This window comes from Oncorhynchus kisutch, linkage group LG13 (genome assembly GCF_002021735.2).
Source record: "Oncorhynchus kisutch isolate 150728-3 linkage group LG13, Okis_V2, whole genome shotgun sequence".
Taxonomy (NCBI): Eukaryota; Metazoa; Chordata; class Actinopteri; order Salmoniformes; family Salmonidae; genus Oncorhynchus; species Oncorhynchus kisutch.
Genome location: NC_034186.2, coordinates 77,643,857 through 77,785,831, shown reverse-complemented (window position 1 = coordinate 77,785,831; position 141,975 = coordinate 77,643,857). Strand labels below are relative to the sequence as shown.

Below are 141,975 nucleotides of genomic sequence, written 5' to 3'. Positions count from 1 at the left end.
TTACACTCATGGATTTTTACTTTAAGTAAGTAATATGTTCACGGTTTGAAAATGGAATATGACAGATTTAAAGTTTGAATAGTCAGCTGTGCTGGCTAGCTTGCTAACATACTGTTAACTCACCTGACATACATCTGATTCTGGCAGTTATAACGTTATATTGTTACTTTAAGAGCACAATATAACGTTATAACTGCCAGCTAGCTAGAGGATGATGCCGTACCTCGGTCAAAATGTGTTTTAATGTGTCATAATTACAGACATTTCTTCTCTCTGGAACAAGCAAAGTTTTCTGTTATCATTTGTTCCCGGATGTTGTCGTTTAACTTCTTTAGCTAGCTAACAGCTCGAGACAGACTGAGACCCTGTTATTCAAACCTTGGGCACGAAGGAGTCAACAAAGCTCCCTACTAGTCAGAAATGGTATGTTGTGATGTGTTTGGCATTGGGTCACAAGGAGGTGTGTGCGTGCGCGCGTGTGTGCGCGCGTGTGTGTGTGAGAGAAAAACAGGTCACGTGGTTGTGTGTGGCACACTGATGTTTGATGTATACCTCCTCCCTCCTGTCTTCCAGGTAGCTGAGTAAGAGGAGCACGTGTGTATGGTTGCAGGTGTGAGAACCCACCCGGGGTCAGATGTCAGGGAGGATGTCAGAGGAAGGGGGCAAGCTGACGCTGAGGCGTCTTGAAGGGCCAATCAACAAGTTCACTAAAGTAGCCCTGCCGACAGACCTAGAAAGACTACAGAGACACCACAGCAATATACTGAAGGTAACACACAGATATACTCAGACACGCAAACATATACACACATGCACACACACACATATATACACACGCAAACTCACATCACCGACCATTGGAAGTTACAGAAGAACCACACACAGAGAAGCGGCAACTGAGCTTGTTATTGTCTTACAGTTCCAGCATAGTGGACAATGGGATCGCCTTCATCAGGAGCACATCAATGCCAGCCGCACTGTGCAGGTAAAACATACACACGCAAACTGGCCTTGTGCTGAGTATATACATGATGTTGTGACTGTGTGCTGTGTGCCTGCAGGAGATCAGGAGTGTGTACGGAAAATTGAGTGTGTGTTATAAAAGGGTCTGTGTGTGTGTGTGTGTGTGTATTTTCACAATGACACCACCATGTCTCTGGAAGTGAAGGATTCACCCCCACCTCCTTCCCTCTCACACACACACACACTCAAAACACACCATTCCCCTCAAACCCCTTGGGAGGGCAGAGTGCTTTCCTGTGTGGCGTGTGTGTTTTTGTCCTCTGGGCTGGGTGTGTGTAAGGAAGGTGAAGATGGGTGATGATACACAAGGACATGCAGCACAGATAGAGCCTAAGAGAAGTAGAGAGAGAGCAAGAAAGGCAGAGGGAAGCAGAGAAAGACAGCATCACCCCCCCCACTCTCTAGGCAGGAAGTGAAGTCTCTAGCAGGAAGTGGGCTCCTCTGCTTTCTGTATTTCTGTCTGCATGCCTCTATTTTCATCCATCACTCATCTATTCATCCCTTTCTCCTAACTGTGAATATTATTATAGACCCCCTCTCTGCTGCTCATCACTTTGAGGGATAGGTTAGGTAGTTTGGACAGCACACTACAGATCACTTCCACACTCCATTCCCCCAGGGGGCAGCAGCAACCATGTCCAGGTGGTTGATAAGCACATTCGGTGCTGTCAATTAGGGTTCTGAGAGCCTACTGGTTTGATTTGAACATATTTATGTTTAGTCACCATCTGAACAAATAATAATCCACTTGGACCGGCCGACCAAGAGGTGAAGACGGAGCTGACCCTGGACCTACGGTAAGGTAGCTGTCTCCTGGGTACATACATTCACACCTAGACGCATACGCTGATTCCTCAGGTTACAGACTAGTTAACTAGGCCCAAGACTTAGTGAGTGCAACAATATTAGCAGGCTAGTGAATCGGTTTCGTAACGCCCTGTGTGTGTGTGTGTTGGTGTGGCAGGGCCTATTTAACAATGTGTGCCTGGTTTCACTTTCTCCCTGGTGTTTACTGTGTGTTTGTCTGCAGAGATGGAGTCCTGCTGCTTCACATGCCTGTCTGTCCCCCACTGACTGACTGGCTGACACACAGTCACACACACACACCGCTGGCTGAGTGACTGACTGGCTGACACACAGTCACACACACACCGCTGGCTGAGTGACTGACTGGCTGACACACAGTCACACACACACCGCTGGCTGAGTGACTGACTGGCTGACACACAGTCACACACACACCGCTGGCTGAGTGACTGACTGGCTGACACACAGTCACACACACACCGCTGGCTGAGTGACTGACTGGCTGACACACAGTCACACACACACCGCTGGCTGAGTGACTGACTGGCTGACACACAGTCACACACACACCGCTGGCTGAGTGACTGACTGGCTGACACACAGTCACACACACACCGCTGGCTGAGTGACTGACTGGCTGACACACAGTCACACACACACCGCTGGCTGAGTGACTGACTGGCTGACACACAGTCACACACACACCGCTGGCTGAGTGACTGACTGGCTGACACACAGTCACACACACACCGCTGGCTGAGTGACTGACTGGCTGACACACAGTCACACACACACCGCTAGCTGAGTGACTGACTGGCTGACACACAGTCACACACACACCGCTGGCTGAGTGACTGACTGGCTGACACACAGTCACACACACACCGCTGGCTGAGTGACTGACTGGCTGACACACAGTCACACACACACCGCTGGCTGAGTGACTGACTGGCTGACACACAGTCACACACACACCGCTGGCTGAGTGACTGACTGGCTGACACACAGTCACACACACACACACCGCTGGCTGAGTGACTGACTGGCTGACACACAGTCACACACACACACACCGCTGGCTGAGTGACTGACTGGCTGACACACAGTCACACACACACACCGCTGGCTGAGTGACTGACTGGCTGACACACAGTCACACACACACCGCTGGCTGAGTGACTGACTGGCTGACACACAGTCACACACACACATCGCTGGCTGAGTGACTGACTGGCTGACACACAGTCACACACACACACCGCTGGCTGAGTGACTGACTGGCTGACACACAGTCACACACACACACCGCTGGCTGAGTGACTGACTGGCTGACACACAGTCACACACACACACCGCTGGCTGAGTGACTGACTGGCTGACACACAGTCACACACACACACCGCTGGCTGAGTGACTGACTGGCTGACACACAGTCACACACACACACCGCTGGCTGAGTGACTGACTGGCTGACACACAGTCACACACACACACCGCTGGCTGAGTGACTGACTGGCTGACACACAGTCACACATACACCGCTGGCTGAGTGACTGACTGGCTGACACACAGTCACACACACACCGCTGGCTGAGTGACTGACTATCATACAACGGTCTCAGGGGTCCCCCCCCTCCCCTCCATATCCCCTTCCCCCAAGAGACAACAACAGCCTGAAAACACATGGACCAGTTACACACTCCTACACACCTTTCAATCAGTAGACCTTAGTTCTTATATTTTAATTGTAATTTTTTATTTCACCTTTATTTAACCAGGTAGGCTAGTTGAGAACAAGTTCTCATTTGCAGCTGCGACCTGGCCAAGATAAAGCATAGCAGTGTGAACAGACAACACAGAGTTACACATGGAGTAAACAATAAACAAGCCAATAACACAATAAACAAGTCAATGACACAGTAGAAAAAAGAAAGTCTATATACAGAAATGCATGAGGAGGTAGGCAATAAATAGGCCATAGGAGCAAATAATTACAATTTAGCAAATTAACACTGGAGTGATAAATGAGCAGATGATGATGTGCAAGTAGAGATACTGGTGTGCAAAATAGCAGAAAAGTAAACAAAATATAAACAGTATGGGGATGAGGTAGGTAGATTGGGTGGGCTATTTACAGATGGACTATGTACAGCTGCAGCGATCGGTTAGCTGCTCAGATAGCTGATGTTTAAAGTTGGCGAGGGAAATAAAAGTCTCCAACTTCAGTGATTTTTGCAATTCTCTCCAGTCACTGGCAGCAGAGAACTGGAAGGAAAGGAGGCCAAAGAGGTGTTGGCTTTAGGGATGATCAGTGAGATATACCTGCTGGAACGTGTGCTATGGGTGGGTGTTGTTATTATGACCAGTGAACTGAGATAAGGCGGTGCTTTCCCTAGCATAGACTTATAGATGTCCTGGAGCCAGTGGGTCTGGCGACGAATATGTAGCGAGGGCCAGCCGACTAGAGCATACAGGTCGCAATGGTGGGTGGTATAAGGTGATTTGGTAACAAAATGGATTGCACTGTGATAGACTGCATCCAGTTTGCTGAGTAGAGTATTGGAAGCTATTTTGTAGATGACATCGCCGAAGTGAGTGAAGGAAGCTTTGTTTGCGAAATAAGAAGTCGATTCTAGATTTGATTTTGGATTGGAGATGTTTAATATGGGTCTGGAAGGAGAGTTTACAGTCTAGCCAGACACCTAGGTATTTATAGTTGTCCACATATTCTAGGTCAGAACCATCCAGAGTAGTGATGCTAGTCGGGCGTGCGGGTGCAGGCAGCAAACGGTTGGAAAGCATGCATTTGGTTTTACTAGCGTTTAAGAGCAGTTGGAGGCCACGGAAGGAGTGTTGTATGGCATTGAAGCTCGTTTGGAGGTTAGTTAACACAGTGTCCAAGGAAGGGCCAGAAGTATACAGAATGGTGTCGTCTGCGTAGAGGTGGATCAGGGAATCGCCCGCAGCAAGAGAGACATCATTGATATATACAGAGAAAAGAGTTGAACCCTGTGGTACCCCCATAGAGACTTGAACCCTGTGGTACCCCCCATAGAGACTGCCAGAGGTCCGGACAACAGGCCCTCCTATTTGACACACTGAACTCTGTCTGAAAAGTAGTTGGTGAACCAGGTGAAGTAGTCATTAGAAAAACCAAAGCTATTGAGTCTGCCGATAAGAATACGGTGATTGACAGAGTCGAAAGCCTTGGCCAAGTCGATGAAGACGGCTGCACAGTACTGTCTTTTATCGATGGCGGTTATCATATCGTTTAGTAACAATATCCTCTTAAATAAATCCTCTTCGATATTAAGTCCCCTGTTTACGGGACCTGCGTGGTTCTGACTGAAATTTTTGCTTATAAATCGATCGAGTTGGCTTGCATTGAGCAGTAGCCCTGATTTTTACAGACACAGTAGCATGTCTCTTCTGCCTGTATGAAGCAGCATATGCCTGGAATCCTTACACCGTAATGTAGCGAGGGGGAGTGGTTTCATCACTGTACCACATTCAGATCGATTTATAGCCAGTATTCTAAAATAATGAATAGATTTGAAACAAAACACACCTTCTGTTTGTGATAGACGGACACTATATGAGATGAAAGGCCTAACGAGTTCAGGAAATATTCACAGTGATGGGGACAGACGTTTTGACCAAGAGACCTTTAGAAAATATGCCCATTTTCTCTAACAATAAATATACAAATATGTATTATACACAAATCTTATAGTTAGTCGCTTTATATATTATACTATATTTAGAACAAATAAGTTATTTCAAGCCTTCTTTATACAGTTTCGTTATAGGATATCCATCATATAACATATTTGTATCATGTTTGAATCATGTTTGTGCTGGGTACTTGATCTTGTTTCTTGAAAAGTGACTACACCTCACCAGTCTAACTGTTTTACCAGAAAGGGGACATTTGAACCGTAGAGATTGCAGCATTACTAGTTATTGTTTATGGCCCTCTCATGGTAAATAATTACTTTAGGGGATTACGTAGATTATATTTAAGAGGTTTTAACCAACCTTCTCCAGCAGCGCAGAGAGCTCATTCACCTGTTAATGTTCTTATTGTTGATGTTCTTTGTGTGTGTGTGTGTGTGTGTGTGTGTGTTATCTGTGAAGCATATGCTTCAGGTCTTTAGCGTTCTGACAGGTGTGTCTCCCCGTGGCCATAGCAGCTCAATGCTAATCCAGTCTGCAGCTGTGCATGTATGTTTATTCATCATGTCTAATTAGCGTGGGAGCATCTATTGGTCATGACCTCCTGACCCCTGCCCTGGGGCTGATGGGTACAACCAGGGGAGGCGATCTGACACTACTTCCCCCTTCTCACTCCTCCTCCCAGCAGAGACACTGGAACCTGTCTGTCTGTATGAGGGTGTACTTCTCTCTCTCTCGTGCCTCTTTTTTAAATCTATCTGTTGGGAAGTTGAACCTCTCTCTCACTCTCTCTCTGTAGCAGTTGAGGGCTAATGTTAGAGAGATGGAGAAGCTGTGTGGACGTATCCGCCCGGAGGACGGCCCCGCCCTGGAGAGGCTGGTTCAGCCAATCAGAGACCGAGCATCTGCTGCCACGCAAGACTTCCTACTCCTGCATTCTAACCCCGCCCCTCTGCCACAGGCACCACGCCCCCCAGACCACTCATCCTCAGGTAGCACCGCCCCCTCCCCCTCTATTCAACTACATCAGTTTATTCCATTCTATGTCAGCCATGTTACCTCTTCCTTTATTGACCAATAAACCAACTAATAAATCATCTAAATGCTCATTATGAATTTGAGAATTTCAGAAGCAGTAACATGTCCAGATCTAAAGTTGGTCACTCTGGTTCTCACTGACCTTATCCATTAGGTGGTTCCCATGGTGATGATGTGGGCAGGGAGCCCCCTCCTGTCAATCAAACGCAGCTCCTCCTCCCAGTGATCCCCCTCAACGAGAGTGCTGCTGAGTCCTGGGACACCCTGGAGGAGGTGGGAATATTTTGGCCCCTTGTACTGTATTCACAAATTGTCTTAATAATAGATTAAGAGATCATAATATTTATTCATGTCTTTAATATGTCATATAGTAGGTTTTTGTTTGTGTTATTGTTGCTGTGTTAATATGAGTTTGTTTTGTCAGGACCTGAAGGAGCTTAGCGGTTTGGTGACAGAGTTCTCTCTGCTGGTCCATGTGAGTATGCTATGTACAGTGCATTCGGAAAGTATTTCCACATTTTGTTACGTTAGAGCCGAATTCTAAAATTGATTAAATTGTTTTCCTCATCAAACTACACACAATACCCCATAATGACAAAGCAAAAACTGTTTTGTAGAAATTTTTGCTAATAAAAACTGAAATATCACATTTCCTTAAGTATTCAGACCTTTTACTCAGTAATTTGTTGAAGCACCTTTGGCAGCGATTACAACATCAAGTCTTCTAGGGTATGACACTACAAGCTTGGCACACCTTTATTTGGGGAGTTTCTTCCCTTCTTCTCTAAAGATCCTCTCAAGCCCTGTCAGGTTAGATGGGGAGCGTTGCTGCACAGTTATTTTCAGGTCTCTCCAGAGATGTTCGATCGGGTACAAGTCCGGGCTCTGGCAGGGCCACTCAAGGACATTCAGAGACTTGTCCCAAAGCCACTCAAATCAAATCAAATTTATTTATATAGCCCTTCGTACATCAGCTGATATCTCAAAGTGCTGTACAGAAACCCAGCCTAAAACCCCAAACAGCAAGCAATGCAGGTGTAGAAGCACGGTGGCTAGGAAAAACTCCCTAGAAAGGCCAAAACCTAGGAAGAAACCTAGAGAGGAACCAGGCTATGTGGGGTGGCCAGTCCTCTTCTGGCTGTGCCGGGTGGAGATTATATCAGAACATGGCCAAGATGTTCAAATGTTCATAAATGACCAGCATGGTCGAATAATAATAATAAGGCAGAACAGTTGAAACTGGAGCAGCAGCACGGTCAGGTGGACTGGGGACAGCAAGGAGTCATCATGTCAGGTAGTCCTGGGGCATGGTCCTAGGGCTCAGGTCCTCCGAGAGAGAGAAAGAAAGAGAGAATTAGAGAGAGCATATGTGGGGTGGCCAGTCCTCTTCTGGCTGTGCCGGGTGTAGTTTATAACAGAACATGGCCAAGATGACACTCCTGTGTTGTCTTGGCTGTGTGGTTTTCATCAAGGATCTCTCTGTACTTTGCTCCGTTTATCGTTCCCTCAATCCTGACTAGTCTCCCAGTCCCTGCAGCTAAAAAACATCCCCACAGCATGGTGCTGTTGCCACCATGCTTCACCTTAGGGATGGTGCCAGGCGTTCAGCTTGGCATTCAGGCCAAAGAGTTCAATCTTGTTTCAGCAGACCAGAGAATCTTGTTTCTCATGGTCTGAGAGTCCTTTAGGTGCCTTTTCAAATCAAATCCAATGTTGTTGGTCACATACACATGTTATTAACATACACATGTTATTGCGAGTGTAGTGAAATGCTTGTGGCAAACTCCAGGCGGGCTGTCATGTGCCTTTTCCTGCGGAGTGGCTTCGTTTGGCCTGATTTGTGGAGTGCTGCAGAGATGGTTGTCCTTCTGGAAGGTTCTCCCATTTCCACAGAGGAACTCTGGAGCTCTGTCAGAGTGACCATCAGGTTCTTGGTTACCTTCCTGACCAAGGCCCTTATCCCCCGATTGCTCAGTTTGGCTGGTTGGCCAGCTCTAGGAAGAGTCTTGGTGGTTCCAAACTTCTTCCATTTAAGAATGATGGAGGCCACTGGGATCTTCAATGCCGCAGACATGTTTCGGTACCCATCCCCAGATCTGTGCCTCGACACAATCCTGTCTCGGGACTTCTTCAACCTCATGGCTTGGTTTTTGATCTGACTTGCACTGTCAACTCTGGGACCTTAAATAGACAGGTGTGTGCCTTTCCAAATCATGTCCAATCAATTGAATTTGCCACAGGTGGACTCCAATCAAGTTGTAGAAACATCTCAAGGATGATCAATGGAAACAGGATGCACCTGAGCTCTATTTCAAGTCTCATAGCAAAGGGTCTGAATACTTATGAAATTAGCAACAAAAAAAATTGTCTTATTATGGGGTATTGTGTGTAGATCAGGACAATTTTTATAATTTAATCGGTTTAAGAATAAGGTTGTAACATAACAAAATGTTGATAAAGAGAAGGGGTCTGAATACTTCCCGAATGCACTGTATGTTCTGTGTGTGTGTGTGATTGAGAGGTGACAAGGTCAGCAGACAATGCCTTCCTGGTGTCTAATGAGACAGGATGAATGACAGGGACAGGGCTACGTAACACAGATAGCCTGCTGCGGCTACGCTAACCATGCTGTTAGCACACAGGGCAGTGAGGGCACTGACAGACAGTGTAGTGAGCGACAGCTAGCCTAGCGTCTGTCTGTCTGGTTGGATTCATGCTGGGGCTCCTTAGAGAGCAGGTCACAGCACAGCACAGGTTACTGGAGTGGGGCTGCAGGCAGGTGTACTGCTGGGGGAGGAGGGATGGTAGAAAATGGGCCATAGGGGAGAGGTGGGAGACGAGAGAGGATAGGAGAGAAGGGGGCTGTGTGTCCATGGGGAGAAGAGAGGAGAGTGCCGTGGGAGAGAACCCAGGCAACAGGGCGTATGGTGGGCCAGGAGGAAAACAGACGACTCCGATTATCACTCTATCCCCTGGGAACGAAAGAGCAATAGGAGGGTGAGTGGGAGGAAGGGAGAGCTTAAACATGGTGAGAGAGGAGGGCAGAAAGAGGTGTAGAGAGAGAGATTTAGTGAGGGAGAGCAAGAGACGAGACCGAGAGGAGATTGTTTTGAAGGAGAGAGCATAAAGATGTTTTAGTGCTGTGGTCTCTCTGGGGTGACTGGTGTCGTTCAGGGACCAATACTCAGCCTCTCAACCACAGGGTAAACACTGCTGTGTGTCGGTGTTTGTACCTGCCTGGGGATTTGGGAGGGAGGGAGGGAGACAGAGACAGGCAAGTTGAGATGTTCCGACGCAGCCTGCTAGTGTCTGACTGAAGCACTCATCTCCCACGGTTACACTGGCTGGAGCCTAGAAGCTCCACATCCACCAACAACCATACATACATCTGGGATTTAAAGGGAGGGAGGGTGAAGAAATGGGAACCGAAGTGAACATGAGAGTGGGGGAGAGATGTGAGGACTGAGGAGAGGAGTAAAGATGTCAGCATGCTTCGGTTCAGAATGAGTGTGCTCGCATAATCCCTTAAAAGACCTTTGTTTGAAATACCAAGCAGATCTTAGTCGCACAATTTTACATCCAAGATGTTTGGTGCAGTCTCCTTGAATGACATCAAACATTTAATTGAAGAATTCCTACTGTTGACCAATCACAGGTGAAGGGGCGTAGACTTCAGCTACCGACTCTGGCATGCCTGGAGAAAATGTTTTGTTAGCACGGCCAGAAAAAGCCCTCACCGAAGACCAAAACTAACAAAAGCGTTACAATATGCCGTCATAATATATGCACGGCTGGGAAGTATGCAGGCACCTTAAGGGAGAGGAGAATGATGGAGGGAGGGAGGGGACTGTAACGGAGAGGAGGGAGGGGACTGTAACGGAGAGGAGGGAGGGGACTGTAACGGAGAGGAGGGAGGGGACTGTAACGGAGAGGAGGGAGGGGACTGTAACGGAGAGGAGGGAGGGGACTGTAACGGAGAGGAGGGAGGGGACTGTAACGGAGAGGAGGGAGGGGACTGTAACAGAGAGGAGGGAGGGGACTGTAACGGAGAGGAGGGAGGGGACTGTAACAGAGAGGAGGGAGGGGACTGTAACGGAGAGGAGGGAGGGGACTGTAACGGAGAGGAGGGAGGGGACTGTAACGGAGAGGAGGGAGGGGACTGTAACGGAGAGGAGGGAGGGAACTGTAACGGAGAGGAGGGAGGGGACTGTAACGGAGAGGAGGGAGGGGACTGTAACGGAGAGGAGGGAGGGGACTGTAACGGAGAGGAGGGAGGGGACTGTAACGGAGAGGAGGGAGGGGACTGTAACGGAGAGGAGGGAGGGGACTGTAACGGAGAGGAGGGAGGGGACTGTAACGGAGCGGAGGGAGGGGACTGGAGCGGAGGGAGGGGACTGTAACGGAGCGGAGGGAGGGGACTGTAACGGAGGGGACTGTAACGGAGAGGACTGTAACGGAGAGGAGGGAGGGGACTAACGGAGGGAGGGGACTGTAACGGAGGGGACTGTAACGGAGAGGAGGGAGGGGACTGTAACGGAGAGGAGAGAGTTAGGGGGCAGTAAGGGAGAGGGAGGGAGTTAGGGGGCAGTAAGGGAGAGGAGGGAGGGGTCTGTGACGGAGAGGGAGGGAGTTAGGGGGCAGTAAGGGAGAGGAGGGAGGGGTCTGTGACGGAGAGGGAGGGAGTTAGGGGGCAGTGAGGGAGGGAGAAAGGGGACTGTAACGGAGAGGAGGGAGTTAGGGGGCAGTAAGGGAGAGGAGGGAGGGGTCTGTGACGGAGAGGGAGGGAGTTAGGGGGCAGTAAGGGAGAGGAGGGAGGGGTCTGTGACGGAGAGGGAGGGAGTTAGGGGGCAGTGAGGGAGGGAGAAAGGGTACTGTAACGGAGAGGAGGGAGTTAGGGGGCAGTAAGGGAGAGGGGGGCAGTAAGGGAGAGGAGGGAGTTGGGGGGCAGTAAGGGAGGGAGAGGGAGGAAGGGGACTGTAACGGAGAGGGGGGAGTTGGGGGGCAGTAAGGGAGGGAGAAAGGGGACTGTAACGGAGAGGAGGGAGTTAGGGGGCAGTAAGGGAGAGGAGGGAGTTAGGGGGCAGTAAGGGAGAGGAGGGAGTTGGGGGGCAGTAAGGGAGGGAGAGGGAGGAAGGGGACTGTAACGGAGAGGAGGGAGTTAGGGGGCAGTAAGGGAGAGGAGGGAGTTAGGGGGCAGTAAGGGAGGGAGAGGGAGGAAGGGGACTGTAACGGAGAGGAGGGAGTTAGGGGGCAGTAAGGGAGAGGAGGGAGTTAGGGGGCAGTAAGGGAGAGGAGGGAGTTGGGGGGCAGTAAGGGAGGGAGAGGGAGGAAGGGGACTGTAACGGAGAGGAGGGAGTTGGGGGGCAGTAAGGGAGGGAGAAAGGGGACTGTAACGGAGAGGAGGGAGTTAGGGGGCAGTAAGGGAGAGGAGGGAGTTGGGGGGCAGTAAGGGAGGGAGGGAGAGGGAGGAAGGGGACTGTAACGGAGAGGAGGGAGTTAGGGGGCAGTAAGGGAGAGGAGGGAGTTGGGGGGCAGTAAGGGAGGGAGGGAGAGGGAGGAAGGGGACTGTAACGGAGAGGAGGGAGTTGGGGGGAAGTAAGGGAGGGAGAAAGGGGACTGTAACGGAGAGGAGGGAGTTAGGGGGCAGTAAGGGAGAGGAGGGAGTTAGGGGGCAGTAAGGGAGAGGAGGGAGTTAGGGGGCAGTAAGGGAGAGGGAGAGAGGGGACTGTAATGGAGAGGAGGGAGTTAGGGGGCAGTAAGGGAAAGGGAGGAAGGGGACTGTAATGGAGATGAGGGAGTTAGGGGGCAGTAAGGGATGGAGAGGGAGAGAGGGCATTAAGGGAAAGGGAGAGAGTTAGGGGGCAGTAACGGAGAGGGAGGGAGGGGACTGTAACGGAGAGGAGGGAGTTGGGGGGCAGTAAGGGAGGGAGGGAGAGGGAGGAAGGGGACTGTAACGGAGAGGAGGGAGTTAGGGGGCAGTAGGGGAGAGGAGGGAGTTGGGGGGCAGTAAGGGAGGGAGGGAGAGGGAGGAAGGGGACTGTAACGGAGAGGAGGGAGTTAGGGGGCAGTAAGGGAGAGGAGGGAGTTGGGGGGCAGTAAGGGAGGGAGGGAGAGGGAGGAAGGGGACTGTAACGGAGAGGAGGGAGTTGGGGGGAAGTAAGGGAGGGAGAAAGGGGACTGTAACGGAGAGGAGGGAGTTAGGGGGCAGTAAGGGAGAGGAGGGAGTTAGGGGGCAGTAAGGGAGAGGAGGGAGTTAGGGGGCAGTAAGGGAGAGGAGGGAGTTAGGGGGCAGTAAGGGAGAGGGAGAGAGGGGACTGTAATGGAGAGGAGGGAGTTAGGGGGCAGTAAGGGAAAGGGAGGAAGGGGACTGTAATGGAGAGGAGGGAGTTAGGGGGCAGTAAGGGATGGAGAGGGAGAGAGGGGCATTAAGGGAAAGGGAGAGAGTTAGGGGGCAGTAACGGAGAGGGAGGGAGGGGACTGTAACGGAGAGGAGGGAGTTGGGGGGCAGTAAGGGAGAGGAGGGAGGGGACTGTAACGGAGAGGAGGGAGTAAGGGGGCAGTAAGGGAGAGGAGGGAGGGGTCTGTGACGGAGAGGAGGGAGTTAGGGGGTAGTAAGGGAGAGGGAGGGAGGGGACTGTAACGGAGAGGAGGGAGTTAGGGGGCAGTAAGGGAGAGGGAGTGAGGGGACTGTAACGGAGAGGAGGGAGTTAGGGGGCAGTAAGGGAGAGGGAGGGAGTTAGGGGGCAGGGATGGAGGGGACTGTAACTGAGAGGGAGGGAGGGTACTGTAACAGAGAGGAGGGAGTTAGGGGGCAGTAAGGGAGAGGGAGTGAGGGGACTGTAACGGAGAGGAGGGAGTTAGGGGGCAGTAAGGGAGAGGAGGGAGTTAGGGGGCAGTAAGGGAGAGGAGGGAGTTGGGGGACAGTAAGGGAGAGGAGGGAGTTAAGCGGCAGTAAGGGAGAGGGAGTGAGGGGACTGTAACGGAGAGGAGGGAGTTAGGGGGCAGTAAGGGAGAGGGAGGGAGTTAGGGGGCAGGGATGGAGGGGACTGTAACTGAGAGGGAGGGAGGGTACTGTAACGGAGAGGAGGGAGTTAGGGGGCAGTAAGGGAGAGGGAGTGAGGGGACTGTAACGGAGAGGAGGGGGTTAGGGGGCAGTAAGGGAGAGGAGGGAGTTAGGGGGCAGTAAGGGAGAGGAGGGAGTTAGGGGACAGTAAGGGAGAGGAGGGAGTTAGGGGACAGTAAGGGAGAGGAGGGAGTTAGGGGACAGTAAGGGAGAGGAGGGAGTTAAGCGGCAGTAAGGGAGAGGAGGGAGTTAGGGGGCAGTAAGGGAGAGGAGGGAGTTGGGGGGCAGTAAGGGAGGGAGAGGGAGGAAGGGGACTCTAACGGAGAGGAGGGAGTTGGGGGGCAGTAAGGGAGAGGGAGTGAGGGGACTGTAACGGAGAGGAGGGAGTTAGGGGGCAGTAAGGGAGAGGGAGGGAGTTAGGGGGCAGGGATGGAGGGGACTGTAACTGAGAGGGAGGGAGGGTACTGTAACGGAGAGGAGAGAGTTAGGGGGCAGTAAGAGAGAGGAGGGAGTTAGGGGGCAGTAAGGGAGAGGAGGGAGTTAGGGGGCAGTAAGGGAGAGGAGGGAGTTAAGCGGCAGTAAGGGAGAGGAGGGAGTTAGGCGGCAGTAAGGGAGATGAGGGAGTTAGGGGGCAGTAAGGGAGAGGAGGGAGTTAGGGGGCAGTAAGGGAGAGGAGGGAGTTGGGGGGCAGTAAGGGAGGGAGAGGGAGGAAGGGGACTGTAACGGAGAGGAGGGAGTTGGGGGGCAGTAAGGGAGGGAGAAAGGGGACTGTAACGGAGAGGAGGGAGTTAGGGGGCAGTAAGGGAGAGGAGGGAGTTAGGGGGCAGTAAGGGAGGGAGAGGGAGGAAGGGGACTGTAACGGAGAGGAGGGAGTTGGGGGGCAGTAAGGGAGGGAGAAAGGGGACTGTAACGGAGAGGAGGGAGTTAGGGGGCAGTAAGGGAGAGGGAGAGAGGGGACTGTAATGGAGAGGAGGGAGTTAGGGGGCAGTAAGGGAGAGGGAGGAAGGGGACTGTAATGGAGAGGAGGGAGTTAGGGGGCAGTAAGGGATGGAGAGGGAGAGAGGGGGCAGTAAGGGAAAGGGAGAGAGTTAGGGGGCAGTAACGGAGAGGGAGGGAGGGGACTGTAACAGAGAGGAGTGAATTAGGGGGCAGTGAGAGAGAGGGAGGGAGTTAGGGGGCAGTGAGGGAGGGAATTAGGGGGCAGTAAGGGAGAGGGAGGGAGTTAGGGGGCAGTGAGGGAGGGAGTTAGGGGGCAGTAAGGGAGAGGGAGGGAGTTAGGGGGCAGTGAGGGAGGGAATTAGGGGGCAGTAAGGGAGAGAATTAGGGGGCAGTAAGGGAGACGAGGGACTTAAAAAGCTCAGGATGGTCATAGTTTTGATTTTAAACCGCTACAGAAAATGTATACCTGTTGTCTGAATATTGTCTATCCATATGTAATAAGTAGCTAATGTAAAAAGGTACCATGTCCATGAAATTTATATAGTATTTACATATAACAACACCAACTACAATAAGGAAGGAGAGAAGGATGGATGGTGTCCAGCACACAGGGAGAGGGACGGCTGTCACTCTGAATATTTCATGAGCTCCTCACAATAACCCCCCCAGACCCCTCCTGCTCCAATATAACCCCCCCAAGACCCCTTCCTACCCCAATATAATCTCCCCAGACCCCCCCCGCCCCAATATAATCTCCCCAGACCCTACCTTTTCTACTTTACACCCGCATCACCCCCCACAGACAGACACACACATCTGTGTTGCTGTGTCGAGAGGGACCAAGTCAACGGTGTGTCTCCAGTGTATAAACCCTGTGTGTGTGTCAGTCCCAGCAGGAGAAGATTGACAGCATAGAGGAGAACGTCAACACAGCAGCAGCCAACGTGGAGGAGGGGACCAGGAGCCTCGGGAAGGTGCGTGTGAGCGTGTACACGTGTGTGTGTGTGTGTGTGTGTGGTGTTTGGGAGATCGATGGCACTTTGCCTCCCAGCCATTCTGCAACGTTTGTCCCTATTGATCCAGCAGAATACAGAGGAAAGCTGCAATTAAAGAAATAGAGAGAATAGATGGAGAGAGGGGTTAAGAGGTACAGTGATGGAGGGAGGGGTTGAGTAGGGGGTGTTGTCAATGGAGAGTGCAAGGTGTGTGTGTGTGGGTGCAGGAGGCGAGGAGAGGTATGAAGGGCTATTTAATAGCTCTTCAGGAGCAGCGTTTGGCCTCCCACTGTTGGCTCAATACACACACACAACCTCAGAATAAAGTCAGACTGACAGCTCAATACCCACAGACATATTACAAGCTCAGTGTGGTATGTTGTGTGAGTTCTATACGGCTGAACAGACGCTCCGCGTACACACCCGTTTGAGTCTAGTTGCAGACAAAATATCACAATATTTAAAAATGTGGTTTATTTAAGCATAAATGTACCATCTCTCACCCCATGTTTTGATTGATAAATGGAACTTCAACTCAGTTCAACTTCCTTAATTGATGAAGTTGAAATGGGATTGAGCCCACATTGAGGTCCAGAATATTCTAGGGTGTGGCTGTGCTTTTAAGGGATCCTGAGTGGCACAGCGTTCTAAGGCACTGCATCGCAGTGCTAAAGGCATCACTACAGACCCGGGTTCGATCCTGGACTGTATCACAACCAGCTGTGATCGGGAGTCCCATAGGGCACAATTGGCCCAGCGTTGTCTGGATTATATGTTTGGGATTTTTTGGGCTCTTCGGGCACAATTGTTTTTCTGCTAGGCAACCCGAAGATCAAAGCCGAAGTCTACGCTCCTTCGTCGGTAATTGGTCAACAGCAGGGATTCTTCAATAAAGTCTTTGTCATTCAATGAGAAATGAATCGTTTTCATTAAGAAATACTGCACCAAACATCTTAGTTAGATGTAAAATTGATCTCCATGTCAAAATTAGTGACAGATTTCTTGAGTTATCTTAGATTAATTCCGACTATTTTGAGGAAGTGTATTCTGGCTACGGCATCTCTAAATGGACAAATAGTACTATTGTTGCTTTTTTCAAAATGTTCAGGTCTTTTAAGGGAGTATGTGTGCACACTCGATGGGCTAGGCGTCAGCCCAACTGAAACATGCTGAGGCCTTTAGAAGCAGTGTGTGTACATAGAAGAGGTGTCAGACACAGCAGTGTGTGTCATCTGTCATCAGGCCAGGTGCCATTACACACACCCCTGATTTACCAACACCCTGTACTCTGAACTTTCAACTTACCTCTGGTTAATTAAAATGACCTTCGCTGCCATGAGGTGAGGGGGTGGGAGGGCGTTTGAACTGGAACCATTTAACTGTTAATCTGTTAATCAACCGTGGGAGGGGGTAGTGTGTGTGTGGCGGAATGTTCAGAGGAGTCACTCATTTACAGCAATCAGTCTAAAGGAGCGTCTTCCTCTCTGAAGATAACAGTATTAATAAACACACACACCTCATTTCTCCAATTTGAATAAACATGGGTAATTAAACTGTAGAGCTTTGATGATGATGGTGTGTGCGCATGTGTTGCTGTTTGTGTGTGTACATTTGTGTGTGTGTGTGATCATGAAAGGCCAGGTAGATCTGAAGACTTCTCGCTGACTGTGTGTCTTAGAACATCAAAGGAGTAACCCCCCTGAGTGTGTGTGTGTGTTATATATGCGTGGATTTGTCCCAAGCAAAGTTTTCTTATTTCCTTGTCTTTTTAATTGAATTTAAGGATCTTTATTGGCATAAAAAGTGAAGAAACCTAGACTGTCAATGCATGTAGTGACTCGTCTATCCCTCTGTCCTCTCTCCAGGCGGTGGGCTACAGGCTGGCAGTGTTACCCGTGGCGGGGGCAGTGTTAGGGGGGGTGTTGGGTGGGCCGCTGGGCCTACTGGTGGGGTTCAAGGCAGCGGGGGTGGCAGCAGCGCTTGGAGGGGGGGCTCTGGGGTTTGCAGGGGGGAACCTGGTCCAGAAGAAACGCAGAGCTAGAGTAGAGTCCCAGATGAACCAGCTCACTGCACCCCCTACGGAACCAGAACCACCGCTGGACAAGTGACCTCTGATTGGTCGTGAAGGGACCTCTGACCTCCAGAAGCTTACACTGGTCCAGGTACTGCCTGACTACATTGCAGACGCATGCTAGAGCTTACATATACAGTGGGGCAAAAAAGTATTTAGTCAGCCACCAATTGTGCAAGTTCTCCCACTTAAAAAGATAGGTACACTTCAACTATGACAGACAAAATGAGAAAAAGAAATCCAGAAAATCACATTGTAGGATTTTTTTATGAATTTATTTGCAAATTATGGTGGAAAATAAGTATTTGGTCACCTACAAACAAGCAAGATTTCTGGCTCTCACAGACCTGTAACTTCTTCTTTAAGGGGCTCCTCTGTCCTCCACTCGTTACCTGTATTAATGGCACCTGTTTGAACTTGTTATCAGTATAAAAGACACCTGTACACAACCTCAAACAGTCACACTCCAAACTCCACTATGGCCAAGACCAAAGAGCTGTCAAAGGACACCAGAAACAAAATTGTAGACCTGCACCAGGCTGGGAAGACTGAATCTGCAATAGGTAAGCAGCTTGGTTTGAAGAAATCAACTGTGGGACCAATTATTAGGAAATGGAAGACATACAAGACCACTGATAATCTCCCTCGATCTGGGGCTCCACGCAAGATCTCACCCCGTGGGGTCAAAATGATCACAAGAACGGTGAGCAAAAATCCCAGAACCACACGGGGGGACCTAGTGAATGACCTGCAGAGAGCTGGGACCGAAGTAACAAAGCCTACCATAAGTAACACACTACGCCGCCAGGGACTCAAATCCTGCAGTGCCAGACGTGTCCCCCTGCTTAAGCCAGTACATGTCCAGGCCCATCTGAAGTTTGCTAGAGAGCATTTGGATGATCCAGAAGAAGATTGGGAGAATGTCATATGGTCAGGTGAAACCCAAATATAACTTTTGGTAAAAACTCAACTCGTCGTGTTTGGAGGACAAAGAATGCTGAGTTGCATCCAAAGAACACCATACCTACTGTGAAGCATGGGGGTGGAAACATCATGCTTTGGGGCTGTTTTTCTGCAAAGGGACCAGGACGACTGATCCGTGTAAAGGAAAGAATGAATGGGGCCATGTATCGTGAGATTGAGTGAAAACCTCCTTCCATTAGCAAGGGCATTGAAGATGAAACATGGCTGGGTCTTTCAGCATGACAATGATCCCAAACACACCACCCGGGAAACAAAGGAGTGGCTTCGTAAGAAGCATTTCAAGGTCCTGGAGTGGCCTAGCCAGTCTCCAGATCTCAACCCCATAGACAATCTTTGGAGGGAGTTGAAAGTCTGTGTTGCCCAGCAACAGCCCCAAAACATCACTGCTCTAGAGGAGATCTGCATGGAGGAATGGGCCAAAATACAAGCAACAGTGTGTGAAGACTTATAGAAAACGTTTGACCTCTGTCATTGCCAACAAAGGGTATATAACAAAGTATTGAGAAACTTTTGTTATTGACCAAATACTTATTTTCCACCATAATTTGCAAATAAATAAATAAAAAAATCCTACAATGTGATTTTCTGGATTTTTTTTCTCATTTTGTCTGTCATAGTTGAAGTGTACCTATGATGAAAATTACAGGCCTCTCATCTTTTTAAGTTGGAGAACTTGCACAATTGCACAACTTTTTGCCCCACTGTATATCAGCTAACCACATCATATGATATAGCAATCTGATGCCCGACTGCACAGTTGAAGTGGCGCACAACCATTGGTTGATGCAATGCAACGCCTGCGCATCTAGTCGGGCAGGAACTCAACCAAGAAATCCCTCAGACTAACTGGCTGTCAGCTCTAACAATCTGTTGTTTGACCAATAGATTTGCTCTCTTTACTGTGGTAATAAGGAACTCCTCCTCCTTCTCGCTGCCAATAGACAGAGGAGAGAGGTCTGTCAAGAGAGGCCTGTGAAGAGAAGCCTGCCACTGGGATCTACCACTTCCCAATCAATAAGACTTTTAAACATTGTAGGAGAGCCTTGAGGACCTGAGTGTGAAAGGGAGGTGAATGCTGTGTTAGTTGAGTGTGATGTATGTATATATGCTTGGTCTGTTGGATTTGTAGTTAAAACTTTAAAGTAACTGTCCAGTGTTTCCAGATTTCTATTAAATTAGACCTACACATTTTTACAATATAAATTAAAATAGTTTTCCTTCCAAAATCTTTTAAATATATTCAAAAACAGCTTTTCTGTGTTGGAATGGTGTGGGCGTATACTGATCTTAAAAATATTCATGCAAGTAGACCGCTGATTGGCCAGCTCATCCTCCTCAGGATGACGTCATCCTCTGAGGAAACAGCAAGTTTTGAGATACAAGTTTGCGTTTTTTTGTTTGTTCTACAATTAATATTTTGCCCACAAATACAAGTATAGGATGAGTCAACATTATTTGGGTATGAGATTACAGAACTTTCACTGCAGTTACTTTCAGTGTATGATTATATATTATGAAAAGATGTGCATTATTAGTAGCAAACACTACAGCCTAGTTTTGTAACATAAGTCCTGCTGTTTGGTGCCTTTTAGTACAGACAGAGAGATGGTAGTTTTATTAAAGTCATGTTATTATACTGTGTTTCTTGGACAGACCATCTTAACTACCCTCAGTCTTGATCAAATACACACTCTGTGCCAAAGCCAGACACTGCCTGGGTCGAGCAGTCACCCATCTCTCTAGTTTATGAACTTATTGATGTTTATCCGAGTCTGCTGCTCTGCTTAGAGTATACAGCTCATTAACAGAGGGAGGTATAAACAGCAGTAAATGTCAAGACTGTGTCCTGGTCTGAACCCTGCTGGAGAGGTCTGCTCCCTCTGACAGACTGGGGAGCAGAGAATAAGAGTGAGTGATTGTGATTGAGAAAGGTTAGGAGGATAAACACAGCTGTCCTGGGTGTACCAGATAGAAAGTTGATGTGTGATAGGCCAAAGTTTCCCCTCTAATAAGTGCCACGAGAGAAACAGGTCACACCTGATGTCATCTACTACAACAGTAGATGACCTCTGAACTCAGACCGGGACCAACTAAATATGGATGCTCTTAATCTATGTGATGATTTACTGGGGGTTTTATATTGCCAAAGAAAACCAATAAAATCTGCTTCTGATGAAGGAAATGTGTGTGTGTCAAGAGTCTTCTCTGTAGAACTGAACAAACAGACTCCACACACAACATCCTGTAAAATGGTTTCATTTACTTGTTTTATTTTCTCCCTCTCCGAGATGACTGATTTAGAAATGATATTTCTCCCCCTTTAACCCTCCCTTCGTGACTGGTCAGATCAGGGTACTGTTGGGTTCTAGGGAGGGACTGTACACACAGTACTATAAATAAACACACAGCATGAGTCTCAATACTCCTCGTCTCCTTTCATTGCTCCATCTGAACTGATTTGAGTGACAGGTGAAATAAGGATACTTTCCAGGTCAGCTTCTTCCACATTGCTGTCACCTGGACTTGTTGCTAAGTGGGCGTGGCCTGGCCTGTGTCAGACCAGTGCAGATGGAGAAGACACTGCAGAGGATTGAGATGCAGCCCAGAGTCTGATTTTTCTCCTTCAGTGTGAGGTTCCCCTCCTGTCCTCTAGAGCAGCAGTGTCTAACTGACACCTCTCAGCCTTTAGGAACTACCGTCTGAGTCAGTATTGCAGATCAGGGGCACGTTCAAGTACAAAAGGGAGAAAATGCTTTTCTGACAGACAATGGAAACAAACATTTAACTATTGGACAGTTTATGGTAGTATCTCCGTTGTTTCTAAACGTGTTCTACCATTTTGTGCCTCCTGAACGTGACTTAGGTGAATAGGCTCTCTGGCCAATCAGTTGCATGAGTTTAGTACCAGGGACAGGAAAGCTGCATCTCAATACTCTACAATGTGTTCCTTTCCTCGTCTCCTTTCATCCTATTTGAAATCATAGGATAGGTTGAAGCAGCATAGTGGATACCTGCCAGAAATATGCTTTCACATCAGTTTAAATAAAGGAAAGGAGGAGAGGGGGGTGAACTATTAAGATGCAGCCGAGACACTGTAGTCCTCCAGGACCAGAACCCCCTCTCACTCAAACGGGACTGAGCTGGACTACACACAGATAAGAACCGTAATGAGACTAAACAACCGGAGCAAGGGATCTCACTCGGCAAAAAAAAGGGTGCTACATGTTTTTGAACCTAAAGTAAATCGGTTTTTAATTTAGATCAGGATGACAAAGACCAACGCTCACTCAGCACTATTATTATTTACAAGCTCCAAAAATAAAAGTTAAAACGCTTTGCTTCTCTTTTTGTCCTAATCCCCCCCCCACACCGTTTTCTTCTTCTGGTTTCATCCTTTTTATCTAAAATAAAAAAATTGTACACGTAAGAGTTATGAAAATATAGGTTATTCCAACACGGCTGTCCTGGATTTAACCTACTCTCTGGTCTTCCTTATCCTCTCTCTCTCCATTAAGGGTGTTGGGGGTGAGTTGGGGTGTTGCTGTCCCATCCCGCTGGCCTGTCCTGACTCTGGACACTGACTCCGGGGCATGCCATGGGGTCGTGGGTCATAGATCAGGGTTGTGGTAAAGTCGTTGAGGTCACAGTTCATCACGGTCCCTGAGGAGTGTGTAGCGCGTCTCACTGGGGGCTAACTTCTGGAAGGAACTCTCTGGTGGGTTACTGGCCACCTCACCGATCTCCTCCTGATGAAATAACACATTTATATACACACACCTCCCTCTACTACTGCAATGATACCGTTTTATACACACATAATGACGGTGTACTAGTATGCTTGTGAGGTGTTCTGACCTGTCCAGGTGTGCTGTCTGTCGGGTCTGGGCCGTGGTGGAACTCTCTGTGTAACTTCCCAGAGTGGAGGTCCAGAACAAACTGCCTCAGCTTCCCAGGGATCCTACACACATTAATATAATCATTAGGTCTACCAATGACATTACTGAAGTGTGGTTGATGACAGAAGGTCATAAACTGATATCACATCAGAGCTGGTCCCATATCAAAGCTGTCTCTGCATGTTAGAGGTGGCTGCAGACACCACACACACACACAGCTAATGAAATAATTTGATCTCGGTGACAGAGGGAGGGAGAACACAAACATCCAGAGGAGGAGGTAGTGAATGTGATGTAATGTAATTAGTTGAAGCGGGTGTCAGACCTCAGGGCTCTGTCTGTCTGATCACAGAGGTGATAGGGGGAGTGGTGGGGGAGGGGTTTAGATGGGGGGGTAAAATAGATTAGATGAAATTACATTCGATTAGTTAACACTAATTGCACGTGCCAAGTCATGTCACATTAGCTCCGGTTTCCAGGGCCGTCAATAGAAGAATTATCTAGAAGGTGTGACATTTCTATTATAATCTGTGGACTGTGTGTGTGTGTGTGTGTGTGTGTGTGTGTGTGTGTGTGTGTGTGTGTGTGTGTGTGTGTGTGTGTGTGTGTGTGTGTGTGTGTGTGTGTGCGTGTGTGTGTGCGCGTGCGTGCGTGCGTGTGCGTGTGTGCGTGTGTGTGTAATGGAATGTATTATATTTGACAAATGCAGATTTTCAACATACAGATCTAAATAATCTAATGACAACAATAATGAGCCATCTCAAATACTGTCACTCAAGTGAACACTAGAAAAGCCTGGCCTCGAGGGACAACCCCTCAAGCCAATGACGAGCCTTTTGGACATCAACATTCTAACAGTCTAATAAATACACTTCATATATGCCATCGCAAAAATAATCACTTGGCTGTGTTTATGAAGGTAACAGAATACAAAAGAAAATGCATTTCAAATAAAACAATAGCATTGTCATTTGTTAATGTAACTGTAGACTATGTAAAAACAAAAAAGACAAACACCACAATTCAGCTGTTTAAAATCCATTAAATAAACACCATCACAAAGAGGATTCATTATTGATTTGTTAACCCATAAGAGTCTTAAGTCCTGTCTAAACTTGAGGGGGGGGGGGGGGGGGGGGGGGGTGTTCTGCACTGAATAATAATATAAAACGCAACACTTGTTGGATCCAAGTGCTGAAATAAAAGATCCCAGAAATGTTCCATACCCACAAAAAGCTTATTTCTCTCAAATGTTTTTCACAAATGTGTTTACATCCCTGTTAGTGAGCATTTCTTATTTGCCAAAATAATCCATCCAACTGATAGGTGTGGGATAACAAGCTGCTGATTAAACAGCATGATCATTACACAGGTGCACCTTGTGCTGGGTACAATAAAAGGCCACTGACTGCAGGAAAGTCCACCAGAGCTGTTGCCAGAGAACTGAATGTTAAAATATCTACCATATGCTGCCTCCAATGTCGTTTCATAGAATTTGGCAGTATGTCCAACCGGCCATACAACCACAGACCACGTGAATGGCGTTGTGTGTGCGAGCAGTTTGATGATGTCAACAGCGTGCTCCAGTTCCCACCAAAATCCAGCAACTTGGCACGGCCATTAAAGAGGAGTGGGACATCATTCCACAGTCCACAATCAACAGCCTGATCAACTCTATGCGAAGGAGATGTGTCGCGTTGCATGAGGCAAATGGCGGTCACACCAGATACGGACTGGTTTTCTGATCCACGGCCCTACCTTTTTTTAAGGTATCTGTATTCCCAGTCATGTGAAATCCATAGATCAGGGCCTAATTAATTAATTTCAATTGACTGATTTCCTTATATGAACTGTAAATCTTTGAAATTGTTGCATGTTGCATTTATATTAATGGGGTTTTAAGAAAGCAAAATTATCCTTGGTATGGCTATTTGAGTTTGAATTGTAAGACCCCTCAAAGTATCAAAATATATACTTTTGGATGAACAATTAATGTCTCATGGTCTGACAAACGTTCCATAAGCCGTATCACAATTGGAGTTGCGAGCTCCACAGCCAGAGCAAATCTATCCTTTGTCTGGACAGGCTAGAAAATGTGACCTGTCGCTCTCCATGTAAATGATGTGTCAGATTTCACATACTGCATGTCATCGGAGACAGCGTTCGAAGTGGGACAACCAGACCATTCACAGAGTTTACATGCATTGATGCTGCACCATTCACAGATCATGCTGAACACAGAAATGTCGGTTGGAACCGGTTCGAGAACCACTCAAGGTGCCATAAATAGTTGGCCAAATGTCTAAGAGGTAAAAAAATTTAAATTCAACCAGAGACAGGTGAAAGAAAGTAGAGAGGTTGTACTTACTCAATGTCTCTGAACTCAGGGTACACATACATGTGTCTGAAGGAGTCTATAGCAATGACAGGACAGTCTGCTGGTGTCTTCTGGATGTGCAGCAGTGGGTGACGGAACTTTTCACAGTCCGCATGCAGAAAGTTTATAGATCCTAGGCAGGAGGGGATAGTTATTAATATAATTGATATTATTTATTAAGAAGAGATTAGCATGACTATAATAGTACGGTTATCTAATAAATATAATGCAACTCTGTCCCTGGCTGGGATGAAAACAACACAAATAAATAAATAGAACAAGAGAGTAACAATGGTCCCAGCACTGAACTCTGTGGCACACCCTGTTATTTCCCCAGGTGATTGGGCCACAAACAGACTTAAGACAAACACACTACCTTTCTCGCTGATGAGCTGGCGTGCCACCTCGTGCTGGAACTTCTCCAAGCTCTCTGTGTCCTCCTTCACGTGAAACAGGATGAGGAATGGGATCCCCTCTTCAGTCAGCTCCTGGAACACACACACAGGGAAGAGGAAGAAGAGTGAAGGCGTCCGCGTGCTTCAGTTCGTCTGGCACCGAGCCGAACCAAACGATGGGCTTGCATACTCCCTTAAAAGACCTTTGCTTGAACATTTTGAAAAAAAGAAATAGTACCGTTTGTCCATTTTGAGACGCCACTATACACCTTCTTCAATAGTCAGAATTAATCTAAGATAACTCAAGAAATCTGTCATTAATGTTGACATTTTTGCAGAGGAGATCTTAGTTGCGCAATTTTGCATCTGACTACGATGTTTGGTGTAGTATGAGGACGGGTCATCTCATTGAATGACAACAAGCACTTCATTGAAGAATACCTACTGTTGGCCAATCTGTGACTGGGGGACATAGACTTTGGCTACCGACTTCAGATTACCTCAAGAAAAAAATGTGTGTGCCCAAAACAGCAGATAAAACCCTTGCCGAGGTCCAAAATGAACAAAAACGTCACAGAATGTAATGTATGCACAAACTGTTCAGAAACTGTTTCGGCTGGGAAGCATCCGGAAGCCTTAACGGGTCAGTGGGAGATTCAGGTGTGTGTGTCTATGCCTTGTTGTCGGCAAATGGCGTAGATGTCGTGGGTGCCATCCCAGGCCAAGTATCAATGGGATAAGCACACCCCTCTATTCATATGATAATGAATGAGCAAAGAGATAAGGACAGGATTACATTAGGGTGGGGCTGCTGTAGGGGAAGAAGCCAGGCCAGACCTGGAAGACGACTCCCAGCGGTGTAGACCGGGGCTAGCCCAAAACCTAAATTATGATTTACTTTAGACTGGATCAAACGGAGAGAAGAAAAAGAGGTAGAGAGAACGCACCTCTCCGTTCTCGAAGGTGATCTCGCGGACCAGAGGGACACATTTGTCCTGCGCCCAAGCGTAGGTGAGGTCAAAGTTGGTTAGTGAGCCCAGGTACACCATGTCAGGAACAGTCTCCCCCATCGGTTTATAGATCACATTATCACCACTGAACCTCTCTGTCTGGGACACGTCACTGGAGGGACAGAGGAAAGGAAAGATTAAAAGCTTACAAATGCCAGACCAAAAACATATAAACTATATTATAAAATGTTTCGTAGACCCTAAGTGCAGTGGTTGGTCTGAAGAGGCTTGACTCACCCGAAGGCAGCGAGAAACACACAGTCGTCTCGGAGGATGTTGGCCACCTTCTCAAACGTGTGGTAGTTCTCAGAATCCTTCTGGTCAAAGTAGCCAATAATGTTACGCCTGTCCCTCTGCAGAGAGAGAGATATTTCCTGGTTCAGTACCAATTATTTTTGAGTACAGAGTCATATACAGATTTTTAGGGGGCTTTCTGTTGATAGCTCCTTTGTGTCCCGTCAGCTGTGTTCTTTGTGTCAGTTGCCCTGTATAGTTGTTCTTCTATTTGGTTTACATTTTTTTACTTTGAGATTAATCTGTATAATGAAAAGCGCTGTACAAATGTAATGAATTTTTATTATTCAATATTTAGATTAGGAATGGTCCTAGAACAGATCCCTGAGGCACACCTTTTACATGTTCAAATATTTGGACAACACACTGATTTGTGTGTGCCTGATACTCACATCCGCAGTGTTGACCTCCTCCAGACTGTGTATCTCTTTAATGGGATCGACCTTCTGCTGGCGGATGAAGTCAGCGATGGCTGTGACCGACCTCTGACCTCTGTATTCCCTCTTCATCATCATTCCATTACGGAACAACTTCAACGTAGGGTACTTACTGATCCTGTACCGCTGAGCTATGTCAGCTAGAGAGACAGAGAGCGGGAGAGAGGGGTGAATAAAGACAGAGTTTAATATAGAATGAGGTAGAGGGGGAGAAAGGCGGACAAAGGAAAAGGGGAATGAAGGAAAAAAGAGGCAGGTAGAGAAAATCATAAAGGATGGATAGAAACTGGGATGGATGAAAAAAGGTGAGTAAAAGACAGATAGAGGGTGTTTAAAGCTGTCTAAAGACACAGCCGTCAGTCAGCCCCTGATCCCTCAGATGAAAGCTGCCCCCCAGTGAGAGTAAATATTCTCATAGTGCTGTGTGTTTGGCAGGTGTCAGTCTCACTGCAGGGTGTCTCTAAGCTCCAGTCTTCACAGGCAGCAGCAATTTTGTCATTAGTCTTCAAACGGTTTGCAGGTCATCAATAATTCCCTTTAATTTGTTTATCTCAAAGGATGTGCCTATCAAACGTCTGTGTGTGTGTGTGGGGGGAGTAACTGATTACAAAAAAACGAACTGTAATCCATTACCAGCTAAAATATTGTAATCAAATTACAAAAATTGAAATCCTACTTTATTACTTACTTTTAAATTCAGAAAGTATGAGGACACCTTTCTGTTTTCTCAACGACATTCAAATCAGCATTGAAAAAACAGTTTAAGTTTTTTGGACCACAAATCAAAGACCACTATGATGACACACCAAATGCATTTTGATGGTTTGCAGGAAAAGAGCAGGAATAGGCTTTTGTAGCAGACAGTCCTTCTAATGGTGCGACTGCAACAAAGAAATCAAGGCTTTATTAAGAGCAAGACAAAGGAGCTGATCATGGACTACAGGAAACAGAGGGCAGAACACGCCGCCATCCACAGGGCTGTAGTGGAGCGGGTCGAGAGCTTCAGGATCCTACACATCAATAAGGTTTTAACATGGTCTACACACACCAACACAGTCGTGAAGAAGGCACAACAACGGCTCTTCCCCCTCAGGAGGCTGAACATTTTCGGCATGGGCCCTCAGATTATTATATATCCTGTTGCTTAGTCACGTTACCCCTACTTACATGTACATATCTACCTCAATTACCTCGTACCCCTGGACATTGACTCAGTACTGGTACCCCGTGTATATAGCCCAGTTATCCTGACTCAGTACTGGTACCCCGTGTATATAGCCCAGTTATCCTGACTCAGTACTGGTACCCCATGTATATAGCCCAGTTATCATGACTCATTGTAGATTTATTCCTTGTGTTATTATATATAGTTTTCTATTTTTGTCTCTGCATAGTTGGGAAGGGATCACAATTTTATTTGTCACATACACATGGTGAGCAGATGTTAATGCGAGTGTAGCGAAATGCTTGTGCTTCTAGTTCCGACAGTGCAGTAATATCTAACAAGTAATCTAACAATTCCACAACAACTACCTGACACACACAAATGTAAAGGGATGGAACAAGAATGTATAAATATATGGATGAGCGATGACCAGGCAGCAAAGGGAAAGTGCAATAGATGGTATAAAATACAGTATATACATATGAGATGAGTAATGTAAGATATGTAAACATTATTAAAGTGACTAGTGATCCATTTATTAAAGTTGCCAGTGATTTCAAGTCTGTATGTAGGCAGGAGCCTCTCTGTGTTAGTGATGGCTGTTTAACATGGTAGCCTAGTGGTTAGAGCGTTGGACTAGTAACCGGAAGGTTTCAAGTTCAAACCCCCGAGCTGACAAGGTACAAATCTGTCGTTCTGCCCCTGAACAGGCAGTTAACCCACTGTTCCTAGGCTGTCATTGAAAATAAGAATGTGATCTTAATTGACTTGCCTAGTTAAATAAAGGTATACATTTAAAAAAATATATATATATTTTTTTTAAATGTATAGCCTATATATATATATATATATAAAAACAGTCTGATGGCCTTAAGCTAGAAGCTATTTTTCAGTCTCTCGGTCCCAGCTTTGATGCACCTGTACTGACCTCTCCTTCTGGATGGTAGCAGGGTGAACAGGCAGTGGCTCTAAACCTGTTGTTTATGAAAAATGTGATTTTGATCTTACTGCTGTTGGCATCCAAAGATTATACATTTAACTTGAATAAACACTTGGAGGTAAGGATGTCGTACCACCTAGTGTTATTGATATCTACACTGCTGCCCTCTCATTTAGCTATTTGCGCCTCACGGATTGTGGTTGTTGTGGATGGCTGTGGACAAACGAACATGTGTATTTTAACCCAATAATGGTTGAATTGAAGAAGTTAAAGCTGCCTATCAATCAATGTTGCAACCAGTGGACAGCCAGTGAAAAATGTGCCCTTGCAGCTGCATCGTGTGGATCACAGTCTGTGGAATAAACGTTTGATGGCTCCTCCATGGTATTGTGCTCCACATGCTGTCAAAAAGTTTCATTTAACAAGACCACAAGTGGGGCTTTTATTGCTCTAATTCACGCTGATTAAAACAATTATGTCCATAGGCCTATTGGACACATGCTCAAACTCGCAAACTCTGATCAACTTAAAGAGATGCACATGACAGAGATCAGTGTCACCAACACAAGCTTAAACAATAGGCCTATAGCAAATGTGTCACCAACACAAGCTTAAACAATAGGCCTATAGCAAATGCAGCATATGGTATTCATTTTTCCACACGCACTTTTCGTTAGTGCTCAAAGCATGTCATTCCATGAGAGCAGAATTTCCTTTTCAACTTGAAGCAATGAGCCCAATCAGTCCTCAATGACAACAAAATCATAAACAGAATAGGCTAATAAGTCCTTGGTTTTGGGGTCATGCTCAGGTTAAACAACAGAATAGGCTAATAAGTCCTTAGTTTTAGGGTCATGCTCAGGTTAAACAACAGAGTAGGCTAATAAGTCCTTTGTTGTTTAACCTGAGCATGACCCTAAAACTGAGTAGGCTAATAAGTCCTTAGTTTTAGGGTCATGCTCAGGTTAAACAACTTGGCTTATCTATATTGCTATATCCTATTCTTGAAGATCAAGAGAATTACATGAATTGGAAAGACCGGAGATCTGACCGACTTTGGATTGTAATGTAAAGATATAGCCTAATCGTATGATTATCTGTATTGAAGTAGAAAGCAATGGTTTAGAAGAAGCCTACATAACCCATAAAGTAAAATGCAACATCCATTTTTTAATCTCCTTCTAACGCCTCTTAAGGGGAAAGTAACGTCAAATGAACTAAAAGTAATCCGATGACTTTACAGAGTTTGGGCAAACCAAAAGTTACGTTACGGATTAAAACCCTGTGTGTGTACGAGCGTGTCACTCACAGTGCTGATCACAGTCAACGCGCGCAAACACCACCTGAGTGACATCAGGAAACTCCTCCCTCGCGATGTTCGATGCCTCCTCAAAGATAGGCTGGAGCATCTGGCTGAATCTACACCTGGGAGGAGACGGGGGAGAATGTGGGTATAATTTGCTTATCAAATGAGATTTTATATTGTTACCCTTTGGAGGAACTGTCATACTGTAATTGCTTTGGCCACATTGCATTACTCTCCAACCATGATGCCACTAAAGCATGTTGGAATTCTAATTCATCTCACACACACACACACTAGTTAAACACACACAAGGCAAACAACTGATGTGGACACAAAGAAAATGTATGCAAACAGACAATTGAGTAGGAGATGACAAATGTTCACAGGAGAACTAACACACTTACCAGTCTGCATAGAAATTAACCAACGCCACTCCAGCATTGTCTGTGAGGGGGGAAAAAAACACGTTACACCCACTGTTTTACAACAACGTCAAACACACAGGAATTAAAGTACATTTACACATACTCATAGGCAAGGGAGGTTCGTGGGTGAATCATTAGTGTTATTCATACAGTCAAACAGCCACCAAGCGTTGAGGAAAGACACAACACAAGATAGAGCAATACAGGGAGAGATGATAGAGAGAGGGAGGAAATGACACAGAGATGGAGAGAGAAAGAGGGATAGATGAGAACCACAAAGATGTCTCTATACCCTGTCACAGACAATGTCTTACTGAGGATGTCTTCAATGTTTCCTGTGTCTAGACTGGTAATTTCAGCCTGGCCTGGAGTGGAGAGACCAGTCACCTAGAGCCAGAGAAGAAAGGGTTAATGCGATGATATGGCTAGAACCTGTCCCTCACACAGATGTGACATGAGCCCAGTCCAAAAACAACCAGTCAGTGTTTTCAGTGTTAACAGAAGAAGTTCTAAAGCCGCTGTCCTATTGTTTCCATGAATTCTCTTGTTGCTGTTTCCAGACCAGGCAAACAGGTGAGAAACCATCTCTCTCTCTTTGGCTCCCTCCCTTTTTATTATTTATTTATCATTCATCCATATGAGTCCTGTTGAGATCCAGACATCTCAGTTCTCCGATGGGCGTTGACGCCACAGGTGATGTGGAACAGAGGACTCTGTTCTGTGGATCAAAGTCAAAGTTCCCCATGGACTAGAGCGACAACGACAGTGTCATACACTGGACACGGAGACAGAGAAAGAAGTAGAAGTGAGACATCACATTGCATAATATTATATATACAGTCCATGAACTAAGCAGACCAGACTCAGCTGCTATCGCATGTGTCTATGGGATAGCCACCCCTTCCTTAAGCAGACTGGAACTGTGACAATTTGTTCCAATGGTAAACGGCCCGAGTAAGACATCTTCATTAATCCACCATCTTTGACGGAGAGTGGTGTTACTGGAGATGCTCTACTACGCCGAGTCTCACATTCCCTGGAAGATCAAACATATTTCTCTGTATCTCAGCAAGCATTTTCCCGAGTCCTATGACAGCGCAATCCAATTTTCTGCTACCACCATAACAATAACTTCACACAAAAACAGCAACAAGAGCCAGTCACTAGACTGATAGTTGAGCTCAGGACAGAAGACAGGGCTGTGACTAGGATATAGACTGGGGCTAAGTTAAGCATGGCCTGGACATTCCCATGTATTAATACTAAGGGAACCCCTCTAAACCAGTGTCTCAGTAGCATTCTGTCAATGAGGACATTCAGATAACTAAGCTTTATCTAACATCAGTCGTTTGACTCGTTCAAATCAGCAGGGTGTGTGTGGTGGAAGACACACCCTCTAAAAGGTGTCTATTCTAAGACGAGAGACACAGACACGGTCACAGTGCCCTCCGTAGTTAGTGGGACAGTGAAGCATGTTCTTCTTATGGCTGTAAACTCCAACAGTTTGAAATCAAACAATGACTATGGGGTTAAAGTGCAGACCGTGAGCTTTAATTTGAGGGTGTTTTCATCAATATTGGGTGAACTGTTTAGAAATTACAGCACTTTTTGTACATAGTCGCCCCATTTTAGTGGACCAAAAGTATTGGAACAAATTAACTTACAGTGGGGAGAACAAGTATTTGATAACCTGCCAAATCAGCAGTGTTTCCTACTTACAAAGCATGTAGAGGTCTGTAATTTTTATCATAGGTACACTTCAACTGTGAGAGACGAAATCTAAAACAAAAATCCAGAAAATCACATTATGATTTTTAAGTAATTAATTTGCATTTTATTGGATGACATAAGTATTTGATACATCAGAAAAGCAGAACTTAATATTTGGTACAAAAACCTTTGTTTGCCATTACAGAGATCATACGTTTCCTGTAGTTCTTGACCAGGTTTGCACACACCGCAGCAGGGATTTTGGCCCACTCCTCCATACAGACCTGCTCCAGATCCTTCAGGTTTCGAGGCTGTCGCTGGGCAATATGGACTTTCAGCTCCCTCCAAAGATGTTCTATTGGGTTCAGGTCTGGAGACTGACTAGGCCACTCCAGGACCTTGAGGTGCTTCTTACGGAGCCACTCCTTAGTTGCCCTGGCTGTGTGTTTTGGGTCGTTGTCATGCTGGAAGACCCAGCCACGACCCATCTTAAATGCTCTTACTGAGGGGAGGAGGTTGTTGGCCAAGATCTCGTGATACATTGCCCCATCCTCCCCTCAATACGGTGCAGTCGTCCTGTCCCCTTTGCAGAAAAGCATCCCCAAAGAATGATGTTTCCACCTCCATGCTTCACGGTTGGGATGGTGTTCTTGGGGTTGTACTCATCCTTCTTCTTCCTCCAAACACCGCGAGTGAAGTTTAGACAAAAAAGCTCTATTTTTGTCTCATCAGACCACATGACCTTCTTCCATTCCTCCTCTGGATCATCCAGATGGTCATTGGCAAACTTCAGATGGGCCTGGACATGCGCTGGCTTGAGCAGGGGGACCTTGCGTGCGCTGCAGGATTTTAATCCATGACGGCGTAGTGTGTTACTAATGGTTTTCTTTGAGACTGTGGTCTCAGCTCTCTTCAGGTCATTGACCAGGTCCTGCCGTGTAGTTCTGGGCTTACCTTCCGCATGATCATTGATGCCCCACGAGGTGAGATCTTGCATGGAGCCCCAGACCGAGAGTGATTGACCGTCATCTTGAACTTCCATTTTCTAATAATTGCGCCAACAGTTGTTGCCTTCTCACCAAGCTGCTTGCCTATTGTCCTGTAGCCCATCCCAGCCTTGTACAGGTCTACAATTTTATCCCTGATGTCCTTACACAGCTCTCTGGTCTTGGCCATTGTGGAGAGGTTGGAGTCTGTCTGATTGAGTGTGTGGACAGGTGTCTTTTATACAGGTAACGAGTTCAAACAGGTGCAGTTAATACAGGTAATGAGTGGAGAACAGGAGGGCTTCTTAAAGAAAAACTAACAGGTCTGAGAGCCGGAATTCTTACTGGTTGGTAGGTGATCAAATACTTATGTCATGCAATAAAATGCTAATTATTTACTTAAAAATCATACAATGTGATTCTGGATTTTTGTTTTAGATTCCGTCTCTCACAGTTGAAGTGTACCTATGATAAAAAATTACAGATCTCTACATGCTTTGTAAGTAGGAAAACCTGCAAAACCGGCAGTATTTCAAATACTTGTTCTCCCCACTGTGTATGTGTATTAAAGTAGTACAAAGTTAAGTATTTGGTCCCATATTCCTAGCACGCAATGACTACATCAAGCTTGTGTCTCTACAAATTTGTTGGATGCATTTGCTGTTTGTTTTGGTTGATTTTCAGATTATGTTGTGCCCAATAGAAATGAATGGTAAATAATGTAGTGTGTCATTTTGGAGTTGCTTTTATTGAAAATAAGAATATAATATGTTTCTAAACACTTCTACATTAATGTGGATGCTACCATGATTACGGATAATCCTGAATGAATCGTGAACGGACAGATCACACCACCCCAAAATGCTAACCTCCCCTGTTATTGTAAGGGGTAGGCATGTCTTGTGGGGTTTGATATAAAATGCTAAGACGGCTGAACAATTAATCAAATGGCCACCTGGAATGTTTACATTGACCCCCCCTTTGTTTTTTCACTGCTGCTACTCACTGTTTATTATCTTTGCATAGTCACTTTACAAATTACCTTGACTAACCTGTATCCCCGCACATTGACTCGGTACCCCCTGTATATAGCCTTGTTATTGTTATGTAAATATCTTGTGTAATTTTTATTTTTTACTTTAGTTTATTTATTAAATATTTCTTAACTCTATTTCTTGAACTGCATTGTGTGGTTAAGTGGTTGTAAGTAAGCAATTCGCGGTAAGGTCTACACCGGTTGTATTCGGCACATGTCCCTACATTCAGTAATGGTCAGTCATTTTTGTAAGTAGTTGTGGTCAGTACTTGTGTGGTTTTTATCAATAGTTTGGGTAAGTAGTAGGGAGGTTCATTAGTTGTGGTGTTTCTTTTTTTGGTCATGGTCAGTAGTTAGTCAGCAGTTGTGGTCAATAGTGATCAGTAGTTTTGGTCACTCGTTTTGATAAGTAGATGTGTGGTTCAGTAGTTTTGGTCAGTAGTTTTGTGGTTGTGGTCAGTACTTGTGGATAGTAGTTTTGGTCAGTAGTCTTGGTCAGTTTAGTTGGTGCTGTTAGTAGTTGTGATCAGTAGTGGTCAATAGTTTTGGTCAGTAGTTGTGATCTGTAGTTGTGTGGTCAGTAGTTGCGGTCAGCAGTTGTTTGGTTGTGATCAGTAGTTTTGGTCAGTATCTTTTGTGGTATCAGTTTTGGTCAGAAGTGTTTAGTAGTTTTGTGGTCAGTAGTTGTGTGGTTGTGGTCAGTAAACGTGTGGTTGTAATCAGTAGTTGTGTGGTCCATAGTTTTATGGTGAGTAATGGTGTGGTTGTGGTCAGTAGTTGTGTTGTTGTGGTGATACTTTGTGGGGTTCAGTAGTTTTAGTCGGTGGTTTTGGTCAGTAGTTGTTAGTTGTTTTGGTAAGTAGTTGTTATCAGTAGTCGTATGATTGTGGCCTGTAGTTGTGGTCAGTTGTTTTGTTGTTGTGGTCAGTAGGTGTAGTCAGTAGTAGTGATCAGTAGTTGTGTGGTTAAGTGCTTGTAAGTAAGAATTTCACGGTAAGGTCTACACCGGTTGTATTCGGCGCATTTCACTACGTTATATCAGCATCGAACATGTCACCCTCCCTAGGAGAGGGGGTGACCTCGATAATTTATTGTTAAAACGAGAGGCTGCCTGGATCTTTAATTTAAAGACCCTTGCTCCTCTCGGTTTCAACGTAGACTTTGATCTGAAGCCATTCTTGTGATTTTGCTATTGTAAATGTTTTGTAGGCCTAGGTAGGCAAATTGTGTGATGGAATGCTATCCATTCATGTTTTTGGTATGTTATTTTTTATATATGAGAATTAACCAATGATATCAGGCCACACCGGCCATGATTACAGACACGTGTGTATCCTTTGACACTATATAAACTAGTCACCCCGCAGTGTTTGTGATTATACCCTGATGAAGACAGTTTGTCAGTCAAAACGTTGAATATTAGGTTATTAAATTATTGCACCTGAGCTCCTAGAGTGTGCGGCTCTACTTACATTTTTTAAGTATTCACCGCATGTGACAAATAACATTTTATTTTAGGTCCCCTAAAATGGGGGGAACCATGTACAGAAAGTGCTGTAATTTCTCAACGGTTCACCCAACATGGATGAAAATACCCTCAAATGAAATACCCTCAAATCCAAACTTTTGGAGTGTAAAGCCAAAAGAAGAAGAAATGTTTCACTTTCCCAATAATTACAGAGGGCACTGTATATGTATGTACAGTATGCGTTTAAGGTGACAGTCAGTGTTAACAGGAGAAGCTGTCTTTACTGTGGGTTGTAATATAGCACTTTAGAGAGAAGGCTGAGTGGTGGCGGATGTGGTTGTATTTATAAAATGTACACACTATTTCCAGGGTCAACTAATACCGGACTAATGGTATTACGTATAGTGAGGTCATCTCACAGCAGCCTGGCTGTGACACTCATCTGTATGTCTGCTGAGCGACAACAGCTTCAGTTTAACAAGAGATATTTCAGTAATTAAATGTTGCCACTGTCTCTGGTTTAACTATGTGACGGTGACGAGACAGGCCTATTCCCTAAATAATGTATGAATACAGACATATTTGTAGCTACTTTCTTACCCAACATTACTGTGCAGCCGTATTCATTGATCTGGCCAAGGCTTTCGACTCTGTCAATCACCACATCCTCATCGGCAGACTCGACAGCCTTGGTTTCTCAAATGATTGCCTCGCCTGGTTCACCAACTACTTCTCTGATAGAGTTCAGTGTGTCAAATCGGAGGGTCTGCTGTCCGGACCTCTGGCAGTCTCTATGGGGGTGCCACAGGGTTCAATTCTTGGACCGACTCTCTTCTCTGTATACATCAATGAGGTTGCTCTTGCTGCTGGTGAGTCCCTGATCCACCTCTACGCAGACGACACCATTCTGTATACTTCCGGCCCTTCTTTGGACACTTAACAACCCTCCAGGCAAGCTTCAATGCCATACAACTCTCCTTCCGTGGCCTCCAATTGCTCTTAAATACAAGTAAAACTAAATGCATGCTCTTCAACCGATCGCTACCTGCACCTACCCGCCTGTCCAACATCACTACTCTGGACGGCTCTGACTTAGAATATGTGGACAACTACAAATACTTAGGTGTCTGGTTAGACTGTAAACTCTCCTTCCAGACCCATATCAAACATCTCCAATCCAAAGTTAAATCTAGAATTGGCTTCCTATTTCGTAACAAAGCATCCTTCACTCATGCTGCCAAACATACCCGTGTAAAACTGACCATCCTACCAATCCTCGACTTTGGCGATGTCATTTACAAAATAGCCTCCAATACCCTACTCAACAAATTGGATGCAGTCTATCACAGTGCAATCCGTTTTATCACCAAAGCCCCATATACTACCCACCATTGCGACCTGTACGCTCTCGTTGGCTGGCCCTCGCTTCATACTCGTCGCCAAACCCACTGGCTCCATGTAATCTACAAGACCCTGCTAGGTAAAGTGCCCCCTTATCTCAGCTCGCTGGTCACCATAGCATCTCCCACCTGTAGCACACGCTCCAGCAGGTATATCTCTCTAGTCACCCCCAAAACCAATTCTTTCTTTGGCCGCCTCTCCTTCCAGTTCTCTGCTGCCAATGACTGGAACGAACTACAAAAATATCTCTGAAACTGGAAACACTTATCTCCCTCACTAGCTTTAAGCACCAACTGTCAGAGCAGCTCACAGATTACTGCACCTGTACATAGCCCACCTATAATTTAGCCCAAACAACTACCTCTTTCCAACTGTATTTCATAAATTTATTTATTTTGCTCCTTTGCACCCCATAATTTTTATTTCTACTTTGCACATTCTTCCATTGCAAAACTACCATTCCAGTGTTTTACTTGCTATATTGTATTTACTTTGCCACCATAGCCTTTTTTGCCTTTACCTCCCTTCTCACCTCATTTGCTCACATTGTATATAGACTTGTTTATACTGTATTATTGACTGTATGTTTGTTTTACTCCATGTGTAACTCTGTGTCGTTGTATCTGTCGAACTGCTTTGCTTTATCTTGGCCAGGTCGCAATTGTAAATGAGAACTTGTTCTCAACTTGCCTACCTGGTTAAATAAAGGTTAAATAAAAAAAAATGTTAAAAACTTTCTAGCTATCTTCCGGTTTCTAGATTATAAGCCATTATAAAAGCCATGAATCGTGCTGATTAACAAGTATATGACTTAGTTATGACTTAGTTTAAATCCCTGACTGACTGTAAAGAAAGTTTACACTGTAATAGGCCAATATCCTGAGCAGCAGAACAGAGCTCGATCAGTTCCGGGTTGTCAGCCAATAGGAATGAGCCACAACAGAGGAATTCACCAACCGGCTCCATCATTCCGCAACACGATTACGGCTAAATTCACAAACTTGTCGTACCGTCCCACGACCTGGCTAGCTAGCTACATATGTTAGCAATCAAGACAACTACCACATTAGCTGTTGGCTAGCTAGCTAGGTAAGTTAAACAAACAGCAAATATAGCCAAGTCTGATAGCTAACGTTAGCTCACACAATCAATGATACGTGGATTTAAGATTCACCAAGCATCTAGAATAAGATACTGATTTGGACTTGACAGTCGTTAGCTAGCTAGTTAACATAACAGGGCAGAGTAAGGCGAGTGGTCACAGAAAACGAGGGTCATGACTCATGTCTCTACATTGCTAACTAACAGTTAGCTAACGTTACTGAGCTTAGCTAGCCAGCTAGCTGATCTCAATTAACCTGGTTTGCCGACTAGCTATTTTAGCCAGCTAACGTTAGCTAGGTACAGTAATGTAAAGACTATATTCAGGTTCAATACATCTTTATTTTGTGACAAAAGTAGCTATCACTTTGAAAAACGAATGCCTATAATTCTAATGTTAGCTAACTGTTTGTGAAGCCAGACCGACCGCACTTCAAATACGAGGACGTGTAAGTTAGCTGTCGAATTTCCTTACCAGCAGTATCGTGAAGAAGCCGACCTCGAGAGAGGATACTATTGGTGGTAGTTTCATTGTAGAGTTGGTTGAGGTTATGGTGTTGTTCGGTCTTCCCTATCTCTCGACACAACTCTGCTGCTGAGGCAGGAAACGGATGGGTGACCACGGTAACGTGAGCGATCTTTCCGGGTTTATCGTCGTGGTTTATGGGAGTAGTAGTTTTATAATTTTATTTAGCAATGATTCCCAATTAGGCTTAAAACTACAAGTATGGCGTATTTCTTGGGCGGTTAGTAGAATTGGAAATGGGAGATGTATTTTTCTAAATATTTTGCGACCCAGATGTTTATGGTCTGACGAAACACTTTCGGGGACAAAACTTCTAGCATTAGAGAGTCAGGAAGATACTGATCAGAGGAACAAATAACCATTAAAAAATATACATTCATTGTCCTAATGTTGTCAGTTGCTAAATGCATATTTTTCTCAATTATTCCGTGATTTCAAACAGAGTAAGGTAAGTTGCATCATCGTTAACGTTAGTTATGCAGGCTAGCCTGCTAGCTAACCATCAAACTCAATGCACCGATAGTCATTTCTTATTGACCTGTTAGTGACATGCTGATTTTGCCCTGTGCATGTGACTAATCATCTAATCTAAATCTAATATTTTCGCCTGCATAAAGCCATGGCAGCTACACAGATTCAGGCAGGATATCAACTGTATTGTAGTCTGTTATTGACTCTCCAGCTGTTTCAGTTGTTTTGTGTATTTTTACCAAATCTTTACCGAGGCTACAATATGAAAAAAAAAAAAATTCTAACAACTGCTAAGTTACTGAAATAATACAGTATGTTGTGTTACTTATTACACAGTTATTACTTAACACTTCACAAGTAACTACTGTAGTAGAACAAATATTGCAGTCAGATAGTTTTGGGACAGAACAACGGTAGACTGTGTATCCAGTAGACTGACTCCCGATGTTCTGTCCTAAAACTAACAGTCAGAGTGCAGCGTCCAAAATACCACAGTCGGCTGTAGTTACTGCTCTTTAACTGCAATTTGTAAACTGAAATATTTGTTTTGTAAGGGGTGTAACAACATACAGGTAGCAGACACTGCTTGATACAAAAATGTAATTCTCAGAGTAGCTTAGTATGCGCTGCCTCTGTTGTTTGGATGGGAAGTGGACAGACAAGAGACTTGTGGGATAGAAAGACAGGGACTCTGTGTCTGAGCAGTTGTGATGTAGCAGAGAGTGTCCTATCTATCTATTCAATTCAATTCAAGGGATTTATTGGCATGGTAAACATGTGTTAACATTGCCAAAGCAAGTGAGGTAGATAATATATAAAGTGAATATATAAAGTGAAAAACAATACAAATTAACAGTAAACATTACACATACAGAAGTTTCAAAACAATAAAGACATTACAAATGTCATATTATATATATACAATGTACAAATGGTTAAAGGACACAAGATAAGATATCTATCTATCTATCTATCACCTTGTCTCTCTTTGTCTCTGTCCATTTCTCCCTCTGCTCTTCCTGCTCTGACCAAGTCTATCATAGAGCACAGTAGTTGGCATGGAGCGGGCAGGGTGTCTGTGTATGTTGGCAGCGTTGCTGTGAGCAGGTGGGCAGGTCTCAGTGTGAGAGATCCTCTCTCTCTCTCTCTCTAGGATCCAGGATCAGGGCAGGCAGGGGACCTGGATGTGCAGCCAAGCCCACCAAGGATGCACTGAGCTGGGGAACATCTGCTGAGGCCTCCCCCTAGCACTGCCATGGTAAGAGTCCAAAACACACACACCAGCGCATACATCCTCCTCTCAATGATTCATTCTAATGTGACCATAGTGTTATCCTTCTCACTACTGTCTAAGAGGTCATGTATAACCATGTTTGTCATTGCCTGTGTGTGTGTGTGTGTGTGTGTGTGTGTGTGTGTGTGTGTGTGTGTGTGTGTGTGTGTGTGTGTGTGTGTGACACTGACTGTGTGTGGTGTGTGTGTGTATTTCATAATTGTTAAGTGGATTAAATGTTGAATTGAATCCCAGCATTAATATTTGATGTGGTAAAGCTGTCCATAGGGGGTTCCCCCTTCCCATTGTGTCAGCAGCTCATAGATGGAGACAGGTGTGTGTGTGTGTGTGTGCGCTTACTGTAATAGCTGAACTATTAATAATGTTTTAAAGCAGATATTCTCATGTCTATACTGGGGTTTAATAGCAGGAACCGGGTTACTGAGATTTCCCACCCATACCCACTCCCATTTCCCGGGATAAAAAACTGTGAGAAACCGGTCAATTCTAATATATTATTTCTATGAACAGCATTATGTGAAATGGAACTGTTAAATGATATTCAGTGTCTAAATCTGGCTTATCTACGCCTTCTGTGCTCTCCTATCTGCATGATCAATAATTAACGCTCAGGGTGGGGGCAGCGCTGTGTGGAGCACAGTTCACAATGAATGCATGTATCATCTCATCAGCTGGTAACTTTTTTTCTTGAGAGAGGGAAATTTGCTTCAACATAGCCTATGGTACAGCAATATTAGACCTAATACATCTGAATGATAGATTAATATGAATGTATTGCTAATTTACACATCTCCATCTGGCTTTCAGGGTCACCTTATTGTATAGATAAACATATTTTTTTTGTAGCTGCAGAATTTTAAAACAGTTATCACTCGAATATCTTTGCTTTAAATCAGTGCGGAAGAGAGCACTCTTTGTTAAAGTCTTTTGTGACGTTCTGACCATCGTTCTTTGTGTTTTCCTTGTTTTAGTGTTGGTCAGGACGTGAGCTGGGTGGGCATTCTATGTTGTGTGTCTGGTTTGTCTATTTCTATGTTTGGCCTGATATGGTTCTAAATCAGAGGCAGGTGTTAGTCATTGTCTCTGATTGGGAACCATATTTAGGTAGCCTGTTTTGTGTTGGGTTTTGTGGGTGATTGTTCCTGTCTTTGTGTTTGTGTCACCAGATAGGACTGGTTTGTTTTTTTTTTTCATGTTTCTTGTTTTGTAGATTGTTGTATTTTCATCTTTATTAAAGATGTACAAAAATAACCATGCTGCATTTTGGTCCGCCTCTCTTTCACCAGAAGAAAACCGTTACATCTTTAACTCTTTCAATCAATTCCATTCAAATTGGATCCAAAATAGATTGTCCTCAAGATTGTTGGACAGTTCACCATTCTCTTAGGCAATTACACAGCTGCTCTCCTCTGGCCTCTCCCCTTCTTAACTTTTGTGGAGTCCCAGGAAAAACTAGAATAGCTTGTTGGCCATTTTTTCCAGCATTACCTATACTAAAAGAATAATCAAAGAGGGATGCAAGCTTGCTCTTGTTTGCTGAATGTTAAATAGAAGGAAGAGAATGCACGATGGTGATAGGCTAAAGCAGTTATTTATTCAGACCCATTACCATTCAATCCTAGTGAAGTGAAAGCCGCCTGCCTCCTCTGGTAGTCTACTATATTATTCAAACATGTCATTACAATAATGAAGATAAGGACAACAAAACCTATTTCATTTAACTGTTGAGAGGCAGGAAGGAATGAAGCAACAATAGAGAAAGGAGGAGGTAGCCTAATACGCACAAAATGTGGGGAAATATTATGAAAAGTTAATGCATCAGCCTACTAGTTATAAATATCTAAAATAGGCCCTATTATTACTCAAAATGTAAATAAATTCTCTAGCCTATAAATTTGTAGGCTGCATGTCCTGCACTAGCATTGCGTGTTCTTCATGGTTTGAAAGAGGTGTGTAATTTCAGTCCATTATACAATACAGTACATAAATACAGTCCACACTCAAAAATATTACTGGAGCTTGTTTCCTTTATTTCCCCAAGTGAGCATACATCTATGGGCTTTTATGATTTTCTGTAGAGTGTAATGTGCGGTATAGCCTATCATATGTATTGGATAACGGCATGATCATTTGGGCTTGGGCTCATAAAAGCTCTTTAGTGTAGGACTCATAACATTTCTTTAATGTAAGGCTCATCTTGTTCAGGTAGCATCTAGCTTGAATATTCATGTGGATCCAAGCTAATCCAGATACTGTATATTTAAGATGTCCTGCCCCCTGGGCCCTGCTTCTTTTTACCCTGTGTGCTATAAGGAGCACATCGGACTCATTTTAATTGTTGGGCCATGGGGTGGGGGCTTTTTGATGAGTTGGTCCTGGAGGTGTTGGAAACTAATCTGATTGTTGTCAGACACGGCTGTATATAATTTGACCTCTAGAATAGCACATCATTCTGTCCGATGGTTTTATATGCTTTAGAATGACACTTCTGGTTTTGGCGGGAAATACCGGGTTACCCGGGAGAATGGTGATTTATTCTCGGGATGGAACATTTGTAAAATACTGGGATAATATTAAACCTTAGTCTATACCAACTCTCTGTATGCTCAGAGTCATCCCTGTCACATGCTGTTCTCTTCATTCCATCTCTCCATCTTTCTCAATCTATTTTTTCTCTCATTGATTTTTTGTTTGTTTTTCCAGCTGATTATGTCCCTGTGCTCTGATTCGCCGGCGGGCACGGCTCTCTGCACTCTAATTGGACATTTAATTAGATCACAGTTTTAGCCAATTAGACTCTGAGGGGGGAGGAGGAGAGTAGAGGGGCCAGAGGGGAAAGCTCTCTCTCTCTCTCTCTCTCTCTCTCTCTCTCTCTCTCCTCTCTCTTTCTTTCTCTCGCTTCTCTCTCCAGGGGCTGTCTCATTAGTGATATAATGGGTGATTGTCACAGCAACCCTCCCCCTGTGTTACTCTCTGAGTGGTACCACCCACAGACCCAGTGGCAGGGCTTAGACCTCACTATTATTAAGCCATGGGGGGCCTGATCAAATAATACCAAGTTTAGAGTTTTAATGTCACATACACAAGTACAGTCAAAATGTCTTTCTCGAAAGGAGGTGAACCCCAACAATGCAGTAATCAATAACAATGTAATACAAAACTACCATTTTTCACACACAGTCTGCTAGTTCAGGCTCCACGTCTTGCTCTTGTTAAAAGTAGTGCACTACATGTGGAATAACCAGGGTGTGATATGAGACACAGCCGGGGTGTTATTGCTGTCGATGGCTCTGATTAATCTTCAATACAGCTGACAGACTACCAGTCAGTGAGACATCGACCTGCTCACAGACATGTAGATTAGTCACACAGACACACAGCCCAACCACATAATCACACATAAACACACACAGAGTGTGAGGTTAGTGTCTTGTGGTGCAGAAGGGTATTGACTCAGTGGAATGTTCTGGTATAATATCACTAGCTAATGAGGCAGAGATAAGCCTTTAGAAACACAAACAACAGATCAGATATCACCAGAGGCTCCATAACATGCCAGTCAAAATGACACCTATTTATTTTTTGTACGATTATATATATATTTTTTAACAATAAAAACATCCGCATACAGATGCACACAAACATCAAGGACATCACACCTGCCCAGACACACCTACTCACACCCCCATCTCCAGCGCCCGCATCGCTCGACTCCACATGGCCTGAAACTGCACCAATCACACCTATTTCTGCAAACTAAGTCTGTGTGATAATGATGATGGTGGAGGTGATGATGGTGGTGGTGTTTGATAAGTTCCTCAGAGGAGAGCAGTGTGTTTTTGAATAGTGTGATGTGAGCCAGTGTAACACCCCCCCCTACCCTCCTTTTCCTCCCCCCCTCCAAACCTCTACACCCAAACAAATCTCTACACCCCCCCTCCTTTTCCTCCCCCTCCAAACCTCTACCCCCCCCCCCTTCCAAACCTCTACACCCCCTCCCTCTCTGAGCTCTCAGGCTAGAAGCACAAACAACACCGACCCCCCAATGGATACCAGCACTCAGAACACACACACACATACATGTACATTCACTTTCAGGTGTAAGCCCTTAGAGACAACACAGTCAATATCAATGTCCCTAGACGGTCTCACACATACCACTCACCTATCTCCCTCCCACTTCTCTACCTCCTCACCCCTCAGGAGAGATAGAGTGAAACGACCCCCTCACACACACACACACACTTTTTTATGCACAGTCTCTCTGCCTCAGGATGTTTAATGTTGAGAATCCCCTTGAGAAGGCTCTGGAATCTGTGTGTGTGCGTGCACGCACCCGCGAGCGTGCGCATCTGTGTAACCCCGTGCTGTGGTGTGTTAGCCACAGGCGCAACTCTCTGACCCCAGTAGTTGTCTGATTGACAGCTGTAGTCCCACCTAATTGCATTACCCTCCCTTGTGATTTGCTCCCGGCCCTGGGGGCTCATTTGTCAGGGTGCACCATGGGTACTATGTGTCACTCAGCTCTCTCTCCCTGGTGATTGGCTGTGTTGCGCCCCAAGGCCCGACCCCCAGCCGAGTGAGAGCAGCTTATTGGTCTTTGGGGAACCAGGAAGTGCCCCAGAGACTGTGCGAGGAGACAGGGAGTCCCTATTGGCTGATATTATCACTCCTCCCGCCTCTTTACCTGTCTATCAAAACTACATTGAAGTCCCTCAGGTCTGCCCTGCTATCAGATCACACACACACACACACAAACACACACACAGGTGGGTGGGTCGGTTTTTAATATGGAGCGATTGAAACTGTATTTGAATTCAATATTTTCGCATTTGTATAATGACATTGAATTAAATATTTTTGAATTTATAATGCTCAAATTGAATCATTGAATTAATAAATTGAACTTCATGATTTGAAACTGAATTGAATGAATATTGCATTCAGGTTTAAACCTACATTTCAATTTCAGGAATGGGTGTAGTGGTTTTATTACAGTTTGATCCTCAGAATCTAAAGTGTGTATGTGTGTCGCCAAAAAGGAAAAACATCAAGAAAGGCTTCAGGCTCCACCCCCATTGCTTACCCAGCATGCCTCAGCTCTGTCCTCCATCAAACCAGACGCCTACACACGCATGTACATGCACACACACACACACACACACACACACACACACACACACACACACACACACACACACACACACACACACACACACACACACACACACACACACACATATATACTTTGATTCCGTGTCTCTGTTTGTATGTCTCAGCGGTTGCTATTCACTCTGTCCCAGCAGAGACCTGGTGTGTGTTCCCTGTCTCTCCTGAATATGTGTGTGTTTTCTGTATGTGTGTTTTTGGAGGAGTGTGTGTGTGTGTACTCGGTCTAATGCTCCCGCAGTGTCTCTGAAAGGTTGTGCGGGGGTTTCTGTTGCATTGAAATCCTCCAATATAACAGTGAATAAAGACTGGGCCTAAATAATGACGGTGTGAACCTGGTCGATGCATTCCACCGTGTGTTGTCTGCATGCTAATCTACAGGTTGACTCTTCAGTACCACTGATGAATGGCTGAATTAATAACTTCCTCAATTCTGTACAGAACTCCATGTTTTTCCTGTCATGCTTTGTTGGAACCCAACTTTTTCAGAAGTGTGTGTGTGTGTGTGTGTGTGTGTGTGTGTGTGTGTGTGTGTGTGTGTGTGTGTGTGTGTGTGTGTGTGTGTGTGTGTGGGCAGGGGGGTGGAGGGGGGTAGTTAGCAGCAGTCACAGAAGGATATTTCTCTTGTTAATAGAATGTTTTGTTTGAAGGTGCTGCCAGATGGCATCTGTACGACCACAGCATGTGTTACATATTAGCATTCATTAAGTATCTGTGTTGTGTTCGTATGCATTGTGTCAGTCTACTTTGTGTGTGTGTGTGTGTGTGTGTGTGTGTGTGTTTGATCCTTGGAAATTAGGAAATGATGGGAGTTTGTGGTGGATCCCAGTGAAGCCCCCATAAAAACTTTCTGTCACGGAAAATCACTTCCCACGATATGGCTCACACACACACACACACACACACACACACACACACACACACACACACACACACACACACACACACACACACACACACACACACACACACACACACACACACACACACACACACACACACACACACACACACACAGGCTTCTGCAGTATTGATGAGTTATGAAAAGACATGAGCAGAGAACCCCCCACTCCCTGTCGGGGATCCCCCCCAGCTGCTTCCTGTCTGGTTAAGTGAGGGCAGGAAGAGATTTAACTCCCACTGCAGGGGCTCACACGCACACACACACACACACACACACACACACACACACACACACACGCGCGCGCACACCCTACTATCAGCCTGTATTAACACATGCACAGCAAGTGTGTTTACCTGTATGGCCAGGTGTGTGTCTGGCTCTGACTGGACTATATGTGTTGTAGGCATCTGACCCTTCACCCCCAAACCCCGCCCCTCTGGGCTCCCAGGTCCACGCAGCCGCCGTCAACGGAGACCGGAGCGTCCTCCTCAGAATCATCACAGGTATTATACACACATACAGTGGGGCAAAAAAGTATTTAGTCAGCCACCAATTGTGCAAATTCTCCCACTTAAAAAGATGAGAGAGGCCTGTAATTTTCATCATAGGTACACTTCAACTATGACAGACAAAATGAGAGAGAGAAAATCCAGAAAATCACATTGTAGGATTTTTTATGAATTTATTTGCAAATGATGGTGGAAAATAAGTATTTGGTCACCTACAAACAAGCCAAATTTCTGGCTCTCACAGACCTGTAACTTCTTCTTTAAGAGGCTCCTCTGTCCTCCACTCGTTACCTGTATTAATGGCACCTGTTTGAACTTGTTATCAGTATAAAAGACACCTGTCCACAACCTCAAACAGTCACACTCCAAACTCCACTATGGCCAAGACCAAAGAGCTGTCAAAGGACACCAGAAACAAAAATTGTAGACCTGCACCAGGCTGGGAAGACTGAATCTGCAATAGGTAAGCAGCTTGGTTTGAAGAAATCAACTGTGGGACCAATTATTAGGAAATGGAAGACATACAAGACCACTGATAATCTCCCTCGATCTGGGGCTCCACGCAAGATCTCACCCCGTGGGGTCAAAATGATCACAAGAACGGTGAGCAAAAATCCCAGAACCACACAGGGGGACCTAGTGAATGACCTGCAGAGAGCTGGGACCAAAGTAACAAAGCCCACCATCAGTAACATACTGCGCCGCCAGGGACTCAAATCCTGCAGTGCCAGACGTGTCCCCCTGCTTAAGCCCGTACATGTCCAGGCCCGTCTGAAGTTTGCTAGAGAGCATTTGGATGATCCAGAAGAAGATTGGGAGAATGTCATATGGTAAGATGAAACCAAAATATAACTTTTTGGTAAAAACTCAACTCGTCGTGTTTGGAGGACAAAGAATGCTGAGTTGCATCCAAAGAACACCATACCTACTGTGAAGCATGGGGGTGGAAACATCATGCTTTGGGGCTGTTTTTCTGGAAAGGGACCAGGACGACTGATCCGTGTAAAGGAAAGAATGAATGGGGCCATGTATCGTGAGATTTTGAGTGATAACCTCTTTCCATCAGCAAGGGCATTGAAGATGAAACGTGGCTGGGTCTTTCAGCATGACAATGATCCCAAACACACCGCCCGGGCAACGAAGGAGTGGCTTCGTAAGAAGCATTTCAAGGTCCTGGAGTGGCCTAGCCAGTCTCCAGATCTCAACCCCATAGAAAATCTTTGGAGGGAGTTGAAAGTCCGTGTTGCCCTGTAACAGCCCCAAAACATCACTGCTCTAGAGGAGATCTGCATGGAGGAATGGGCCAAAATACCAGCAACAGTGTGTGAAAAGCTTGTGAAGACTTACAGAAAATGTTTGACCTCTGTCATTGCCAACAAAGGGTATATAACAAAGTATTGAGATAAACTTTTGTTATTGACCAAATACTTATTTTCCACCATAATTTATAGATAAATTCATTAAAAATCCTACAATGTGATTTTCTGGAATTTTTTTTCTCATTTTGTCTGTCATAGTTGAAGTGTACCTATGATGAAAAATACAGGCCTCTCTCATCTTTTTAAGTGGGAGAACTTGCACAATTGGTGGCTGACTAAATACTTTTTTGCCCCACTGTACACACACACTTTCCCCTGACCTTTAACCCCTGACCCACTGTGTGTAGTGGATCCCTCCCTGCGTGACCGTGAGGACCAGTTTGGCCGTACCCCACTGATGTACTGTGTCCTGGCTGACCGTCTGGACTGTGCTGAGACACTGCTGAAGGCGGGAGCCTCTGTTAACAAGACTGACCATAGCCAACGTACTGCCCTGCACCTGGCAGCACAGAAGGTACACTACAACACTGAGTCAACCTGGAGCTACTAAAGGAAACACTAGAACAGTAGTGGAACCATCAGAACACTGAGTTAACCGGTAGAACACTAAAGGAAACACTAGAACAGTAGTGGAACCATCAGAACACTGAGTTAACCTGGAACCACTAAAGGAAACACTAGAACAGTATTGGAACCATCAGAACACTGAGTTAACCTGTAGAACACTAAAGGAAACACTAGAACAGTAGTGGAACCATCAGAACACTGAGTCAACCTGGAACCACTAAAGGAACCACTAGAACAGTAGTGGAACCATCAGAACACTGAGTCAACCTGGAACCACTAAAGGAAACACTAGAACAGTAGTGGAACCATCATAACACTGAGTTAATCTGTAGAACACTAAAGGAAACACTAGAAAAGTAGTGGAACCATCAGAAGATTGAGTTAACTTGTAGAACACTAAAGGAAACACTAGAACAGTAGTGGAACCATCAGAACACTGAGTTAACCTGGAACTACTAAAGGAAACACTAGAACAGTAGTGGAACCATCAGAACATTGAGTTAACGGGTAGAACACTAAAGGAAACACTAGAACAGTAGTGGAACCATCAGAACATTGAGTTAACGGGTAGAACACTAAAGGAAACACTAGAACAGTAGTGGAACCATCAGAACACCAAATTAACTTGTAGAACACTGAAGGAAACACTATAACAGTATTGGAACCATCAGAACACTGAGTTAACCTGTAGAACACTAAAGGAAACACTAGAACAGTAGTGGAACCATCAGAACACTGAGTTAACCTGTAGAACACTAAAGGAAACACTAGAACAGTAGTGGAACCATCAGAACACTGAGTTAACCTGTAGAACACTAATTGATCCTTTAGAATCCTGATTCCAGGGTATTCTAGAGCCTCTCTACACTGACTATACAAAACATTAAGAACACCTGCTCTTTCCATGACATAGACTGACCAGGTGAATCCAGGTGAAAGCTATGATCCCTTATTGATGTCACTTGTTAAATCCACTTCTGTCCGTGTAGATGAAGAGGAGGAGACAGGTTAAAGAAGGATTTTTAAGCATTGAGACAGTTGAGACTTAGATTGGGGCAACTAAATTTTAGGAAGGTGTTCGTAATGTTTGCTATAGTCAGTGTATATCACATACTGGAAGCTTAGGTGAGAAGGTAGTGCCCCCCAGTGGTGACAGACAGACACCCTCAGGGCGGTTGTTAAGAACTAGACAAGGGGATCGGCAACTTTGATGAAGGTGGGAGCCACAAAAAATCTGAGCGAAATGTTGTACTTTGTGAGCTAAACATTATAAACACCCTCGTCTTGACAGTGAAAACTTCAGAGTTAAATTCCTGCAATTCTACACATTTTGCCATGGGGCATAGAGTAAATTCATTTTGCTGTGGCTCGGAAAAAAGATTTTGCAATTCTACAACTCATTTCATGCAATTCGACAAATTATTCCCTGGGGCAGAGAGAAACATTTTCTGTTTTAAAGCTAATTTCCCCCGGTCAGTAATTCCACCATGATATCAGGTTTAGATAGCTGACCACAAGACTAACTTACCATATAAAATGTTTTAGCTGACTTGGCTAATTGAGTGACTATCAGTGACTGATATAACAAGAGAATAACTGCTGATGCACAACCAAGATTCAAAATGTCACCTTGTGTATTCTACTATTCTAACTCTCAACATTAAGTTGAGACCCCGACTGAGTTCCTAAAAAAGATATCTAAATCTAGAAAATGAAATAAAATACTGGGCTGTTTGAGCAGTAATATCTCTATAGAAAGTGTTTATTAACCTTGTGGGGGGTTGCTGTCAGGGCAGGTGAGAAGCGGTGGCTGGAGGGGTGGAGGAGGGTGCTCACACACACTCTTAACACACACACACACTCTAATTCTAATGTGTGTGGGGTGATGGGAGGCCCTCTCTCTCTCTGACACCTGATCAATATCTAGCTGAGACAGGGAGAGACTTCTGGGATTACTGATCTAATTGGACTGAGAATAGGAGGATAGACCATATGTACACACACGCGCACACACACTCACACACACTCATACACACACACACACACACATACAGGCCTATATGGACACACATTTGCACATGCACACACATATATACATACACACACACACACTTTCTCAAAGCTCACCCATACTCTCACATGCATGCTCAGTCAGCAGATAGATCTGTCAAACGATGAGGCTGGAAGGAATAGATAGGAGAGAGTCTGAGAACCAACAGGAAAGAACAGAGAGGAGAGAGTCTGAGAACCAATAGGAAAGAACAGAGAGGGGAGAGGAGAGAGTGAGAACCAATAGGAAAGGACAGAGAGGAGAGAGGAGAGAGTGAGAACCAATAGGAAAGGACAGAGAGGAGAGAGTCTGAGAACCAATAGGAAAGGACAGATGGATGATGATGGATTTGGATAAGACACCATAGAGAGAGTGTGTGTGTGTGTGTGTGTGCTCCAGGGGAACGTGCGGTTTCTGAAGCTGCTCCTGTCTCGTCGTGCTGATTGGCTACAGAAGGATCTAGAGGAGGTAACACCCCTCCATCTGGCGACCCGTCACCCCTCCCCCAAACCCCTGGCCTTGCTGCTCAAACACATAGGACCTGGAGAGGTGGATACACAGGACAAGAACAAGGTACCACACACACTGTTTACAAAGTTGGGTAATAGTTCTATCAAACATACTTGTTTGTTATGGAACTGTCCCGGCTCTTTGATTTGATTGACTGAATTAGAGTTCACGTGGAGTTCTGAGCAATCCAGACACACACACACATGACAATTGGCTGCTTTGTCCTGACTCTTCAAGGCAGACAGTTGTGCCAAATACATTCTACACGCACGCACACACACACACAGGCCCCCTCTGTCTGTAGCGATGATGTCTATCTGTCTGTTAGTTCTGTAATAATCCAATATGCATCATCAGCATGTCAGATGACACTGGTTTCAGTATGTCCCAGAATAGATCTCTAACAACAGCCATAGAGGAGGTGATATCTCTGTTATAGCATACTGTTACTGTCACTGTTATTGTCACTGTTACTGTCACTGTTATTGTCACTGTTACTGTCACTGTTACTGTCACTGTTACTGTCACTGTTACTGTTACTGTCACTGTTACTGTCACTGTTATTGTCACTGTTACTGTCACTGTTACTGTCACTGTTATTGTCACTGTTACTGTCACTGTTACTGTCACTTTTATTGTCACTGTTACTGTCACTGTTACTGTCACTTTTATTATCACTGTCACTGTTACTGTCACTTTTATTGTCACTGTTACTGTCACTTTTATTGTCACTGTTACTGTCACTGTTACTGTCACTTTTATTATCACTGTCACTGTTACTGTCACTGTTATTATCACTGTTACTGTTACTGTCACTTTTATTGTCACTGTCACTGTTACTGTCACTTTTATTATCACTGTCACTGTTACTGTCACTTTTATTGTCACTGTTACTGTCACTGTTACTGTCACTTTTATTATCACTGTCACTGTTACAGTCACTGTTACTGTCACTTTTATTATCACTGTTACTGTTACTGTCACTTTTATTATCACTGTCACTGTTACAGTCACTTTTATTATCACTGTCACTGTTACAGTCACTGTTACTGTCACTTTTATTATCACTGTTACTGTTACTGTCACTTTTATTATCACTGTCACTGTTACTGTCACTTTTATTATCACTGTTACTGTTACTGTCACTTTTATTATCACTGTCACTGTTACTGTCACTTTTATTATCACTGTCACTGTTACTGTCACTTTTATTATCACTGTCACTGTTACTGTCACTTTTATTATCACTGTCACTGTTACTGTCACTTTTATTATCACTGTTACTGTCACTTTTATTATCACTGTCACTGTTACAGTCACTGTTACTGTCACTTTTATTATCACTGTTACTGTTACTGTCACTTTTATTATCACTGTCACTGTTACAGTCATTGTTACTGTCACAGTCATTGTTACTGTCACTGTTACAGTCATTGTTACTGTTACTGTCACAGTCATTGTTACTGTCACTTTTATTATCACTGTCACTGTCACTGTCACTGTTACTGTCACTGTTACAGTCATTACCACTGTTACTGTCACTATTACAGTCATTGTTACTGTTACTGTCACAGTCATTGTTACTGTCACTGTTACTGTCACTGTCACTGTTACAGTCATTACCACTGTTACTGTCACTATTACAGTCATTGTTATGGTTACTGTCACTGTCATTGTTACAGTCACTGTTACTGTCACTTTTATTATCACTGTCACTGTTACTGTCACTTTTATTATCACTGTCACTGTTACTGTCACTGTTACAGTCATTGTTACTGTTACTGTCACAGTCATTGTTACTGTCACTGTTACAGTCATTGTTACTGTTACTGTCACAGTCATTGTTACTGTCACTTTTATTATCACTGTCACTGTCACTGTTACTGTTACAGTCATTACCACTGTTACTGTCACTATTACAGTCATTGTTACTGTTACTGTCACAGTCATTGTTACTGTTACTGTCACTGTCACTGTTACAGTCATTACCACTGTTACTGTCACTATTACAGTCACTGTTACTGTCACTTTTATTATCACTGTCACTGTTACTGTCACTTTTATTATCACTGTCACTGTTACTGTTACTGTCACTTTTATTATCACTGTCACTGTCACTGTCACTGTTACTGTCACTATTACAGTCATTGTTACTGTCACAGTCATTACCTATGTTACTGTCACTATTACAGTCATTGTTACTGTCACAGTCATTGTTACTGTTACTGTCACTGTTACAGTCATTGTTACTGTCATGTCACTGTCACTATTACAGTCATTGTTACTGTCATTATTACTGTCACTGTTACTGTCATTGTTACTGTCACTGTTACAGTCATTATTACTGTCACTGTCACTATTACAGTCATTGTTACTGTCACTGTTACTGTCATGTCACTGTCACTATTACAGTCATTGTTACTGTCACTGTTACAGTCATTATTACTGTCACTGTTATTGTCACTGTTACTGTCACTGTTACTGTCATTTTAAATCTTCATGCTTTGTGTGTTTCTGTAGAATATGTTCTAGGGCTCTTTGATTTATATCACTTTTATTTCTAGGGGCAAATAGCCTGGAGGTTAGAGCCTGGAGGTTAGAGAGTTGGGCCAGTATTGGGCCCAAAATTATTATTACAATAGTGTCTGTCACCCCCTCTCCCCCTGCAGCAGACTGCGCTCCACTGGTCAGCGTTCTATAACAGGCCAGAGCACGTCAGACTGCTCATCAAACACGACTCCAACATTGGCATCCCAGACAGTGAGGGCAAGATCCCCCTACACTGGGCTGCACACAGCCAGGAGCAGACCGCTATACACACCGTCCGCTGCATACTGGTACACACACACACACACACACAGACACATACACACACACACACACACACACATACACACACAGTATCCAGTGAGAATGTCATCCTTACACACACCATCCTCTGCTTACTGATGTAAATGAGGTGTGTGTGTGTGCGTAGGAGGCGGCTCCTACCGAGTCTCTGTTGAACTGGCAGGACTATGAGGGGCGCACGCCTTTGCACTTTGCTGTTGCCGACGGCAACGAGGCCGTGGTGGAGGTGCTGACATCGTATGAAGGCTGCAGCGTCACGGCGTACGACAACCTGTTTAGAACCCCGCTGCACTGGGCTGCACTGCTAGGTAAGAGACTGTGTTTACAATGTGGATCCTGTCATCAGAATGTGGTTCCATCACTGGTCCAGATACTGTACCGGAGGGGGGGGGACCCGAGCTGAACCTGGATATGTTGATGTGTGTTTCAGGACATGCCAAGATAGTGCACTTGTTGTTGGAGAGGAACACATCAGGCACCATCCCCTCAGACAGCCATGGGGCCACACCTCTACACTATGGAGCTCAGAGCAACTACGCTGTACGTAGACACACACACACAAATGCACACACGCGCACGTTTTCACCTTATATCAGTGACTCATGTGTGTGCGTGTGTGTGTGTGCGTGCGTAGGAGACGGTGGGTGTGTTTCTGTCCCACCCCTCTGTGAAAGACGAGCCAGATCTGGAGGGCCGCACAGCGTTCATGTGGGCTGCTGGGAAAGGAAGCGATGATGTCATACGCACCATGCTGACACTCACGCCTCACATCGACATCAACATGGCCGACAAGTACGGAGGCACTGGTGAGGAACTCTGGGATGTGTTTAATACGCAGGGATTGTTTCAGTCAGCAGTAGACTAAGAGCTGCTGTGACACCTCCCCCTTCATCCCCTATCCCCCTCACCGCCTTCACCACAGTTTCCCAGATCTTAATGTCCTGGTACTGTCACCATCAGAGCTACTCAGAGAGATAAACAGACAGAGATGACACACACACACACACTCAAACACTGATGCTAGCCTCTGTCATCCTGACGCAGGTGGCAGGACAGCGGCTATCTGATGTCACAGGGGATTCCCCAGAGTGGCATAGATGTCAGGGGATTCCCCGAAAGCAGTGGAGCGGAGAGACGAGTGGGGAGAGAGACATGTCAACACATAACTGACACTGTTAAGAAAATGACCAAAACCAGTGAGCATGTACACATACTCTCTCTGATACACATACTCTCTCTGATACACATACTCTCTCTGATACACATACTCTCTCTGATACACATCCTCTCTCTGATACACATCCTCTCTCTGATACACATACTCTTCTCTGATACACATACTCTCTCTGATACACATACTCTCTCTGATACACATACTCTCTCTGATACACATACTCTCTCTGATACACATACTCTCTCTGATACACATCCTCTCTGATACACATACTCTCTCTGATACACATACTCTCTCTGATACACATACTCTCTCTGATACACATACTCTCTCTGATACACATACTCTCTCTGATACACATACTCTCTCTGATACACATACTCTCTGATACACATACTCTCTCTGATACACATCCTCTCTCTGATACACATCCTCTCTCTGATACACATACTCTCTCTGATACACATACTCTCTCTGATACACATACTCTCTCTGATACACATACTCTCTCTGATACACATACTCTCTCTGATACACATACTCTCTCTGATACACATATTCTCTCTGATACACATACTCTCTGATACACATACTCTCTCTGATACACATACTCTCTCTGATACACATCCTCTCTCTGATACACATCCTCTCTCTGATACACATACTCTCTCTGATACACATACTCTCTCTGATACACATCCTCTCTCTGCTACACATACTCTCTCTGATACACATCCTCTCTCTGATACACATACTCTCTCTGATACACATACTCTCTCTGATACACATACTCTCTCTGATACACACACACTCTCTGATACACATACTCTCTCTGACACACACACACACGCACACGCGCACACACACGCGCACACACACGCACACACACATACATACACACACACACACACACACACATACACACACACGCATAAATACATAGAAACATAAACACCCACACACACACACACACTCGCACACATACATACACACACATACACACACACACACATACACATACATACACATACACACACACACACACACACACACACACACACACACACACACACACACACACACACACACACACACACACACACACACACACACACACACACACACATACACAACACACACACACACACACACCATCCCCAAGCTGTAGACATGCTATCCTTTGTCCCCTGCTCTGCCTCGTGGGCTGATTGGAGCACTAATCACCATGGTGATGCCCCCGCTTCCTGCCCTGCAGGGACAATTTATGTGAGCATATGCTAATGAGTTGGTAAAATATGCAAATGATCTGGTGTACTATGCTAATGAGGTTGAGTGTGATGGGGAGCAGAGTGGGTTGATCAGAGTCACTGGAGTAGATAGAGGGGCCAGTGGTGTAAATATTGACTGACATTAAATAACATCACAACACAGTACAGGGTCAAAGTGCAACAAATTACTTTTCATTTGACGAACTGGTTCTGAAAACTCGAGTAGGTGAGGCTGCTGAAGTGTGTGGAGACTGAAAATCTCAACTAAATGTGTGTGTGTGTGTTGCAGCGCTGCATGCGGCCTCTCTGTCAGGTCATGTGAGTACAGTGAGGTTGCTGTTGGAGAGAGGAGCCATAGTGGACAGTCTAGACGTGATGAAACACACGCCTCTGTTCAGAGCCTGTGAGATGGGACACCGCCACATCATCCTCACACTTATCAAAGGTACACAACAAAGATGTGGATAAATTAAGATTTTGCTTTACTCAGGTCGTTGACCATTGGAAAAAAGGAGTGAGTGAGATGTCTCACTTCCTCTTCCATCCATAAACCAGTGTGTGTGGTGGTGATTATTGTAGACTTGGTATCCTAGTCCTTCAATACATTGTGGTCTGATAGCAGTAAAGAGTTTGTGGTCATACACGCATCCTTAAAAATGTAGGTGCTCACATCCCCAAATATACACATTCCCCCTCACATCCCCAAATATACACATTTCCCCTCACATCCCCAAATATACACATTCCCCTCACATCCCCAAATATACACATTTCCCCTCACATCCCCAAATATACACATTTCCCCTCACATCCCCAAATATACACATTCCCCCTCACATCCCCAAATATACACATTTCCCCTCACATCCCCAAATATACACATTTCCCCTCACATCCCCAAATATACACATTTCCCCTCACATCCCCAAATATACACATTTCCCCTCACATCCCCAAATATACACATTCCCCCTCACATCCCCAAATATACACATTCCCCCTCACATCCCCAAATATACACATTCCCCCTCACAACCCCAAATATACACATTCCCCCTCACATCCCCAAATATACACATTCCCCCTCACATCCCCAAATATACACATTCCCCTCACATCCCCAAATATACACATTCCCCCTCACATCCCCCAAATATACACATTTCCCCTCACATCCCCCAAATATACATATTTCCCCTCACATCCCCAAATATACACATTTCCCCTCACATCCCCAAATATACACATTTCCCCTCACATCCCCAAACATACACATTTCCCCTCACATCCCCAAATATACACATTTCCCCTCACATCCCCAAATATACACATTCCCCCTCACATCCCCAAATATACACATTTCCCCTCACATCCCCAAATATACACATTTCCCCTCACATGAACATTATGCGCATGAAGCATGGTGTGTGTCATTTCACTTTTGTGTATAGTCAATCATAATTGAGCACAGAGGTATATAACGATTATATACATACAAATTGAGCCAAGTTAAAACCTAGGCAACAGTAATCTTTTTTTGATGTCTATAATCCTTTGTGACCGTATGTACCTCTGTGATTATTTATGATTAACTATGTGCAGAGTGAATAGAATTTGTTCCACACCTACCATGCGTCATGTGCATGTGAGGTGAAATGTGTATATTTGGGGATGTGAACACTCAGTTTGTTTGACCTGACGAAGATCCGGTTCGGATCGAAACGTTGTCTAATAAAGCTGTGAATTGGGAGGTTGATTCAATAATATCTGCCATTTAGCAGACGCTTTTATCCAAAGCAACTTATAGTTATTTTGTATGTGGTGCTATGCTCTATCTACTGAGTCATACAGGACTACACTAGTGTACCATGCTCTATCTACTGAGTCATACAGGACTACACTAGTGTACCATGCTCTATCTACTGAGTCATACAGGACTACACTAGTGTACCATGCTCTATCTACTGAGTCATACAGGACTACACTAGTGTACCATGCTCTATCTACTGAGTCATACAGGACTACACTAGTGTACCATGCTCTATCTACTGAGTCATACAGGACTACACTAGTGTACCATGCTCTATCTACTGAGTCATACAGGACTACACTAGTGTACCATGCTCTATCTACTGAGTCATACAGGACTACACTAGTGTACCATGCTCTATCTACTGAGTCATACAGGACTACACTAGTGTACCATGCTCTACCTACTGAGTCATACAGGACTACACTAGTGTACCATGCTCTACCTACTGAGTCATACAGGACTACACTAGTGTACCATGCTCTACCTACTGAGTCATACAGGACTACACTAGTGTACCATGCTCTATCTACTGAGTCATACAGGACTACACTAGTGTACCATGCTCTATCTACTGAGTCATACAGGACTACACTAGTGTACCATGCTCTATCTACTGAGTCATACAGGACTACACTAGTGTACCATGCTCTGTCTACTGAGTCATACAGGACTACACTAGTGTACCATGATCTACCAACTGAGTCATACAGGACTACACTAGTGTACCATGCTCTACCTACTGAGTCATACAGGACTACACTATTGTACCATGCTCTACCTACGGAGTCATACAGGACTACACTAGTGTACCATGCTCTACCTACTGAGTCATACAGGACTACACTAGTGTACCATGCTCTACCTACTGAGTCATACAGGACTACACTAGTGTACCATGCTCTATCTACTGAGTCATACAGGACTACACTAGTGTACCATGCTCTACCTACTGAGTCATACAGGACTACACTAGTGTACCATGCTCTATCTACTGAGTCATACAGGACTACACTATTGTACCATGCTCTACCTACTGAGTCATACAGGACTACACTAGTGTACCATGCTCTACCTACTGAGTCATACAGGACTACACTAGTGTACCATGCTCTATCTACTGAGTCATACAGGACTACACTAGTGTTGGTACACTGCTCCTGTAATGCAGGATTTGGGTGGGCTTACTATGTTGAAGAATGCCTCATGGATTTTCATTGTGTAGGCTCTGCTCGTGTCCACCTGGTGGATCTAGATGGACACACTGCTCTGCACTGGGCGGCTCTGGGGGGGAACGCTGAAGTCTGCCAGGTCTGTCTTTTCACCTTTATACACTTTTATTATCCCTGAACACTTCTTCATTTGTCTTCATTTCCTTTCCTTATAGACTGTGTTAAGGATGTGTTGTTCAGGTCATTGAGCCGGTTGGCTGGTACTGTAACCTCAGTGTGATGGTCATGGTAGTTGCTGATGGAGAATGGGATCAGTCCTAACGTCCAGGACCAGGCAGGCAGGACTCCTCTCCAGTGTGCTGCTTATGGAGGGTACATCACCTGTATGGCTGTACTACTCATGGAGAACAACGCCGACCCTAATATACAGGACAAAGAGGTACACACACACACACACACACACACACAGACAGACACGAAGTGCTCTCCACTGGTCCTGTCCTACCATGTGTGTCTGCAGGGCAGGACAGCTCTCCACTGGTCCTGTCCTACCGTGTGTGTCTGCAGGGCAGGACAGCTCTCCACTGGTCCTGTCCTACCGTGTGTGTCTGCAGGGCAGGACAGCTCTCCACTGGTCCTGTCCTACTGGGTGTGTATGCAGGGCAGGACAGCTCTCCACTGGTCCTGTCCTACTGTGTGTGTATGCAGGGCAGGACAGCTCTCCACTGGTCCTGTCCTACCGTGTGTGTCTGCAGGGCAGGACAGCTCTCCACTGGTCCTGTCCTACTGTGTGTGTATGCAGGGCAGGACAGCTCTCCACTGGTCCTGTCCTACTGTGTGTGTCTGCAGGGCAGGACAGCTCTCCACTGGTCCTGTCCTACCGTGTGTGTCTGCAGGGCAGGACAGCTCTCCACTGGTCCTGTCCTACTGTGTGTGTGTATGAAGGGCAGGACAGCTCTCCACTGGTCCTGTCCTACTGTGTGTGTCTGCAGGGCAGGACAGCTCTCCACTGGTCCTGTCCTACCGTGTGTGTCTGCAGGGCAGGACAGCTCTCCACTGGTCCTGTCCTACCGTGTGTGTGTATGAAGGGCAGGACAGCTCTCCACTGGTCCTGTCCTACTGTGTGTGTGTATGAAGGGCAGGACAGCTCTCCACTGGTCCTGTCCTACTGTGTGTGTGTATGAAGGGCAGGACAGCTCTCCACTGGTCCTGTCCTACTGTGTGTGTGTATGAAGGGCAGGACAGCTCTCCACTGGTCCTGTCCTACCGTGTGTGTCTGCAGGGCAGGACAGCTCTCCACTGGTCCTGTAACAATGGCTATCTGGATGCTGTGAAGCTGCTGCTGAACTCTAATGCCTTCCCCAACCACATGGAACACAACGAGGAGAGGTGAGGAGGAGGTGGATGAGGAGGAAGTGCCTCGTCTATAGTATGGAAGGACATCAGCTCCTACAACAGTAGCAAGTATCGATTTAGATTCAAAAAGTAGCTGTTGGTATTGTCTTGCTAAGGCAATTTAGTTTTTGTGCTGTCTCTCTACCTAGTGGCCTACTAAATTATATTTTTACTTGTATTTTCCTACTGGCACTGACTGATAACTACAGGTAACTGGCAAGATAAAGGAAACCCCAACATATCACGTCTTAATAGGGCACTGGGCACCACGAGCCAGAACAGCTTCAATGCACCTTGGAATAGATTCTACAAGTGTCTGAAACTCTTAGAGGGATGCGACACCATTCTTCCACCAGAAATTCTATCATTTGGTGTTTTGTTGATGGTGGTGGAAAACGCTGTCTCATTCACCGTTCCAGAATCAACTGGGTTGAGATCTGGTGACTGAGACGGACATGACATGTGGTTTACATCTTTTCATACTCCTCAAACCATTCAGTAACCAACCGTGCCCTGTGGATGGGGGCATTGTCATCCTATGGAGGCATAGACATGGTAGCCAAAATAATGTCCTGCACAGCATTTTTATACATGACCCTAAACATGATGGGATGGTAATTGCTTAATTAACTCAGGAACCACACCTGTTTTCAAGATACTTTGTATCCCTCATTTCCTCAAGTGTTTCCTTTATTTTGGCAGTTACCTGTACTTTATTGAGGGAAAATGTACTTGCTACAATTGAAGGAACTGTCTCACCTAGCTACGTTAAGATGAATGCACTAATGTAAGTCGCTCTGCATAAGAGCGTCTGCTAAATGACTAAAATATCAATGTAAAATGATGTGTTGTAATTTTCCAAATGTATTTTGTGAATCTGTTCTGTGTGTGTTGTTTTTCACAAAGCAAGTTCATTAGATTAAAGATGCACTATGCAGAAATCACTCCGCCATTTCCTGGTTACTAAAATTCCAATTCTAATATCAGTTTATGTGACAAAACAAGCAAGTATAGCGTAGAGAATCATTGTACCATCTAAACTACTGTGAAATATATCTTCCATAACCAATAATGTTGTATTTTCAGCTGTTTGAAGCTGGTGTACAGATACAAAAAAATTGAGAACAGGAAGCATGTGTGTGTGTGTGTAGGTACACCCCCCTGGACTACACCCTCCTAGGGGAACACAGTGAGGTGACTCAGTACATGTTGGAGCATGGAGCTCTGTCTATAGCGGCCATCCAGGACATCGCTGCTGCTTCCATCCAGGCCCTGTATAAAGGATACACCGTCCGCAAGGCCTTCACCGAAAGGAAACAACTACTGATGAGACACGAACAGCTACGCAAGGACGCAGCCAAGTACCACACACACACACACACACACACACATTCTCTTTCTATCTATTCTCTCTCTCTCTCTCTCTCTCTCTCTCTCTCTCTCTCTCTCTCTCTCTCTCTCTCCTCTCCCTTTCTTTCCATCTCTCCCTGTCTTATTCCCCCAACCCATATAGAAACAGTCACACTCTCCATATCCATCTTTCCACCTGTCATCCCTGCACACACATACATCTTCTCCCTGTCTCTCTCTCTCTCGCTCACACATCCCTCTCTTATAATTCTACACTGTTTGTATAAACGGCCTGTAATGGTCTCTGTGTGCTTGGAACTCCTATTAGGCTTGGATTACTGAAAGGATTCTCCTGTTGTTCTTTGTAACGTCAGGACTAGTTTGTGATGTTGGTCAGGGCTGGTCCAGCGGTAGGGTTTAGATAAGGCTTTGAGATAAGGTCGTAACTAGGGTTAGGGTGTAAGTGTGTGAGACGTGTGTAAGGTGTGTCATGATGTCACTCAGGAAACGCGAGGAGGAGCAGCGGAAGCGGGAGGCGGAGCATCAAATCTCATTGGCCAGAACAGAGAAACAGAGGATGTTATTGGCCCGTGCTGAGCAGGAGCAGCAGTCATTGGCTGAGACTATGAAGGAACTGTCAGTGTATGAGAGAGAGGCAGGGGGCGGGGCTAATACAGCCCCCAAAGCAGAACAGACCAATAGCAAAGAGGAGACACGGAAACATAGAGGTACGGACATACACACACACAGGAGGCTGCTGAGGGGAGGACGACTCATAATAATGGCTGAATGAATGATGAGTTTGATTCATTCTGTTCCAGATATTACTATGAGCCCCAATTAAGGTGACGCCAAACTAGTTTTCATTGGGTAAAGCCTTTTTGATCAAAAGCATTCACTTTTGCATGTGAATCCTACTCATTACTGTTCCGTTTGAGAAGGCGCTCCTGCCTCACTGCTTTTGCTCGTTCTCGTCACGGGTCATAGACCGGTGCCCTGCGGCTCGGCTTAATCAGATCCGGTCAATGACAAACAGGTGAAATTATGAACGCTATCTTCATTATCTCCTACCATATTTCACAAGTTGACTGCAGATATTTACTTAAAAAGTAGCTAGAAATATTCAAATGTATTAAAAAAAGAAGTAGTTTAAACAGTATTGACGGTACTGAAAAACCATCCCGTGGCTTTTTCCAAAACCCTGGACTACGGTATATATATATATACGGTAAACCACCCAAACCTAACACATATATACACACACACATATACACACACACATATTCACACACTCTCTCAGTCTCTTACTTCCCTCTCTTTCTCAGCACATAGAAGCAGACCCTCCAGGAGAGGGAAGGAGGCACAGCCAGCCAAAGGCCCTGACCCCGTGGTGACCACTCACCCCTCAGTGACCTCTGACACCATGCCCCCTGCCCAGGGGTATAGGGTCAGGGAGCGTCTCTCTCCTGCAGGCTGTAGCCGACCCCCCAGCCCAAAACACAGACCCCCCACCATACCCAGGACCAAGAGACTCACCTCTGCAAACACACACACTCCTTCCAACACACACACTCCCTCCAACACACACACTCCTTCCAAGACACACACTCCCTCCAACACACACACTCCTTCCAAAACACACACTCCTTCCAACACACACACTCCTTCCAACACACACACTCCTTCCCACATACACACTCCTTCCCACATACACACTCCATCCAACACAGAGACGTCTACTCGCCCCACCATGGATCAAGAAGCCCCCAGCACCAGGGAACGCACCCCTAGAAGCAAGAGAGACACACACACCAACACACACAACCCCAGACACAGAACACGCCCTGCCACAGACCATACCACCTCCTCCAGCAAGAACCACACTAAAGCCTCCACACAGTCACACCGCCCCAGCAGCAAGCCCAGGGAGGGGGACAGAGACCAGGCTGCCTGCACTATCCAACGAGCCTGGAGGAGGTAAGGTTGAAGCCCGACCGGGGATGGTCTGCTTTTCATTCTTCCCATTCCCTCTCCAAGCTGAGCCAGTACTGGGAGTACTGCCATGGAATAGAGCCTGCGGCCCCTTTACCAAAGCAGAGGTGCTCAGGTAGTTTCTCTCTGGCCCAATACCAAGGTTGGCTCTGAGATGGCTTCCCAAACAGCCTGGAGGAAGTGTGTGTATGGTTGAAAGGGGGAGGGGTATACTGTGCTCCACAGTAGCGTTCTCTCTTACCAAGAGAGTGTGGCAGTGCCATGTGGTGCCCACATGTGTCTTCCCTCCACACACACACACCAACTTACACACAGTGTCTCCCCCTCACGCTCTCTGTGGTCTGGCTGCCTGCCCTCCTACCACCAACACCTCCATGACGGGGGAGAGAGGGGGGAGGTGGGGGAGACAGGGGGTATAATCTGGAGCCCTCTCAGTGTTTTAACGAGAGGCTAAAAGTTCAGGCGTGCCATTCTAATAGCTACCAGCAGCCTCTCATTCAGGATCTACTACCCCACATCGGAAAGCCCTCTGTTCCCAGCCGCCAGTAGATGTGTGTGCGTGCGGATGCGTTTACTGATTTAATTGTAGTATACAATAAGCTTTTTCTACTAAGCTCTTAAAGTATGCCATGGTCGGGTTCAGTTCCCCTAGAGGGAGTGTTATGTATTGATGCTGAAGAGTAGCGGACCCAGAATTGAGCCTTGTGGAACGCCTAAGGTTGGACTAATTATTATTTCTCACCCCTCTTAAACCAGCTTTTCCAGGGATGCCTGTAACATTTTTCAGTGAATTGAATAATGTCCAAATGTCATGTGCTGTTTAATATACGAACCGAATAGGTTGGACAAATGAAGGCCTCTATAATGTACCGTGTTCTGGGTGTGTTTGTGTGTAGGTTCCATGTGCGAGGCAGATTGAGGGAGGCTTTTGGTGCTGGGAAAAGAGTGGAGCCACCTGAGGTCGCCTCCCTCCTGATCCAGCTGCTCTGGGATAGGCCGGCTCTCCCTGGTCACACCCCTATTAGGACCAAGCCTGCGGCCAGAGTTCCACCCACCAAGACAGTAGCCAAGAGCTCAGTGCTGCAAAGCATCTATGGTAAAGCCTGGCGTTCTGTCCAGAATGTTTGATTCTGTCTTTAATTTGTTTCAACTCTGAACTGTTAACATTTAGAAATAAACCAATTCTTAACAGCACCTAGTCGCCTACTGTGAATGGGTGCATTACTGCCGAGCTGCAACTTCAAACTCCAACATACCTGTATGGAATTAGTATAGGGAGGTGTATAGTCCACTGAATATATTAATATCTGTATAGAATTAGTATAGGGAGGTGTATAGTCCACTGAATATATTAATATCTGTATAGAATTAGTATAGGGAGGTGTATAGTCCACTGAATATATTAATATCTGTATAGAATTAGTATAGGGAGGTGTATAGTCCACTGAATATATTAATATCTGTATAGAATTAGTATAGGGAGGTGTATAGTCCACTGAATATATTAATATCTGTATAGAATTAGTATAGGGAGGTGTATAGTCCACTGAATATATTAATATCTGTATAGAATTAGTATAGGGAGGTGTATAGTCCACTGAATATATTAATATCTGTATAGAATTAGTATAGGGAGGTGTATAGTCCACTGAATATATTAATATCTGTATGGAATTAGTATAGGGAGGTGTATAGTCCACTGAATATATTAATATCTGTATAGAATTAGTATAGGGAGGTGTATAGTCCACTGAATATATTAATATCTGTATGGAATTAGTATAGGGAGGTCTATAGTCCACTGAATATATTAATATCTGTATGGAATTAGTATAGGGAGGTGTATAGTCCACAGAAGATATTAGCAGGCCTCCATCTAAGACATGTACAGTTTCTCGATGAAGGAAAATATTTGTTTCCTGAGGTGATGGTATGACGCTGTTTGGTTTGGAATGTGATGTTATGTTCAAATAGAATTAGAGTAGCATCAATGCAGAGAGTTAGCAATAACTATTTACCTTATGATGGTAATATACACATGCAATCACACATAGTTGTATAATCATATAGAGATGTGTGTGCGTTGTGTGTTGTAATAACTTCTGGTATGAGTTCGACCTGTAGACACACCTGACCTTCAGCACACATGACCAGGTGATGATGGGAGACGGGGCAGAAACCTACTAGTGCCAACACACAGACATACACATCGTCACACACACACAAACATACACACCGATACAGTCAGATAGACCCCCTACCTTTTCTGGCCTGACGTGGTAGCCCGCCCCCTTTCACACATACACACACTGACAGTCCTGTCGGCTGCTGCTGTGAAAAGTTCAGAGCTGTCAGGGGGAATGTCAGACGACTGCGTAGAGCTGTCTGCTGAACACACACACACACATTCACGGAACCCATTGTCTCTGTCAGACATACAAACCCGTCAACCACATTCACCTGTGTGTGTGTGTACAGAGGTATCGCAGAACGTTGGTGTTTTTCCTATTTCTTTTGTTCAGTTTCGCTCTTCTTTCAGGTTGACATTTCCAAGTCGTTACTTCATTCCTTTCACCATGCATTGTTTGGTGGTACAGGTGTAGTGTTAACAAAAATTGTTATCACTCGAAGGCCCCAGCGGGATTTGAACTCGCGACCCCTGGTTTACGAGACCAGTGCTCTAACCACTGAGCTATGGAGCCTTGTTTTTTACAGTTCAACCAGGAGGAGAAAAGCATTTTCATGATACTCCCTTTCGAGAACGAAGATAGCCACACACCCAACCTGACAGGCAGGTTACCAGTCAGACTCCTAAAACAAAGGACTCTCCCTGATCTCACTTATACAGCTTACCTCAGTTTAGCAGTTACAGTTAGATGCATGAATGAAACCTAAATGAGACGGATTGCAAATGCCCTATTTTACCTTGGTCTTTCCAGAAGGTTTGTGTGTGTAGCGATTCACCATTCAAGCTAGCAGCCTTGGCCAATTTGTACATTTCAGACTTACAATGTTGCTATTTTTTTGTCTTGCAGTAGGCTCTCCAGATGTTTCTGTGTATAATGACTGTATGTGTGTGTGTGTGTGTGTGTGTGTGTGTATATGTACGGAGATGATGTGTGTTTATTGTCTTGTAGGAGGTTCTGTGGCCCGAAGGGGGCGCTCTCTCGGGGGTCCTCAGTCTCAGATACTACTGGACCTGTCACTACGCACACACAGCCAGCGTGAGTACTATCTCACACACACACACACACACCTGGGTATATTACACACACAGATCACTAGATCACTAGTCACTTTAATAATGCCACTTTAATAATATTTACATATCTTGCATTACTCATCTCATATGTACATCTCATATGTCCTTGTTTTTGAAAAAAACCTCAGCTTCATTAAATAGTACCCGCAAAACATCAGTCTCAACGTCAACAGTGAAGAGGCGACTCCAGGATGGTGGCCTTCTAGGCAGAGTTGCAAAGAAAGACATATCTCAGACTGGCCAATAAAAAGAAAAGATTAAGATGTGCAAAAGAACACAGACAATGAACTCTGCCTAGAAGGCCAGCATCCTGGAGTCGCCTCTTCACTGTTGACGTTGAGACTGGTGTTTTGCAGGTATGATTTAATGAAGCTGCCAGTTGAGGACATGAGGCGTCTGTTTCTCAAACTAAACACTCTAATGTACTTGTCCTCTTGCTCAGTTGTGCACCAGGGCCTCCCACTCCTCTTTCTTTTCTGGTTAGAGCCAGTTTGCGCTGTTCTGTAAAGGAAGTAGTACACAGCGTTGCACCAGATCTTCAGTTTGTTGGAAATTTCTCACATGGAATAGCCTTCATTTCTCAGAACAAGAATAGACTGACGAGTTTGTTTCTTTGTTTCTGGTCATTTTGAGCCTGTAATCAAACCCACAAATGCTGATGCTCCAGATACTCAACTAGTCTAAAGAAGGCCAGTTTTATTGCTTCTTTAATCAGGACAACAGTTTTCAGCTGTGCTAACATTATTGCAAAAAGGTTTTCTAATGATCAATTAGCCTTTTAAAACAATAAACTTAGATTAGCTAACACAACGTGCCATTGGAACACAGGAGTGATGGTTGCTGATAATGGGCCTCTTTACGCCTATGTAGATGTTCCATAACAAATCAGCCTTTTCCAGCTTCAATAGTCATTTACAACATTAACAATGTCTACACAGTTTTTCTGATAAATTTGATGTTATTTTAATGGACAAAGAAATTGCTTTTCTTTCAAAACAAGGACATTTCTATGTGACCCCAAACCTTTGAATGGTAGTGTATATATTGTATTTTATACCATCTATTGCATCTTGCCTATACCGCTTTGTCATTGCTCATCCATGTATATATTCTTATTCCATTCCTTTACTTAGATTAGTGTGTATTAGGTAGTTGTTGTGGAATTGTTAGATTACATGTTAGTTATTACTGCACTGTCGGAACTAGAAACACAAGCATTTCACTACACTTGCAATAACATCTACTAACCATGTGTATGTGACCAATACAATTTGATTAAATTGATTACGGGAATAGAGTGATGTGGATGAACTGTACAAAATCTGTTTCCTCTGTTAGCATGTTGTTTCCTTCTGTGTGTGTGTGTGTTTTTGCAGTTAGCAGTGTGGAGTGTGTGCACCTGTGTGATGCAGTGGGGCAGGCCAGGCAGTACTCCTACCACCTCAGACCCCACAGCGCTGGACAGGGCCGGGGGAAACACTGACGACTACACACACAACCTGCATGTGTACTTCGTGGCTCACTTGGTAGAGCATGGTGCTTCTACTGCTAGAGTACTGGGTTCGATTCCCAGGACCAGCCATATGTAAAATGTGTGTACGCGTGACTTTTGATATAAGCATCTGCTAAATGTCTTGAAATGATTTACCCAACTGCCTTTATCATGGTGGAGTTATTGGCCAGATTGTAAACAGAGCATCTATATACTGACAAGAGGTGGGCCCCAATGGTGTAACTATAGGAATATTTTTCTACAGAGGTGGGAACTCTTTAGCCAATGAGGGTGGGTTTGCATGTGAATAATGCTGATAAAACAGACTTCTCAGAGATGCCGCATGTGTACAGTTTTAATAACCTAAATATTACAAAATGTATATTAGGTCAAATAAGCCTCACATATCAATTGGACCACCATATAAAAAATCCCCAATTGGTCTGTGTCATGTTGTATTTTCAGGCAGAGTAATCCCTCTGGCATAGCCTCTTCCTCTCAGATTGTACTCTCTGTGCCCAGTATTAACCATGGAGGAGTTCTTGGCCTGATTGTTTATACTACTGGACACAGGAAGAGAGGACAAATTTATGAGACCTCACAGGGCACAGTTAAGTCAACCAACATGGTATGTGTGCAAGATAATTTCAACCATACAGAAAATGAACACACACACACACACACACACACACACACACAGAGATAACCTTTCCTCCCATGTGGAGAATGAGGCAGTCTGTCAACAGCCGGTCATACAGCCAGCCCACCTGCAGACGCTGACACACACGCCTGCTTGCAGACACACACGCTTCCCGTCAGCCATAACACTTGTACTAGGTTGTAGTCAACTCTACCTCAGTATCTACCGGAGCAGGTTCCCACAGGCATGCATGCCCCTCCCACTTTCCCCCCTCAGCCATAATAGTAGGTACACAGATGTACACAAGGTCATTTAGGTCCAGAGGGTACACGTGTACCTGTGCTTTCTCTGTAGGACTCTGTGGAGGGGGGTATATTTATGCATTTTATACACACTCTGTAGTCTTTAATTGTATATTATACATCACTTCCTGCCTTAAAGAGATAGTTGACTTAAAGTTAGCCAGATGTTTGTGGCACCTCATCAAGGTGAACTGTCACTTAAGATAGAAACTGCGTTTCAGTGTTGATGCTGTTCACTCTGATGCACTACTGTTGAAACACTATCAGATGTTAAGGCTTTACATTTATGATTCAATACCAACCTCAATGTTAATGTCCATGTTGTTTTTCTACTCTTTTAGAAAACTTCTCAAATAAACACATTGAGTTTCAGTGACTCCAGCTTTATTTTCTCTTTTTGTAATAAAAACAGTAATCAGTTGAGAAATCCTTTAATTCGGTCTTGGAGATGCAGTGTGTGCAGGTGTTAGTTCCAACCCAGCACTGATTCAGGTGATTAGTTAAAGAAGTATGTTAGTGCTGCACTGTAACTAAAGCCTGTACATCCTTTTATCTCTCCAGGACTAGTGGTGGCCACAATATTTAGCAATATGAAGAAGACAGTTGGTTTTGGGCCAGGAATAAAAGCTGAATGAGGAGGACAGAGAGACCGATGGGGAAGACAGGATGTCGGGTTAGACCAGGGGTGTCAAACTCATTCCACAGACGACCGAGTTCTGCAGGTTTTCCTTTCAATTAAGACAATCAGGTGAGGGGAGTTCCTTACTCATTAGTGACCTTAAGTCATCCATCAAGTACAAGGGTGGAGCGAAAGCCCTCAAGACACTATGACCTCCGTGGAATAAGTTTGACATGTGGGTTAGACAGTGGACAGAGAACAGTAAGACGGGCCTGTGGTTGGTTTGGGGCCTAGGTCAGTAGATGTCTCGGAGCCCCAGGTTTCCCCGATGAGTCGCCATGGTTACGCTGTAGCAGTACAGCAGGTCAGTCATCCACTGCTCCTTGGACTCACCTCGACAGTACCTCTGGAACACACACACCATCATTAGAACCTCAGAACACACACCATCATTAGAACCTCAGAGAACACACACCATCATTAGAACCTCAGAACACACACCATCATTAGAAGCTCAGAACACACACCATCATTAGAAGCTCAGAACACACACCATCATTAGAAGCTCAGAACACACACCATCATTAGAACCTCAGAGAACACACCACACTTACGTTTTTATTCTAACATGATACTTGTTTAAGCTTCCTTACTACCGTGAGGTCCTGTACAACTAGTTGTAGTGGAGTTGCGTTTGCCAGCATGTAGTTGAGTAGATGACTGTGTTTACCGTGAGGTCCTGTATAATGTGTTGTAGTGGAGTTGCGTTTGCCAGCATGTGGTTGAGTAGATGACTGTGTTTACCGTGAGGTCCTGTATAATGTGTTGTAGTAGAGTTGCGTTTGCCAGCATGTAGTTGAGTAGATGACTGTGTTTACCGTGAGGTCCTGTATAATGTGTTGTAGTAGAGTTGCGTTTGCCAGCGTGTGGTTGAGTAGATGACTGTGTGTTTACCGTGAGGTCCTGTATAATGTGTTGTAGTAGAGTTGCGTTAGCCAGCATGTGGTTGAGTAGATGACTGTGTGTTTACCGTGAGGTCCTGTATAATGTGTTGTAGTAGAGTTGCGTTAGCCAGCATGTGGTTGAGTAGATGACTGTGTTTACCGTGAGGTCCTGTATAATGTGTTGTAGTAGAGTTGCGTTTGCCAGCATGTAGTTGAGTAGATGACTGTGTTTACCGTGAGGTCCTGTATAATGTGTTGTAGTAGAGTTGCGTTTGCCAGCGTGTGGTTGAGTAGATGACTGTGTGTTTACCGTGAGGTCCTGTATAATGTGTTGTAGTAGAGTTGCGTTTGCCAGCGTGTGGTTGAGTAGATGACTGTGTGTTTACCGTGAGGTCCTGTATAATGTGTTGTAGTAGAGTTGCGTTTGCCAGCATGTGGTTGAGTAGATGACTGTGTGTGTTAACCGTGAGGTCCTGTATAATGTGTAGTAGAGTTGCGTTTGCCAGCATGTGGTTGAGTAGATGACTGTGTGTTTACCGTGAGGTCCTGTATAATGTGTTGTAGTAGAGTTGCGTTTGCCAGCATGTGGTTGAGTAGATGACTGTGTGTTTACCGTGAGGTCCTGTATAATGTGTTGTAGTAGAGTTGCGTTTGCCAGCATGTGGTTGTAGTTGACTGTGTGTGTTTACCGTGAGGTCCTGTATAATGTGTTGTAGTGGAGTTGCGTTTGCCAGCATGTGGCTGAGTAGATGACTGTGTTTACCGTGAGGTCCTGTATAATGTGTTGTAGTAGAGTTGCGTTAGCCAGCATGTGGTTGAGTAGATGACTGTGTTTACCGTGAGGTCCTGTATAATGTGTTGTAGTAGAGTTGCGTTTGCCAGCATGTGGTTGCGTAGCGCTGTGTGCTGCAGCAGCAGGGACAGTATCTGGGCCAGCTGAGGCAGCTCCTCCTCACACAGGTCCCTAACTCGCAGCGACTGCAGAACCAACCGCAACAGCCGGGGAATGCTGCTCAGCACTGCAACACATGCGCCCCACACTGCCTCCCTGCAGGGAGAGGGAGAGAATGGTTGGACACAATCTATACACACACACACGCTCCCCACACCACCTCCCTACAGGGAAGGATAAAGGTTACACACACAACATGACTGCACAGAGAGGTCACACACAGGCTACCTCTTGTGGTTGTTCTCTGAGGCGGTGTCCTGCTGTAGGGTCAGTAGCAGAGACAGTAGGCTGAGGCAGCAGCGGGACAGGAACCTCAGTAGAGGTTCACTGGGGAGGAAGGACAGGTCCAACAGTCTGGCCACCGCTCTCAACAACCCTGCTGCCATACTGTCTGGTACCACAGCCAGACCAGTCTGGGAGGGAGAGACACAGTTACACACACACACACGCACAGAGATGAGTACACACATGTACACCATCTCACCAGGTTCTTGCAGATGCCGTTCTGCAGCACGTCAAAGCACTGTGAACGAGACCCCAGCGTCTCCAAGCAGTGGCACACTTCCTGTGGGTGGGACATAGACAGTGGTTAAGATCACTTCCTGCTGTTTTAAAGGTCATATTTCACAATATTAATATCATTCATATCGGAGTGTCTCCTGAGTGGTGCAGCAGTCTAAGGCACTGCATCTCAGTAGGCTGGACACATGACATTTTTAACAATGCCTTTTTCTAATAAAAACTAGTTCAATGCATCCACAGTGGAGCCCAGTTTCATAATATTACCATATATCCCAGCTGCCTGCCGTAGTTTTGAAGTGATCACAAAAAAACAGGCCTTATTTTAGGGCATTTTTCACCCTGCCAGCTCCTATTAGTTCTATTGAACACTGTGGCACCAACACACCTTCCGAACGTTCTAATCCCAGTTTATTGTACTATGTCACAGTGTCTGCTTTACTACTGTTGGCAATGGAGACCTGCACACGTTGTTTATAATTCAAATGTAAACAACTAAAAAAACTCTGAGGTCGTCCCATTGTTTACTATAGGGAAATATAGGTATGCCTGTCTATTTTGCCAAATATCTCACAATGTGTATATTTAGATTTTTTTATTTATTATCTGGACACCATTTTAAATCATGAGAATCTCCTCTTTCTAATTATGTAAGGCTGGGCAGTGTATCTCGTTGTCATTAAACACTATCCCCGAAATACCTTTTGCCCTTGAAACGCCAAGCTCCCCCCATTGTTTTCCTATGGACAAGCATGCTGGTATATTTCGCCAAATATCTCGCAATGTGTATATTTCAATTTTTTTCAATTCGGACACCATATTAATCATGAGAATCTCCTCTCTCGAATTATGTAAGGCTGGGCAGTGTCTCTCATTGTCATCAAATGCTAGACCAGAAATGGAAGTTGCAATTTTTTCCCTACTTACTCGTTATGCAGACATAAGCACACTTGGCACCACCGAGTTGCGGATGTTAACTTTCTACACAAGTTGTTATTTTTCAGTTTCGTCCTGAGAACAGATTTTAGTGGTAAAATAAAAAGGGATACATTTTTTAATGCCATTTAGGTGAAATGGAATTCTAAGCATCACTTCAGTCAAAACAGCCTCTGCGAACATGCCATTCCATTCATTTGCTATGGACTCGCGCAAGTGTTCCAGCTTAGCCAATGTTCTTTTGCCATTTTCAGCCTTGGGTGAATTTTGACTTGTTCTATTGTCCAGCCTAATCTCAGTACAAGAGGCGTCACTACAGTCCCTGGTTCGAATCCAGGCTGTATCACATCCGGCCGTGATTGGGAGTCCCATAGGGCGGCGCACAATTGGCCCAGCATCGTCCGGGTTTGGCCCTCGTTGTAAATAATTTGTTCTTAACCTCACCTCACCTCTCCTCCACATCCACCAGATACCTCTCCTCCACATCCACCAGATACCTCTCCTCTCCTCCACATCCACCAGATACCTCTCCTCTCCTCCACATCCACCAGATACCTCACCTCTCCTCCACCAGATACCTCTCCTCTCCTCCACATCCACCAGATAGCTCTCCTCTCCTCCACATCCACCAGATACCTCTCCTCCACATCCACCAGATACCTCTCCTCTCCTCCACATCCACCAGATACCTCTCCTCTCCTCCACATCCACCAGATACCTCTCCTCTCCTCCACATCCACCAGATACCTCTCCACCAGATACCTCTCCTCTCCTCCACATACCTCTCCTCTTCTCCACATCCACCAGATACCTCTCCTCCACATCCACCAGATACCTCTCCTCTCCTCCACATCCACCAGATACCTCTCCTCTCCTCCACATCCACCAGATACCTCACCTCTCCTCCACCAGATACCTCTCCTCTCCTCCACATCCACCAGATAGCTCTCCTCTCCTCCACATCCACCAGATAGCTCTCCTCTCCTTCACATCCACCAGATACCTCTCCTCTCCTTCACATCCACCAGATACCTCACCTCTCCTCCACATCCACCAGATACCTCACCTCTCCTCCACATCCACCAGATACCTCTCCTCTCCTCCACATCCACCAGATACCTCTCCTCTCCTCCACATCCACCAGATACCTCTCCTCTCCTCCACATACCTCTCCTCTCCTCCACATCCACCAGATACCTCTCCTCCACATCCACCAGATACCTATCCTCTCCTTCACATCCACCAGATAGCTCTCCTCTCCTCCACATCCACCAGATAGCTCTCCTCTCCTCCACATCCACCAGATAGCTCTCCTCTCCTCCACATCCACCAGATACCTCTCCACCAGATACCTCTCCTCTCCTCCACATACCTCTCCTCTCCTCCACATCCACCAGATACCTCTCCTCCACATCCACCAGATACCTCTCCTCTCCTTCACATCCACCAGATACCTCCTCTCCTCCACATCCACCAGATACCTCCTCTCCTTCACATCCACCAGATATCTCCTCTCCTTCACATCCACCATATATCTCCTCTCCTTCACATCCACCAGATACCTCCTCTCCTCCACATCCACCAGATACCTCTCCACCAGATACCTCTCCTCTCCTCCACATACCTCTCCTCTTCTCCACATCCACCAGATACCTCTACTCTCCTCCACCAGATAGCTCCTCTCCTCCACATCCACCAGATACCTCCTCTCCTCCACATCCACCAGATACCTCCTCTCCTTCACATCCACCAGATACCTCCTCTCCTTCACATCCACCAGATACCTCCTCTCCTTCACATCCACCAGATACCTCCTCTCCTTCACATCCACCAGATACCTCCTCTCCTTCACATCCACCAGATACCTCCTCTCCTTCACATCCACCAGATACCTCCTCTCCTTCACATCCACCAGATACCTCCTCTCCTTCACATCCACCAGATACCTCCTCTCCTCCACATCCACCAGATACCTCCTCTCCTTCACATCCACCAGATACCTCCTCTCCTTCACATCCACCAGATACCTCCTCTCCTTCACATCCACCAGATACCTCCTCTCCTTCACATCCACCAGATACCTCCTCTCCTTCACATCCACCAGATACCTCCTCTCCTTCACATCCACCAGATACCTCCTCTCCTCCACATCCACCAGATACCTCCTCTCCTCCACATCCACCAGATACCTCTCCTTCACATCCACCAGATACCTCTCCCTCACATCCACCAGATACCTCTCCTTCACACTCCCCCCTTTTCCTAGAAATTAAAGGGTTTAACGAGGCTCGGTAATGGGAGCTGACGTGGCAGATCTGACAATCTTTTTAAACATTGTTTTATGAGCCCAAACAATCAGGAAGTGTCTGTGTGTAAGGTGGGCGAAATCCAATAGTAGTAATGGCATTATGGAGGGATGGAATTAGGACAAATGAAGGAGAGGTGCACGTCACTCTTCTCTAATCAACATCACCCACAACCATTCATCAGACAAACCACATTACACCACACATGCAAATGTCTAATTAGTTATTTCTATATCTAACAGATGGCCTTTCTCCACACATCCAAGAGATACATAAGTTGGGGCCAACAAGTACATTACAATATGTCACTGCTCGCTCTCTCACTCACACACACACACACACTGTAGAGAGCGACAGAGGGGTACAGGTGAGACGAGAGAGCATCACACACACTGTAGAGAGCGACAGAGGGGTACAGGTGAGACGAGAGCATCACACACACTGTAGAGAGCGACAGAGGGGTACAGGTGAGACGAGGGGGCATCACACACACACTGTAGAGAGCGACAGAGGGGTACAGGTGAGACGAGAGCATCACACACACTGTAGAGAGCGACAGAGGGGTACAGGTGAGACGAGAGAGCATCACACACACTGTAGAGAGCGACAGAGGGGTACAGGTGAGACGAGGGGGCATCACACACACACTGTAGAGAGCGACAGAGAGGTACAGGTGAGACGAGAGGGCATCACACACACTGTAGAGAGCGACAGAGGGGTACAGGTGAGACGAGAGCATCACACACACTGTAGAGAGCGACAGAGGGGTACAGGTGAGACGAGGGGGCATCACACACACACTGTAGAGAGCGACAGAGGGGTACAGGTGAGACGAGAGCATCACACACACTGTAGAGAGCGACAGAGGGGTACAGGTGAGACGAGAGAGCATCACACACACTGTAGAGAGCGACAGAGGGGTACAGGTGAGACGAGGGGGCATCACACACACACTGTAGAGAGCGACAGAGAGGTACAGGTGAGACGAGAGGGCATCACACACACTGTAGAGAGCGACAGAGGGGTACAGGTGAGACGAGAGCATCACACACACTGTAGAGAGCGACAGAGGGGTACAGGTGAGACGAGGGGGCATCACACACACACTGTAGAGAGCGACAGAGGGGTACAGGTGAGACGAGAGCATCACACACACTGTAGAGAGCGACAGAGGGGTACAGGTGAGACGAGAGAGCATCACACACACTGTAGAGAGCGACAGAGGGGTACAGGTGAGACGAGAGGGCATCACACAAACTTTCAGAGGTGAGAAACAATGTTAAACTTTTCCTCATTAACTTCAAATCAAAAGCCAATTTGTCATTACGTTCTATTGAAATGAGGTGTGTTCAATGTGTTAGAATGTGTGTGTGAACCAGCCCCCCAGACCTGTGTGCACCTGTTGGCATTCTCTCCTCCATTAAAAACAATCCTGTCTCATTAGTGGAATCAGAGCAGACATGGTCCGTCCCCTAATCCTGTCCCCCCTGCCCCCCCAACCCTCAGTCTGATTGACTCAGACATGAGATGACCAGGATCTCAGGCTCTAATTGAAGAGCTGAATTAGTGATTATAGCCCCCCCCCCCCCCCCCCCCCCCCCCACACACACACACACCTCTTGCTTCAGGGCACGTTCCCTTTAACAGTAATTTCCAAGCACAAATGTCACACCACCGTCATGCCACAGGCTCTCATTAGCATTTCTACATTTCCACAGTGCCCGATAACCACGCAGACACAGCCGGCGCAACGCGATAAAGGTTCCCCTCTCGGCCAGCGTGGCCAGATAAAGCATCCCCCCTCTGAGCCCTGTGTGTGACACCAGGGGGAACTAAATAACTGACAGTGTCCAGAACACCTCTCACAGGTACACTACACTGGCAGAAGTGCTCAGTCTCCATCTCAGTCGCTGTCTTTCTCTTTGCACATTTTACACTCCATCTAGACCTCTCATTCACCGTCACAACAGTCACTTTTAAAGCCCTGCTAGGTGTTCTGAGTGAGGTGTGTCCTGACCTCCACCACGTCCCAGTGGTGTGTGAATTGCTCCAGGGGGGTGGGGTAGAGGCTGAGGGGGGAGAGGGGGGAGGGAGGGAGCACGCTCTCATCCCCAGCCTCCTGCAGGGTGGCCAGCTCATCAGACGAAAACCCTGAAAGAGAGAAAGATTGGTAAGTTTTCTTGGAGTGTACTTCTTCAAGAACCTGAAGATTCATCACATCTGTTGACCAGATACCAGTGAGACAGGAAATGTGAGGGCGGAGCCTGACCTGTGAGGGTGGAGAACAGGAAGCTGATGTAGTCAACATCACGCAGGGTCATGTCCTGAGACCCTACTGACCAGCCACTCAAAGAGGACCTGAAACGCACACAGGTTACAATGGAGTGAGAGAGGACGGTCTGGAGTGTTGGTGGAGTGAGAGAGGACGGTCTGGAGTGTTGGTGGAGTGAGAGAGGACTGTCTGGAGTGTTGGTGGAGTGAGAGAGGACGGTCTGGAGTGTTGGTGGAGTGAGAGAGGACGGTCTGGAGTGTTGGTGGAGTGAGAGAGGACGGTCTGGAGTGTTGGTGGAGTGAGAGAGGACGGTCTGGAGTGTTGGTGGAGTGAGAGAGGACGGTCTGGAGTGTTGGTGGAGTGAGAGAGGACGGTCTGGAGTGTTGGTGGAGTGAGAGAGGACGGTCTGGAGTGTTGGTGGAGTGAGAGAGGACGGTCTGGAGTGTTGGTGGAGTGGAGCCCCAACCCCTAGTCTCTACACGCGCGCACACTGCCCCTGCCCCTAGTCTCTACACGCGCGCACACTGCCCCTACCCCTAGTCTCGACACGCGCGCACACTGCCCCTACCCCTAGTCTCGACACGCGCGCACACTGCCCCTACCCCTAGTCTCGACACGCGCGCACACTGCCCCTACCCCTAGTCTCGACACGCGCGCACACTGCCCCTACCCCTAGTCTCGACACGCGCGCACACTGCCCCTACCCCTAGTCTCGACACGCGCGCACACTGCCCCTACCCCTAGTCTCGACACGCGCGCACACTGCCCCTACCCCTAGTCTCGACACGCGTGCACACTGCCCCTACCCCTAGTCTCTACACGCGCGCACACTGTGCCCCTACCCCTAGTCTCGACACGCGCGCACACTGCCCCTACCCCTAGTCTCTACACGCGCGCACACTGCCCCTACCCCTAGTCTCTACACGCGCGCACACTGCCCCTACCCTTAGTCAGGTGTGTGTGTGTGTAACACTACCCCAGAGAAACACTGGGTGTCTCACAAATACACACACATTTGCCGGCGATGAACACTGATAGCGTTATGCAAGGCCGGATGCATGTGAGGCAAACCACTGGCAAACCACAGCATGACCAAACAGCAGAACATTGCTATGCTCACACACACCAGCACACTAAAGGACCAACACTGCCATCTAAAGGTCCAGTGAACTATAAATTCCCATTAAAGTGCCATCAGCGTCAGGCCTTGTTATAAACCATGAGCTCATGACACTGATCTTGTGCCACAACCCTCGACGTGCCTTAATTGGTTGATTGTTTGATTCCATTAAGCTGGCGAACCATCGGTCTGCTGTCTCCCCTCTCTAACCAGGAATGACTGACGGCTCTCTCTCTCACACACACTTTTATGAATTGAAAATTCTATTCAGAACATTTTTAAGTGCAAGAGAAACGATGTCAAACCGTAAAGGCCACGTGATGTTGGTCTGCCCTGGATATCATCTAGATGTTTTGAGGACGAAACCTCAACGGTCAAACGTTGTTTAAGTTTAAACCACATGGCACATGACTCTCACATTTCTGTGACACAGGGATCATGTAAGAACATTGGGTTAGTGACAGAGTTTCTGACCTGTAGCTTTGGGAGGTTGCTGGGGTTACCTGAGGTGTATGATGCGTATGAGGGAGGCAGCCAGGCTGGCAGAGACGCGTCCCGCAGTGCAGCAGCGACTCAGATTGGCCAATAGACCCTGTGACATCACAGGCAGGAAGTAGAGTAGCTGGACCAATCGCTGCTGAGATTCAGCCGGTAACAATACCACACTGCCCTCCTGTGGGTCTACACACACACACACACACACACACGTCAATATACAAACTCTACAACAGTGGTTCTCAACTGGTTGTCAGTCTTGACGCGAATATTAAAAATATATAAAATAATAGTCAGAATACAATTTGGAAAACTATTTTTAATTCTATATTGATAGTAAATGTAGCAATTATATGACAAGGGAACAACATTCCCACCTCTTTCATTCTCAATAATTACATTTAGCCCATATTCTTGATTAAGAACTTAAATAAACTCACTGGTTTGAGACCACAAAACCAACAGAAGTGCTGCTAAAAGCTTAATATTAAAAAGAGTGTGATTGAAGAACACTTTTCCAGAGATTAAATTATTTAGAAATGTACATTTATTATCAACTCTATACACGTTCTACCTTGTTAAAGACGTTAATGTTCAAACTGTAGTATTTTTTCACCAGTTTGGCTGCTCTACACATCACCAACTACAGCTCATACATTATAGCAGAGGAGGGCAACTACAGCTCATACACTATAGCAGAGGAGGGCAACTACAGCTCATACACTATAGCAGAGGAGGGCAACTACAGCTCATACACTATAGCAGAGGAGGGCAACTACAGCTCATACACTATAGCAGAGGAGGGCAACTACAGCTCATACACTATAGCAGAGGAGGGCAACTACAGCTCATACACTATAGCAGAGGAGGGCAACTACAGCTCATACACTATAGCAGAGGAGGGCAACTACAGCTCATACACTATAGCAGAGGAGGGCAACTACAGCTCATACACTATAGCAGAGGAGGGCAACTACAGCTCATACACTATAGCAGAGGAGGGCAACTACAGCTCATACACTATAGCAGAGGAGGGCAACTACAGCTCATACACTATAGCAGAGGAGGGCAACTACAGCTCATACACTATAGCAGAGGAGGGCAACTACAGCTCATACACTATAGCAGAGGAGGGCAACTACAGCTCATACACTATAGCAGAGGAGGGCAACTACAGCTCATACACTATAGCAGAGGAGGGCAACTACAGCTCCTACACTACAGCAGAGGAGGGCAACTAGAGCTCATACACTACAGCAGAGGAGGGCAACTAGAGCTCATACACTATAGCAGAGGAGGGTAACTACAGCTCATACACTATAGCAGAGGAGGGCAACTACAGCTCATACACTATAGCAGAGGAGGGCAACTACAGCTCATACACTATAGCAGAGGAGGGCAACTACAGCTCCTACACTACAGCAGAGGAGGGCAACTAGAGCTCATACACTACAGCAGAGGAGGGCAACTAGAGCTCATACACTATAGCAGAGGAGGGTAACTACAGCTCATACACTATAGCAGAGGAGGGCAACTACAGCTCATACACTATAGCAGAGGAGGGCAACTACAGCTCATACACTATAGCAGAGGAGGGTAACTACAGCTCATACACTATAGCAGAGGAGGGCAACTACAGCTCATACAATATAGCAGAGGAGGGCAACTACAGCTCATACACTATAGCAGAGGAGGGCAACTACAGCTCATACACTATAGCAGAGGAGGGCAACTACAGCTCATACACTATAGCAGAGGAGGGTAACTACAGCTCATACACTATAGCAGAGGAGGGCAACTACAGCTCATACACTATAGCAGAGGAGGGCAACTACAGCTCATACACTATAGCAGAGGAGGGTAACTACAGCTCATACACTATAGCAGAGGAGGGAAACTACAGCACATACACTATAGCAGAGGAGGGCAACTACAGCTCATACAATATAGCAGAGGAGGGCAACTACAGCTCATACACTATAGCAGAGGAGGGCAACTACAGCTCATACACTATAGCAGAGGAGGGCAACTACAGCTCACACTATAGCAGAGGAGGGCAACTACAGCTCATACACTATAGCAGAGGAGGGTAACTACAGCTCATACACTATAGCAGAGGAGGGCAACTACAGCTCATACACTATAGCAATGTTCTACAGCTCATACACTATAGCAGAGGAGGGCAACTACAGCTCATGCACTATAGCAGAGGAGGGCAACTACAGCTCATACACTATAGCAGAGGGGGGCAACTACAGCTCATACACTATAGCAGAGGAGGGCAACTACAGCTCATACACTATAGCAGAGGAGGGCAACTACAGCTCATACACTATAGCAGAGGAGGGCAACTACAGCTCATACACTATAGCAGAGGAGGGTAACTACAGCTCATACACCATAGCAGAGGAGGGTAACTACAGCTCATACACTATAGCAGAGGAGGGCAACTACAGCTCATACACTATAGCAATGTTCTACAGCTCATACACTATAGCAAAGGAGGGTAACTACAGCTCATACACTATAGCAGAGGAGGGCAACTACAGCTCATGCACTATAGCAGAGGAGGGCAACTACAGCTCATACACTATAGCAGAGGAGGGCAACTACAGCTCATACACTATAGCAGAGGAGGGTAACTACAGCTCATACACTATAGCAGAGGAGGGTAACTACAGCTCATACACTATAGCAGAGGAGGGCAACTACAGCTCATACACTATAGCAGAGGAGGGCAACTACAGCTCATGCACTATAGCAGAGGAGGGCAACTACAGCTCATACATTATAGCAGATGAGGGCAACTACAGCTCATACACTATAGCAGAGGAGGGCAACTACAGCTCATACATTATAGCAGATGAGGGCAACTACAGCTCATACACTATAGCAGAGGAGGGTAACTACAGCTCATGCACTATAGCAGAGGAGGGCAACTACAGCTCATACACTATAGCAGAGGAGGGTAACTACAGCTCATACACTATAGCAGAGGAGGGCAACTACAGCTCATACACTATAGCAGAGGAGGGTAACTACAGCTCATACACTATAGCAGAGGAGGGTAACTACAGCTCATACACTATAGCAGAGGAGGGCAACTACAGCTCATACACTATAGCAGAGGAGGGCAACTACAGCTCATACACTATAGCAGAGGAGGGCAACTACAGCTCATACACTATAGCAGAGGAGGGCAACTACAGCTCATACACTATAGCAGAGGAGGGTAACTACAGCTCATACACTATAGCAGAGGAGGGCAACTACAGCTCATACACTATAGCAGAGGAGGGCAACTACAGCTCATACACTATAGCAGAGGAGGGCAACTACAGCTCATACACTATAGCAGAGGAGGGCAACTACAGCCCATACACTATAGCAGAGGAGGGCAACTACAGCTCATACACTATAGCAGAGGAGGGCAACTACAGCTCATACACTATAGCAGAGGAGGGCAACTACAGCTCATACACTATAGCAGAGGAGGGCAACTACAGCTCATACACTACAGCAGAGGAGGGCAACTAGAGCTCATACACTATAGCAGAGGAGGGCAACTAGAGCTCATACACTATAGCAGAGGAGGGTAACTACAGCTCATACACTATAGCAGAGGAGGGCAACTACAGCTCATACACTATAGCAGAGGAGGGAAACTACAGCTCATACACTATAGCAGAGGAGGGCAACTACAGCTCATACACTATAGCAATGTTCTACAGCTCATACACTATAGCAAAGGAGGGTAACTACAGCTCATACACTATAGCAGAGGAGGGCAACTACAGCTCATGCACTATAGCAGAGGGCGGCAACTACAGCTCATACACTATAGCAGAGGAGGGCAACTACAGCTCATACACTATAGCAGAGGAGGGCAACTACAGCTCATACACTATAGCAGAGGAGGGCAACTACAGCTCATACACTATAGCAGAGGAGGGCAACTACAGCTCATACACTATAGCAGAGGAGGGCAACTACAGCTCATACACTATAGCAATGTTCTACAGCTCATACACTATAGCAAAGGAGGGTAACTACAGCTCATACACTATAGCAGAGGAGGGCAACTACAGCTCATACACTATAGCAGAGGAGGGCAACTACAGCTCATACACTATAGCAGAGGAGGGAAACTACAGCTCATACACGAATAGCAGGGGAGGGAAACTACAGCTCATACACTATAGCAATGTTCTACAGCTCATACACTATAGCAAAGGAGGGTAACTACAGCTCATACACTATAGCAGAGGAGGGCAACTACAGCTCATACACTATAGCAGAGGAGGGCAACTACAGCTCATACACTATATCAATGTTCTACAGCTCATACACTATAGCAAAGGAGGGTAACTACAGCTCATACACTATAGCAGAGGAGGGCAACTACAGCTCATACACTATAGCAATGTTCTACAGCTCATACACTATAGCAAAGGAGGGTAACTACAGCTCATACACTATAGCAGAGGAGGGCAACTACAGCTCATACACTATAGCAGAGGAGGGTAACTACAGCTCATGCACTATAGCAGAGGAGGGCAACTACAGCTCATACATTATAGCAGATGAGGGCAACTACAGCTCATACACTATAGCAGAGGAGGGTAACTACAGCTCATGCACTATAGCAGAGGAGGGCAACTACAGCTCATACACTATAGCAGAGGAGGGAAACTACAGCTCATACACTATAGCAGGGGAGGGAAACTACAGCTCATACACTATAGTAGAGGAGGGTAACTACAGCTCATACACTATAGCAGAGGAGGGCAACTACAGCTCATACACTATAGCAGAGGAGGGCAACTACAGCTCATACACTATAGCAAAGGAGGGTAACTACAGCTCATACACTATAGCAGAGGAGGGCAACTACAGCTCATACACTATAGCAAAGGAGGGTAACTACAGCTCATACACTATAGCAGAGGAGGGCAACTACAGCTCATACATTATAGCAGAGGAGGGCAACTACAGCTCAAACACTATAGCAGAGGAGAGTAACTACAGCTCATACACTATAGCAGAGGAGGGAAACTACAGCTCATACACTATAGCAGAGGAGAGTAACTACAGCTCATACACTATAGCAGAGGAGGGAAACTACAGCTCGCAACAAGAAGCCAATGGTGACGTAAAGAGTGAATGGACTATCCATCACCAGTTTATGGTCTAAGAAAGAAAATCAAACAGACAGAGATAAAGAGAGAGAGCTAGAGAGAGAGCTAGAGAGATAAAGGGAGAGAGATAAAGAGAGAGTAGTAATGATCAGATAGTCTGTATTATGTTATGTTGGCTGCTGACGCACATTGCTGATGTCACAGACCATTCAGACAAACAGTCTTGTGATGGTGAATCGCCCACTCCGTCTTCTCTGGGGCCTTTAATCATAACACAAACCCCCTCACCCTCCCCAGTTCTGTCTTCTCTGGGGCCTTTAAATCATAACACAAACCCCCTCACCCTCCCCAGTTCTGTCTTCTATGGGGCCTTTAAATCATAACACAAACCCCCTCACCCTCCCCAGTTCGGTCTTCCCTAGGGCCTTTAAATCATAACACAAACCCCCTCACCCTCCCCAGTTCTGTCTTCTCTGGGGCCTTTAAATCATAACACAAACCCCCTCACCCTCCCCAGTTCGGTCTTCCCTAGGGCCTTTAAATCATAACACAAACCCCCTCACCAGTTCCGCCTTCCCTAGGGCCTTTAATCATAACACAAACCCCCTCCCCAGTTCTGTCTTCTCTGGGGCCTTTAATCATAGCACAAACCCCCTCACCCTCCCCAGATCTGTCTTCCCTAGGGCCTTTAAATCATAACACAAACCCCCTCACCCTCCCCAGTTCGGTCTTCCCTAGGGCCTTTAAATCATAACACAAACTCCCTCACCCTCCCCAGTTCTGTCTTCTCTGGGGCCTTTAAATCATAACACAAACCCCCTCACCTTCCCCAGTTCGGTCTTCCCTAGGGCCTTTAAATCATAACACAAACCCCCTCACCAGTTCGGTCTTCCCTAGGGCCTTTAATCATAACACAAACCCCCTCACCAGTTCGGTCTTCTCTGGGGCCTTTAAATCATAACACAAACCCCCTCACCCTCCCCAGTTCGGTCTTCTCTGGGGCCTTTAAATCATAACACAAACCCCCTCACCTTCCCCAGTTCTGTCTTCCCTAGGGCATTTAATCATAACACAACCCCCCTCACCAGTTCTGTCTTCCCTAGGGCCTTTAATCATAACACAAACCCCCTCACCAGTTCTGTCTTCCCTAGGGCCTTTAATCATAACACAAACCCCCTCCCCAGTTCGGTCTTCTCTGGGGCCTTTAAATCATAACACAAACCCCCTCACCCTCCCCAGTTCGGTCTTCCCTAGGGCCTTTAATCATAACACAAACCCCCTCACCTTCCCCAGTTCTGTCTTCCCTAGGGCCTTTAATCATAACACAAACCCCCTAACCAGTTCTGTCTTCCCTAGGGCCTTTAATCATAACACAAACCCCCTCACCAGTTCTGTCTTCCCTAGGGCCTTTAATCATAACACAAACCCCCTCACCCTCCCCAGTTCTGTCTTCCCTAGGGCCTGTAATCATAACACAAACCCCCTCACCAGTTCTGTCTTAGCTTATATTACAACATAGGTGCCCTCCACCACCCACAACCTCCACTCCTTTTAACTGATACTTCTCCAACCTTTGTCTCTAGCTTGTAACAACATGCTCCCCTCTCTCTCCTGCTATGGAGTTCAGATGGACCTTTACTGCCCCCCAGTGGAGAAACATAGAAAACAACTCCAAAAGGTACATTGTCATTTAGGTATTTTCTAGCATGGCCATTTAGTGACTACCTGTTTAGTACCAATCTGCCCGACTGTTATAAGTGGAGCTTCACATGTGTTTTTTAATGTTATATATACACCGTAGAGCCTGCATACAGGTGTGTGTGTGTGTGTATTCACCGTAGAGCCTGCATACAGGTGTGTGTGTGTGTGTATTCACCGTAGAGCCTGCATACAGGTGTGTGTGTGTGTGTGTATTCACCGTAGAGCCTGCATACAGGTGTGTGTGTGTGTGTGTATTCACCGTAGAGCCTGCATACAGGTGTGTGTGTGTATTCACCGTAGAGCCTGCATACAGGTGTGTGTGTGTGTGTGTATTCACCGTAGAGCCTGCATACAGGTGTGTGTGTGTGTATTCACCGTAGAGCCTGCATACAGGTGTGTGTGTGTGTGTGTGTATTCACCGTAGAACCTGCATACAGGTGTGTGTGTGTGTGTGTGTGTGTGTATTCACCGTAGAGCCTGCATACAGGTGTGTGTGTGTGTATTCACCGTAGAGCCTGCATACAGGTGTGTGTGTGTGTATTCACCGTAGAGCCTGCATACAGGTGTGTGTGTGTGTATTCACCGTAGAGCCTACATACAGGTGTGTGTGTATTCACCGTAGAGCCTGCATACAGGTGTGTGTGTGTGTATTCACCGTAGAGCCTGCATACAGGTGTGTGTGTGTATTCACCGTAGAGCCTGCATACAGGTGCGTGTGTATTCACCGTAGAGCCTGCATACAGGTGTGTGTGTATTCATCGTAGAGCCTGCATACAGGTGTGTGTGTGTATTCACCGTAGAGCCTGCATGCATGCGTGTGTAGGGAGTTCAGCAGGGCCTTGTTCCCACGGGAGGCAGCAGCCTGGATGGAGAGCAGGAGCCTGTCTGAGAGGGCAGGGTTACGGTGGCCCAGCTGGGACAACTGGAGCGGTAGAGCAGCCAGCCACCGAGACAACACTCTACTCCTGACGGGGGAGACCGAAGAGGAAGACAGACATTTAGGAGCAGAGTAGTCTACCCTGCAGACTTGGTTATGCCTACATATATCTTTGGTTATTTGGTACAGTAAACACTAGAACGTGTGTGTGTTACCTGGCGATGTGTGTGTGGTTGTGTTCCTGTAGGTACAGTCTGCTGTAGAAGGAAAGTAGCAGTGTTCTGGTCTGCAGATTCAGGTTCATCTGCTGGTACTGAACATACACCGCCTGTAACAGATCCTCCGTCACCGCTACACACACCACCGGTTAGGACGCCAGACATGTGAAAACCATTTAAGATGAACTCATTAATGCACCCTTGACAGCCCACACAAACCCACACAGTCTTACCCCTGCTGCGTTGTGTGATGACCATTCTCCAGACAGTCTCCAGGAGTGTATGTAGGTGTCTTTGGCTCAGCTTGGCCCCACTGGACAGAGTCTCTTGGACAAACCCTCTCAGAGGCATCAGCCACTCAGCATCGGGCTCCTGGGCTTGCCCCTCCCTCTGGCTGAGGGTAACCATGGAAACCATGACCTGGCAGAGCAGCACGTTCAGAGCCAAGGGTTCCACTGTCTGCCCTGGGATTGTAGTGGACTGCTTACTCCTGAAACACCACACCCAAACACACACACTTTTAATTATGTCCCCCCTAGTAATTTTGTGCTGATATTACATATCATAATTGGTAATAGCTCAAACTGTTCAATGGTTAGAGCAAATTTTTAGGAAGAAAACAGAAACCACGTGGTTCTACGACTAAGCAGAGCATTCAGTTGACTATAGACCAGATGTTTTTCCACCCAGAGTTTCTCTCACGACCCCATTTTCAAATCAGGAGACACATATGGGGTAGCGACCCCTAGTTTGGGAAACGCTGGAGTATCTACACATACACCATGGGCCCTAGCACCACCTCACCTCTTGGGGTCTGTCTTCCGCCTTTGTTTAGGGGTGTCCAGATTTCCATAGGGGAAGTTCTTCATGAAGTGCTGCTTAAAATCCCCCAGGTACTCACTGCGAAACCACACATCCTAAACACACAAACACCAGTGTTAATAGAACAAAGGTAACCACACATGTTACACTGAGAGAGAAGACCTGTGTGTGTGTGTTACCAGTGTATCCTGGTATTCTCTCTGTGGCGCCAGCTTGCGTAGCAGCTGTAGTATGGAGAGGACCTGGTACATCAGTGACATGGCATCGGGGGTGAGGAGATGAGCACTGTCAGTCTTGCTCCGGTCGCTGGCACTAGCCTCTACCCAGACGTCTAGTAGAAGGGGCACCAGGGTGGAGGCAAAGCCCCGTACAGCCTCCCCTGTGCCCAGCCCCTCACTCACCCCAGCCCCAGGCTCAGTCTCCGGCCTACAAATACAGTGGAGGAAAGGGACAGATGATGAGCAGGACAGGAGAGTGAGTCAGCAGAGTGTGTGTGTGTGTATATATGCTTGTTAATGAAGTGTGTGTGTGTGTGTGTATATGCTTTTTAATGAAGTATGTGTGTGTGTGTGTGTGTGCTTGTTAATGAAGTGTGTGTCTGTGATGTGCGTACCGGAGTTTGAAGGTGGAATGCAGAGTGGGCATGGCTCCTGAATGTTCAAACACCTGAAATCCACCTTTTCTGTAGGTAAGCTCCTCCCAGTTGAGCTCCAAAGGTGCGTTAGCTCCTCCTTGTCCATTCAAAACACTGAACATGTCACCTGAGACACATGCAACCCCCTCCTCCGCTCGCCTCTCCTCAACTACCGCCTGAAGAAAACGCCCCAGTCTGGAAAACACAAACACAAAGGTCACGCCAGACAAATACATGTACACACCAATAGGACACTGCTAACTCATTGCAAGTGTATGAATACCTGAGCAGCACTGTGAGTCTCCACTGCTGACCAGTCACGTTCCTGTTAGGGTTGACTGACAGGGCCCAGCTCCTCCCCTTCCCCTCCTGCCCCTTCCTTGCCCCGCCCCCGGTACTTCTGTGTGAGATCAGCTCCAGGAAGTTGGTGAGCAGCAGGGCGGGACGAGCGGCCAGCAGGGCAGGATAGTGGTCCAGCAAAACGTCAAGGACTTTCAGGGCATCCTCCTGGATACCCGTCTCGATGTGGGTCATGGCACAGGAGAGGTGGGCAGAGAGGAGAGGGAAGAATGGAGACGTCCGCTCTGCTGGCACACTCTGGGCTATGAACCTGATCAGGGCACGGAGAGGGTAGAAGGTTAGGGAGGTGCACTAGTAGAAGAATTGGTATTAAGGCATTTCTCCAAGGACTGTGCTGCTCTCAAGTGGTGTATGGTTTTGTGGGGGTTGGAGAACAAACACTGTGGACACTGTTAACAAACCTCTAAATGAGCTTCAATACCATACAACACTTCTTCCGTTGCCTCCAACTGCTCTTAAACGCTAGTAAAACTAAATGCATGCTCTTCAACCGATCGCTGCCCGCACCCGCCCGCCCAACCAGCATCACTACTCTGGACGGTTCTGACTTCAGAATATGTGGACAACTACAAATACCTAAGGGTCTGGTTAGACTGTAAACTCTCCTTCCAGACTCATATTAAGCATCTCCAATCCAAAATTAAATCTAGAATGTGCTTCCTATTTCACAACAAAGCCTCCTTCACTCATGCTGCCAAACATACCCTCGTAAAACTGACTATCCTACCGATCCTCGACAATGTCATTTACAAAATAGCCTCCAACACTCTACACAGCAAACTGGATGCAGTCTATCACAGTGCCACCCGTTTTGTCACCAAAGCCCCATATACCATGCACCACTGCGACCTGTATGCTCTCGTCGGCTGGCCCTCGCTTCATATTCATCGCCAGACCCACTGGCTCCAGGTCATCTATAAGTCTTTGCTCAGTAAAGCTTTGCCTTATCTCAGCTCACTGGTCACCATAACAACACCCACCCGTAGCACGCGCTCCAGCAGGTATATCTCACTGGTCACCCCCAAAGCCAATTCCTCCGTTGGCTGCCTTTCCTTCCAGTTCTCTGCTGCCAATGACTGGAACGTTCTGCAAAAAAATCACTGAAGCTGGAGACTCATATCTCCCTCTCTAACTTTAAGCACCAGCTGTCAGAGCAGCTCGCAGATCACTGCACCTGTACATAGCCCATCTGTAAATAGTCCATCCAACTACCTCATCCCCATACTGCTATTTATTTTGCTCCTTTGCACCCCAGTATCTCTACTTGCACACTCACATTCTGCACATCTATCATTCCAGTGTTTAATTGCTATATTGTAATTATTTCGCCACTATGGCCTATTTATTGCCTTACCTCCTTACTCCATTTGCACACACTGTATATAGACTTTTATATTGTTATTGACTGTACTTTTGTTTATCCTATGTGTAACTCTGTGTTGTTGTTTTTGTCACACTGCTTTATTTTGGCCAGGTCGCAGTTGTAAATGAGAACTTGTTCTCAACTGATCTACCTGGTTAAATCTTCTTATGGCTGCAGGGGCAGTATTGAGAAGCTTGGATGAAAAGGTGCCCAGTTATTTCTGACTTCTGTTGACTCCAACATGGCGGATATATGTATTTGTTCTCTGCGCGCTGTTCCCAGATTATAGCATGGTTTGCTTTTTCCGTAAAACTTTTTGAAATCTGACACAGCGGTTACATTAAGGAGAAGTATATCTTTAATTCCATGCATAACACTTGTAAATTGTTATTGCTCTCTGCAAATTCACCAGATGTTTTTGGAACTACTGAACATAACGCGCCCAATGTATACTGAGATTTTTTTATATAAATATGAACTTTATCAAACAAAACATACATGTATTGTGTAACATGAAGTCCTATGAGTGTCATCTGATGAAGATCATCAAAGGTTAATGATTAATTTTCTCTCTTTGTGCTTTTTGTGACTCCTCTCTTTGGCTGGAAAAATGGCTGTGTTCTTCTGTGGCTTGGCTCTGACCTAACATAATCGTTTGTGGTGCTTTCGCTGTAAAGCCTATTTGAAATCGGACACTTTGGTGGGGTTAACAACAAGATTACCTTTAAAATGGTATAAGATACATGTATGCTTGAGGAATTTTAATTATGAGATTTCTGTTGTTTTGAATTTGGCTCCCTGCACTTTCGCTGGCTGTTATATCGATCCCGTTAACGGGATTGCAGCCCTAATAAGTTATTAAATAAAGTAAAAAATAAATTTTAAAAATGTAAGACCTGAAGACAAATTCCAACTGTCATAACAAAATGCTTTTCTAACCTGAGCAGGCGTGTGGCAGACATCCGTACATTCGGGTCCTTGTCTGTGAAGACGGCAGCAGCCTCGCTGAGCAGACTGGAGAGGTGTTGGTCTAACTCTGAGGGGTGAAGGGTCAGCAGCTCCCTCAGTCCCACAAGAGCTCCCTGTTTCACTGTACCACTGTAGTGATGCAGCTGGGACAACAGGTCCTAGAGGAGGGGAGGCACACAGCATAAGGTACAGTAGAGGAGTGAGTGTGTTTGTGTGTCTGTGTTACCTACCTTGATGTTGAGCTTCCGGTGTGTGGTGGGTGCATTAGCATCTTTCTTCAGCTGTTCAGTTAGGTTTATTCCCTTGGTGCGGAAGTTGATGTTGGTGGCGTTGTCCGCTTTAGGCTTGGTCTTCCCCACCTTCAGCTTGACCTTCTGGAAGTCATCCTGCCTCTTCTTCTTCTTGCACTTGGTCATCTCTGCAGGATAGGACTATCTGTGGAGGGGAACATCTTAAATTGCAACCAATTCTCTAATATAGTGCACTACTTCTGTTCTGACCAGAGCCAAACAGGGTTGATGTTGATGAAGTGGTTCACTCTATGGGGAATATGATGCCATTTGACACAATAACGAAGTGTGTGCTAGTGATGGACCAGGAGGAGACCACAATCACAGTAGGCAGTGCATTTGCAAGCTATCGACTCTTACACAGAATCTATGAGCAGTAAACCCAGAATAATTGATTGCGTTTTGAAACGTAATAATAATACCCACGTGTGTTGACACTGTCAGAAATAATTGTGCATGCAGTAGCGTTCCCGCGCCGAATGTAGCTTTTGAAGACCGTCAATCAACAAAATCAAGCTCGTGTTGTTTCTTCACAAACATGGGCCTTTCTCTTTGATACGAAAACTAGCTAAGCTGTCTTCACATTTGCCTGCAACATTCGTTTGTTTTTCCTGTTCTCAAATTCACGTCTACATATATCAGTGTTTTATTGCAACTTGTGTAAAGGATACATTTCAAATGAAAAATGTATGTCATTATTATCTTTTAATGTTTTTTTTTATTAATTTGAACTCAAATTTCCGAGTTCGAGTACACAGGCAAACGCATAGGCTCATAAAATCAGATACGTCACGGGTCTTTCTATAAAGAGATACACAATTGCGCGTGCGTCAATTTGCTAGTCGTTCTTCTTGACACGCAAAATTCATCCCGCTCTGGTTTGCTTTAGCGAATCTTACTTTTTCAGGTTGAGTATTTCATGTCACTCATACCACACCGTATTTATTCTATAGTAACCCTGGAGGACGTTGTCCGGGTAGCGTTAATATATTGTGGCAACGGCTAGCTAATCACCATATTTTGCACGGTGCGTGGCCAAGTGGTTTTGCCCACAAGGCCAGCTGCGTTGTTTCTTAGTCCCCCTAAAAAAAGATGTGGCCCATATAGCTAGATATTAAACGTTGTCTTTATTTGTTTGTGATGACCCTCAGAATGCAGCAAGGCAACAATCCAAGGTCATCTTATGGCGCCCCACCACAGAAGAGGTTCAGGAACGCTAATGGAGGGGCTAACAACAGGGTACGTTCAGTCTCCCATGGTAATCATGCCAATTGCCCCCAGTTATGCCGTTTTCCCCCGGTTAGGATTATATTTGTATTACTAGTCATTCACAACCCAGATGAGGTTAATTAATCCATTCTGAATAGTGTCTATGATAAGTGGATTCCAAAACAGTGGTTTTGAGAGTACTGTGTACGTAGTCGTTGTATGGTCTTCTAACCGGTTTCATTCCTAAAGTTGTAGCAGTGCTCTGTGCAGAGGAAGTGGTATGGACCCTTACCAGCCGCCCATGGCTGGACAAAGACACTGGACACTGCTGGAGCAGCAGGGACTGATCAGTGCTTTCTGGTCTCCTGAGTGTTTCTGTGGAGATGCAGCCTGCTGCACTGCCCCTCAATCAGGGCTTGAGTTACCCATTGACTACGAGATGCTAAAGAGTGTTGTGGGCAGCAGGAATTCCAGATAACCCTGTTACCAAGTGTAGAAGGGCTGCAACTAAAGAGGGTAACAGGGCTGGGTGTTTTCTCTGGGCAATCTCATGCCCTCTATCGCTGTCTTTCTAGTAAGTGGGCAGTCAGCCCCCATAACACCATTGTATTTTCCTGTTGAGCACTAGGGCTCACTGGCAGCTTGGTTCTATGATGCCTTTGTGACAGATATATATTCTGATTGGAACACCTGACTAGAGTACTTGTACTTTTGTTTCAAGGTAAAGTGCATGTGTACAGTGCAGAGTCAGTAACAGCTCAGTTCCCTCATGTCACTGACCGGGTCATGGAGGAGAGGCTGAAATGACATTTCTCTCTCCATAGAGACAGGAGTGGAGTAGGGTTCTCCAATGTGTTTCTGCTGTAGTCCACCTGAAGCTTTTGCTTAAACCAAACCAATGTTTCTATCCAGAACCCAATCTTAAGCTGCAACCCTCTAGGGGGTCCTGACCCACTGTTTGGGGAACAGTGCAGTGGGGTTTGCCCCTCTGCTGCCTCCTCCAGTCTCACTAATGCCTGTCTGTCTCTCTCTCCTTCGGCCTGGTTATCCCAACTGACAGAGAAAGCAGCCTAACTTCTCTGCTGACATAGGTAAGTTCTGCCTCCACACAGCATCACTGCCTCTGATAGGAGGTTAGGAGCTGTGACTTAACATCCTCCTGCCTTTTTGCTGGTGGCTGATTGGGCAGGGGGCAAGTCCAAACGTGGGCTCTGGGCTGCGTCTGAGATTCACTGCCTCTTAGAGGTTGCTGTAAATGCCAGTGAACTTAGTCACTGTCCACAGGTTTAGGCTGTGTGGCTCACAAAGGCTTTTCCCTAGTGTTCATTTCAATGACTTTTTGGGGGGTCTGTCTTTGATACAATGTGCATAAATCTTTTTAGATGCATTAAAAGTAGTTTTATTTCATAAAACACTTTGGTCCATGATTTACAGTCTGAACAACTTTAGAAACCACAACGTGAAACCTGTCCTCTCAGAAGAATGTCTAACTAGGGAACTCATAGGTGTGCAGGTGCTCTCTGCAGTCCTGTAGAGCTGTTGCCCCATATTGGTGCAAGTCAAATCAGTAAGGAACCTGTCTGGGTCAGATGTTGTGGGCCCAAATGACTGCCGTGCATCACCCAGTTGGGTGCTACACATTGGTGGTGGATGAGATGGGATACTCCATCCCAATGTAATTTAGGGCTATCAGCCCCCGGCACAAAGATGTGGCCTCATAGGCCTATGGTAGTTCAGATGGGCAATGGATGCTGACAGCAGGATTTTCTTTCGGGGCCTTTGTGGCCCTCAAAGAGTAGGAAGTGTTTCAACTCACTGTCTGCCAATGGGGCTGGGACCTGCTGTGCCCATGCCAGAGTTTCACTGCTTTGATTGGACACAGGTATGGAGGAGTGCCTGATGGGAGTGAGAGAATCCTATATCCCTGCTCTGACCTGTGTCTAGGTGGGCAGAAGAACTGCAGCCCCCACTGTTTTCAGCAGGCCTCCAAACCTCAGATTAGCTTCTCTTCTGTGTAGTGGTCAGTACTATAACCCTGGCATGAAACAGACCCTGGTGTGCCTTCCACTTCTAATGAATCATGATCTTGTGAAGGTGGGGCTCGAATTCCACACAGCAACTCAAATGAAGTTATTTTTGGTTACCAGCAACTTTGATTACCAGCCAGAGCAGGAGATTCTAGTACTCCCAACCAATCTGTGTATGTAGCAGAACCTAACTAGCGCACAAATGGTAAGGATTCTTACCAGACTTTGTCGATGATGCACGGCTGGAAACAGGACCTCAGAGGCTCAGAAGAGCAGGGGTTGTGTTTCTAACTGTTGTTCAGTAAATGAAGGACCTCTAAACTCCACTAAAAGTCTTTTGACTGGGGGGTTGTGTAAGGAATGCACAGTGACCTTTTTAAAGCTATACCTTTTTTTGAAGTGTTTCACTTCCTGAAGTATGAGGCTCTTCAGCTATTGGCTGTCTGCTGGTCAGTTGACTGGACGTGTGGACCCTTTGGTCTCACCTGTCCGTGGACAGGATGACGATCTCATTATGCAGTCTCTGCCATGTTTGTGCTTTTTGTTAACTTCTGTGCATTTCCCAGTGTTCACCACCAAGGCGGGAAATGTGCAGACCATCCCGTCCTTGACCAAACAGTTGAAGGCCATCACTGATGAGACTGTCATTGGTGAGTACCTATTCATTGCACCATAGCCCTATGCCCCAAAGGGTTCAAGAGATTTAAGTCAAGTTACTCTTTCACTAATATAGGCTTCATGATTTTTTTTTTTCAAGTCTATGATTGGTTGTTGATATATTTCATTGCCCATGGTTGTTTGTTAGAGCTGTCACTCATGTTCTGCAGGTCTTCAGTATGTGTGGGAGTACCGCAGTCCCAGTAAGTCAGTCCCGCCCCATTACCAGTGTAAACTCTGCAAGGTGAGCCGTCTGCAGACTGACATGCTGGCTCACATCAAGGGCTGGAAGCACTCATTCAGATACATGGTGAGGCCGTGTGTGTCACTTAACTTTCACAGTAAAAGTCCCGGTTAAAGGCTGTTGGGTCTACAGGTCTGTGTTATGATGCTGTGTATGGTCTCATCTGTCCTCCAGAAGCAAAATCATTCTGCCAAGATTCCCTTTGAGGAAGATGCTGCCACAAAGGACCATGACGTGAGGAAGAAGGTGAAAAAAGCAGCAGCAGAGCTGGAGAAGGCAGAGGGCAGGGGACAGCTGAAGGTGAGAAGGGGGAGCAGAAAGTTATGGATGAGGAAAAGAGAACACGGCAGACTATTGAGATGCATCCGGGGGGGGGGGGGGCTCTCTGGTGCTGTTGGTGATTGACTTGATTCTGTACGGTGTTTTCAGGTGATTCTGAAGGAGCCCAGTGAGGTCCAAGCGTTTGCAGGACTGCGTATGTTTTTCTGTTTATTCTCAAATTTGTCTGAATCTCATTGTGCTCAGTCTGTTTTTAAATGTACTGTGTGTGGTTCCGGACATATCTCCCTGTCATCACAGGTTCAGCAATCCCCAACATGGGGCCACCAGGAGGGATGGGAGCTAGAGGACCAAAACCAGGTGAGTGTGTGGGGGAGAAGTGTAAGGTTGCCTCTGAAGTGATAATCTCCCGTGGGCAGATTCTGAATGTAGACTGAGATAATCTGCAAGGACTGAATGGGATGCGTGAGATCCGAACAGCATTAGTTCTGGTTTTGTTTTTCATCACTGGTCACTTGGCCTTAGTGGGTAAAGGCGGTGCTTAAACTGCTCGCTTCAAATGCTTCGCGGGGGGGGGGGGGGGCCTTGCGTTTGTTTGCAATTTCAAACAAGTATAAATCACGCAGCTGTCCAAATTACTTTTACTTCCGGGTTAACAGAGATTGCGGAGGTGATAAGACTGTGTGCTTGACTGGTCTATGTTGGGATGCAGTGTTGTGTAGTAGTCCAAATGCAGCCTTTTGTATCCCTCTAGGTGGCAGGTTTGCAGAGCCTCTGTTCCCAGGGGAGTTCCCTCTCCAAGGCAGCCTCCTCAACTACCCCATGGGTGGTATGGGGGGCTACTCTGACCCCCTGTCTCGCTCCACTTCCTCTACGGCCTTCCAGAAAAGGGACATGAGCTTCCGAGGCTACCCTGACAATACGGGGGGGCTGGGGGGTTCAGCCGATGGCTTTGGGCTGGGAAGGGACGGAGGCTTTGGCCAGGAGGGGTTGTTGGGGGAGAGTCCGGGAAGCTGCTACCCTGATGAGTTCAGAGGGGGACAGATGGGAAGTGGATCAGGCCAAGGGTTGATGGGAGCTGTACCTGAAACCAGCAGCCTTCCGTCCACGCTACTCAAATACCTGGTGAGTGGAACTGTGTGTGTGAAACTAAGCTTTCTCGTGTTATTTAAATATGTTGTGTGTGAGGGTCTGTTTCCTGTGTGTAGGACAATTTCCGGATCGAGAACGAGAGTGATGCTCAAATCGTGCTGAAGGTGACACAGAAGCTGACGGATGTCCTAATGGACTACAGACTTAGGAGTGTTTCCTCGGTATGCAGCACACATACGCACTGGTATTGCAGCTGACAGAGCAGTGTAACAAGTAGCTTCCAGGAACTGGTGACGTGAGGATAAATGTCACTTGATTCAGTCCTTTAACCCACTTTCTGTCTTTTTAGTCAGTGATTTATTGCTGTTGATTTATGGCAGTGCCCTAGAACCTTCTGTGTTCTGACAGCACACGTTCTTACTGTGGCTAAACCTGTTCCTTGTGTACTCCCATACAGTCGTAAGGTAGATGGTGTGATTCAGGAAACCACAAAGAATTCCTCAGTAGTTTGTCCGCTTTGATGTTCTCCTTGATTCAGTGTATGTGCGTTTGTCTCCAGCAGGGTCCTAGCATGAAGAGCGGTTTATCACTGGGCTCCATGAGCTACTCTGATTCCCCCAGAATGTCTAGCGGTAGTGACCGCTTCTCAGGTGGCTTCTCTGGGAACCTCTCCGGTACGCACGGCCCCAGTTGACAAATGAAATACACACGTTCATTCTTTTAATGGCTGTAGTTTGGTTCAGAAATCTACAGTACATCAGTCTCATCTATTATCTCCTCTCTGCAGGCCCTTCCAGATACTCTGATGGTCCATCCAGGTACTACAACTAACTGATCCAACCCCACGTGACACATCCACCTTCCTGGGGTAACCTATCCTCCGCCTCACCCCCAAGATATACCCCGAGTTAATGGGGGTCTGCAGCTGTCTGTCTAGCCACTGAAGAGGATTTTTATTTTATATAGTTATAATTTTCCTTCAAAGCAGAAACTGATACAATTGCGTACTTATTAGTGCAGACTTTGTTTTTACATAACTTCTTTTGACATTAATAGGTTGGACCAAAGTTTGACTTTTAGTTGTATTAACCATTGTCTGTATTCATGTGATTTTGGCATATATTTTACTGTGGTTTCTTGGGTGAATCTTGTCTGTTTAGAAATTAAGTGTTTGATAGAAAACAAGTGTAATGTTTAGGGAAACGGATGTTTGGTGGTAAATGGGTTACTGATGTACTGACTGCTGTTTGAGTTGGGCTTGTTATGGCTGTTTTTTTCCACACCTGGCTTCACCTGCGACCAGCCACCCTGACAGCTGATGAAACCGTGGAGTATTTCTGTTTGTATTAAAGCCAGAACGGCTGGGCCTGAACAGAATCCCAGGATGTATGGTGCATTTGGAAAGTATTCAGACCTGTACTTTTTCCACATTTTCTTACGTTACAGCTGTATTTTAAAATGTATTAATCTACACACACACACACTACCCAATAAGTAAAAACTGGTTTTTAGAAATGTTTGCAAATGAATTAAACTGAAATATATTAGGATAAGTATTCAGACCCTTTACTCAGTACTTTGTTGAAGCACCATTGCCAGCAATTACAGTCTCGAGTTGTCTTCAGTAAGCTGCTACAAGCTGTATTTGGGGAGCTTCTCTTCAGATCCTTTCAAGCTCAGTCAAATTGGATGGGGAGCATCACTGCATAGCTATTTTCAGGTCTCTCCAGAGATGTTTGATTGGATTCAAGTCTGTGCTCTGGCTGGGTCACTCCAGGACATTTGAGACTTGTTCTGAAGCCACTCCTGGATTGTCTTGGCTGTGTGCTTAGGGTCGTTGTCCTGTTGAAAGTGACCCTTCGCCCCAGTCTGAGGTCCTGAACACTCTGGAGCAGGTTTTCATCAATGATCTCTCTGTACTTTGCTCTGTTGGTCTTTCCCTTGGTCCTGACTAGTCTCCCTGCCACTGGAAAAACATCCCCACAGCATGATGCTGCCACCATACTTAACCGTAGGGATGGTGCCAGGTTTTCTCCAGATGCGACGCTTGGCATTCAGGCCAAAGAGTTCAATCTTGGTTCCAACAGACGAGAGAATCTTGTTCCTCATGGTCTGAGAGTCCTTTAGATGCATTTTAGCAAACTCCAAGCGGGCTGTCTTATGCCTTCACTGAGTGGCTTCCTTCTGGCCTCTACCCTAAAAGGCCTGATTGGCGGAGTGATGCTAAGATGATTGTCCGTCTGGAAGGTTCTCCACAGAAGAACTCTTGTCAAAGTGACCATCGGGTTCTTGGTCACCTCCCTGACCAAGGCCCCCCCCCCCCCCCGGACTGCAGCCAGCTCTAGGAAGTCTTGGTGGTTCTAAACTTCTTGCTCTGACATGCACTGTCAACTGTGGGACATTATATAGACTGGTATGCCTTTCCAAATCATGTCCAATCAATTTAAATTTACCACAGGTGGCCTCCAAACAAGTTGCAGAAACATCAAGGATGATCAATGGAAACAGGATGCACCAGCGCTCAATTGAGTCTCATAGCAAAGGGTCTGAATATTCGTAAATATTGTTTTTTTGTGTAATTAATTTGCAAACATTTCTAAAAAAAAACTTTTCGCTTTGTCCATATGGGTTGTGTGTAGATTGAGGGGCAAAATGTATTTAATCCATTTTAGAGTACTTTCCAAATGCACAGTATGGAGGATGTTGTTCCTTCGCTATAAAAATGGAACTGCATCACCCAGGGGATTCCATGAGTTGTATTTTATCTGATCCAACAAAATAGGGAACTGAAAATAAACTCAGTGGTGTCATCTATGCTTCTCCAGCTGTGTCAGAAATGTTGCTGGCTCTCAAGTTGACCTTAAATCTACCATAAAATGCAGTGAATTGACATACTAGCATAATAGAAAACTATTTAAGAAGAGTTTGAATCAAAATCAGGTAATTTTTGTAACATTTAATTAGTGACAAAAATAAACATTGGTTTCAAAGTTATATTTGGAATGAAAATTCCAATAAAAGAAATACTGAATGTCAGAAGAGAACAGAAATGCTGTCCTGTTGCTGGTTTTCAAACATTGTCACACTGTTGCAGTTTGAAATGCATTTAAATCAACCTGTAGGTGTAGAATGATTTGCCGCCATTGGTATTGAAAGGTCTTGAAATTAAAGTTGGAATCATTCAATAACAATGGATATTGACTCATATCCAGTTTAGATTTGTCCAAATGTAACTTGATGACTGGAGGGTATGGGGTTAACACTCGAAGCCACTACGACTCAAGGATGCTCATTCCAGTGATGAGCCCATCCTGAAGTGCCATCTTTAGAGTTTTAGGGACAATCTCAGATGACACCCTATCCCCATAGAGTCCACTACTTCCAACCAGATCCCCATGTGGCTCTGGTCAACAATTGTCCAGTAATTCTCAGTTGGTATAGCATGGCGCTTGCAACGCTAAGGTTTGGGTTTCAATTCCCACGGGGGATCAGTAGGAGAAAAAAGTGCGCTGTCGCTTTGTTGTGCTCTCCTGGCTGATTAGACTGCAGTCCTCTATAAGAGCATCTGCTAAATAACAAATGTAAATATGAGAAGTAGGCCATCTTTCCTCACGCATTCCTTTTCAAGATGTCCTCCATCTGCTGGAAGCTGATACAGGTGAGCAGCACTCTGGTCCCCATATATGTCTTGCCATGTTGTTTCTGGGCCTGTGTGGCAAAATCCTCAGTTTTAAACTGAGCCACAGCCTCACCGATGCCATTGCCATCTTGATCACACAGAATGTTGATAAACTGTTCAGTCAGAGGAAGGTCGCAGAAAAAATCTTTTATTTCCATTTTCGTCACGTCTGACTGGAGGTTTCGTACGTAAACACATGTCTGTGCTGTGGGAAACGGTCTCACAATCTGATGTTTCTCCTCGCTTCGCTCTGACACTGCTGGTGTTGTCTTGGGGTTGCCATGGTGTCTCCCAGTTGACAACATGGCTTGCATCTTCTCCTTGGTGACAGATGAGACGTCTATGGCCTGGGAACCAACATGGCAGCCGTTGAGGTTCAAAGCATAAACGTAGTCTTCCGTTTGGTCGAATATTACAAACGCTGTATCTGTCCTCTCACTATCCTTATACAGTAAGTGTAATATTTTGCTGTTGGCGATGTTCGGACAGCCAAACAATTCTTTTATCTCAGTCTTCGTTATTGTTTTGGATAGATTTTTGGCCATAATACAGTACTCCACACTCAGTGAAAGGGACTCACAGGATCTGGGCCTCTTCGGTGACCGTGACAGCGATCTGTCTTCAGAGCACCTCTTGGCCCAGGTCCTGTGTATTTCTCTGGCAGGCTCATACAAGCTTTGTCTTTGGGTTCTGTATGAGGGCCTTGCCCTTTCCTGGTGCTGCATTTCCTTGGATTCTAATGAGGGTCCATCTCTCTGGATTGTATACGAGGATATTTCTTGGGGGTTGTACAAGGTTCTATCTCTCTGAGTTGTGGGCCTATACAAGGGGTTTTCCAAGGGGTCATATGAAGGGTTCTGACACTGCTGGATGGCATAGCTCCACATCTCCTCAGAGGCCCCACGGACCTCCACGCTGATGCAGCCCAGTTGCTGGTGGTTGAAGCTTAGGGCATCACATGCGTCCTGGGCATGCCCAAACTTTACAAGGCAGCCCTGTCTCACGCCCAGCTTCACATTAGCTATCACATCCTGGACCAACAGGCCTTTGAAGAAGTGGCAGATCTCCTGGCTGGTGACAGTCTTTGGTAGGCCAAAGAGCCTGACGTAGCCTGGTCTTGGCCTGTAATCCTTTTCTGGTCTCCTTAGCTCACTCCCAGGCACAGCTGTGTTATCAGCCCTGAGCACACAACCAACAGCTGGGCTATTGGCCCTGAGCACAGGACCAGGTGCTACTGTCGCTTTGCTGTGCTCTCCTGGCTGATTAGATTGCAGTCCTTGGATAACAGCAACAAGGCCGAACAGTAGGGCTGTGGCAGGGTCGGGCAAGGGCAGCAAAGGCTTCTTCTCAGGTAACAACTCTGGAATGAGCTTCTCGCTCTGTAGTTTGGACTCCATTTTTCGTTGCAGTTCTGCAATGCTACTAATATGTAGGGTCACCGGAGACCCTCTAAGAAGAGTTCCAGAGCGCCTTATTGCGTGCTGGCCATCTCTCTCTGTAGTGAACACAATGAACGCTTCACCAAGGTGTCCTCCTATAATATATACACCACCTTCTGGGATGTATAAGTTGGTAAAGAATCTGCGTATGTCTTCAGTCCCGGCCTTAATATTCAGACCCTGCAACCGAAGTACTATGGTCATATTGAACTCCTTTTATCTGGCAACCAGAGATCTAGAAACAGATACAACAAACACAAAAAAAACATGAACATGAAGCAGAAATCAAGTTATTTAATACATTTTAAGAACAGCAACAAAAGGATAAACATTTAAAATGGGCACAATTTTTTTAAACTTATATTGAGAACATCCAAATTCCAGAATTTCCATAGAAATTAAAACACGTTAAGTAACCAACAACACAACTGATGAACGCTGGCACGCGGTACATTATTATGAACACCTGGTTGGCTAGCTAGTTAGCCCGGAGGCACGGTGGCTGTGAAATGAGACTAGCTAGCCTGCCCTGTAAAACGAAACATTTAACAATATTTCAGTTAAAAAGATAAACAGCTCAACTCCTCAAATTTACTTACCAGATGAAAACCATAACAACTCTGGCTCCTCTGTATTTTAACCTTTATATCGTAAGTTTGTGTGATGCTGATAGGTCGAAATGTTGTCCCATTATGAGGCCGACCACATTAACTGTGCACGAGCTGTCACATGCGCGCATTTTATAGGGAAGTAGGGAGGTGCGAGAAAAGTGGCGCGAGCACACGCCCCAAAAGACAGAAGGGTTTGTGGGTAAAATAACAGGAAGTCCGTTTCTCTACCATGGCAACGGGGATGCTACTTGTGTGCGGATTGGCACTATTTCTAACAATAAAATCAAACCTACTTCACTCCCAGCAGTTTACGATTTCGTTTCAGCGTCCTTCAGACTGCAGCGTGGAACAGTTCTACGACATCTCCAGTCAGTCCTGTGTGAAATGCGGACCGAACCAGAGTACGAGTGCAACTGGTGCGTTTATCAATGGTGTTGTTGGTTATACTGTGACTAACGGGCTACCTAATTAGCAGTACGCTAATCTACTCCAGTCCGGGTTTGTTGTAGAGTAAATCGTGTTGTTTAAAACATTACGTGTACGAATAGAACAGGCTCAACCATCTTTGCTAAATAGTCTTAAATACAGCAGTAGCGAATCATAGGGAGGAATGTAATTGCAGTAAGCCACCTGGCTAGCTAGCTGGTTAGAATTGGATAATAATGCAGCTAACATAGTGTAAACTGGCCTGCTAGTTGCATTGTCCTATATGTAGACTATGTTAGCTGGTTCATCGGTCAATAAGATTGCTGCAGGTATTGTTTGCTGAGAGAAATGGCACTGATGGTTTACAACGTAACCTACAGCTGTGTCTACTGTTATAATCTCTTGTGTTAACCAATTACCCTCTCCTCCTTCATCAGGTCTGTCTTGTGAATGTGTGACTGGGTTCAGAGTTCTCGCCACCAACGGAGCTTCCATCACCTGTCAGCAGTGTCCACTAGAAAAAATGGTATATTCTTATTCTGTACTACTAGACAGTAGATGATCACACCATATAATACAGTACAAAATCAGCTATTTCTATTTACTTATCATTCACCGACCAGTTTAAAGGTCTCAATCAATACAGATTGTCCTGGGAACTGTGCTGAACACAGGAGATTGGTGGCACCGTAGTTGGGGAGGACAGCTCATGGTAATGGCTGGAGCGGAATAAGTGGAATGGTATCAAATACATCAAACACATGGTTTTTATGTGTTTAATGCCATTCCATTGCTACGTTCCAGCCATTATTATGAGGTGTTCTACCCTCAGCAGCCTCCACTGGTGCTGAACTGCATGTGTTGTTCTTCCTGTCTCCTGTAGGCAGTAACAGAGGATGGCTATGGGTGTATCCTCTGTCCGGGCAGTCTGACTGAGCAGGGAACCTGTCAGTGCCCGTCTGGGAGTATACTGGGTGAGTAAAACTGGGAGTATACTGGGTGAGACAGCAGCTGGAGGAGCCACGTCTACAGGGGATGTGATGGTGTTTATGGTGCGCCGCTGTGTGATGCTAATGTTGTATTGTTGTACTGTAGTGGAGCGGGATGTCCAGGGGAACCCTCTGGAAGAGGCCAGGTGTGAGGTGTGTAACGGAGCTGAACCTGCCCTCTCAGCCCCTAACAGCTACGGAGACAGGTACCAGACACAGCCAAGTCTTTCTGCAGAACAACTGATATTTCTGCTCTAAACTCTCAGATGGCATGACTTGTTAAGATTCTGCTGACTGAACCGTTTACTGTCTGTCGGTCTGACTGTCTCTGTCTGTCTCTGCTCTAAACTCTCAGATGGCATGACTTGTTAAGATTTTGCTGACTGAACCGTTTACTGTCTGTCTCTGGCTGTCTCTGTCTGACTGTCTGACTCTGCTCTTTTGTCTCTGTCTGTCTCTGTCTGACTCTGTCTGACTCTGCTCTCTTGTCTCTGTCTGTCTCTGTCTGACTGCTCTCTTGTCTCTGTCTGTCTGTCTCTGTCTGTCTCTGCCTGACTCTGCTCTCTTGTCTCTGTCTGTCTCTGCCTGTCTCTGTCTGTCTCTGTCTGTCTCTGCCTGTCTTGTCTGACTCTGCCTGTCTTGTCTGACTCTGCCTGTCTCTGTCTGTCTCTGTCTGTCTCTGTCTGTCTCTGCCTGTCTCTGTCTGTCTCTGCCTGTCTCTGTCTGTCTCTGCCTGTCTCTGTCTGTCTCTGTCTGTCTCTGTCTGACTCTGCCTGTCTCTGTCTGTCTCTGCCTGTCTCTGCCTGACTCTGTCTGTCTCTGTCTGTCTCTGTCTGACTCTGTCTGACTCTGTCTGACTCTGCCTGTCTCTGTCTGACTCTGCTCTCTTGTCTCTGTCAGGTGTCAGAGATGCCAGGCTTCCCTCATCAACACCTCTCAGTCCTGTATGTGTGGTTCCAACATCCTGGTGAGCCCACCCTCTATAATACGCGTGTGTGTCATGTATGGGTTTAAAATGAAATACAAGTCTAGAGCATCCGTGAATCATATGTCGTGTTTCTTTACAGGCTGGAGGTATGTGTTTCCCTCCCAACAACCTCCCTACAGCTGTGAACCCTAATGTCAACTATGCCGAGCTGGTAAGTCAACACAACAGGGCCCAGTTTTTCAAATGTTATCTATCTGGATGTTGTCTATCGGATAAGATTAAATAAATGCATAGAAATAGAACAAATAATTTATTTGAATGGGGTATTCCATTGTATTCATTCTGTTTCTCTGTTTTATTCCTATCCGATAGGCTAAATCCAGGTAGATACTGTAATTTTTGAAAAACTGGGCCCAGAGCATCAGTGAGCCTGCTGTAGTTATGTAACTGTGGAATTATAGTAACACTGTAACACTGTTTGGTATGTTCCCCCTGTAGTCCCTTCCTGTGCAATCAGCATGGTTCTCCACAAACCTCTACTCTTCAGCAGCTGCCTGCTTGGTAAAAAAAAAGCCTCTCAAATACCTGTTCACATTTCTGTCCCTGGACGATCTATGTGCACTTGTCTGTGTGTGTGGTGTGTGTCCTGCAGGTGTTCTCTGACCTGATCGTGTTGGTATGTGTGCATTGTACAGGTGTATACTAACCTGACAGCATGCCAGGCATTGGGGAACATGTGTGTGATGAACATGCACTCCTTCAGCAGCGTGGCCAACGATGCCTGTGGTCTCTACAACACCATCTTCAGAGCTACCGCAGCCCTGGGATCTACACAGGACATATCCTACTGGTAACCTCTAACTCTTTTCCTGACCCCTAACCTATAACCCCTAAAACATCTTCTGAAGATCTACTCTTGCTCTGTAGTCTCTAACCACTGTTTTCAACCAATGATGTCAAATCTGGAGTAGATCAGTCAATGGAACTGTCCATTCCTGCCCCTGTGACTTTAGGAGAGCCAATCTCCCATGGCTTTACTACGGGGACCAGCCGGGTCTGGCCAACCGCGTGCTGCAGACAGAGCCACTTCCCACTGGATTCAGCTTCAAGGGACGCAACAGGGTCCGTAACACACACATTGACCCAACACTATTACCATAACACCTATGATGATCACTCCGATTCTACGTGCGTTGTCTCTCTTTCTCAGAATACAGACATCAACCTAGTGGCTGCTGTCTACAACGCCAGAGGAGACTTCCTCCAATGGGAGAAAGTGGGAGGAAACAACCTGCAGGTAAAACAGGAAGTTCATCTTGAGCCTGACTAGTGTAGGCTAGTCTTGCATTGCCACAGTTTGCAGTCTCATAATGACTTCCATTCATATTAACCTTCAAGGTGAGCTGTCTACTGTAGTAATATTTGTAACAACCTGAGGTTGGGAGCAGAGACCTTAGTGACACACAAGTCTAGCCTAAAGGTGTTCTTCTTTCCATCACACTGCTGGTTCCAGTGTTGAGATGCCAGTGTTTCATGATACAGCTCAGTCATAGATCAGTCATTATCATTATTAGTTTTGACATGAGGAAAGTGACTGTCTCCTCTCCCAGCTCTGTCCAGACACCGCCAGGAGACAGGAGGCAGCTTACACCTTTGGCACGGCCTACCAGGAGACTGTGAGTTTCTACCTCTATCCAGTGCTTGACTTGAACTGAAATTGGTTCCGGTACTCATTTTGGATGCCACTACTGTTTATACAGTATTTAGGTGCAGAAGCTCCACAATACTTTTGAGATAATATTCTATAAGAGGAACAGGAGCTCGAGCAGTAGAACATTTGAGATAATATTCTATAAGAGGAACAGGAGCTCGAGCAGTAGAACATTTGAGATAATATTCTATAAGAGGAACAGGAGCCCGAGCAGTAGAACATTTGAGGTGCCGGGACTCAGATCCGGTGAACTCCTGCCCGAGTCAAGCCCTGTCTCTATCTCGTCAACATGTGCTGTGGTGTTTTCTCATGGTTACATTTGTTTTGCGTTCTCACTTAGCGCCAATTCTATTACGTATGTGTCTGTGTGTGTAGTGTGTTCTCTCTGTAGCAGACCTGTTGCGTGTTTATGCTGAGCCTTTATTCTACGATGTGTTTGTGGATCTGAGCCGAGGAGAGGACAGGAGACTGCTCCCCCTCCCCACACGCAACCTCAACCAAGAATACAACAGGAAGTTCATCAACCAAGGTGAATGTGGGAGGGGGTACATTTGTTTTAAATCCTTTCTCCCTCAACAAGTATCTTGAATAACTGGTGTGTGTAGGTAACTTGAACGACTGGTACCTATCGAGACGTGTGTTACTGGTGGACACTCTGAGTGGGAGAGAGAAGAGCCTCGGCTCTCTGCCAAAAGTCATACGCATCGCAAGCAGCATCAGGATTGGGTGAGTTGCACACACAAACACACATCCATGTAGGACTACACGCATTCATCAATGTCAGCAGGATGTGAAAACATGTGTGTGTATTTGTGACAGGTTTCAGCTGGTGCCAGGGACTCAGAAGGGACAGGTGTTCCCTCCTCTCCTCTCTGTGACCTACTCAGACGTCCTCATCACTGCCCCAAACACACAGACTGTCTCTGTGAGTAACACATCACACACACACCTTCTCACAGCACACACACACATCCCTGATCCCACTGTAACTTCTGTGTGTTCTAGGTGTTGTTTGCTGTGGACTATGAGATGGACCAGACTGAGGCTCACATGAAGACTGATGTGAGTAACCAGGGGACAGAGAACGAGAAGGGTAATGCTGTTGCGATTGCATGCATAAGACCGTAATGATTAGTGGGTGTGTGTGTGTGTGTAGATCGCCCTAGGTGTGTTGGGTGGTGTTTCTGTTCTGTATTCCCTGGTGAAGACAGCCAGCTGGAAGAGGAGGATTGGCTCTCCTCTCATTGACATGGAGGTACCTGACCTTTAACCTGTAACCCCTGACTTCTAACCATTAACCTTTAAACACCCAAATGCATTTATTTAAATGTAGAATTCGATTGCATGTTTGTCAAATATTTTCCCTGACCCCTCTCTCTCTCTGCCTCTCCTTCTCTATTTGTCTCTGTCTCTCACCCCTCTCCCTCTCTCTGCCTCTCCTTCTCTATTTGTCTCTGTCTCTCACCCCTCTCTCTCTCTCTGCCTCTCCTTCTCTATTTGTCTCTGTCTCTCACCCCTCTCTCTCTCTCTGCCTCTCCTTCTCTATTTGTCTCTGTCTCTCACCCCTCTCTCTCTCTCTGCCTCTCCTTCTCTATTTGTCTCTGTCTCTCACCCCTCTCTCTCTCTCTGCCTCTCCTTCTCTATTTGTCTCTGTCTCTCACCCCTCTCTCTCTCTCTGCCTCTCCTTCTCTATTTGTCTCTGTCTCTCACCCCTCTCCCTCTCTCTGCCTCTCCTTCTCTATTTGTCTCTGTCTCTCACCCCTCTCTCTCTGCCTCTCCTTCTCTATTTGTCTCTGTCTCTCACCCCTCTTTTTCTTGCTCTCAGACCGTATTGAAGTTCCTGTTGTTTTACGCTGGTGATCTGGCTAACGTCTTCTTCTTCATCACCGTGGGAACAGGCCTGTACTGGCTCATCTTCTATAAGGTAGACGGAGACCCCCGCAGACAGACACACACCACAGCCCCCCCCACACACACACTAACAGACCTTTCCCTCTCTTGTACACCTTTACCTCTGACCTGTGTCTTTACTCCTGTTTATACGGATTCTGATTTTATTCAAGGTTTTTCTCTTCTTTCTTCTCCTGGGCTGCACACTCAGACAGTGGAGGCAAGTCTTTCTCTTCTCCTCCCCTCCTCTTTTCCTCTCCCCCTCCCACACAAGAACATTAAAAACATTCAAACGTGTGTGTGTGTGTGTGTCTAGGCCCAGCATTTTGTGTCAGTGCTGCTACCGTTACCAGGTCTGCAGGAGGAGAGGTTTGTGGCGTATGTGGGCAGTGCCTTTGCTCTCAAGGTGAGGCCATCCCACCCTGTTGACAGCTTGTGTTATGTGTATGCTTCTATTTGTCTAAAATGTTGGTATTCAACGTCGGGGGAGCGACCCCTAGTGTGGGCGCGGGGGAATTGCAGTGGGGTCGCCACATAGAAAAAAGTATTATATATTTTGTTTTAAATGGCCGTGGGGATTACAGTACAGATTATTTGACAAATTAATTGTGATTTAGTAAGCTATTTATATTGGTTCTCCTAATTTTGTAAGAGATAAAAATGAATTGAATGTTATTTGTTGATGTAAAATGTGAATTTTTCAGATTTCTAAGGTTGTGTAAGTATATAAATTGGTTCAAACCACCTAAAACCAACTAAGGCATAGATGATGGTAATAAGAGCTACAGCAGGTTCTCACCACTGGTGGGATAACATGCTGTAACGTCCTCAAACGTGCAGAAACATCTAGTTCCAAAATTCTAATACTTTTCTGTTTTGTGTGCCAACACTAAGGATACCGCTTTGTGGCACACCTATAGGAAAACTGTCAGGAAAATAGGGCTGGTGTTAATATAGGTGAATCTGTTGAAACTTGCAGTCCAACTCCTCTGACTATCATCGTTAGGATGCCAAGGATCCTAATGATCTATTATTTCATGAAACAAATCTTATGGAGAATAAACTATATTTTTCTGACAGTTTTTCCCAAGGCGGCGACATAGGTGCCAATGGCATATTAGAAGATATAAAGGCCTCATCAATCCACACCTAGGAAGACCACATGACTTAACACACATGCACACACCCAAACCCACACACAGATTCTGACCCAACGTTCGGAACACAACATTAACATAAACATGCACAGTCAAAGAATAACCCTTGGGTTTTACGGGGAAAACACTGCAGCTGAGCAGTCACTTGTTCATGGATCTGTGCTACTTCACAACTCTGTTCTCTTCCCTGAAGCACATGCAGATTTGGATAGTGAGAAGTTTTGCTGAGAAAGTGATTTCCCACTTTCCTGTGGTAACCTTGTGTTGGAGCCTCCTAATCCTAATAATACATTTTTTGGGGAAAACGGAACATATTTGCCCTTTTCATCCTATTTTATTGGCCGATATCAATATATCGGTCATTAGATTTGGGGTGGGGTCACGAGAAATTCTGCCGATAGAAATGGGATCCCTGCTGAAAACGTTTGAATACCACTGGTCTAAATTGTCTTCCTGTCCTCCAGACTGTGCAGTTTCTCCATAAGCTGATCCAGCAGTTGTCAGTGGATATCTTCTTCATAGACTGGGAGAGACCGCGCGGCAAAGCCAACAAGACCATCCAGGGTACGTAGTCAAAAAACGCCTTTTCCCCTTTTCTCTGAAAGTTGTTTTACCCCTCTGTCTCTCTGAATTAGACGTGACCATGATTTGGGTTGTTGTCAGGCAATGGCAACGGTGAGGCGAAGCACAGCCCTTCTCCTGTCAGCATCTGGAGGACCTACTTTGTGGCCAACGAGTGGAATGAGATTCAGACCATACGCAAGATCAGCCCCACCTTCCAGATCATGGCTGTGCTTTTCCTACTGGAGGTACACACACATCTTCCTTCCCTCTCTCTGTCTCCTTGTCTGTGTCTCTCTCTCTTTCTGTCCCCTTGTCTGTGTCTCTCTCTGCCTCTCTGTCTCCTTGTCTGTCCCTCTGTGCCTCTCTCTGTGACTCTCTCTTTCCCATCAGAGAAATGGCAGCATTTTCCCCTGATACATTTCAAATCACTTTCTTAACGCTCTCTCTGTGACTCTGTTGCTCTCTCTTTCTCTCTCCCTGTGTGTCTAGGTGGTTGGCTTCTCTAGTCTGGCCCTTAGGGACCCCTGGTCAGATCTCCAGCGCCCCCCTCAGTCCTACTCCCCTCCCTACAGCCTGACACTGCGCTATGGCCTGGCCGCCACACTCTGGCTCTGCATTGGACTGCTGCAGGTAGGTACACCCCTATGAACGGCAGACGTTGGTCAGACCTGTTACCAGAGTGGGTCTCTGGACAGGCTTTCTCACTCTGTGTGTCTTTCACTTTCTCTCTGCAGATCATTTTCTTCACTGCTTTCCATGAGCGTTTTGTGGAGGATAAGATCCGTCAGTTTGTGGACCTATGCTCTATCAGCAACGTGAGTATAGTGTCTCAGCTGCCGTGCACATTTTGTAAAAGTGAGATGGGCTGATGAACTGCTGCTGTTTTAATGCTATCAGTCATTTAAACAAGGTTTTTCTTCTGTCTTAGATTTCGGTGCTGCTGCTGTCCCACAGGTGTTTTGGTTACTACATCCACGGGCGCTCCGTCCATGGCCACGCTGACACCAACATGGAGGAGATGAACATCAACCTCAAGAGAGAGGCCGTATGTACACACAGAGACAGACAGAGAGAGTGTGTGTGGAATTGGGATGTGTGCATGTGTGTATTTCGTTCCGATATAAAAAGCTATTCAACCCTTTCTCCCTCTCTCTCTCTGTAGGAGTCTCTGTGTGGTCAGAGAGGTCTCCTTCCCAACACAGACACTCAGACTTTCCAGATCTCTATCACCAGCCGCCTACGCCTGCAGTACGACCGCATCCTGGAGCCCCTCAGCAGGGTGGGGCTGTGTGTGTCTGTGTGTTGTTTGAGATCATCATAATCAACAGGAAAGATATTCATGTCTGTTCTATGCAATGTGTTTCTATCAGAATATTCTGTTACGTTGTACCACTTTTAACGTGCCTCTGTCTGAAGCTTTTAAAATGTAGTTGTCACAGTTTTCATATTATTTCAGGTTACAACACATTTCATGATTTACAATTTCAGATTACTTCATAGAGTTCAATGGGTCAGGTACACTCAAGGGCATGGAAATATTTACCTTGTTCAAAGGTATATCTGTGTTTGTCTCTAACAGAGAAATGGACCGTCGCGGTTGGTGGACGCAGCCTCGGGACACCCCTTTGACCAGAGCACCAAAGCCTACCACACCATGAACCGTTTCCTAGGATCTGTCATAGACCATGTAAGATAAACATACCACACAATGAACCGTTTCCTAGGATCTGTCATAGACCATGTAAGATATAAACATACCACACAATGAACCGTTTCCTAGGATCTGTCATAGACCATGTAAGATAAGATAAACATACCACACACCATGAACCGTTTCCTAAGATCTGTCATAGACCATGTAAGATATAAACATACCACACACCATGAACCGTTTCCTAAGATCTGTCATAGACCATGTAAGATAAGATAAACATACCACACAATGAACCGTTTCCTAGGATCTGTCATAGACCATGTAAGATATCAACATACCACACAATGAACCGTTTCCTAGGATCTGTCATAGACCATGTAAGATATAAACATACCACACACCATGAACCGTTTCCTAAGATCTGTCATAGACCATGTAAGATAAGATAAACATACCACACAATGAACCGTTTCCTAGGATCTGTCAAAGACCATGTAAGATATAAACATACCACACAATGAACCGTTTCCTAGGATCTGTCATAGACCATGTAAGATATAAACATACCACACAATGAACCGTTTCCTAGGATCTGTCATAGACCATGTAAGATATCAACATACCACACAATGAACCGTTTCCTAGGATCTGTCATAGACCATGTAAGATATCAACATACCACACAATGAACCGTTTCCTAGGATCTGTCATAGACCATGTAAGATATAAACATACCACACACCATGAACCGTTTCCTAAGATCTGTCATAGACCATGTAAGATAAGATAAACATACCACACAATGAACCGTTTCCTAGGATCTGTCAAAGACCATGTAAGATATAAACATACCACACAATGAACCGTTTCCTAGGATCTGTCATAGACCATGTAAGATATAAACATACCACACAATGAACCGTTTCCTAGGATCTGTCATAGACCATGTAAGATATCAACATACCACACAATGAACCGTTTCCTAGGATCTGTCATAGACCATGTAAGATATAAACATACCACACAATGAACCGTTTCCTAGGATCTGTCATAGACCATGTAAGATATAAACATACCACACAATGAACCGTTTCCTAGGATCTGTCATAGACCATGTAAGATAAGATAAACATACCACACAATGAACCGTTTCCTAGGATCTGTCATAGACCATGTAAGATAAGATAAACATACCACACACCATGAACCGTTTCCTAGGATCTGTCATAGACCATGTAAGATATAAACATACCACACACCATGAACCGTTTCCTAGGATCTGTCATAGACCATGTAAGATAAGATAAACATACCACACACCATGAACCGTTTCCTAGGATCTGTCATAGACCATGTAAGATATAAACATACCATACAATGAACCGTTTCCTAGGATCTGTCATAGACCATGTAAGATATCAACATACCACACAATGAACCGTTTCCTAGGATCTGTCATAGACCATGTAAGATATAAACATACCACACACCATGAACCGTTTCCTAAGATCTGTCATAGACCATGTAAGATAAGATAAACATACCACACAATGAACCGTTTCCTAGGATCTGTCAAAGACCATGTAAGATATAAACATACCACACAATGAACCGTTTCCTAGGATCTGTCATAGACCATGTAAGATATAAACATACCACACAATGAACCGTTTCCTAGGATCTGTCATAGACCATGTAAGATATCAACATACCACACAATGAACCGTTTCCTAGGATCTGTCATAGACCATGTAAGATATAAACATACCACACAATGAACCGTTTCCTAGGATCTGTCATAGACCATGTAAGATATAAACATACCACACAATGAACCGTTTCCTAGGATCTGTCATAGACCATGTAAGATAAGATAAACATACCACACAATGAACCGTTTCCTAGGATCTGTCATAGACCATGTAAGATAAGATAAACATACCACACACCATGAACCGTTTCCTAGGATCTGTCATAGACCATGTAAGATATAAACATACCACACACCATGAACCGTTTCCTAGGATCTGTCATAGACCATGTAAGATAAGATAAACATACCACACACCATGAACCGTTTCCTAGGATCTGTCATAGACCATGTAAGATATAAACATACCACACAATGAACCGTTTCCTAGGATCTGTCATAGACCATGTAAGATAAACATACCACACAATGAACCGTTTCCTAGGATCTGTCATAGACCATGTAAGATATAAACATACCACACCATGAACCGTTTCCTAGGATCTGTCATAGACCATGTAAGATATAAACACACAACACACCATGAGTCACTTCCTGGGATCTGTTCTAAATATTTTCACACACACCCTTTCCTGATGTTATGTTGTATTCTCTGTAGGCCCATCGGGACATGGAATACGTTGTGAGAGACAAACTGTTTTTTGAGAGAGTCATAGGGATGGAGTTCTTGGAGCCTATGGACAAGAGCATCTTCTACAACGGTTATGCTGCAACCTTCCCTCCATCTTGTGCCAACATCACTTCTTTTTCAATCTTGGTTCCAATAGTTTATATGTATATACAGTACCAGGCAAACGTTTGGAGCTGTTCTTGCCATAATATGGACTTGGTCTTTTACCAAATAGGGCTATCTTCTGTATACCACCCCTACCTTGTAACAACACAGCTGATTGCCTCAAACGCAATAAGGAGGAAATAAATTCCACAAATACATTTTTAACAAGGCACACCTGTTAAATGAAATACAATCCAGGTGACTACCTCATGAAGCTGGTTGAGAGAATGTCAAGATTGTGCAAAGCTGTCATCAAGGCAAAGGGTGGCTACTTTGAAGAATCTCAAATATAAAATATATTTGGATTTGTTAACACTTTTTCGGTTACTTCATGATTCCATATGTGTTATTTCATAGTTTTGATGTCTTCACTATTATTCTATAATGTAGAAAATTGTGAAAAATAAAGTAAAACCCTTGAATGAGTAGGTGTGTCAACTTTTGACTGGTACTGTATATATCTCAAAACATGGCAGATACAACAGTAATATGCGGTCTATGTTACTACATTACACACACTGTGTGGGCTGCAGATAAATGGCAGTGTGGTCTGTGAACAAGCCTGGGCACCTGTATGACCTCTGAAATATGTCTTTATTCAACAGATGAGTCCCATTCGTTCAGTGACGTGCTGTTCTATGGGAACGAAGCCACTCTGTTGATCTTTGACACGCTCTTCTTCTGTGTGGTCGACCTGGGAGCACAGAGCTTCATACTGGCAGGCGTACTCACATACGTACAGCAAATGGTCAGTATTGTGGGTGTACTTGTACCTGTCTTTGTTTGTTTGTGTCAGTTGTATAACAGCAAAAAATAACATTTGATTTATTTTCTATTCTAGATCTTTCGGTTAATCCGTAACGGTATTGGGCGGAGAAACCTGGCCAACAAAACATTGGTGGACAAGAGATTCCTGATCTAGTTTCTGCTGTCAGAATGGTGGAAGTATAGACCAGGCGCAGGCAATTCCAGTTCTCGGGGGCTGATTGGTGCCACAGTTTTGCCCCAGCAAACACACCAGACTCCACTAATCAACTAATCATGATCTTCAGTTTAGAATGCAATTTGAATAATCAGCTGTGTTTGCTAGAGATGGGTATTCAACTCTTACCCTGCGAGGTCTGGAGCCTGCTAGTTTTCTGTTCTACCTGGTCATTAATTACACACACCTGGTGTCCCAGCTCTAAATCTGAAGAAAAGCCGTGGAACTGGTCCAGAGTTGAGCTTGAGTGGTATAGACTATAGTATGCCATGCCTAATTAGCATGTAACAGCCTTGGTAGCTGTATGACTAGCGTGGTTTCATTGTTTTGTTTACAGCTTTGGCAGCCTCTTTTTTTTTTGACAAATGCTTTTCTACTTGTTTACACAGTATTTTGTTCACAGGGTCGATGATGTACATTTTGTAATTCAGTTTTTCTATGATATGTTTTTACAAATTAAAACAATGGGTCTGATTTTATATTGTCTGTTCATTTGCTTCCTCTGTTATTGGCCCTGTAGATAGAGAGAAAAGATGGAGGGAGGTGAAGGTAGATGAGAGAAGGATTGTGGTACTTCAAACCATCCACACATTAGCTATTGCCTGCTGTAGTGGCATCATCAATTACTAACCTAACGTGCCAGGAAACATCTCTTCTGCTGAAGTGTGATGACCTTATTATGGTGCTATAAAAGTAGATAACAGAGTAGGCCCAGCTCTGCTCCAGGGCCAGATAAAAGTAGATAACAGAGTAGGCCCAGCTCTGCTCCAGGGCCAGATAAAAGTAGATAACAGAGTAGGCCCAGCTCTGCTCCAGGGCCAGATAAAAGTAGATAACAGAGTAGGCCCAGCTCTGCTCCAGGGCCAGATAAAAGTAGATAACAGAGTAGGCCCAGCTCTGCTCCAGGGCCAGATAAAAGTAGATAACAGAGTAGGCCCAGCTCTGCTCCAGGGCCAGATAAAAGTAGATAACAGAGTAGGCCCAGCTCTGCTCCAGGGCCAGATAAAAGTAGATAACAGAGTAGGCCCAGCTCTGCTCCAGGGCCAGTAGGAGCTGCAGCCAGCAGGTTCCGTTCACCTGTTCCTTTACTACACTGGGTGTTATTTTGTAAATAGTTCATGATGAATAGAGATCTAGACATCTTTTTGGTGCTTGAAAGTCTGTCACACACCCCCAGCAGCGTGCAAAGGGTTAACAAGCCAGTCAGATCTGTCAGAGAGGTGAGCCAATCAGCGTTTAGTATGTTGTGAGCTGGAGAGAGATGCTTGAAAATCTGTCACACACCCCCAGCAGCGTGCAAAGGGTTAACAAGCCAGTCAGAGCTGTCAGAGAGGTGAGCCAATCAGCGTTTAGTATGTTGTGAGCTGGAGAGAGATGCAGGAGGGTGGGTAGCGTAGGAAAACGAAATAGTAAACTCTGAGAATCAGGTCGGTGGCTAGATAAATGTGTTTGGCATGTTACTTTTGTGCAGTATGTGTTAATGCATTGATAACTAACTTCTGTTATATGTTGTGAGCTTTGTTACCGTAATGTACAAGGACTGAAGGAGGAGTGATGTTTTAAACTGGTTTGCGGTGACGCATAGCTAGATCATCGCTAGCCAACGTTACTACCCAGCAGTAGAGTAGACGGCCCATCAAATTAATACGTAACAATGTGCTGGCTTTAATTATGCTTGTATTTGGGATTATTCGCTATTGGGAACTCAAATATTGATGTCGATTTCATCTAAGTACAAAGAAAACTGACTCTGTACTGTGAACAATATGGCAACTCTGTAGCAGTCAGGCCTAGCCAGGGATAGGCCGTGGTCACTGGTCATAGACTGGAGGTTTGAGCGGTATTTCAACTAGTACCGGGGGTTCCGTGTATTTCAGCCGTGCCTGGGTCTCTTTCGACCGACCAGAGCAGCTGCACGTATTGCTCCTTCGCTACAAATAGCTAGATTAAAGCGTCAATCAGAAAGCGAAATCGCGGACCCTGTTTCGGTAAAAAGCGGAGGGATAGGGCTGGAGAAATGTATCTACTCTCAAATTCATAGACAGAGCTATGGATGCAAGGACTGACCATCCATGATATCAAAATAATAGTTTTAACCATGTTTTGAGGCTATATAGAGTTTCTTTACAAACATTGAAGGTAAACAAGCTTTTATTTTGGGTTCTGGTGGAGTGTGGCAGTTGAACTAAGATCGAGGCATTTCTCCATTTTATTGGGTCCATATCATTAATTTAGCAACTGCTGATTGCCCCTTTTAATTATTGTGTAATTATTGTATTTGTTCATGTTTTATTAGGATCCCCATTAGCTGTTACAATAACAGTAGTTCCTCCCCCTGGGGTCCTAATCTAGGAGGCGGAAAGGGCAGAGAGAGGGATAGCCTATGCCGTTAGAGAGAATCTAGTTCAGTAGGACAAGATTGGGTTTTCAGGAGTGAGCAAATGTCAGAGCTGCTTCACAGGACTATATATAGTCTGTCAGAAAACTAGTGGTGGCTGACCCCTGTAGAGGGGCAAGGCTCTTTTATGGAGTAACACAGCCTGGCAACCTAGTGCCAGTCTGTCACACTAGTCCGCTAGTACTGGAATGCAGGGTTCCATTGTTGGAGTGCAACCTGCCTCAAAGCATTATAAAGCCTCTGCCAAGAGGCTCAGACTTTTATTGCACAGGAGGTTTCCTTGTAGCAAAGTCACTGGTTCCAGCTCCCTTATTCACAACACAATTAAAATAAATACAGTTGGAAGATAGAACTGCTTGTCTTGATCTGTTATGTTATTTGCATGTCACTTTTGTTTGTATGGATCTGTAATGGTACCTTTGTCGAGGGCTCTGTTACTACGTGTCAGTAATTTATGTACACTGACTGAATGAGAGGTGTGTACACAATCAAAATGCCATAGTCAGCTGTGGTTGTGTTGACTGAATTATACAGATGATAGAAGCTGCATTTTTGCCCATAGCTCACAGTTCCTGGTGTCTCCCGTAGGTGTGTGTTGGCGCTGCTCTGAGAGTGTGTGTGTGTGTGTGGCGGTGCTCTGAGAGTGTATGCACCCAGAGCGAGCCACCATGCCCGTGACATCACAGCTGTTCCGAGGCTTCCCTCTGGCGAAGCTCTGGGGTTCCTCCCTGTTCCCATGCCAACGCCAGCTCCCCTGCTGCCCCACCTCCCACCGGCCCACCTCGTCTCAGCCCCACCCCATATGGCCGACAGCCATGCCCGTGCGTGGCTATAGGAGGAGCCCTGACCTCCACAGCTACAATCTCACCCCTCCACAGGTCAACTCAATCCTCAAGGCCAACGAGTACAGCTTCAAGGTAGGGGCGGTCGATACACACATTTACATACAATGAGTACAGCTTCAAGGTAGGGGCGGTCGATGCACACAATGAGTACAGCTTCAAGGTAGGGGCGGACGATACACACATTTACATACAATGAGTACAGCTTCACGATTGCGCTGAGACCATAAGAATATGAGTGTGTGCTTTGGTTCTAGGTTCCAGAGTTTGATGGTAAGAATGTGTCGTCGGTGATGGGGTTCGACAGTAACCAGCTGCCTGCCAATGCACCCATCGAGGACCGGCGCAGCGCTGCCACCTGTCTGCAGACGCGGGGGATGCTGCTGGGAGTGTTCGACGGCCATGCGGGCTGTGCCTGTGCACAGGTAAAGTTTCTGCTGTCATTGTGTATAATCTGCGAGTTACTTTTAATGTGCAGTAAAACATCTACCTGTCGGTTTCTCAGGCGCTGAGTGAGAGGTTGTTCTACTACGTAGCCATGTCCTTGATGCCCCATGAGACCCTGTGTGAGCTGGAGGCTGCAGTAGAGGCAGGCAGACCCCTCAGCCCCATCCTGCAGTGGCACAAACACCCCAACGACTACTTCACCAGGGAGGCACAGACTATGTACTTCAACAGCCTCAGAACCTACTGGCAGGAACTCATAGACCTCAGCAGGTACACACACACACACACCCACACACACACAGGAACTCATAGACCTCAGCAGGTACACACACACAGACACACACACACACACAGGAACTCATAGACCTCAGCAGGTACACACACACAAACACACACATGAACTCATAGACCTCAGCAGGTACACACATACAAACACACAGCAAGTCATAGACCTCAACAGGCATGGGGTAATAAGGATGCATCAGTAATGTAATTAAACATGGGTCATTATTCAGTGTTGGAGTTGATTGTATGTGATTGTGTTCCCAGTCCAGGGGAGAGCCTAGGGCCCAGAGAGGCGTTGCTGAGTGCCTTTAAGAGACTGGACAGTGACCTGTCTCTGGAGGCTCAGGTGAGAGACTGTGTTCTATCCCCTTGACTTCTATCCTCTGTCCATCGATGTCTCTGTGTTACCATAGTATCCAGCCCTGGGTAGAAATGTGCACTGCTGATCCCTATGTTGTGTTGTCCAGGTGGGAGATGCCAATTCCTTCCTCCACTACTGGGTTCTGAGAGTGGCCTTCTCTGGAGCGACTGCCTGCGTAGCTCACATCGATGGATCCGACCTGTACGTACCCTAGTCCACAGCCACGGATCTCTCTCTGTTGGCTCCCATATGTACTGCCTGGTCTCCATCTGTCTGCTCTGACTGAGTGTCTGAATCCTCTGACTGTGGTTGTGTAGGTATGTAGCGAACACGGGCGACGGCCGGGCGGTGCTGGGGGTCCAGGAGGAGGACGGTTCATTCAGCGCTCACACTCTCTCCAACGACCACAACGCCCAGAATGAGAACGAGGTGGCCCGCATCCAGGGGGAGCACCCCCCCTCTGAGAAGAAGACTGTCGTACGACAGGTCAGTACCGTTACACATACAGAGAGAACAGTGGCACCGCAGGTCAGTACCGTTACACATACAGAGAGAACAGTGGCACAGCAGGTCAGTACCGTTACACATACAGAGAGAACAGTGGCACAGCAGGTCAGTACCTTTACACATACAGAGAGAACAGTGGCACAGCAGGTCAGTACCTTTACACATACAGAGAGAACAGTGGCACAGCAGGTCAGTACCTTTACACATACAGAGAGAACAGTGGCACAGCAGGTCAGTACCGTTACACATACAGAGAGAACAGTGGCACAGCAGGTCAGTACCGTTACACATACAGAGAGAACAGTGGCACAGCAGGTCAGTACCTTTACACATACAGAGAGAACAGTGGCACAGCAGGTCAGTACTGTTACACATACAGAGAGAACAGTGGCACAGCAGGTCAGTACCTTTACACATACAGAGAGAACAGTGGCACAGCAGGTCAGTACCTTTACACATACAGAGAGAACAGTGGCACAGCAGGTCAGTACCGTTACACATACAGAGAGAACAGTGGCACAGCAGGTCAGTACCGTTACACATACAGAGAGAACAGTGGCACAGCAGGTCAGTACCGTTACACATACAGAGAGAACAGTGGCACAGCAGGTCAGTACCGTTACACATACAGAGAGAACAGTGGCACAGCAGGTCAGTACCGTTACACATACAGAGAGAACAGTGGCACAGCAGGTCAGTACCGTTACACATACAGAGAGAACAGTGGCACAGCAGGTCAGTACCATTACACATCTAGAGAGAACAGTGGCACAGCAGGTCAGTACCGTTACACATCTAGAGAGAGCAGTGGCACAGCAGGTCAGTACCGTTACACATCTAGAGAGAGCAGTGGCACAGCAGGTCAGTACCGTTACACATACAGAGAGAGCAGTGGCACAGCAGGTCAGTACCGTTACACATACAGAGAGAACAGTGGCACAGCAGGTCAGTACCGTTACACAACCAGAGAGAACAGTGGCACAGCAGGTCAGTTAAACATAAAGTAAAAACCAACATATATCCTCTATCTCTTTCTCTCCCTCTGCCAGGACCGGTTGTTGGGCCTGCTGATGCCGTTCCGTGCGTTTGGAGATGTGAAGTTCAAGTGGAGCATTGACTTGCAGCGAGGTGTGTTGGAGTCTGGACCAGACCAGCTCCATGACAACGAACACACCAAGTTCATCCCCCCCAATTACCACACCCCTCCCTACCTCACGGCCGAGCCTGAGATCACACACCACCGCCTCCGACCTCAGGACCGCTTCCTGGTGAGAGACAAAGGATTGGTCAATTGACTGATTGACCAATTCATGATTTCATTGATTGATTGATAAGGCTTTGTTGTCTTTTCTTGAACAGAAACTTGCATTGTGCTCCATTAAAACATACCTAAATCTGAAGTTATGTAGTTAGAAGTTTCCTTTTGTTAACTACAGGTCTTTGTCCCTCCTCCCGCAGGTGCTGGGTACAGACGGGCTGTGGGAGACGCTCCATCGACAGGAGGTGGTCCGGATCGTAGGGGAGTATCTAACGGGGGTCCACCAGCGCCAGCCCCTCACCGTGGGGGGTTACCATGTCACCCTGGGACAGATGCAGGGGCTGCTGGCTGAGAGGAAGGCCCGTGCCTCCTTAGCGTTCCAGGACCAGAACGCTGCCACCCACCTGATTCGCCACGCGGTGGGCAACAATGAGTTTGGAGCAGTGGACCACGAGACGCTGTCCAAGATGCTGTCTCTGCCTGAGGAACTGGCCCGCATGTACCGCGACGACATCACCATCATCATCACACAGTTCAACCCCCACGTGGTTGGACACCAGCGCCAAGGGGGGGAGTCCTGAGCCAGCTCAGCCTATCAGAGGGGAACGTGGACATGAACAGGAAAAACAGGTCCAGTGAGGACTGGGTCCTGCTACAGACACATGGTTAAGCTCTAACCTTTTATTTTACCAAACGCACACAAAACATACTGTTAATGGACTCACCCTGCAGAGGGAGGACTGCCTACCTTCGGACCCCTTATTTTAGGATTGTTATTGAAGAGGTGCGTGTACAGTATGTGCACATGTGAGCACACAGTCCTGGTCATGTGGATTGTTGAAATGCTTGCTGAAACTGATCACAAGTTGGCTCTTTTCTGAGTCTTGTGTGTGTATGAAGCTTTTTAAAGGATATTTGATCAACCTCCCTGCAGCATTCTGCTTCTCTGCTCTGTCAGAGTCTCTGCCCATAGGAAACTTTAATTTGTGCCTAAAGAGTTTGCTGCTTTATAACTATGTTGTCTGAGCATTGAGGTAATGATACGGTGGCAGCCTTTGTGTTTGTTCAATCTGGCCTGTCTACTCCTCTACAAACATCCCTCCCTCTTTCATATCACAGATTCTGTGCTGTGCAGTTGCAGCATCTGTCTTGCTCTAGAGCTGCAACTGGCCTCCATCCTGGCTCTACCGCATGGCTCTGCTGTTACATAGTAGGGCTCTGTCTGTCATTGGATGGATCCGTGTCCTTTATACTTGTTACAGACGGACAGCCAAGGCACACTTCTTGTTATCTTATATTTTGAATAATGTTTATTTAAAATGTTTTTAATCTGATTTCAAACATTGACTATTTTGTCAACCTTAGAGAGGAATAACTGCCTGTGTCTATAAAGCAGATGTTATTGCTCTGAGACAGACGGTGTCACTAAGATAGGAACCAGTAGAGCTACGTAGTGTGCAAGCTTTAGATCCAGCACTAACACCTCTATCACAACTACTCACCCACAGGAATCAGGTTTGTTATGCGCTGAGTGTGTCTGAGAGATTCTACAGCAGACTGAAGGAGTGGTGGTATTCTGTAGAGGAGAGAGAGAGGGGTGTGTGATCAGACGTTTATTGTTTTAGGGTTGCATAGTATACATGTTTCAAAAGAAACATAGTGGTTGAACCTCTCGTGTTTTTTGACAATTATACTCTCATACGGGGGGATATGGTATACTAACGTCATCATGCTTACATGGTGTGTATTCTATCAAAAATGTTTTTAAAAAGTTTACTTAGTTTTTAACAGTGAATCATTGCTAGCTGGTGTCAGATCTCTGAGGTAACCATGGAATTAGGAATTGAACTGTAACCATCTCCTGTCATGTTCATGCCAAACCTCCAGGAGTGACTAAAACAGAGACAGACTTAGTCACTGTTGGCAGGACACTAACCATGGTGTGGTTCTAGGCTTGTATAGGTCAGATGAAGGGTGTGCATCATGAGGTTGTATATCTCATGGTGGTGTATATTTAGGAGAGGAGAGAATGTAAAGCTGAAGGTGGCTCTGTCTGGACGCTGGCTGAATACTTGAAGGTTATTTATGCAACTTTTAATATGTCACAGGTATTTATCCACAATTATATGAGATGTGACAGGTATGTATGTACAGTGTCCAGTGACCAGTGACCTGTTTGGGCTTGAGACTAAAGTCTTTTTGTATTTGGAAACTTAATAAAACACTGACTACACACAATGGCTACTACACATGTTTGGTTTTGTTCTGCCTGTCTGTACGTATTGCTGCCTGGTTGTGCTGTTCTGCAGTGCCTCTGTCTTTAACTCTCTCCTGCCACACCCCTGGAATGTGGTCAGACCGGACTGTGTGCCCGCGGTGCTCTCAGAAGGTCAAGGCAGACTGAGTCCATTCCAGAGGTCAGCCAGCGAGGTGTCAAGTTACACTGGTGTGTGTTCAGGTCATGGTAATTTCTCTGACAGATTCTCCTAGTCACACGCGGCAACAGTGACCAAGGCAGTACAGAGTACAGCTCACCCTCTCCCTCCGCACTCTCCCCAACAACAACCCCCTATTGCTTTGTAGCTCTGGAGTAGGCTTAATCTGTGTCCCTGTCTGCCTGAAACGGAGTTATCTTCTAGTTTGTGTAGTTGGATCAGTAATCAGTGGTGCTTTTTTTGGCTACTTGGATAGCAAGGTCCATGTAATGTAACCAGTCTGGTTCATATTATGTTCACACTCTGCACTCATTCTGCTGTGTAGTAACTCAAACATGTCCATTGTCAGTCACTAGATGGCGCTAGTAGTTAGAGAACCTTATTGGAAGATCCCTTACACAGAAATATGACTGAGACGTCCGCATGCACACGTGTTTAATTTATTTGATTCAGTGACCTCTAGGCAGGACTGTTATTCTCCTAGGTTTTTCTGTCCTTAGTTACCAATCTATGCATTTGGGTGTATAGACTTGTTTTGATAGTGGGAATTTGTGTGTTTAGTTTGTGTGTGCATACCTGCATCGTGTGTGTCAATGGGTATTGTGTTTATAATTCTCAGCATGTCTTACTGGCATAATGTGTGTATTTCTGAAGTCAAGTAAGGTTGTGTTTGGAAGGAGGGTACTTTATGGGCTATTTTCTTTATGCTGGTGTTATTGGACTGTGTTATGTGTTAAGGCTGGTGTTATTGGACTGTGTTGTTATGTGTTAAGGCTGGTGTTATTGGACTGTTCTTGTTACCATCTTAGGGCTCCTGACCGATTTCATGTGGTCTTTTTACTCTGATCTTAACTTGTTTTTTTGTACATAATGTCTCCGCCATCATTCCTATGACTGAAAACATCTTCTGGACATCAGAACAGTGATCACTAACCTCCATCTGGATCAACAGTTCTACTTCAATGAGTCGGCAGCTCTGGATGTTGTGCTTACTCTGGACCAGGCCCAAGGAGAGGCAAGCGGCATCCTGACGAGACTACGTTGGAGAGCAAATAGACCACCATTGCCCTCTGTTCTGTTGGCGAACGTACAGTCACTGGAGAACAAACTGGATGGGCTCCGTTCGAGGCTATGCTATCAACGGGACCTGAAAAATGGTAATATTTGGTGTTTCTCCGTGTCGCGGCTGAAAGACATGGAAAGTATACATCTTGGTGGTTGTTCTATGCATCGTCAAGACCGGACGGCTGACTCGGGTAAGACAAAGGGCGTAGCGGTGTGTCTCTTTGTTAACAACAGCCGGTGCACAATCTGTAATGTTAAGGAAGTCTCGAGTTTTAGCTTGCCTGAATTAAAGTTCCTCATGATAAACTATAGCCCATACTATTTACCAAGAGTTTTCATCTATATGTTTTGCTGCTGCCTATTTACCACCACAAACCGATGCTGGCACTAAGACTGCAATCAACGGGCTGTATAGGGCCCTAAGGGGGGATTTTAACACAGGAATACTGAAATCCTTTTGACCTCATTTTTACCAGCATGACAGCTGTGCAACTAGAGGCAACAAATCTCTATATCACTTTTACACCACATACAAGCCCTCCATACTTACCCTCCATTTGGCAAATCAGACCATAATCAGACCATAACCTCCTGCTTCCTGCTTACAAGCAAAAACTCAAACAGGAGGTACCAGTAACACCCTCAATACAGAAGTGTTCCTATGAAGCAGATGCTAAGCTACAGGACTGTTTTTCTAGCACAGACTGGAATGTGTTTTGGGATTCATATGATAACATTGAGGAGTTTACCACACCAGCTTCATTATAATTGCATCAACAACGTCGTCCCCACAGTGATCGTACGCACATACCCCAACCAGATGCCATGGTTTACAGACAACATCCACACTGAGCTAAAGGCTAGAGATGCCGCTTTCAAGGAGACATCCCGCTACGACCTCAGACGAGCCATCAAACAGACAAAGCATCAATACAGGACTAATATCGAATCCTGCTACGCCGGCTCTGACACTTGACGGATGTGGCAAGGCTTGCAAACTATCAAGGATTATAAAGGGAAACCAAGCCGGGTGTTGCCCAGCGTCGCAAGTCTACCAGACATGCTAAATTCCTTTTATGCTCGCTTCGAGGCAAGGAACACTGAACCATGCATGAGTGCACCAGCTGTTCTGGACAACTGTGTGATTTCACACTCTGTAGCCGAGGTGATTTAAGACTTTTCAACCTACCCCGACCCGGTCTGTACCAACTTGTTTCAAGCAGACCACCATAGTCCCTGTACGCAAGAACGCCAAAGCCTAAATGACTATCACCCCGCAGCACTCACATCTGTAGCCATGAAATGAAAAAAAGGCTGGTCAACCTGGACCCACTGCAGTTTCCATACCGCCCCAACAGATCCACAGATGAAGCAATTGCCTCATTGCAATGCTATTGCACTCCAAAATACCCTCACCCACCTGGAAAAAAGTAATACCTATGTAAGAATGCTGTTCATTGACTGCACCTCAGCATTCAACATCATAGTCCCCTGCAAGCACATCACCAAGCTCAAGACCCTGGGACTGAACACCTCCCTCTGAAACTGGATCCTGGACTTACTGACAGGCCGCCCCTAGGCGGTAAAAACACATCCGCCACGCTGACCGTCAACATGGGGCGCCTGTACTCCCTGTTCACTCACGACTGCGTGTCCATGCACGACTCCAACACCATCATCAAGTTTGCTGACGAGGCATTGGTGGTAGGACTGATCACAGAGGATGATGAGGCAGCCTATAGGGAGGAGGTCAGAGACATGACCGTGTGGTGCCAGGACAACAACCTCTCCCTCAATGTCAGCAAGACAAAGGAGCTGATTGTGGAATACAGGAAACAGAAGGCCGAGCTCAACCCATCCACATCGACGTGGCTGTATTGGAGCTGGTCCAGAGCTTCAAGTTCCTCGGTGTCCACATCACTTAAGAATTATCATGGCCCACACACAGACAGAAAGTTATGAAGAGGGCACTACATCACCTCTACCCCCTCAGGAGGCTGAAAAGATTTGTTACGGGCCCTCAGATCCTCACAGCTGCATCATTGAGAGCATCTTGACTGGCTGCATCACCGCTTGGTATGGCAAATGCAAGGCACCCGACCGCAAGGCGCTACAGAGGATAGTGTGTACGGTCCAGTACATCATTGGGGCCGAGCTCCCTGCCATCCAGGACCTCTATACCAGACGGTGTCAGAGGAACGCGTCCATCCTGAGCGGTATGATGGCTGCGTGGTCCCATGGTGTTTATACTTGCGTACTATTGTTTGTACAGATGAACGTGGTACCTTCAGGCATTTGGAAATTGCTCCCAAGGATGAACCAGACTTGTGGAGGTCTACAATTTTCTTCTGAGGTCTTGGCTGATTTCTTTTGATTTTCCCATGATGTCAAGCAGAGAGGCACTGAGTTTGAAGGTAGGCCTTGAAATACATCCACAGGTACACCTCCAATTGACTCAAATGATGTCAGAGTCTTCAGAATCTTCTAAAGCCATGACAAAGTTTTCTGGAATTTTCCAAGCTGTTTAAAGGCACAGTGAATTTAGTGTATGTAAACTTCTGACCCACTGGAATTGTGATACAGTGAAATAATCTGTAAACAATTGTTGAAAAAATTACTTGTCAGGCACAAAGTAGATGTCCTAACCGACTTGCCAAAACTATAGTTTGTTTAAAAGAAATTTGTGGACTGGTTGAAAAAATAGTTTTAATGACTCCAACCTAAGTGTATGTAAACTTCCGACTTCAACTGTATCTACTCCTGCACATCAACTCTGTACTGTACAGTAATCCCTGTATAGAGCCATGTTTTTAATTTATTCCTCGTGTCACTACTTCTATAAAAAAGTTATTTAACTGCATTGTTAGAAAAGGTAAGTAACCATTTCACTGTTAGTCTACACCTGTTGCTTATGACACATGTGACAAATACAATTTGATTTGTTGTTGTGATGTTTATTTATTGAGTTGATAGGAATCAACACCCATTCAGAGCTTCAGTCATCACACGAGTCGGGCATTTAGTGACTTTGTCCCAAGGTAAATAACAATGGCATCAACAGTAGATCAGACATAGAGAGGTGGCTGGTGGACAAGAATAGGCCCAGTAGTAGAAGGTTGTGTTGACCCCTGTGTTATCGCTCCAGAACTTCCCTGCTGGGATCCAATGTGATTCTGGATTGTGGCCCTGCAGTGTGAGTGTGTGAGAAGGACTGAGTCACAGAAACAGATCCTCCACTCTGGAACGCTCACGCATCACCACTTCCTGTCAGGAGTGGAGGAGTGGGTGTTGCTACGGGAACACTTGAAGGAGATCGCTCCACCATCACTCGCTAACGCACAACTGGGAGGTTATTTACTGATCACAGATCAGAGTTTACCTTAAGGTTTGTGTCTACACAGCCCAGACTCCACGCTCTGACACCTCTTCGTGCGTAACTAATAGTAAACATCATCTTGTTTCCCTGTGCATGAGCCTTTCTCTCATGAGACCTGCGTTATCCTGCTATCTCCCTGTGGAACAGTGATGGTGACGGGGTGGAGGAGGCTCTTCCTGTTATGTCACATCCTTGTCCCCTGGCTCACCCCTCTGCACACACACACTGCTTGTCACTTGTGTTTGTAATGTCTTTACAGGAAATCCTCTGTCCGTGTCACAGTTACGTGAGGACATCTTGCAGGTCTGGACCCTGTTAGCTACGTGTTGTGTTTTTGTTCTGAAAAACAAAACTCTTGTGAAACATATACAAAACAAACATGTAGACTCTATTGTCAATGTTAAAAGGCCTTCATTTCCTCTCAAAACAGTATTTTGTGTCTTGCTGAACAGCGTGTTGATGGTGTTTACATTAGATTTTTAAAGTTGAATAGGAATTTGTAACACACACAAACTGGCAAACAAAAACACACACATGCACACATGCACATGTAACGGATGTGAAACGCTAGCTTAGTTAACGGTAGTGCGCACTAAATAGCGTTTCAATCGGTGACGTCACTTGCTCTGAGACCTTGAAGTAGTAGTTCCCCTCTGCAAGGGCCCCGGCTTTTGTGGAGCGATGGGTGCTTCGTGGGTGACTGTTGTTGATGTGTGCAGAGGGTCCCTGGTTCGCGCCCGGGTATGGGCGAGGGGATGACTTGCAGACTTGTTTTCGAGTTGCTGTGCGTTTTGTTGCCAACCTATTTTGCTACCTGACAACTTTACGGTTTTTACTTTTTAATTACCGTTTATACATATACAGTGCCTTGCGAAAGTATTCGCCCCCCTTGAACTTTACGACCTTCTGCCACATTTCAGGCTTCAAACATAAAGATATAAAACTGTATTTTTTTGTGAAGAATCAACAACAAGTGGGACACAATCATGAAGTGGAACGACATTTATTGGATATTTCAAACTTTTTTAACAAATCAAAAACTGAAAAATTGGGCGTGCTAAATTATTCAGCCCCTTTACTTTCAGTGCAGCAAACTCTCTCCAGAAGTTCAGTGAGGATCTCTGAATGATCCAATGTTGACCTAAATGACTAATGATGATAAATACAATCCACCTGTGTGTAATCAAGTCTCCGTATAAATGCACCTGCACTGTGATAGTCTCAGAGGTCCGTTAAAAGCGCAGAGAGCATCATGAAGAACAAGGAACACACCAGGCAGGTCCGAGATACTGTTGTGAAGAAGTTTAAAGCCGGATTTGGATACAAAAAGATTTCCCAAGCTTTAAACATCCCAAGGAGCACTGTGCAAGCGATAATATTGAAATGGAAGGAGTATCAGACCACTGCAAATCTACCAAGACCTGGCCGTCCCTCTAAACTTTCAGCTCATACAAGGAGAAGACTGATCAGAGATGCAGCTAAGAGGCCCATGATCACTCTGGATGAACTGCAGAGATCTACAGCTGAGGTGGGAGACTCTGTCCATAGGACAACAATCAGTCGTATATTGCACAAATCTGGCCTTTATGGAAGAGTGGCAAGAAGAAAGCCATTTCTTAAAGATATCCATAAAAAGTGTCGTTTAAAGTTTGCCACAAGCCACCTGGGAGACACACCAAACATGTGGAAGAAGGTGCTCTGGTCAGATGAAACCAAAATTGAACTTTTTGGCAACAATGCAAAACGTTATGTTTGGCGTAAAAGCAACACAGCTCATCACCCTGAACACACCATCCCCACTGTCAAACATGGTGGTGGCAGCATCATGGTTTGGGCCTGCTTTTCTTCAGCAGGGACAGGGAAGATGGTTAAAATTGATGGGAAGACGGATGGAGCCGAATACAGGACCATTCTGGAAGAAAACCTGATGGAGTCTGCAAAAGACCTGAGACTGGGACGGAGATTTGTCTTCCAACAAGACAATGATCCAAAACATAAAGCAAAATCTACAATGGAATGGTTCAAAAATAAACATATCCAGGTGTTAGAATGGCCAAGTCAAAGTCCAGACCTGAATCCAATTGAGAATCTGTGGAAAGAACTGAAAACTGCTGTTCACAAATGCTCTCCATCCAACCTCACTGAGCTCGAGCTGTTTTGCAAGGAGGAATGGGAAAAAAAATTCGGTCTCTCGATGTGCAAAACTGATAGAGACATACCCCAAGCGACTTACAGCTGTAATCGCAGCAAAAGGTGGTGCTACAAAGTATTAACTTAAGGGGGCTGAATAATTTTGCACGCCCAATTTTTCAGTTTTTGATTTGTTAAAAAAGTTTGAAATATCCAATAAATGTCGTTCCACTTCATGATTGTGTCCCACTTGTTGTTGATTCTTCACAAAAAATACAGTTTTATATCTTTATGTTTGAAGCCTGAAATGTGGCAAAAGGTCGCAAGGTTCAAGGGGGCCGAATACTTTCACAAGGCACTGTATATATATATTTTTTTAAATCCTCAACCTTTTCACTCCGGACGCTTTATCTGGACACGATTCGTCAGGACCTCCAACAGCCGAAGCTAAGTAGTAACATTAACATGATGCCTTCTAATTGCAGTCGCTGTACTCGCCTTACGGCGCTACAAGCCCAGCTTCAGACGCAATCGTTAGGCAAGGGTAATTTCAGTGTAGGAAAGGATGAAACAGCGTCTGTGCCACCAGTAAGTACAGATAGTAGTATAAATCCCCTGGCACAGTCCCCGCAGCCGGGCAACTTTCTCACGGTTTCTGGAAGGAAATGCTGTAGGAATGCTCAACCGGTGTCGCTCATTCAGCCGACAGAAACTTTCAACCGGTTTTCCCCATTAAGCAGCGAGTCGGAGTCAGGGGCCGAGTCTTCTCTGGTCTCTACTCCTCCCGTTACGGGGTCTGAGACGCCGAAGCTTCCCACCATTAGCTCTGACAAAATGAAAACTCTAGTCATTGGTGACTCCATTACCCGCAGTATTAGACTTAAAACGAATCATCCAGCGATCATACACTGTTTACCAGGGGGCAGGGCTACCGACGTTAAGGCTAATCTGAAGATGGTGCTGGCTAAAGCTAAAACTGGCGAGTGTAGAGAGTATAGAGATATTGTTATCCACGTCGGCACCAACGATGTTAGGATGAAACAGTCAGAGATCACCAAGCGCAACATAGCTTCTGTGTGTAAATCAGCTAGAAAGATGTGTCGGCATCGAGTAATTGTCTCTGACCCCCTCCCAGTTAGGGGGAGTGATGAGCTCTACAGCAGAGTCTCACAACTCAATCGCTGGTTGAAAACTGTTTTCTGCCCCTCCCAAAAGATAGAATTTGTAGATAATTGGCCCTCTTTCTGGGACTCACCCACAAACAGGACCAAGCCTGACCTGCTGAGGAGTGACGGACTCCATCCTAGCTGGAGGGGTGCTCTCATCTTATCTACCAACATAGACAGGGCTCTAACTCCTCTAGCTCCACAATGAAATAGGGTGCAGGCCAGGCAGCAGGCTGTTAGCCAGCCTGCCAGCATAGTGGAGTCTGCCACTAGCACAGTCAGTGTAGTCAGCTCAGCTATCACCATTGAGACCGTGTCTGTGCCTCGAACCTAGGTTGGGCAAAACTAAACATGGCGGTGTTCGCCTTAGCAATCTCACTAGGATAAAGACACCTCCATTCCTGTCATTATTGAAAGAGATCATGATACCTCACATCTCAAAATAGGGCTACTTAATGTTAGATCCCTTACTTCAAAGGCAATTATAGTCAATGAACTAATCACTGATCATAATCTTGATGTGATTGGCCTGACTGAAACATGGCTTAAGCCTGATGAATTTACTGTGTTAAATGAGGCCTCACCTCCTGGCTACACTAGTGACCATATCCCCCGTGCATCCCGCAAAGGCGGAGGTGTTGCTAACATTTACGATAGCAAATTTCAATTTACAAAAAAAAAAGACATTTTCGTCTTTTGAGCTTCTAGTCATGAAATCTATGCAGCCTACTCAATCACTTTTTATAGCTACTGTTTACAGGCCTCCTGGGCCATATACAGCGTTCCTCACTGAGTTCCCTGAATTCCTATCGGACCTTGTAGTCATAGCAGATAATATTCTAATCTTTGGTGACTTTAATATTCACATGGAAAAGTCCACAGACCCACTCCAATAGGCTTTCGGAGCCATCATCGACTCAGTGGGTTTTGTCCAACATGTCTCTGGACCTACTCACTGTCACAGTCATATGCTGGACCTAGTTTTGTCCCATGGAATAAATGTTGTGGATCTTAATGTTTTTCCTCATAATCCTGGACTATCGGACCACCATTTTATTACATTTGCAATTGCATTCAAATAATCTGCTCAGACCCCAACCAAGGAACATCAAAAGTCGTGCTATAAATTCACAGACAACACAAAGATTCCTTGATGTTCTTCCAGATTCCCTCTGTCTACCCAAGAATGCCAGAGGACAAAAATCAGTTAACCACCTAACTGAGGAACTCAATTTAACCTTGCGCAATACCCTAGATGCAGTTGCACCCCTAAAAACTAAAAACATTTCTCATAAGAAACTAGCTCCCTGGTACACAGAAAATACCCGAGCTCTGAAGCAAGCTTCCAGAAAATTGGAACGGAAATGGCGCCACACCAAACTGGAAGTCTTCCGACTAGCTTGGAAAGACAGTACCGTGCAGTACCGAAGAGCCCTTACTGCTGCTCGATCAGCCTATTTTTCTAACTTAATTGAGGAAAATAAGAACAATCCGAAATTCCTTTTTGATACTGTCGCAAAGCTAACTAAAAAGCAGCATTCCCCAAGAGAGAATTACTTTCACTTTAGTGATAAATTCATGAACTTCTTTGAGGAAAAGATTATGATTATTAGAAAGCAAATTACGGACTCCTCTTTAAATCTGCGTATTCCTTCAAAGCTCAGTTGTCCTGAGTCTGCACAACTCTCCCAGGACCTAGGATCAAGAGAGACGCTCAAGTGTTTTAGTACTATATCTCTTGACACAATGATGAAAATAATCATGGCCTCTAAACCTTCAAGCTGCATACTGGACCCTATTCCAACTAAACTACTGAAAGAGCTATCGGCCTATATTGAATCTTCCATTCCTCTAAAAAAAAATTGAAACATTTTAGAAAAGGCTGCTTTTGATACCATCGATCACCACATTCTTTTGGAGAGATTGGAAACCCAAATTGGTCTACACGGACAAGTTCTGGCCTGGTTTAGATCTTATCTGTCGGAAAGATCAGTTTGTCTCTGTGAATGGTTTGTCCTCTGACAAATCAACTGTAAATTTCAGGTGTTCCTCAAGGTTCCGTTTTAGGACCACTATTGTTTTCACTATATATTTTACCTCTTGGGGATGTTATTCGAAAACATAATGTTAACTTTCACTGCTATGCGGATGACACACAGCTGTACATTTCAATGAAACAAGGTTGAAGCCCCAAAATTGCCCTTGCTAGAAGCATGTGTTTCAGACATAAGGAAGTGGATGGCAGCAAACTTTCTACTTTTAAACTCGGACAAAACAGAGATGCTTGTTCTAGGTCCCAAGAAACAAAGAGATCTTCTGTTGAATCTGACAATTAATCTTAATGGTTGTACAGTCGTCTCAAATAAAACTGTGAAGGACCTCGGCGTTACTCTGGACCCTGATCTCTCTTTTGAACATATCAAGACCATTTCAAGGACAGCTTTTTTCCATCTACGTAACATTGCAAAAATCAGAAACTTTCTGTCCAAAAATGATGCAGAAAAATTAATCCATGCTTTTGTCACTTCTAGGTTAGACTACTGCAATGCTCTACTTTCCGGCTACCCGGATAAAGCACTAAATAAACTTCAGTTGGTGCTAAATTGTCCCTAGAATTTCTAAGCAAACAGCTGGAGGCAGGGCTTTCTCCTATAGAGCTCCATTTTTATGGAACGGTCTGCCTACCCATGTCAGAGACGCAAACTCGGTCTCAACCTTTAAGTCCTTACTGAAGACTCATCTCTTCAGTGGGTCATATGATTGAGTGTAGTCTGGCCCAGGAGTGGGAAGGTGAACGGAAAGGCTCTGGAGCAACGAACCGCCCTTGCTGTCTCTGCCTGGCCGGTTCCCCTCTTTCCACTGGGATTCTCTGCCTCTAACCCTATTACAGTCACTGGCTTACTGGGGCTCTCTCATGCCGTCCCTGGAGGGGGTGCATCACCTGAGTGGGTTGATTCACTGATGTGGTCATCCTGTCTGGGTTGGCGCCCCCCCTTGGGTTGTGCCATGGCGGAGGTCTTTGTGGGCTATACTCAGCCTTGTCTCAGGATGTTAAGTTGGTGTTTGAAGATATCCCTCTAGTGGTGTGGGGGCTGTGCTTTGGCAAAGTGGGTGGGGTTATATCCTTCCTGTTTGGCCCTGTCCGGGGGTGTCCTCGGATGGGGCCACAGTGTCTCCTGACCCCTCCTGTCTCAGCCTCCAGTATTTATGCTGCAGTAGTTTATGTGTCGGGGGGCTAGGGTCAGTTTGTTATATCTGGAGTACTTCTCCTGTCCTATTCGGTGTCCTGTGTGAATCTAAGTGTGCGTTCTCTAATTCTCTCCTTCTCTCTTTCTTTCTCTCTCTCGGAGGACCTGAGCCCTAGGACCATGCCCCAGGACTACCTGACATGATGACTCCTTGCTGTCCCCAGTCCACCTGACCGTGCTGCTGCTCCAGTTTCAACTGTTCTGCCTTATTATTATTCGACCATGCTGGTCATTTATGAACATTTGAACATCTTGGCCATGTTCTGTTATAATCTCCACCCGGCACAGCCAGAAGAGGACTGGCCACCCCACATAGCCTGGTTCCTCTCTAGGTTTCTTCCTAGGTTTTGGCTCTCCCTTTCTAGGGAGTTTTTCCTAGCCACCGTGCTTCTACACCTGCATTGCTTGCTGTTTGGGGTTTTAGGCTGGGTTTCTGTACAGCACTTTGAGATATCAGCTGATGTACGAAGGGCTATATAAATAAATTTGATTTGATTTGGATGGTCTAAAGTTATACTGTTACACACACACACCACACAGTTAAAGGACACCCCTGTAAGGGCCGTTCTGGTGATTTGTGTTGCATGGGCGGAGAAATCAGAGGTCAGTTGATGGTCATGAGAAGCTGTGATGACACAAACACACACACACTGACCTGCACACATTTGTGTTTTGTAACAGTAACGACATCCTATCACTTCATCTCTTCTGTCTCTCTGTCTCTATGTCTCTCTGTCTCTCTGTCTCTTCTGTCTCTCTGTCTCTATGTCTCTCTGTCTCTATGTCTCTCTGTCTCTCTGTCTCTATGTCTCTATGTCTCTCTGTCTCTGTCTCTCTGTCTCTCTGTCTCTCTGTCTCCTCTATGTCTCTATGTCTCTATGTCTCTCTGTCTCTCTGTCTCTATGTCTCTCTGTCTCTCTGTCTCTGTCTCCTCTATGTCTCTATGTCTCTATGTCTCTCTGTCTCTCTGTCTCTATGTCTCTCTGTCTCTCTGTCTCTATGTCTCTCTGTCTCTGTCTCTCTGTCTCTATGTCTCTATGTCTCTCTGTCTCTATGTCTCTCTGTCTCTGTCTCTCTGTCTCTCTGTCTCTGTCTCTCTGTCTCTCTGTCTCTCTGTCTCTATGTCTCTATGTCTCTCTGTCTCTCTGTCTCTATGTCTCTCTGTCTCTCTGTCTCTATGTCTCTATGTCTCTCTGGTGGATGTGTTAGGGTCTGTTGTTGTGGAATGCGTTACCAGGTTACGAGAGCAGAGTGGACCCAGGCGTAAACAATAAAAGTTGTCTGATGCTTAGATGCACTTTATGAGCTCTGAAACCTAAACTCCACTCTGTCTCCACACACACACTAGGCCCGTTTATATCAGCATGGTTCTAACTTGCGTCTTTTGTCCTGATCTTGTCCACATTCTGATTGTGCCCACATTTTTAGACAGTCAAAAGGCACATTGTGATCTGATTGTGATCAGATCATCCTGCCCACCTCCGGAGGTAGTCAGACACACATTGTGTCTGGATATCTTACAAGTGTAGAAGGATCTGGACAAAGAAACCATTTAAATCAGAATTATTTCAACCTCTAAAATCATTGACAGGTGCCCCCATTAACTGATTACATCAGTATGTGTCTTTACAATAAATACATGTTATTTTGAAAGAATAGCTGTGAAATCATTTGCAGAGAGATAATTCGCTTTCATTCTCCCAGTACCATTAAGACAACTCTTCAGTTCTTCCCCCTCTCTCTTTCTCTCTTTCTTTCTCTTTCTTTCTCTCTCTCCCTGAGATGAGTCATCATCATTCAGCTCAGTAGCATTGAGGACAGAATGACAGGTAGACACAAAAACAGGCAGAAGGAGAAAGACCTACATAAACTAATGTATTCATTCTCAGGTGTTATACCACTTAAATACCACCTATAATGAGTGTTCCTCATAATGAGTGTTCCTCATCAGAAGGCTTTTCACAGAGGTATAAAAAGATGCTGCTGTACAATCAACATGGCGGACTTCTCTGCAGTTATGACCAGAGTAGAGAAGTTTTAATGGTTATTACAGTTACCTCATCACTCACCTTTCAGAAACATACAAAACACGCACCTACATTCCTCTCACAACCCAAAGCACACACACATGCACATAATATTACATTCCTCTCACAACCCAAAGCACACACACATGCACATAATATTACATTCCTCTCACAACCCAAAGCACACACACACACACATAATATTACATTCCTCTCTCAGACCAAAGCACACACACACACACATAATATTACATTCCTCTCTCAGACCAAAGCACACACACACACAAATAATATTACATTCCTCTCTCAGCCCAAAGCACACACACATGCACATAATATTACATTCCTCTCTCAGCCCAAAGCACACACACACACACACATAATATTACATTCCTCTCTCAGCCCAAAGCACACACACACGCACATAATATTACATTCCTCTCTCAGCCCAAAGCACACACACATGCACATAATATTACATTCCTCTCTCAGCCCAAAGCACACACACATGCACATAATATTACATTCCTCTCTCAGCCCAAAGCACACACACATGCACATAATATTACATTCCTCTCTCAGACCAAAGCACACACACACACACACACATGCACATATTACATTCCTCTCTCAGACCAAAGCAAACACACAGGCACATAATATTACATTCCTCTCTCAGACCAAAGCAAACACACACACACAGATAATATTACATTCCTCTCTCAGCCCAAAGCACACACACACACATAATATTACATTCCTCTCTCAGCCCAAAGCACACACACATGCACATAATATTACATTCCTCTCTCAGCCCAAAGCACACACACACACATAATATTACATTCCTCTCTCAGCCCAAAGCACACACACATACACATACACCATTTTACTCAAAAGCAGTAGGTCCAGATAGCCTTTATTCAGACAGACATTTTCCCCACTCCTCTCTCCATTACTGTTGCACACACCAAGGTTATAATAGTAAACGAAAACTGAAATGAAAATGAATTAAAAACGAAAATTGGAAAAACAATTGAGTAAACTGAAAAACGAAAACTATATTGAAACTATTATCTTTGACTGCAAAACAAACTAAAATATAATTAAAACCATCATGAATTATGTTCAGTTTTTTTCCTTCTAAACTTTGGACAAAAATCTAATGTTTTGAAGCTTTTTTCTCTAATGGGGTTTTCGAACTTCTAAATCTGGAGGGTAAATGCTGCGATGTTGGCGATGTTTCAAATGGGCCTAGCTGGTGCATCGCTGCATCGCTACCTAACGGAAGAAATCTGAGGGCGAGCAGGAAGCATGAGCGAGAACAATGGCAGCAGCAAACACAACACCAGCAGTGGTTGGTTGCAAAACACAAAGCCTATTATGGGATTATTTGGAGTACATTGCTGGAAAGGACAAAAGCAAATGTATTGTAGTGTCAGAAGCTAATAATCCTTTATTGGCTTTATATATCACTTTTCTACCAACTGAGGTACTCCAATGGCTTTACATTGTAGATTGTCATGACATCAGGGTTAACACCCTTACTCTTATAAGTAATGGGCTTTTTAATGACCACAGAGAGTCAGGACATCCGTTTAACATCCCATCCAAAAGACAGTTTTTTATCGTACTGAAACAGAATTAAAACTAGTAAATCAAGTCTAAAACCGAATGGAAACTAAACTGAATTTTTTTTTAAATTTGAAAAACGAATAGAAATAAAAATGGAATAGAAAATCACAAAACTATAATAACCTTGGTACACACTCAGACATTCACCAGGCACTCATTTACACTGGGCTTGTCAAACACTAAGGGTTAAACTGAGGGATGTTTAGGTGTTGGAACTGTCTCCAACATCGGTTGTTTTTCCATGGTCATTTCTACTCTTTACTGTAGGCAGTCTTTCTCCCATTCTAAAGTGGTGGAACCGTCCTAATTTAACCCTCGGCTAGCTAGCATCTTCACTAATATCAGGCCTCATCAAAAAAACATCATGGAGTATCAGTATAAAGACAGTATCAACCACAAACAACAGTCAGAGGCAAACGGTGAACTAAAGTCTCTGAGCAACAGTCTACACAATTACAGCAAGCAGCTTGAAATGGGGTGTTTGAACCATCACACACAGTGCACAGCCAGTCAAGACACACTAGCTGAGAATGGACAGTCTAAATTCTAAATACAGACAAAAGGGAAATAAGTTATTGAGCTGCATGAGCGCATGATTATGACGAAACCAGGTAGTATTTATAACATGTGCATACAACCAATCAAAGTAGATCTGTTCTTCAGAAATATAACAATTAAACAAACACATGCTATCTCATGTGTTTCTAGAGAATGGCGTCCGTTTCTCCCAGCAAGGCTTTCTTCTGGTTGTCCTTCTTTATACGATGGAAAGCGATGATCAGGACCAGGGCTAGGGAGGAAGTGACATCACCCGTCAATAACAGTCAAAACATATTATCGGAAACCCAGAACTAAAATCCTGCATAATTGCGTTAGATACTCGATTAGTCTGTCCATGAGAGATTAGTCAAAAAGAACAAGAAAAACTCTCAACAACAATACCATGTTTTATGCTACAGTTAGGTCTTAGTCCCTCGATTGTACCACTCCGCCTTCTTCCCTTAAAGTGCAGTGCATAGCAACAACACCAGTGAACAACAGCGCCTGTTACTCACCGATGAATCCGACAGTTCCAGCCAGGATTCCGATGGTGGTGGGCATTCCTAACACCCCTGCATGAACGCCCGGCTCGGTGAAACAGTATCCTAGCTCTGTGCAGTTACACACTCGCACTGTAGGGAGAACACACACATCAGACACCCACTCACAGCTACATGGTCTTGTGTGTGATGGGTGCTATCACACACAGCTGGCTGTAACCACTCACCCTCAAACTTCTGTGAGATGCCCATGCCAGCGTTGTCTTTGATGTTGATGGGGATTAGGAAGGTTTTGTCCTCGCTGGGAGATTTCTTCAGGGTCAGTTTAGCAGATGTACCTACAGGAAACCAAGGGAAGAGACACAATCCCACATCAGCACGGGAGCACATTAATAGACAGGATCTCTAGGAGATGTAGTCTTGTCTAACAAATGTGTACCGTCCACAGCGCTTAGGTCCCAGTTGGGGGACTTCTTGCCCTGGGCCAGGCTGAATGTGAAAGGTGCTCCGAAGGGGTCTGCGTCCGCGTCCAGGGCCGTCAGGACTATAGGCTGGGGCTTCTTCACAC

General features: G+C 45.6%; 9 protein-coding genes and 1 non-coding gene across 19 annotated transcripts in view; 5 read left to right on the top strand and 5 right to left on the bottom strand.

Moving 5' to 3' along the window:
• LOC109883485 (syntaxin-17) overlaps positions 1-17,838 on the top strand; it is a 17,955-nt gene extending 117 nt beyond the window's left edge. The window contains exons 1-9 of one of the 3 annotated variants that reach the window (XM_031787547.1): positions 1-25; positions 336-423; positions 574-769; positions 920-985; positions 6,305-6,497; positions 6,698-6,816; positions 6,968-7,018; positions 15,433-15,519; positions 17,406-17,838. The exon at positions 1-25 is cut by the window's left edge and continues 116 nt beyond it. In XM_031787547.1, the coding sequence (XP_031643407.1) occupies positions 635-769; positions 920-985; positions 6,305-6,497; positions 6,698-6,816; positions 6,968-7,018; positions 15,433-15,519; positions 17,406-17,648 (894 nt within the window). In that variant the 5' untranslated portion in view covers positions 1-25; positions 336-423; positions 574-634 and the 3' untranslated portion in view covers positions 17,649-17,838. The remainder of the gene's footprint in view (positions 26-335; positions 424-573; positions 770-919; positions 986-6,304; positions 6,498-6,697; positions 6,817-6,967; positions 7,019-15,432; positions 15,520-17,405) is intronic. The other 2 variants (XM_031787546.1, XM_031787548.1) reach the window with 2 other exon arrangements.
• Positions 17,839-20,840: 3,002 nt separating this feature from the next.
• On the bottom strand, positions 20,841-39,190 carry LOC109886231 (endoplasmic reticulum resident protein 44). The gene is made up of 11 exons (XM_031787545.1): positions 39,018-39,190; positions 31,155-31,227; positions 30,820-30,859; positions 30,419-30,534; positions 26,960-27,144; positions 26,511-26,626; positions 26,211-26,385; positions 25,245-25,356; positions 24,860-25,001; positions 22,451-22,553; positions 20,841-22,341 (listed from the first exon to the last, which is right to left on the bottom strand). Exons 1-11 carry the CDS (start codon positions 39,072-39,074, stop codon positions 22,237-22,239), a joined length of 1,224 nt encoding a protein of 407 aa, XP_031643405.1. The 5' UTR covers positions 39,075-39,190; the 3' UTR covers positions 20,841-22,236.
• Positions 38,408-70,944, top strand: invs (inversin). Of its 2 annotated transcripts, none has more exons than XM_031787542.1 (19): positions 38,408-38,530; positions 40,693-40,797; positions 47,310-47,409; positions 49,082-49,248; positions 51,751-51,924; positions 54,531-54,698; positions 54,839-55,019; positions 55,142-55,251; positions 55,346-55,517; positions 57,443-57,598; positions 60,189-60,274; positions 60,428-60,574; positions 61,418-61,524; positions 62,682-62,891; positions 63,385-63,608; positions 64,206-64,857; positions 65,769-65,968; positions 68,010-68,096; positions 69,511-70,938. In XM_031787542.1, exons 2-19 carry the CDS (start codon positions 40,795-40,797, stop codon positions 69,615-69,617), a joined length of 3,051 nt encoding a protein of 1,016 aa, XP_031643402.1. In that variant the 5' UTR covers positions 38,408-38,530; positions 40,693-40,794; the 3' UTR covers positions 69,618-70,938. The 2 variants fall into 2 exon arrangements, with proteins under 2 accessions (XP_031643402.1, XP_031643401.1); XM_031787541.1 differs by lacking the exon at positions 38,408-38,530 and adding an exon at positions 39,323-39,516 and having other exon boundaries at positions 69,511-70,944.
• On the bottom strand, positions 67,502-67,574 carry trnat-cgu (transfer RNA threonine (anticodon CGU)). The gene has a single exon. It is a non-coding gene; the product is annotated as a tRNA-Thr (tRNA).
• Positions 70,931-93,668, bottom strand: LOC109885132 (testis-expressed protein 10 homolog). 2 transcript variants are annotated; one of them, XM_031787543.1, is made up of 17 exons: positions 93,530-93,668; positions 93,044-93,248; positions 92,784-92,971; positions 90,405-90,731; positions 90,101-90,316; positions 89,667-89,913; positions 89,470-89,582; positions 88,899-89,155; positions 88,663-88,798; positions 88,366-88,535; positions 80,740-80,917; positions 79,114-79,202; positions 78,862-78,995; positions 73,568-73,648; positions 73,312-73,496; positions 72,969-73,179; positions 70,931-71,593 (listed from the first exon to the last, which is right to left on the bottom strand). In XM_031787543.1, the coding sequence occupies exons 2-17, from the start codon at positions 93,227-93,229 to the stop codon at positions 71,483-71,485; spliced, it is 2,829 nt and encodes a 942-aa protein (XP_031643403.1). In that variant the 5' UTR covers positions 93,230-93,248; positions 93,530-93,668; the 3' UTR covers positions 70,931-71,482. The 2 variants fall into 2 exon arrangements, with proteins under 2 accessions (XP_031643403.1, XP_031643404.1); XM_031787544.1 differs by having other exon boundaries at positions 93,044-93,244.
• Positions 93,669-93,896: 228 nt separating this feature from the next.
• LOC109886992 (uncharacterized) lies at positions 93,897-101,430 on the top strand. Of its 4 annotated transcripts, none has more exons than XM_020478518.2 (12): positions 93,897-94,010; positions 94,255-94,342; positions 95,373-95,403; positions 96,906-96,989; positions 97,167-97,306; positions 97,415-97,540; positions 97,670-97,715; positions 97,820-97,879; positions 98,274-98,644; positions 98,728-98,832; positions 99,174-99,285; positions 99,399-101,430. In XM_020478518.2, exons 2-12 carry the CDS (start codon positions 94,256-94,258, stop codon positions 99,440-99,442), a joined length of 1,206 nt encoding a protein of 401 aa, XP_020334107.1. In that variant the 5' UTR covers positions 93,897-94,010; position 94,255; the 3' UTR covers positions 99,443-101,430. The 4 variants fall into 4 exon arrangements, with proteins under 4 accessions (XP_020334107.1, XP_020334105.1, XP_031643399.1 ...); XM_020478516.2 differs by having other exon boundaries at positions 99,171-99,285; XM_031787539.1 differs by lacking the exons at positions 93,897-94,010; positions 94,255-94,342; positions 95,373-95,403 and having other exon boundaries at positions 95,411-96,989; positions 99,171-99,285.
• A 117-nt stretch (positions 101,431-101,547) lies between these two features.
• On the bottom strand, positions 101,548-104,461 carry rbm12ba (RNA binding motif protein 12Ba). The gene is made up of 2 exons (XM_020478521.2): positions 104,329-104,461; positions 101,548-103,964 (listed from the first exon to the last, which is right to left on the bottom strand). Exon 2 carries the CDS (start codon positions 103,931-103,933, stop codon positions 102,221-102,223), a length of 1,713 nt encoding a protein of 570 aa, XP_020334110.1. The 5' UTR covers positions 103,934-103,964; positions 104,329-104,461; the 3' UTR covers positions 101,548-102,220.
• A 61-nt stretch (positions 104,462-104,522) lies between these two features.
• On the top strand, positions 104,523-117,666 carry LOC109886994 (meckelin-like). The gene is made up of 28 exons (XM_031787538.1): positions 104,523-104,756; positions 105,204-105,292; positions 105,650-105,740; positions 105,862-105,961; positions 106,656-106,722; positions 106,823-106,894; positions 107,182-107,244; positions 107,379-107,533; positions 107,697-107,805; positions 107,894-107,980; positions 108,294-108,359; positions 108,770-108,923; positions 109,000-109,120; positions 109,214-109,319; positions 109,400-109,456; positions 109,551-109,649; positions 110,220-110,318; positions 110,601-110,690; positions 111,906-112,005; positions 112,105-112,250; positions 112,495-112,635; positions 112,740-112,820; positions 112,934-113,050; positions 113,168-113,284; positions 113,585-113,692; positions 116,029-116,131; positions 116,811-116,953; positions 117,047-117,666. Exons 1-28 carry the CDS (start codon positions 104,570-104,572, stop codon positions 117,125-117,127), a joined length of 2,949 nt encoding a protein of 982 aa, XP_031643398.1. The 5' UTR covers positions 104,523-104,569; the 3' UTR covers positions 117,128-117,666.
• A 747-nt stretch (positions 117,667-118,413) lies between these two features.
• On the top strand, positions 118,414-125,532 carry LOC109885134 (pyruvate dehydrogenase [acetyl-transferring]-phosphatase 1, mitochondrial-like). Of its 2 annotated transcripts, none has more exons than XM_031787537.1 (9): positions 118,414-118,520; positions 120,174-120,502; positions 120,685-120,852; positions 120,933-121,144; positions 121,424-121,505; positions 121,627-121,721; positions 121,838-122,006; positions 123,077-123,295; positions 123,486-125,532. In XM_031787537.1, the coding sequence occupies exons 2-9, from the start codon at positions 120,233-120,235 to the stop codon at positions 123,864-123,866; spliced, it is 1,596 nt and encodes a 531-aa protein (XP_031643397.1). In that variant the 5' UTR covers positions 118,414-118,520; positions 120,174-120,232; the 3' UTR covers positions 123,867-125,532. The 2 variants fall into 2 exon arrangements, with proteins under 2 accessions (XP_031643397.1, XP_031643396.1); XM_031787536.1 differs by having other exon boundaries at positions 118,504-118,614.
• A 14,492-nt stretch (positions 125,533-140,024) lies between these two features.
• The window catches only part of LOC109885133 (cadherin-17-like), an 18,934-nt gene continuing 16,983 nt past the window's right edge, over positions 140,025-141,975 (bottom strand). For both annotated transcript variants that reach the window (XM_031787534.1, XM_031787535.1), the window contains exons 16-19: positions 141,847-141,975; positions 141,635-141,745; positions 141,423-141,539; positions 140,025-141,157 (exon numbers count right to left, since the gene is read on the bottom strand). The exon at positions 141,847-141,975 is cut by the window's right edge and continues 96 nt beyond it. In XM_031787534.1, coding sequence (XP_031643394.1) covers positions 141,072-141,157; positions 141,423-141,539; positions 141,635-141,745; positions 141,847-141,975 — 443 coding nt within the window. In that variant the 3' untranslated portion in view covers positions 140,025-141,071. The remainder of the gene's footprint in view (positions 141,158-141,422; positions 141,540-141,634; positions 141,746-141,846) is intronic.

What these genes read in the sequence shown, in the direction of transcription:
- LOC109885132 (XM_031787543.1), bottom strand. Translation starts at nt 93,229, where the DNA reads ATGACCAAGTGCAAGAAGAAGAAGAGGCAGGATGACTTCCAGAAGGTC. An exon ending in TCTGCCACACGCCTGCTCAG is followed by an intron (nt 90,732 to 92,783) that starts GTTAGAAAAGCA and finishes TGCCCTGATCAG; the next exon opens with GTTCATAGCCCAGAGTGTGC. An exon ending in CATCACACAACGCAGCAGGG is followed by an intron (nt 88,799 to 88,898) that starts GTAAGACTGTGT and finishes TGGTGTGTGTAG; the next exon opens with CGGTGACGGAGGATCTGTTA.
- invs (XM_031787541.1), top strand. An exon ending in ATACACAGGACAAGAACAAG is followed by an intron (nt 51,925 to 54,530) that starts GTACCACACACA and finishes CTCCCCCTGCAG; the next exon opens with CAGACTGCGCTCCACTGGTC. An exon ending in ACACCGTCCGCTGCATACTG is followed by an intron (nt 54,699 to 54,838) that starts GTACACACACAC and finishes GTGTGTGCGTAG; the next exon opens with GAGGCGGCTCCTACCGAGTC.
- LOC109885134 (XM_031787537.1), top strand. Translation starts at nt 120,233, where the DNA reads ATGCACCCAGAGCGAGCCACCATGCCCGTGACATCACAGCTGTTCCGA. An exon ending in CCAACGAGTACAGCTTCAAG is followed by an intron (nt 120,503 to 120,684) that starts GTAGGGGCGGTC and finishes CTTTGGTTCTAG; the next exon opens with GTTCCAGAGTTTGATGGTAA. An exon ending in CACATCGATGGATCCGACCT is followed by an intron (nt 121,722 to 121,837) that starts GTACGTACCCTA and finishes GTGGTTGTGTAG; the next exon opens with GTATGTAGCGAACACGGGCG.
- LOC109886231 (XM_031787545.1), bottom strand. Translation starts at nt 39,074, where the DNA reads ATGAAACTACCACCAATAGTATCCTCTCTCGAGGTCGGCTTCTTCACG. An exon ending in AAACATTGAAGACATCCTCA is followed by an intron (nt 30,860 to 31,154) that starts GTAAGACATTGT and finishes CCCCCCTCACAG; the next exon opens with ACAATGCTGGAGTGGCGTTG. An exon ending in GTTAATTTCTATGCAGACTG is followed by an intron (nt 30,535 to 30,819) that starts GTAAGTGTGTTA and finishes GTCTCCTCCCAG; the next exon opens with GTGTAGATTCAGCCAGATGC.
- rbm12ba (XM_020478521.2), bottom strand. Translation starts at nt 103,933, where the DNA reads ATGACCATAGTACTTCGGTTGCAGGGTCTGAATATTAAGGCCGGGACT.
- LOC109886992 (XM_031787539.1), top strand. Translation starts at nt 96,758, where the DNA reads ATGAGGCTCTTCAGCTATTGGCTGTCTGCTGGTCAGTTGACTGGACGT. An exon ending in CACTGATGAGACTGTCATTG is followed by an intron (nt 96,990 to 97,166) that starts GTGAGTACCTAT and finishes CATGTTCTGCAG; the next exon opens with GTCTTCAGTATGTGTGGGAG. An exon ending in AGCTAGAGGACCAAAACCAG is followed by an intron (nt 97,880 to 98,273) that starts GTGAGTGTGTGG and finishes GTATCCCTCTAG; the next exon opens with GTGGCAGGTTTGCAGAGCCT.
- LOC109886994 (XM_031787538.1), top strand. Translation starts at nt 104,570, where the DNA reads ATGGCAACGGGGATGCTACTTGTGTGCGGATTGGCACTATTTCTAACA. An exon ending in ACACAGGACATATCCTACTG is followed by an intron (nt 107,534 to 107,696) that starts GTAACCTCTAAC and finishes CTGTGACTTTAG; the next exon opens with GAGAGCCAATCTCCCATGGC. An exon ending in GCAGTGCCTTTGCTCTCAAG is followed by an intron (nt 110,691 to 111,905) that starts GTGAGGCCATCC and finishes CCTGTCCTCCAG; the next exon opens with ACTGTGCAGTTTCTCCATAA.